General features: G+C 40.5%; 1 protein-coding gene across 2 annotated transcripts; it reads right to left on the minus strand.

The window, feature by feature from the left end:
- Window positions 1–5,548: 5,548 nt before the first annotated feature.
- CENPF (centromere protein F) lies at window positions 5,549–64,263 on the minus strand. Of its 2 annotated transcripts, XM_068541434.1 has the most exons (20): window positions 64,167–64,263; window positions 61,326–61,524; window positions 60,142–60,338; window positions 54,604–54,725; window positions 54,093–54,184; window positions 51,786–52,077; window positions 50,454–50,656; window positions 42,339–42,464; window positions 41,263–41,391; window positions 37,117–37,239; window positions 31,137–31,272; window positions 25,770–29,167; window positions 22,280–24,475; window positions 20,890–21,042; window positions 17,788–17,964; window positions 17,280–17,441; window positions 14,817–14,979; window positions 13,117–13,593; window positions 11,496–11,674; window positions 5,549–6,513 (listed from the first exon to the last, which is right to left on the minus strand). In XM_068541434.1, exons 2-20 carry the CDS (start codon window positions 61,485–61,487, stop codon window positions 6,310–6,312), a joined length of 8,691 nt encoding a protein of 2,896 aa, XP_068397535.1. In that variant the 5' UTR covers window positions 61,488–61,524; window positions 64,167–64,263; the 3' UTR covers window positions 5,549–6,309. The 2 variants fall into 2 exon arrangements, with proteins under 2 accessions (XP_068397535.1, XP_068397536.1); XM_068541435.1 differs by lacking the exon at window positions 20,890–21,042.
- Window positions 64,264–144,179: the final 79,916 nt, after the last annotated feature.

Raw genomic sequence — 144,179 nt, forward strand, 5'->3', positions numbered from 1 at the left:
ATCACAGTAGGCAGAATAATGAATGACTTTCAAGGTGGGCATTAATAGGCATTAGGAAGTTATGTACTTTCTTCACGTCCACCCCTGTGTAATTTAGGTTTCAGACAGGTGCCCTGTGCCAATCCAAGCAGAATTCCTTTTCATGACAGACCTGGAGAAAGTAAGATTGTTAAGCATATGGGTTTCAAAGAGCTCTCTTGCTCAGGTAGCAGGCCAGACTCAAAGAAAGGATAAAGAGCGTAGAGATGGACTAACAAAAAAATCAGAAAACAGGCTTTGCAATTATATCAGGAAGCTTGTAGGTGAAGTAACAGAATTTCCTACTGGAAGTTGCTTTAAAAAATAATAGCTTATTTTTGACAAGAAACCCAAGGTTGGTTCAGAGGCTTAACGTAGTTATCAATGACCCACCTTTCAGACCTGGCATCTGTGTTTTGGAAATGTTTTATTTCTGGTCTCAGAATTGGTTACTGCAGAGTGGTCATCATAACCAATCACTGACAAAAGGGAATGGAATGACCAGAATTGGCTTATGCTAATTTCGTTCCTTCCCTATGGGCGGGGCCACATTTCCTGAGCAAATGCTGCCCAGCATCTGAACAAAAGCGAGTTCTGTTGGCAGGAAAGAAAGTGGCAGTGACAGTTGAGTAGGCAATCAACCATCTTTTCTGTCTGGGGATAATTTTATTTTTAACTGGCTGAATTTGGTTTAAAAAATAATTCTTCATTGACTACAACGCATGCCACATTTGGAAGATCAGTGTGAGACTCTTTGCAAACCAATATATTCTCTTCTTCAATGAGTTTATGACAACCTCATGGAGGAAAAAATTCTAAAAATTCTAATTTTGTTATACATGTTGGAATGAGATTTAGGATGCTAATTTGGGCTTCTGGTTTTTATAACAGCAGATTGGTAAGTGGAATGTGCAGTAAATCTTCTCAGTGAGAACTTGTTTTAACTTCTAGGAATGATGGGTATCTTCCATTCATTAGCTCTGCCATTAAAATCTGTTATATGCAAGTCCATGAACGTCTGGTATTTCAACTTGTCTCATAAGCTGAATACCCAAACCTCTGAAAGAACCTAACTGGGCAGAGCCAAGATGTAGCTCACTTACCTGCTCCAAGTCGTGGCTGTTTTCAAAGGAAAATAGTCACCTGTTTACAAATCAGCAGTAGCACTTCTTTCCTTCCCCACATGGCTATGATTTGGAGGAAAGTGACCACCAGCCTGCTGTGAAGGCATAAGCTATGGGCTGACCATAAATAGCGTAGGGGAGACAAAGCATTGTGGGCTGACACAGGGCACCCTCATGACCCTCTGCTGGCCCACGTCCAAGAAGATGACCATTAAAACAACAGGCAGATGGCATCCAGGACAAGTAACACCCTCATGTGGACTGCCCAAGGTCTAGAAGGAAGGAGCGGGCTCTCAGCCAGCACACATTCTGTTAGATAACACAGCTGTGATTTCAACACCCAGAGGATCGGCTCACATTTAAAACTGAGAAATATCTCAATGTTTCCCTAAAAAGTCTGTAACTGTGGAAAGCTGCCATTTTCCTGCCTCCTTGGGGAAGGAAGCAGCATTGGGGAAAAATTCGAAGCGGGAAGAAGTGAAATTCCCTATGATTACAACAGTGTAACTTTTGCTGGAAACCATCTCTAACTAAGGGTTAAACAAAGCACATTTTCCTTAGGTGCGGAGTTGTCCTAAGCCCTAAAATAAAGGAAACTCCCCCCACTGGGTTCAGAATAGGAACCGAAAAAGAACTTATCAGGCTTCTTGGCCTCTTTCCTCTCTACCGGGGGGGCGTAAGGTAATATATGAGGAGCTTTGGACGGGAGATCAAGTCTAGAACCTCAGTTTTGTTTTGCCACAAACTTAATAACCTTTTTGGGTGTCTTCTTGAGTGGCAAAATAGGACCCACTTCACAAGATTATTAAATATCAAATAAGATAAAGCATTTGAAACTGCAAGGATTCAGCTTGACAAATCTGGTATTTTTATGCATGTAAACTTTACCCTGTGATCATCCTCAAGGCGTCCTAGAGGAGAGGAACAACAAAGAACAGTTACCTTATTCACCTCCCACATTCTTTACTTTGAGGGGATGAGGGCTGGTGGGATTTTTGTGCTGGAATTCAATCTGCAAGTCAACGAAAACGTATGAACTTCGGGGATATGCGTGTTTCCTCGTGATTTTCTAAAACATCAATAGAACATACCACTTACATTTACACACATAAATACACATCAGCATTACACAGGACAGACTTGCCTGCAGCATCAGAACCAACTTAAAAGCCGTCCCTTTCCCTTTCATACCGGGACAGGCTGCTGCTAGAAATGTGGCAGACAGGAATCTGCGCACCTATTACTCTCCAGAAACCACTAGAAAATTCCTGTCCAACACCACAGGATGGGAAGGGTGGAACACACTAGAAAAATGGCTGAAGGGTAGAAAAATGAGTTTCTGGTAACTCAGTGCTTAAAATATATTTTTCCAGTAAAACAATGCTATAAGTGGAGGTTCTGATAGTTGAAACAAAAGTAATTCCCATTTTTAATATATTATGTGTGAACTCAATTAACTTTCTAAGCTTGAATTAGGCACAATTTGCAATGTTGTTTCTATAAAGAAATGTATTTTGAGTTCCAAATGGTCAGTTTATATGAACTTCAGCAACACAACTCATTTGTAATTAAAATTGCAGCAATTGTTTTCCTTGGGTATTTTTTTTTTAAATAAATTTATTTATTTATTTATTTATTTATGGCTGTGTTGGGTCTTCGTTGCTGCACGTGGGCTTTCTCTAGTTGCGGCGAGTGGGGGCTACTGTTCGTTGCGGTTCGCAGGCTTCTCATTGTGGTGGCTTCTCTTGCTGTGGAGCACGGGCTCTAAGTGCGCAGGCTTCCGTAGTTGTGGCACGTGGGCTTAGTTGTTCCGCGGCATGTGGGATCTTTCTGGACCAGGGCTCGAACCCGTGTCCCCTGCATAGGCAGGCGATTCTTAACCACTGTGCCACCAGGGAAGTCCCCCTTTCCTTGGGTATTTTTAATGAGCCAACCAAAGAAAAACCAAAACCAGTGGACAGTACATTTGCAAGATCAGTAATTGAATGATATGAACAAATCTACAGTGATTAAACTCATTTGCAAAATAAGCATTAGTGGTTTTGAGAATGGTGAGAATTTTGTAAGACAGAACTTCATCTGAAATTAATGCGTAGTGTTGGATGAACAGATTTATCTAACAATTGTAAACTGCAATTTTAAAAATTATCTAATTATCTGTATACAGAATAACCAACATTTTGAGTGCAAAATCCTATGTGTAGTTAAATTGTAACCGATTAATTTAATTATCATGACAACGTCAGGAGTATTATTATTATTCCCAATTCTACCAGAAGAAACTGGGGCATAGTGAAGGTCAAACTTGGCCCAAGGTCACTTGGGGAGCCCAGGCATTCTGACACCTGACTTTTAATGTCTACATTATACTAAACTTGCATATTCAAAGCCTTACAAATCTTTAGATGTTTCAAGTTTTCCACAACAGACTCTTTAAAAAGATTTGCTTTTATTTAAATAAATAGTGCTTATGCACTGAGTTAGTAGTTGCAGTTTTTAGAAGTTGAAATATATAGCTTGTCTCATTTTATGGTTTTGAAAATTCAATAGAAGGTAACACAAGTCAGATGCCATCATCCTAGACTGAAGGACATCTCCATTGCACAGAGAGGAAAAGCTACTTCTATCACAGGAACATTTGTGCTATCCGAATTATTCTGGAACAGACTGCTCCTAGAGAGGCACAATATAAACAAGAAAGAGAGTGGGCTCTATGTTCACGAACACCATGGTTGAAATACTTCAACTCTCTGAGCCTACATCGTCTTTTATCCAATAAGGATAATCCCCATTTTGCAAGCTTGTTGTGAGGCACATTGTTATTATTAACAAGCTCTCTCGAGACATGAGTCAGAAGCTCCGTGTCTCTTACTTAATCTTAGCCTATGAAATGGAGATCCTAATGTCTACCTCACAAAGGTGTAAGGTTTGAGCAAACATGTGAAATGACTATAATTTTCCACACTGTGTTTTAAGTAGCTGAGCCATAGCTCAAGTGAATAGTGCCATTAGATACATAGCTCTACCTGGAGGTAGGATGCTAGTTTCAGGTCCTCAGGTTTCTCTAATTAGAACGAACAGCCTGGTTCTTCTGACGCTACCCAAGTTCTGTTCCCTCAGTGTTCTCTCCAGTCAGTGAACTTAGCGTAAAGCCCCTTCCTCTAAAGGGAAGGCAGCTTATGTGAGTAGAAGTGGGAGGGAGAGCATAGTCCCCTTTGGACTCCTGATAACTCCCAATAACACAAAGGGCCATCTCAGTTCCTACAGAATATTCAAGAGGGAAAAATCATCTCAACCAAGCCCCTCATTGTACAGATGAGAATCAAATCCCTAGATCTCTGGACTTGGTTATTTCCCCATATGATTTGTCAGCTGGGATCTTATTTGTGACTCACCTGGCTTATTAGGTACTTCAGAGTTGGGACTGTAGTGTATTTAGTTTTCATCCTATATGCAGCTCAGCTCCTAGTGTAATAAGTATTATTAGCTCAAGGAAAAGAATATTTAATGTCCTGGCTGTCCATTTATAAGACTGTGAACAATTCTCCACAATTATGAAAATGGAAGGCATGCTGAGTACTTCCTATAACAAGGAACAGCAACGACAGTCCACCTAGGAAAAGGTGAAGATGCTTTCAAGGACCCACCAAACCACCCAGCCAGGCCTATTGAGTGGAATCTTCCAAAAACTGGAGACAGCCAATAAAGCTGATGGCCTGATCCCAGCAATGTCTACTCTGGGCCATGCCCTTGAGCACATGGCAGCCTTGGGATGATTTATGATAAGGATATTGCACCAGACCACAACCTCGAGCAACAGAAAAAACAGGAGGAAAGTCAGGATACCACTTTCAGTGGATGAATGCTAAGTAGCTTAATATTATTGAAGCATTATCCAACAATAGAGGCCATCTGGCAAAGGACAATTTTAAAAGATAAATGATAGTATTTGTCAAGGTTTACACATCAATCTGAACTGAAAGTCAAGAGCAGATTATCTTTTACTAGCTCATGTCCTGGAAAACATCTTTACCCTGATTCAAGGACACAAGGACTTGTTCCAAAGTTTTTGGAACTGATATGGCTCATAATGCCTGCATATTTTCAAAGCCCTGTCATCCGTAAATGAGCTGGAAAATACCACATACTTGTATCCTTGCTGATGGGATTTAATGGGCACACACAATGTGCTAAGCGCTGGCTGGACGTATTATATGCCTACATAATCTTCATGACCCGTATTCCAAATCACATCTTTTAATATAACTGAATACGTTCACTAAATATAGTAGTATCGTTTGTTAAAACATTTTTACTTTTGTAAGAGGCTGGTGAAGTTAGCAAGAAATGGTGCCAATGTTCATAGTATATTTATATTTAGGAATCATTTATACAGAAAACAAAGGTGAATTTTTTAATAGAAAGAAATGCCATATTTTAATAGAAGATCACCATTTATCAGAATGCATACCAAAATACTGCAACAAATTGGTCTTCAACAGAAACAGCACAGTGACAGAAAACTCGATATGCTACACTTCTGAGGAGTCTGCAGCCAGGGTAATTGGAAATCAACACACAACTCCCACTACCCCACACACAAATATGTACAGGTTATATAAGCCAAGATTTAGAAAACACCTTGGAAGAGGAGAGACACACCCACATATGTATTTGTGTGCATGTTTTCCTTGAAAACATATAACATTGTTTTCTTTTGTTTTACTCAACTCAAAGAAATTCTTGATCTAAAATTATTTCATGCTTAACACTACACAAAGGAAATACCGTAAAGCAAGTTTACATTTTCCTGGGAGCTGTTTGTTGCAAGTAAAAAATGTTTTGCATTTTTTCAGTGTAAAAATCCACATAGAAACAGGAGTTGTTATATAGTGCTTGCCATTTGTGTTAACATTACCAAAAAGCTTTATACAGGACTATTATACATTACAGAAGAGGAATATCAATGAAGAGGTAATCAGTGCTTCCAAACTTTTCTAACTGTTATACAGGGGGAGATCTAAAGAGTCCAACATATTTAGATTTATAAGGAATTGTTTTCTTCCCGCTGATAATGTGCTCCCTGAATAAGGAAAAACCCCACAGATGCACTGCCTTCTATTCAACTACAGCCACCTTCCAGGGGTGCTGACACACAAGGGCCCTTCTACTGGACCCTACAGTTCTCACTGCCCTTGGACTCGGGGCCAGCTTCTGGGCTGGGAGCCAGCCGGCCTTGCTTGGCCCTCAGGCCCTCCCTGGGGCTGTCAGCCGAACTTCTCTCAGGAAGGTTACTGATGGAGAGAGATCTGGTGGTGGGTTCTCGGAGGGCAGTGCCTGAATCCACTGGGCTCTGTTGAGTAACCTTGACCTGCAACACAAGCGTCGTTGTTAGAGGTTTAAATCCCGTTCACATTTCTACAACGTGAAAAATCAAGCACTTAGATCACCAGATTTGAAGTTAAATTCTTCTTCTAGGAGTTGTACACAGTTTTACTCTTTCTTCTTCCCTGAAAACAGGCCCCCATCTAACAGAGAAGCTAGAGAAAAGGGTCGGACACAACCTCTGACCAGCCGCCTTGCAAGCTTCCCTTGACACCTCTGACGGCCGCAAACTCACTCCCAAGGCCAGTGTGACATTCTCAGGTCAGAAGGTACGCTCTTTGAGGGCAAAGACTATGTCCTCTTTACCTTTGCATCCATAGTGCCCAGAATACGCCTACCTGGCAAACATTCAATATTTGCCTAAATAAGAACCCAAAGCAGCTTCCATTTATCTTATCTGAGCCCCTGCTGTCATTCAAATGAACGTATTCCAGATGAGTAATACCACCTTCATAGAGTGGAAGCTTTATCTACCACAGTTAAAAGACCTAGAGCCTCCTCCTCACATACCAGCATTTTAATCATTCCCCTTACATTGTTGTTTTATTCCCATATTTGGTTTATGGCAGAAGGGCAGCTATCTAATAATCAAGTCAAGAAAAAAGTAAATTCCCTTTCTGATGTCCTGCCTTTTAAGAGAAAGAGGGAATCTCAAAAATGTGAGACTTTAAGAAGTAGATGAGGGCTTCCCTGGTGGCGCAGTGGTTGAGAATCTGCTTGCCAATACAGGGAACACGGGTTCGAGCCCTGGTCTGGGAAGATCCCACATGCCGTGGAGCAACTAGGCCCGTGAGCCACAACCATTGAGCCTGCGCGTCTGGAGCCTGTGCTCCGCAACAGGAGAGGCCATGACAGTGAGAGGCCCGCGCACCGCGATGAAGAGTGGCCCCCGCTTGCCGCAACTAGAGAAAGCCCTCGCACAGAAACGAAGACCCAACACAGCCAAAAATAAAAATAAAAAAAAAAAAAAAAAAAGAAGTAGATGAAAGGGCAGGGTAGCTGGTAAAGTCGAGATTTTTTTTGAGGTTTCCACGGTAGCGAAAAAAGATATGGGGTCGGGAAAGAGAAAGAGGAGCAAGACAGAGGAAGCACAGAAAAACATCACTTAACCAAAGCGAAAGGCAAGAGCAGACAATTCAGGTAGGAAGATTTGTAAAAGAAAAAGAGGAAGGACTCTTAACAAGGGTGAAACGTGCTCAGTACCAAGTCTGAGAAGCGGCTACGGGACACATCACTCCCTGCGCAACGGATTGCCGGTGACCTCCTTCTGAAGCAGTAAGAAGAAAGAATGGAAATTATTTGCCCGTTTATATTCTTTCCATAGGAAGTACGTGGTCTTAAAAGGCAGCTAAATACTCTTCATTACAGAAAACATAGTAAATCTGGCCGACAGATCAGATCCCTGGAAAGCTTGCCTCTGCCTCAGATGATGTGCAGGACATTTAAAAGGAGCAGCCTTGAAGGCTCAGGACTTAATGGAAAATTACTGTCCATGGAAAGTTGAAGGAAAAAAAAAACAGAGTTTTACTGGCACTCCTTTTTCTTTTCTTTTCTCTCTTTTTTTTAAAAGTAGAAAGTGATACAAAAACAGACTTCCCTTGAACCCAACAGATGCAGGAGAATCAAACCTTTAGATTCACCATTAAAAGCAGGGGGATGGGGGAGTGGGGGGTGGAGAGATCATGCTGGGGAAAGAGAATTTAAGCTGCTCAATTCCTGAAACCCAGTTAAATAGCCAAAGTCCACCCTTTGGCCTCCCCCTCTAGACTCAATTTCTTTGATTCTGAATGAGGAAACTGTAGCCGGTGATCAGAGTTTACACTCTGGATTTGATCCTCAGGTTGGTTAGTTAGCCTCAGACCTATCCATAACTAGGTGAGGTCGGACTTACCAGGTACTTAAGCTATTAAGTGCACCCATGCCCTAACTGTCTTACAGACTGTGTCTGCAGCCACAGTGGGGAGAGGGCAGGTATGCAAATGGCTCATTGGAAATGAACCTCATTAGTAGGAATAATGGCTAAGACCCCACGAAACTGCTGACCGGCTCTGTGGTGACGGCCTCACCATCATCTTCTACAATTAGTGGATGTTCCTCTGGAGCTGACTACCAACCCCAGATTCAGATCAAGTCTACACACAATCACGACTCCCTTGTTCCCAGCAAATTGGGAGCTCTGGGCTTATTCATCCCAGAGACATAACAGAGAACAATCCTCACCTAACCTGCATTTTACCCATGTTCCCCTTTGAACTTGTCAGATGTCACTAAAGGTTCCGTTAAACGATCTAGGAAATCTCTCGACACTCAGCCAGTGACTTCAGGCGAAGGCTCATAATCCCAAGTTTCTAAACAACTGCTTTAGGAAATGACACCTTGCTCTCTCTTTTTTCAAACTGAATGATGAAATATGCTCAACAGATGAGGCAAGCATTTTATAAGGTGATTCAGAAAATGCTGAATTAAATTAAAAATCAATAGGCTGGGGCTTCTCTGGTGGCACAGTGGTTGAGAATCCGCCTGCCAACGCAGGGGGCATGGGTTCGATCCCTGGTCCAGGAAGATCCCACACACCGCGGAGGAACGAAGCCCGTGCACCACAACTACTGAGCCCGCGTGCCGCAACTACTGAAGCCCATGCGCCTAGAGCCCATGCTCCACAGCAAGAGAAGCCACCGCAATGAGAAGCCCGCGCACCGCAACGAAGAGTAGCCCCCGCTCGCCGCAACTAGAGAAAGCCCGCGCGCAGCAACGAAGACCCAACACAGCCAAAAATAAATAAATAAAATAAATAAATTTATATATATAAAAAAAAAAAAAAAAATCAATAGGCCGGGTTTCAAAGGCTTGCATCTAATCATGAAGTCCCCTATAACCTTCTTTCAAGAGGAACCACCCTCCATTCATGTGCACAAGTGCACAAAATTGCTTAGCAATCCATAACCGCTGGTGCCTACTGCAGCCTGTAGCTAAGGCAAGCACACAAGTCTGCAGGCAGCCATGGTCATCGCTCTGTCCTCAGCAGATGCGACAGCAGCGTGGAGAGCAGGCCCCCTAGCGTGCAAAGCTCTCTTTCTTAGATAGTACGTCTAAACTCCACATGGAAACTGGTTTAACATCAATTCCTCATGAAAGAAGGGAAAAATGACCCATATGATGATTTCGTGAGGTGATTTCCTAACACACCTTTAAACATCTATTATTGCAATCACTTGAGGACATTCACAGCTCCATCATTCAACAAATATCTGTATTAGACATGAGGACACAGGTAAACTGTGAACATAACCGGGAACATCACAGAAGTCATACTGGAACTCAGAGGGCAGATATTTAGGCAAGTAATTACAGTGAAGTGAGCTGCCGTGAAATAGCAGGAGGTACAGGGTACTACCTATGTGTCATGATTTCCTGTTTTAAAAGAGCCAAATACTTCATTTCAGGAATTAGCTTGTGGTTAATAGCTTTAGTCAAACCTGGAAGCTTTCACTCTTTAAAGGTGCTAGTTGCTTTATGGAAAAGAAGCTGTTCTTATGGTCCCTTGGAAAGTCAGGACCTACTCCAGTGTACTCTTCAGTGTTCGATTGCTACCAGCATCCAAAAGTGAAATCCAAATGTGAGTGAGTGAGTGAGTGAGAAAAAAAAAAAAGAGAGAGAGAAAGGTGGGTGGAGGGGTGGGGATGGGGAAGAAATTTGCACAAAATAGTAGAATATTTCTAATACAAGGCATGAATGGGCCCATTTTAATGAGTGAAAGAAAACCTCAGACCCTTCTTCCTCACTCCTGAGTTAATCAAATTTTTATTATAATGTAAGTTATGAACAAACTTAATAGTAGGCATAAATTCCTTAATCCTTAAAGCCCTTATACATCAACATAGCAAATGTGCATATATGTTCTTGCTTTGATATAACTAATCACCAGTGTCTTTGTATTTGGTGTCTAAAATCCTACTGAGGAGCATGCCTGCCCACTTAAGAATTACTACATTACACAAATAGGATTACTACACTTTCAAAGCTTTGTTGGCTGGTTCAAGGTAATCATATTGAATACTTAAACTCTGACAAGTAAGCAATCAAAGTAAAATCACAACATTTAAAAAAAAAAAAAAAATCTGTGAGCCATTCTAGAAACTTCCAACAAGGTTCCTGCAATCCCTAGTTTGAGAAACAATGGGAAAAGAGCAAGACTGGAGCTGAGAGAGAGAGTCGGTGTTAAGTCTGGGCAGGTTCAATCTTTGTAAGTCTTACTTTCTTCCTCCTTTTATAATACTACTTACTAGGAGAGTACAATAAAATAAGAAAATAAAACTTGAGTTCCATAAAATACATATACTTTGCATACATAAGTGGTAGATGCTGGTATGGATTATTGTAATGGGACAAAGATCTGTGAAGCAAATATCCTCTATGCTTTAAATAACGTGACTGGGCTGTTTGCAAGGTGCAGAGAGGTCCCTAAGATCCCAGCCCTCCCTACCCTCAACAATCAAAATAGAGACATCCATATAAACAGAGCTACTTTCTCCAGACATCTACTGAAATATGTGCTTTTTGTAGGAAAGTAAAGGAATAATAAAACACAAAGAGTCAGCAGCTGGGGGGCAGATGGGTGAGAGGGAAAACTGTGAAGCAAGCAATGACCAGTACCCGTGCCAAACCCTTCGATGGTACTGCCCGAAACTTTCTTACGGACCCTTTGAGTTCTGATCTAACAACGCCAATTCCCGTCAAACGATTTATAAGTGGCCGCTGGGTCGAGGACAAGATTGTGCGGCAGGGTAATGTGATGTTTATCCTCGCATCTGCTCGCTACTTTCCTCACTACTGACTTCTTTATACCCCAGGGAGAAGGTCAGACTTTGAAGAGCTCCTGAGTCAGAGGGCGCAGTGTCAAACCCTCGCCCAGATAATGCTGTCATTTCCTGGATTTCAAACGGTAGATACATGTTCACTGTAGTTTACCTTTTGTGATCTGCTGCCACCAGCTGTTGATTTGGAGGTCTCAGTGAGATTTTCTTTGTCGAGACTTAGGGGGGATGGTGCTAACTTCTGCGCAGCAAGGCGGGGGCTGGTCCTTGTCACCATGGTTGTTCTCCGCAGGATGTATGGGCTACTCTTTCCTGTTGGGATGTCGGCAAACCCTAAAGGCAAAAAGCTGACTGTCAACACTGCTGGCTCCAATTCTACCTACGGTGGGAGTACTATTCACTAGGTGAAGTTTGAGCAAGGATAAGGGTGACTCCGAAAACACTTTCTCCTAGCCACAGTGGACAATGGACACACTTTATTCATAGTTACCCTGGAGTCATCAAATTGAATAAATCACTAACAGGTTTTTTTCTTATTAGAAACATAAGAAACCACATGGGGAAAATAACATTAAACAGAAAAAATTCTTCCTGCTCCTTTTATGTGGATGTCTTAACTCGCACTTTTCTAAGAAGAACACACCAGCAGGCCTTCCTGTAAGATTTGGATTAGAGGGGGGAAAAAAATGGGTGAAATGGAAAGGAAAGAGATAAAAGAAAAGGTCTGCTCTTGTTGAAAGGGGGAAAATGTGAAATGGTAACAGCTACTTGAGGTAACTACGCTCAGGTAGAAAAACTAGGTGGGAGGAAAGATTTGACCTTGCTCTGCACTCCTCATCTCCTTCCACAGAGGGAACTGACAGGACCTGTGATGACCGAGAGGAGAAGGGCAATGCCAAGGATACTTAAAGAAAGCATGTCACACACAGCATTAAAGTAACTACGGTAACTACAGCAGCATGCGTTTTTGCTTTGTTTTTAACCCTTTAACTACAAATAAAAAACAGAAACGAGAAAGAGATCGCTAAATATTTAGGGGTTAGATTTCCTAAGGGCTAGAGTTACTCAGAACAGTGCTTCTCAAATTATCTATGGCAGAAAATCGGTTTTGATATTTTGTGGGGGAGGGGTGGGAAGTAATTTCCCATCTGCTGTGGAATGATACTTTTGTATAGTACAATAAGAATGAATCTAATAGAAAACTGATTATGTGCTTGAATGTTGCAACAATAGCAAAGGGCTATGAAAATTTCGAACTCTTACTCTTGATTTCTATACGTTGTTTTGATCATGGAGCAGTGTAACAAACGTTCCTAGACTGGCCCCCAATCTCTGGTCCGCACTTGGAGGACCGGTGGGTTTTAAAAAAAAAAAGGGGTAAGTGGCTTCAGCCAGGGGTCCAGCATCATCAGGCCCATCCTCTAGCTCACCCACTACCTGGGTCACACATGACTAAAGGTGGGAAAGCTCGAAGGGTGTCTTTGATTTGGGGATTTTTCAACGCAGAAATACCAATTTCTAAACAGGTTTTTGACAGCCATTTTTCAAATCTCCTAGTACTTTTGGTACTGTGACATGAGTAATTAGATCTTAGCCATTCTCTCATGACAGAAAAGAAAGTATATACCTAACCAGTTTAACAGTGGACTATTGCTTCTGAAGGTCAATGAGTACTGTTACGCAATAACCTAAAAAATAAATGCTTCTGTCTTTTTGTATGTGAATTTTTATGAGCACTTTCAAAAGAACACAAACACTTTTTGAGTTATGAGTACCTTTCTTTACAACTTCTGGAAGTCCCTCTGGCTCAGGCTCAGCGTCTTCTGCGTCCTCTGCAGGGTGAATACCACTTTTGACCGCTTTCCTGCTTTTTTTAGAAAATTTCTCTGGTGTAGAAGGTGTGGTTCCTCCCCCATCCTCCCGAATCCCACCGGACCTCTGCCTCTTGCCTGAAGCTTTATTTTGGCCAGATGATAACTTCTTTTCAGTAGCAGAAGGGACTGGGGATGGTGCTGGAACAACTGAATTCAGTGAAGGAGAACTTCGAAGATTAACTTTACATTGTTGTGAACTCAGACGGGCAACCTGTGTTTCTAACATCTCTTTGGCTTTCTCTAATTTCTCATGGCTTATAAGCAGGGAACAGTATTTATCCAGGTATTCGTCTGCCTCCTTGGTTTTTTCTTCAAGGGTTTCTTTCAGTTCTTTCATCTCGGTCATTAATTCATCAACATTAACATCCACAACAGTACCTGTCAAAAATAAAACGACACATCATTTGTAACTTGACGCTTCTCTGATTAACACTGGGCATCAATCAGCAAGCAGATAACCTTAGACTTGCTTCTTGATTTTTTTTTTTTTTTTTTGGGAAGAGTGGCGGAAGATCTATCTGTATATGTTCTTATAGTTCTTGTTTGGGAGGGATCATATCAACATACATATTCTAGTGAGCTATATACTTATTGGGATAGCTTAAACATAACCCACCAAAATCCCAAACTCATATTTCAGCCAATCCATCAAACCTTCTTGTAGTTATCATATGACATCAAATGAATTAATTTATTACATCCCCGATTTTCCCCTGTCCATCCTTTCTATTGTAAGGGAATGAACAGTAAAAGTCGACGGAGAATATAAAGTCACTGCTGTAATGGCTTTGGGAGATAGGAAGGGGCCAGTGACAAGACAAGGCCAAAGAAGTTCTGAAAACCATTTGGAGGCAATGGAGGATCTGATGGACAAGGGCTTGAGGGATACTATAAGGGAAGAGGTCTCAGTAACTTATAGCTGCCTGGTTGGCACTGATTCCATTAGAGAAACTCCCTGGAGCCCCGATCCATTCCGAGTACTCTTCTCAGCAGGCAAGACTGTTGACCTCCCACCCGTGCCAATTTATGTATGGTCCAGAAGAGCCACTTATACTATGCTTGCCATCATCTTATCCACACAGAAAAAGCATTCCACTCTGGGGGCATACGTGGAGAAAAGTGACAGGAAGAGTTGTCATTTCTTTTTTATTTCACCTCCACACCCAAAAATATAGCCCCCAACCCTTCCATTTAGTTGACCCACCAGGACGGGCCATGGACAACCAGAATCAGCTGTTTATAAATTACCAATGCCAGCTCAGATGCCAGTCTTCCTTTACATTAGAACTACATCATGGACATCCACATGAAAAACTCTTCTTGGAAAGGCTCGTTGGCAGAAAGGGCTACCAGTTCTTTGTATGTTTTATAGAACAGAAGATGCAATAATTCTATTTTTTAAATGCAGGCTTCATTCTGAATCCTATTAATGACCCCAAGCTAAGCACAAAATTCTGAAATTGGAAAATGGCTAACTGCTGAAAATCAGCATGCAGTCATAGAACAGGGCACTAACGACACTTCCCATGCAGACACACCATACGTGTATGATTCACTAGTGGAAAAGTTTGGGTTCACTGATTTACCCAGTTAACACCCACCTGCTTTCTGTTTCTCTTGTGCAGCTTCAAGATGAGATACCGCTTTCTGCAACGTCTCCTTTTCTTCTTCCAGCTGTTTACAGGATTTGATCAACAACTTTATTTTCCCCTGGGCACGATCGTTTTCCTTCTTCAACTTATCTGCATATTTTAGATCTTCCATCTACAAAACGGAAGTAATTCCACTTAAAACCTTGAATTGCTTTTCATAAGCATATGGAAAAATAATAAGATATAATTAAGAATCATACGCTGTAAATTTAAGAACTATTATCTTCAAAACAATTCATCTTCTCTGCTCAGTGTCCTAAGTCCCCCCAGTAGACACTGTGGTTTTGTCACTCCCTTTCTTAGTATCAGCAAGCATCAGTCACAGTTCTTAATATAATGCCCTATTAAGTAGCCCACTATGTCTGTGTTTATCCAATAGGAATCACACCGGGAGGTAGGGGCCAAGGGTCCATGCACATATTCTTGGTAGGCCAAACACTCTAGATGACAGAATTGTTCCCTTTTGTGATCTGTGCTGTCGCACAATTTCAATACCTCAGATGGCATTTGTTTAGTCACACCAAGTGATACTACGGCTCACCACACAAATTTAAGGCCAAATGATATTATCGTTTACAACACAAATTTAAATTTTATAGCAGCTCAAACAAAAAGTGAATAGAATGGTGGCAGAATTATGTCATCAAGCACTTCTCAGTAGCACATGTTCACAGTTCCTTAAGCACAATTGCAAAATCAAAAAAAAAAGCTCTGAAAATGATTTCTAGGCAAAACTTGACTTGAACAGATAGGAAGGAATTTATTCCTTTATTTATCGCACCTTGTAAAAATATTCATACATTTTGCTGTAAAAATATGAATTTGATTATGAAGTATTACCCCAAGATTCTGATGGGACATTATGTAATAAGTGGCATATGCATTGCATTATGCAATATCTAAGAAATGCAGAATTGTAAAACAAGCTAGCTCTAAGAGTTTCTGATAAGAGATCATGAACATATAAAGGCAGACCAAACTATTAAAAAAAAGAAAAAAGAAGAACCTGAGCATCACATTCATGTTACAAGTAGATTTCATTCTTTGCACATTTCACCTGGAAATAATTTATTAGCAATGTTGCAGTAAATCTGCACTTTCAGAACTTTCTATTTCTGATTCCAACAGTAATTGGAGTAGAGATAGATTTAATTCAATTTCAACAATGCTGGGACTTCTCTGGTGGTCCAGTGGGTAGCCCTCCACGCTCCCCATGCAGGGGGCCTGGGTTCGATCCCTGGTCAGGGAACTAGATTCCACATGCATGCCGCAACTAAGAAGCCCGCGTGCCGCAACTAAAGATCTTGCATGCTGCAATGAAGATCCCACGTGCCATAACTAAGACCCAGAGCAGCCAAAATAAATAAATAAATAAATAAATAAATAAATAAATAAATAAATAAATAAATAAAACAATGCTTATCAACTTCTACTTCATTAAAATTATATAAGATTTGTATAGACTCAACTAACAATGTACCATTTTGTACACGGCATATATATAAATAGACATTTCCCACAGTACAACTGTCGAAGATTAAAAAAAAGGAGAAAGTGAGTAAATTAAAACGTAGACCTGAAGCTACTTCTGTCTTGTTATTAAACCTAACATCTCTCATTTTGTAGCAACAGAACATTATTGATCATTAATGTTATTTTGCACTTAGTTTGTATTTTATTGGTATATTTCCTTCACCTTGATAATTGTATAAGAGCTGTAAACATAAGAAATCTATGCCTAGTTTTCTGACCTTTACTGAAAAATATTTATTTTCCATGTTCATATTTTACATTCTGGATGGTATTCGTTTTATGAAAAGAATTTTGTGGGTATCAAAACAGCCTCCCTCTCCAGGTAGAATTACTGTAGCACCTTCTACAGTCTAACAGTACTGAGATTAGGGCTCACCTCCTTTTTTTTTGTAAAGAAAAAAGTTTTACGTTCCTTGCATGGAAAAGAAAAGGAGAACATACACATACGTGTACCTGACCAAGTGCTTGGCTCACCTTGATCTCCCCATAAGCCATGGTAAAGTGGGTTTGGTGACAGCAGTGAACCTGAAGACCAGTCATGCAAGACTTTCACCACCAAATTATCATTATCCACACCTGGAGGGGCCTGCCCTGATCTGTTATTGGCTTGATCTTCATATCCATCTCAAGAAGTCTGACATCCTCTACTTTGAGAGGATTCACTGAGCAATGAATGAAGTTTATTCAAGCTATGGAACTGCAGGCTATCCTCTAATTTTTTAAAAAAACTCAGCAGACAACTGATGAATGATATTATTTATGATTACAAAAAACTTTTTCCGCGAAAATTAAAATGAAAGCACTTAATTTCATACCGTTAAAACCACTGTTAGATGTATGAACCATTCTAAGTCATGAAGTAATGATAAGTGACCATACCTTGGTTTTCTTCAATTCTTCTAAAATCTCAGTGGTCACTTTCAAAGAATTATTGAGTTCTTCTTTACTGGACTTTAAGAGGTCTATCTCCACCTTGTGTGAGCTGAGACATTCTTCCTTAGAAGTCAATTTCTCGCGATATGTCTGGATTTCCATTTCATACTAGGGCAGAAAAATGTTACTTTAGCCAGGAGGCTCAGGTGCAAATATTGTAAGGAAAACAAACAAAAAAGAAAACTGCTGTTCCGGGGACCATTTCAAATGGTCTTTGCAACTCCCTTACTATTCTACTCCAAGACGGAAATGTATTTTAAAAAAAATCAAGTCATAAAATAAGACATGTGCAAGTAACTGGGGGAAAGACAGGGAACTTAATAGGATGGGATGTTCACAGGATTATATGTCATAATAATAATGCAGAACACTGACCTTCTTGGAAAAAATGCCTCATCACCATGGTCAACACACTCTCTCCAGTTCCCCCAGTCACCAGACCACACATTTTTACCTGTTTGTTTATATCCAGAAGCAAAGCCTGGTGTTTCTTTTCAGCTTCCTGAAGCCGTAGCTGATATTCAGCTATTTCTTCTCTCATCTTCCCTTGCTTTTCCATCTGGTCTTTGTGTACACAATCCAAACTCTTCTTCAGTTCACTATTTTCTAGCATGAGCTCCTTCAGTTGACCCTAACGAGAAAAATAATAAAATCATGGGAAGATAATTAAGAACCTGGATATATATGTATCAACATCTAGAAAATATTGAATACTGAGTACTGGTTATATATATCAATATCTAGAAAATACTGAGTACTGAGTACTGTCTTGCCTGTCATAGTGTACAGGCAAGACAATCTATATAGAATTAGTGCTATAATCCCTAGCAATGTACAGTCGACACTCTGTTTCCCCAGATTTCACATTCACTGATTCAACCAACTACAGAACAAAAATATTCCAAAACACAAATTCCAGAAATTTCCAAAAAGCCAAACTTGAATTTGCTGTGTACCAGCAACTTTTTACACAGCATTAACATTGTATTTACAACTATTTAGGTAGTATTAGGTATTTTAAGTAATGTAGAGATGACTTAAAGTATACAGGAGCATGTGTGCAGGTGATATGCAAACACTATGCCATTTTATATAAGGGACTTGAGCATCTGCGGATTTTGGAATCTGGGGAGGGCCTGGAACCAATGCCCCGTGGATACCAAGGGATGACTGTATTCACTTTAAATGGCGATTTCACCTCCAGTGGCAATTTCCTTTGCTCCAGCCCAAGGTTACATCCACGGGGAACATAGAATCTCTGAAACCTCGACTTCGCTACTGAAACACTCTGGACCAAACCCTCCTAGTCTCCCAGGCTCACTTATTTAAGTACTTGTAGTGCAGTAATTTCTTGACTTCATCAGCAGTATCACCACCACCTTCACACTCAAGCCCCTCCAGACTTAACGTTTTCTTCCTTGGCCAGCTTAGGTTCCATCTTCTATCAGTTTAAGAATTTCCTTCCTAATGCCCCCCACTCTTCTGCCCTTCTCTCCCTTCACTGTGCAGGACTATCAACACTGCAGCCCTAGAGGTATCTGGCTTCTCCGTACCTGACCCCAAACAGCTGTTTCTATACGTGTTTATATACATGCTGTGTCCACTTCCTCATCAACCATTCACTCCTCAACCCACTCCAACCTGCTTTCATCCCAGCTCCTCCTGAAATGGCTTTTCACGGCGTCGTTAAGCTCCATGTTGCAAACCCGAGGAGCATTCTTCAGCCCTCATCTCATTCGACCTCCAAGTAGAATCTGCTGCCGCTGACCACTCCTTTGGTCTTGAGACAGCCTCCACCCGTGGCTTCTAGAACATGACACTCTCCTGGTTTGCCTCATCTCGTCTTCTCAGTTTCTCTGCTGGCTCTTCCTCCTCCATCTCACCCTACATGCTGGAGGGTATCTGGGCTAGGCCCTGAGCCATCTTCTCTTCTCCATCTATATTTTCTACCATTCCCATAATTTTTAAACACTACCTATATTCTGAACTAGCCAAATTCATGTATCCACCCTAAACGTTCCCTTCAATCTCCAGCCTCATGTATTTGGTGTCACTTTAGATTCTACTCCAGTTCTCTACCATGCCTTTCTACTGCTCCAAACTTCTTTCCTATTATTTTCCATCTGACTCAAGGCACAATGGCTTCCTTTCCATTTCTAAAATGTACAAAGATCTTTCTAATTTCAGAGATGCTATCACACTGCTTTCTAGACCTAGAAGGCTCCTTGGTCTGCCCTGTTCTTCACATGGCTGACTCCTTGCCTTGCACGCGACATTCTCTGACCACCCCATCTAAATTAGGTTCTTCCTTACCCCACACTCCACTTCCCAAATATTCTGCAGTGAAGAATCTTGCTTCCTTTATAGCACTTAACAGTTTATGATTATTTGATATATTTCCTATTTAATGATTTATTGTATGTCAAGATGGTAAGTTCTATGAGTGCAGGAAGAACCACAGGACAGCTATCACTCACCATTCTATCCTCTGACCTTAGCCGTGTTTATAGAATGAATAAAGCCATTGCAGACTAACACACTCATATGTATGGCCTTGAGGCTGAACACATAGCTTTCCTTTTTAGTAGAGCCTATAAATGAAAGACAAATAACAATATACTTGGGATACTCCCAAGCTGCTCAGTACCAAAGGAGATTTTAGCAGACGCAGGACTCAAATATTATCCATAGGAACTCCTTCCACACAGCATTGCCAGAAAATTCCATGAGCCAGTTGCTGAGATTAAATGCCAAAACTTTTCAATTTTCATTAGATTAAATACCACATTTAAAGAAAAGCACTAACTTCCCCAACTCCTTATACAGGCCATTACAAATATCGTTTCAACTTTTTTTGATTACTCTGGGTCATAATCACAATTATATTTTGCTGTCCTTTTCTGAGAATTACTTAGGGATGAAGTTGCACAAGGACTACATGAATATAGGAGTGTTTACCATTTGCACGCATGGTAGCTGCTACCTAAGACTTGGTGTTAAGAGATTCAGGAGAAAGCACATGAATCAGCAATGTCTATTAGGGAACCAGCAGTGGGGGCGGCAGCCCAAATGCTATAGTTCTGCCACAACCTGCCCTAAAATAGCACCCCAAGACTGCTCCAACTTTACATCTTACTATGACTTTCTTTCTGTTACTCTGTTAGTTCTTTGCAAGATCAGTGCATTTGTCTCTAGCAACGTTCTGGCTTGTAATCTGTGGCAGGCTAGGACAACAGCCTACTGAAAGCGGCATGAAATCCATTTCTGGTATGCGTTAATGTAGTTACAAGGGTCATCTTCTACGAAAAAACTATTTGGGCTCCGTGACAGGTATTTCCATGTGTTCAGGGGCCTCGCCTGACTCCTTCCGGGCTCATGACAGTGCTGGACGGCGAAAATTACTGCAGGTCTGATCATGACATAAGCTTGGGTTACTCTTTTCAAAAGCTTAAAAAAAATGTTTGGTACATTACAGAAGGTCTTACAAAAACAAACAAGGAGAGAGTGCACAAGAATTATCAGAGGAGTGCAATGAATCTGTCACAGAGAAACTTACTTTTCTGCTCTTTATTTCTTCCGACACTAATTTTAAATCTTCAGTTAGCCTGTTTTTCTCCCTACTAAATTCTTCTTTCAGCTCCGTCGTTTTCTGTACCATCGCATGCATTTCCTTCTGCAGCTCAGTTTCCTTCACAGTCATTGTGTTTACCTGAAATTTCGTCTTCGTTAAGATCTGCTTATGGTTGTCTGTTTGATCAAATTAATCACTCTTATACAGCATATTCACGACATTCGCTTTAGCTTCCAATAATAAAATAAAACCCAGCTAATCCTCCCTTTACTAATCCACTCAACTAATGTTCTCAAAACCTACTGGTAAGCTTACCTTTTCTTCTCTGCAAGATTTAATAAAAGACAACAATAAGGAAAGGAGTGACAAAGAAAGATAATATTACCAAGTCTTAAAATCCTTCATAGAAGTAATGATTTGAATTAAACTTAAATATCAGAGAATATTGTACGAGGCAGTGACTTAATCTATCAGCTCTTGGATCTCTTACTAATTCTCCAATGCCATGCTAAAATGCAAGAAACATGACTATGATTCGTTAGAACCAGTTAAAGCAGTATTATTTACATTCGTCCCTATATCAGATTGAAACAGCCTGGTATAATTTGTCTAATTGTCTCCACCCATAACTGCCATACAAAAACTTGAAATTCTTGGAAAATAGAGAGGTATGATTGATTGTATTTTCTGGACAGTCTCTTAATATCTGTCCAGTAAAAACTTAATTTGAAGGAATCACTTTCCTAGGTCAGTAAGTATAGGGCAAAAACTTAATTTTTCTTTAATAATTGAGCTTCCAGATGGCAGATTTTCCCTTTAAACATCAGCTAACAGAACAGGAGACTGCCCGAAGAGAAGGTACAAAAGAGGGGCTGAAAGCCTAAAAATCCCCAGGACATGCCCTGGGAGCCATGAGGGTTCTGTCGGTTACAATCGTATCAGTATCTTTAATAGTTCTTTCTCCTAAAGGCAAAAAAAGGCAGGGCAGCAGCAAAGGGGATCCCTACTGATTCTAACTGATATCTGTTATACTCTCTACAGCAGTGGTTCTCAACTGAGTATGGGTATGGGGGCTACTATTCTGATGTACTGTGAGAAAGGAACCACACACAACCCAAAAGCTTCTGCCCTGTCCAGGTGCCACAGTGAAAACCATGCCAGTCCATAGAAGTGCCCCATGGAAGTGTGTGCCAAAGCAAAGGGTCACCACTGCTGGAGCCAACTCAGTGTCCCCACAGTTCAAGACCCCAAAATTTAAAGCCTTTACAAAGTTTGGTCCAATACTGCAAACACTGTCCAGAAGGAAACAGAATTCACACAGTGGTTGACCCTCCCGCATGACAACACATTCAAATGTAGAGATAAAGCCACTTACTTTTTCAACAAAGGACATTTTTTCCATTTTTGTCAATTCAAGCGCTTTCTCCAGATCCTTGGAAGAATTCTGCAGAGCTTCTAAGGCGTCCTGCAAAGTGTCATTTTTGGATTGCAGCACTTGGGTCTTCTGCTCCAATTCCACCATCAGATTTTCCAGTTTTGTTCTTTGCTCCTCCCAAAGTTGCTGTTCTCCTTCCATCTGGGACAGTTTAGAGACCAGCTGCTCTTGGTCTTGAATATGATTTTTTAGTATCCTGATTTCTTCATCCTTTTTCTCTAGTTTCTGTTTGCCATCTTCTACTTCTTGAATGAGGCCATTCACAGAAGACTGTAAAAGCATGTAATTACTTTTGGCCTCATCAAGGCCCTGTAGCAGTTGAGCCTTCTCATGTTCAAGGGAATCTACCTGACTACTCAGGCTCTGTTCTTCCACCTTCCAGGTCTCCTGCTCATCACACAAGGCTGCTACTTCCTCACTTAGCTCTTTCAGTTGTGTTTGCAGTATCTCCACCACAGCTTTAGATTCTTCTTTCATCTGTATTTTCTCTCGCTCCTTTTCTTCTAATACATTTTTCAATGAAGAGAGTAACGTGTGTAATTCAGACACCTGACCTTGTTTTTCTTGTAGCTGTTTCACCAGATTTTCTTTTTCGGACCGTATGGTGACAAGGTCTAAATCTAAAGCTTTCAGGCTTTCAGTCGTCAATTCTATTTGTGTTTTTAGGGTCTCCACCTCTGCCTTGGAATTCTCAGCATCAAGAATCACCAGCTCTTGGTTTTCTTCTGCCATATGCAATTCCCTTTCCAGGGTCTCAACTTTATCCTGAAGCGAGTCGTTCCTACGCTCGCTTTCTTTCAGTTTCTCTGAGACGTGGAGCTGCTTCTTTTCATCGGCCTCGATGCGGACCCTAAGTTTCTCAATGCCTTTTCTCAGCTGGTGCACTTCCTCCTGCGTTGAGCTCAGCCTCACCGCGACCTCGCCTTTCTCCATCAGTGCAGCCTCCAAGGCCTTGGCGACGGTCAGCTTTTCATGCTCCAATTCACTCAGTTTCGTCTGCAGGCTCTCGGATTCCCTTACGAGTGATTCTGTCTCTTTATTCAGTTGTCTGATTTGGTTTTCCAGCTCACTTCTTACCAAAGACAGTGCCTGAGAGTCCTTTTCCAAACTCTGCAGCTGCTCTTGGAGATGTAGACACTCATCTTGATGAGATTCGAGCTCTCGTATTTTCTCCTTCATCTTTTCAGACATCTGATCCAGCTCTTGATTTTCTTTTGACAAAGTATCTAATTCTCCACGAAGCTGGTCTCTCTCACTTGTGACCACCAAGAGTTCTTCCTCGAGACAGGTTATAAATTCCTGCTTATTTTCATTGTCTTTTTCTAAAAACAGCTTCTCTGTTTGAACTACCTCTAAGTTGGCTTCCGCAGAGAGGGCCTGATGCTCTGTGCTACCTCTCTCAGCTTTCATCCTCTGCAGCTCATTTTCCACACTGAGACATCTCTCTCTCCAGTTGTCGGTCACCTTGGCTACCTCATCTTCAATACCTTCATGTGACAATTTATCTGTGCCCATTTCTAAGTTAGAAGTGAGGCCTCCCGAACTTTCTACTCTCTGGTTATCATGAGAAAAGGATTCCAATTTTTCACTGAAATCTGATTTTTCTTTCTTAAGTTCCTCAACTAGTTTTTCCAATTCTATACATGCTTCAATCTTGGTAGTTAGTTGTACTTCCTGTAAATTGAGTTTTGAGTCTAACTCCTTGATTTCATTTAGCAAGCTTTCAACTTTTTGGTCACGTTCCTTTATGCCATGAAGTAATCTCAAATTCTCATTTGATGTCTCTTTTACCTGCAGTTGGAGATTCTGAATGGTTACCTGATTCTCCAGAAAATCCATAGGTACCGAAGCATCAGGACCGGAAAGTGACAATTCGGAAATGCATTCTGAACAGCCCTGGGTTGTGTCTTCCACTGGGGTCCCATGACTGGTTTCTGGGGACTGCTCCCTGGACCATTCTCCTATAAGTTTGATTGCACTCGTCTTAGTTATTTTCTCCATCTCTAGACTGAGGTCCTGCTGAACATCTTTTTCACAAATCTGATGAATCTCATGCTTTGGTGTCCTCTCTTTAGTTCCTGAAGTATATTCTTCCGATTCTCTTATGTCACAGCTATCGTTTCCACCCCGAATGGCCTGTAGTTGTAAGATATAATGAGAAGGCACTTTATTTTTCAAGAAGAATCAAAATAGAATAAATCGGCTGAATTATAGTATTATTTTTGAGAAACTGGCTACTTGCTTCTGCTAAACACATCTCTTCAAAGGGCATTCTTCCCACCAAATTCACCTCTCTCCGTCCAAATATTCAACACAATTAAACAAACATTCAGTAAGTGTTCTCTATGGGCAAGGTACTGGGTATTTATCATGAAGACAAACCCTTCAGGGTCAGTTACATGATCATCTAAATTGTGATGTAGTTACATTTCAAAATTTTTTCCTTGCTAGCAATATGCTAGGTAACCTAAATATGAAATTTTCTTTGGGATTATCAAATAAGAGGCTAACAAATTCCACATAAAATGGTCGGCTTCCATCTTCAGCATTTATGATATTCTTCGACAAGAGAAGGCAGTAGGGTTTCATGACCAGATTCCCAGCCCAAGGACTTAATCACAGATCCAGCACTTACTATATTCTTGGATAAATCACATGTTTGAACCTCACTTTCTCTTCTCTGTAAAACAGGGATCTGCTACTTTGACTACAACCGCTGTCACCTCTCACCTGCCGTCCCTACCTTAGAGAGGTAGGGGGAGGGAATTAAGTGAGACTCATTGTCTGTACGCCATTATTAGTTTAGCTGGTAGACTAGAAAAGAGGAAGTTATAAGTAACTGAACAATTTCATATTCTATAAGGAAAGAAATGTCTCTTTGAATGACTGATATCAAATCATAGATTTGATATCCAAATTTGTATCCAAGCAAATTGTCAGAAAAGTATTAGAAATACATAATATTTCTCCAATATTTAGGTTCATGACTATAACTGTAATGTTAAAAACAGTCTGAAAAGGGCAAGAGAGGTTAAAATTCATATCACCTTACCATTCCTAAGTTCCAATTTGATATTCAATGTGCTTTATAAACTCACAAAGAGTGAAAACACACAGACGTGCTGAAGAACATGCTCTGACTCTGTAACATGATTTTCTCTAGGAGTCTTTAAAAAACATCTTTAGTAATGTCCAATATAATAGTGTTTAAAGATAATCATGATAGAAATGTACTCCCCAAATAAAGTTGTCTCACTTTCCTAAAGTTCTGGTTTATTTTTTCAAAACTTTGTTATATTTTGTTCTTATGTCCTTGAACCCTAAAAATATTTTAGTTTAGATTTAATGTCGATGTCAATTCAACAAACATTGATTACGTGCCGACTAGGCACTCGATTAGAGAAATAGCATGTCAATCGCACATACTTACATCTTCTATGTCGGTGCCAAGCAGAGACCGAGAGCTTAAGTCCAGACCTTGAAGCTGGAGTCGTGCTACTTCGAGCTCAAGTGTAAGGTGTTCCGTGTGTTTCTTTTCTGCCGCCAACTTGGACTCCATCTCTGCTGTCACACTTGTCAGCTTCTGCTGCCACTGTTCATTTTCTGACAAATACTGCTTCCTGAGACAGTCAAGCTCTTCCCTTGAAGAACTTAGTAACCGTTCGAGTTCTTCGATTTCCTTATTTTTCGTAATCCCTTGACTTTCAATTTTCTCTTCTAGCTTCTTGAAGGACTGCAGGTACATCTGACAGACGGTCTCAAGTTCTTCAATGCTCCTCACCGGGGCAGAGGGGATTTCTTTCTCAGTCAGATTCTCCTCCTCCAGACTACTGCAAGAGACCTCCTCTACACTGGACTGGTTTGCCAAAACAGTCCTGTCTAAAGTATTCAAAAGGGATGTTTCTCCCATATGCTCTAAAAGATCTTTGTAAAAAGAGGATTCTATTGCATTACCAGGGCTGTCAGTCACACCAGAGAGTGACAAGGACAGTAAATGCTTCTCCCCGGGTTCTGGCATCACCTCCTTTACCAAGTCGCCTTGAGAGTTTCTCAGACTCGTGGACAAGACTGAATTTTCAGCCTTTAATGTGTCGATGTAGGACTGTAGCTCTGACATCTTAGAGCTCATCTGACAGTGCTGATCATGTAAAATTTTGTGTTCACTCTGTAAAGATGAGAATTTCTCCTGTAATTCAGCAAAGTGCATGTGAACTTCTTTGTTTGACACTGTCAAGTGCTCATAGGAATTACTGTCATCCAAAGGATTTAAGGACACAGACGTCTGCTCATCTTGCTGTTCACCAAATTCACTTTCTGGCGTTTCTTTCACTAACTCACCTTGGAGAAGTCCATTTTCGTCATTTAATACTTTAACTTCATTTACTAGTTTCCCTACCTCTTCTGCCATTTTGCTAGTTGCTGTGACACATTCTGATCTTGAGTCGTTCAGCTCAGACATGAGTTCAAGCTTTTCCACCTGCAACGCCTCACACATCTTCTCTAACTCGTCCAGCTTGTTCATTGCCGTCTGTAGAGAGCACTGCAGGTGGGCATTGTCCTGCTGACTGGTTGACAACTCGTGAAGCACCGAAATATATTTTTCCTCTGGATCTATTTCAAAGTTTCCAAGGCCGCTAATATCTTGTGACTGGGTGCCTTGTTGCACATCTCCAGTTTCTAATTCTCCTCTAATTTGTAATTCGTGATGTAGGTACTCCTCCTTCTCACTCTCCTGAAGTTTTAATTCCATGTTTCTCACTTTAGTTTCTACTTGTGCCAGTTGCGCATTATAAGTGTCTAGAGAAGCATCTTTAACGTCAAGGTCCATCGGAAGTTGAACGTGACATGTATTTATCTTCCTCTCTGCTACTTTCACAGAGTCTTGAATTGGTTCCAATTCTAGATGCTGATGCTCATGTTTCGTCTTCATTAATTCCATCAGGTGCTCCTTCTCTTGTAATAAGGCATTAACTTCCTGTTGCATTTTACTTTGTTCTTCCTCTAAAGTCATGATTTCTTGCTTTAAACCGTCAGCCTCCCTCTCGGAATTGCTTTGGATATCTGTAATCTCAGATCTCAGGGCTTGCTGCACTGTCTCCAACTCTAGTATTAAACTCTGGTTTCTTTCTTCAGCTAATGCTAATTGCGATACAAATGCTTGGTGTTCCCTTGCAAATGTTTCCTTTAGCTGTCCCAGTTCATTTTTTCTATCTTCACAAACACTCGTGCATTCATTCAGCAAGCATTCTAATTTAGAGTTCTTTTCCTGCTCTGCTTTATATTTTTCACTAAGATCCCGAAATGCATTTCCTGTTTCTTCACATCTTTGGAGTAAAGTAAGTCTTTCTTGTTTGTACTGGTTAGATAGCTCTGAAATGCTTTTGTCTCTTTCATCTATACAGTTTGAAAAACTCTGAGTTTTTTGGAGCAGTTTCATCTTCTCTTGGGTTAAGGTTGCATTAATTTCCTTGAGAGTCCCATTCTCTTGGGTCAGCTCTTCAATGTCCTTTTTATCAAGAGAAATGATGGAACTCATTTCCTTTTTCTCCAAGCTCAGAGTTTCAGACAAAAGTTGTAGCTCCTTTAGAGATTCCTGAAGTAAATCGTTGCTCTTTTTTAATTCTTGAATCTCTGCCTGCTCAGTTTCTAATTTTTCATTCAAAAGTTGCAACTCTCTTTCCTTGCTCTCCAAGGCAACTAAAGTTTCAACAACAACATTCTGATGAACAGAAGTGTCTTCTTGTAACTTACTAATTCGTTGACTTGTTTCAGCCACAAAACTTTGATGCATCTGTTCTGCTTTCATGAGATTTTCTTCAATTTCTCCTTTGATTTGCACCAATTCTTCACACTGCTTTTGCAGATCTGAGTTCATCTGCTTTTGAGACTCTAATGAAAATTCAAGAGAAATGACTCTGTTTTGTAACATGGATGAGCTTTTTGGACTTTGGTCTGTTTCTAAATGGCATTTGCTCCTTTCTGAAGGCACACTTTCTTGTTCTTCAGTTGTTATATTTGCAAAGGAATTATTCACTGCAGACTGCTGTTCAAATGCCAAAAGACTTCTCTGATGAGACTCATTTGTCACCACAGAGGAATCTCTGGATTTTAGCAGATCCCTGAGGCTCTCAGATTCAGCATGCAAGTCTTGGTAACGCTGGTCTTTGTCCATTATTTCACTTGAGAGTAACTGAAGCTTATCTTCTAGATCTTCAACTTGCCCGGTAAGCTGAGAAATTTTCAAACACATATTTTCTATTTCCTTCTCATGTTTCTGATCTGAGAACTCGGCTTTCTGTTGTAGTTCTCCATAAGCTTGCTTCTGTGTCTCTGCCTCTGCAGTCTTGCTGTCTATCACGTTGTGAAGGTTCCTGATCTCGACGTTTAGATTTTCTCTTTCCATCTCCAATGTTCTTACCCTTTCATTGTATTCGTGACTTTTTATTTGTTGTGTCTTAAGACAGGTTTCCAAGTGATGAATTTTACTCTGCAAGCTTTCCTTTTCTGATTCCATCTGATTTAAAAGTTGTTCATTTTCACTTTTCCAGCGAGAAAACAGAGTTTTCTCTTCTTTCAATTCTTCATATTCTTTCTTCTTTAATTCCAAAGCACTCAATAAAGCTTCGGACTCTCTCTCTGTTTTGCTTAACTTTTCATTCAGTTGTTCAATGTGATGTTCCCTTTTCTTCAAAAGGTCTTGAGAACAATCTCGCTGCTTTTCCAGATCAGCCAAGGCAAGCTTCAGTTTCTCTAAAGTCAAGGAATTCTCTTGCTGATTTATTTTTTCTTGAAGATCTCTTAACATGGTTTCCTGAGAAGTATTCTTAGCTATTAAAAAAAAAATTTTTTTTAAGTTGTCATGGTTTTAATAAATATTTACTCTACAAGAGTTCTAAACTCTAAAAAAAAAAAAAATCCAAACAAACTAACAGCTTCTCAAGTCCTGTAAAAACTGGCATTATTGCCTGCATACCTCCTTGAAAGTAGATCACCTGATAATTATCTAAGCTTATATAAAGACAATGAGAAAATGGTCCTTTCAGGATGGCAGTACATTTGTTTGTCTTCTTTCTCAGCAGCTTAATAAAGTGTTGTTGTATAAAATACCAAGGGATTATTTGCCTAAGCACATGAAACTTTCTTTTATTCTTTTTCCTTGTATGTGTTTATGTATATGCATACTTTTGCCCTTTGGAAATACTTATTCAAGGAGAGAAAAGTGTGACAAGAGCAGCACTAAAATGGAAATATCTCAGGAATACTATGGAGTATTCTGGATTTCTCAGAAAAGTAAATAACTTCTTTGCCATTTTAGCCAAAAAATCCATAGGATCAGGCATAAGTACTAGAGTATAAAGTGCTACAGGGAATTATACTCAATATTTTGTAATAACTTATAAGGGGAAAAAATCTGAAAAAGGATATATATATGTGTGTGTGTGTGTGTGTGTGTCTCTGTGTGTGTGTGTGTGTGTGTATAAAAAACACAATCACTGTGCTGTACACCTGAAACTGACATGTAAATCAACTATACTTCAACTAATATATATATATCTTAATAGTATATGGTGCTATATATCAGTAACTCTCGAGGCCTACGTGTGACTATCACTGAGAAGCAATATCCCCCCACATCCCAGCCCCTCAGAGTGAGGGTGGTGCCTGTGAAGATGAGAATCATCAGGAAGACATCACAAACTCCATTACCACCTGTCCTCTGCCTAAAAACTCCCCTCTGCCCACCGGCCCCTCCTAGTTGAGAATAACCACACTGCTTTCATTCAACAATGATGGGAAGGCTTCCCAAGTATGTTGAGGAAGAATAAAAGTTGAGAATCTCAATAGTAGATGAAAAAGGTAGCATGTATTATAAACTCAGATGTAACTAGAAATCATTCCTATTTTTAGCCCTCTAATCTCAGGCTACATACTGAGAGTGGAAGGCTGGTGGAGACAGCACCACAGGGGATATCAATCCACTTTGCGTGTGAGGACCTCAAACAATGATACTGATGACCAACACTGAAAAACGCCCTAACCCTTTCTTTTCCTATAGTTTTCTTTCAAAAAAGCTGAAGATTGACATTTCTACCTCCTGCCATGGAAAAATTGAAAGCTGTCTTAGGGAGACTGGAATTTAAAAAGAAAACAGTCACAGAGAAGTGTGACACCCGTTCCACAAGTCAAGTTAAAAGAAATCCAAGATGTGCAAATACCTCAGGGGAGAACATAAATGTAAGTAAAGACTCAAGGCACATATACATAAATGTGAAACAAACGGTGGATTCATTTGGTGTATACAGCATCATTCTATGGCTATACAGAGAGTAAGGAAATAAAATCATTCAGTCAAGTAAGCCATCCCAAAACAATGGTCACTAAGGGCTGGGAAAACACGCATTTAACATAGGATTTTCCATTATAAGGGAAATGGTGATGGGTAAGAAGATGCGCCGTCTGGATGTAACTAACAGACCCACTTGAGACACAAAATAGCACTCTGGGGCGAGAGACAGCCCCGACAATTTACTTTTGTGTGGAAAATATTTACCCTTCTGGTTTCAAAGTGCTGAAAACCAGGCATCTGGGGACTCAGTGTGTTCCAATAAAAAAAAAAAAGTCCAACTATCACTCTGGAAACGAAAAAGTGGAAAAGCAAAAACTTTTTCCACATCAACTGCAGGCATCTCTCTGGGAGAAGATATGGAAAAATTCAAAGAAGCTTCTAATGATATCCATCCTCCTTCGTGGGAACATTAGCCTAGAGAAAGAACTCAAAAACGCTACGTTTACTCACCCCTCATTTCTTCTGCAAAGTTCTGGCTCTGACTCAAACGCTGCTTGGCCTTCTTCAGTTCTTCCTCCAGGTGGCAGACTTCTCTGGCCTTTTGCTCAGACTGACTCTTAAGGAGGCTGTTTTCCCTCTTCATTTCCTAAAGCACAGGTTTAGTTAGTTATCACCCAAGCAGATGCTCAAGCAGCTTAGGACTTCTGCATTGGTGAGGGTCCCTAATGGGACTGTGTGTGTATCTCACTAGGGGAGGAATCACACTTTCCCTTTGAGCGATGAAGTTCCATAGTTTTACTTCAATAAAATGATTTTATAAATAGAAGTCAAAAGCACAAAACCCAAAACGGATGATAATCTTTTTACTTCAAGAAATATATTTTTTGAACTTTCTGTATGTCCCTACGGTTGTGAGAGTGTTCGTTCATAAAGGAAAACCCTATTTACAAGCTCCCCAAAGACACAAGTGCTCCAAGTTCCCATCACACCTGAATGACCAAATATATCTTTGCAAAGTTCTGAGGTGCTATCGAACCAAAAAATTCACGTGACAAATTTTGATGTTTCGTTGTAAAACCATCTTAAGGTTCACTGTTATGGGAATGTCTTTATGAGTAAAATTACCTTTAATAAATGTTTATTAAGAAAGTCTGCAATGTAAAGATGTTGGAATGGGCATTATGAAAGATGCAGCTACAAACTGAGAGTCTCTGCCCCCAGGACCAGGTACCCGCCAGTGGGGGAAGATGTAATACCAATCACTTAATACACACCAAGATGCACTACATCCTCAAGAGAGATGAAGTGTGCTATGGGAAATCAGAGGGCTGGAGCATGGAAGAATTATTTCTAGGTGGAGGAATCTGAGATTTCACAGTGAAAACAGGTCCTTTGGGTACCTGATTAAATGAAGGACCCATGCATCGATGTGCCATAGAGTAGCAGAGACACATATGCAGCCCCATTCTATTTTCTAGGGAGACCTGTCTATTTTTCTGAGTCTTAAAATGAAGCAATATTTGCATGCCGAATAAAAATGCTTCTTATTAGCCACATGACTTGCATAATAAATATTATAAATCCTCTATCCATATTCCTCAACCTGCTGTTCAACCTTCAATGATATTACAGCTCAGCTGATAAGTATTTCAACCTATATTATATGCCACCCTCTGGACCACTGGGAATTGGCATATATCATTACAAACTGACAGAATCAAGCAACTCCCATCCTTGGTGGGGGCGGTGGGATTCATAAGCCTGACTTTAAAACACACACACACACACACACACACACACACCACACACACTTAAAAAATATCCCTCTGAAAAGCTGAAAAGGAGGGGAAATTTTTGAATCTTAAAGAAACAATTAAGACCCATCCTCCAAAACTCTACTGCACTGTTGGAAAACAGATGGCCCTGGCAATTCAGTGCTGGAAGCCTGCCTTCAATTATCAGTCTGGTTACTACCAGCAGATGGGTACCAACATAGCAAAGCCAAATTCAAGAAGAGGGAGAATCTGGCTGGTAGAAAGCACTTGAAAACTTGCTGGCAGCTGCTGTATTCATGTATATATGTTCATTTCATCATCAAAATAAGACAGAGTCCGTTACAGTTATATATTTCTGTCTCCTTTGTCCTGATCCTGCCTCCTTTCCGTGAGCTCAACTGACAAGCTATCAAATGAAGAGATCAACCAGAACTAAAAGCCCGCTCCAGCTCGTCTCAAGACTGACGTTCATACCAGCCATTGTGAAATTCTGCAAAGGATGATCACTAAAGTGCGATGATGTTACTGACTTATACTAGCATCATTCAACTAGAGAATCTATAATCGCTTGTTTGCGCTTCAGGCTCCAAATAATCACCACTCAAATGAGATCACAGATGTGAAAGGAAAAATACCTGAACGCACTTTAACAAGGGTAATGGAGAATTATCAGTAGTGTTTCCTCCTAAAATTTAACAGCAGCTAGAAGTGTGTGATCAATGCTAAGATCAGCTAAATGAGCTCAACATAAGAGAGTAACTAGAATGTAACCATCTGAATTGACTTAGCATTTTTATTTTGCAACTTATATTTTTTACCCTAAAAAAAAATCATCAAGTCAAATGGCACCTACACCCAGAGGCGTGACAAGAAAGCTGACCAGACACTGTATACAAAGCTGGGTGCATCCCAGTAGGAGGAAGGGAGGTGAAAAGGAGGAGAAGAGGTGGGGAGGGACCCCAGGAGGGAGGGTGCAACTTATGCTTATGTGTCTGTTCATCTCTATCCATCTCTGTGTATAACGGGAGACATTTAAATGAATACTAAGCTCAATGAAAAGACTAACATGTCTTTGTCTATTCTGGCAGTAGTTCCATAAATACTTGTTTCAAATGAAGAAATGTTCAGCCAATCCCAGGACCCAGCAGGCTTATCATGCTATGGCTATGGCCAACCCAAGAATTTTAAAAAGCCAGAATTTAGAAAATGAACACCTGAAAATGGAGCTGTAGGCTGCCACCCATCAGCAATTAGTTTTCTGCACAGCTTACAGCCACTTAAGACTTGACTGGGTAGCTCATTGCCAACGATGCGTTAAGCATACAAGGATATATTCTCCTAGGCGTCTCTTGCAACCTCATGTGATTTGCAGAGTTGGGCACTAGTCTGGAAAAACACAACAAAAAACCCTATAACCACAAGCCAGCCTTAGAGCTTAGCGAGCAATTCCACCCAGATCAACTTTAGTTTAGGAGCAGCCAGGGAAGCATCATTTCCTAGGACCAGACAAAACAAATTTCAGTTACTGTGTGGCATTTCGTGATCCCATCCATGAATGAAGCTTAATACGTCCCCTGCTGGGCGAAGTCTATATGGTGAACCAGGGATGGATGCAAAGGATGTGTGTTTCCCCTTCTACCTCATCATTCTTGCCTGCCAGACCAGGCCCCTTAGGGGGACCCCGTTGTAATACAGGTCCCCACGCTCGGGAAGGTCCCCAAGCAAGTGTTCCCTCATCTTGGCGGTCAAATGATGGTATATGATTGCCTAACCCCAATGCTGTGGGGTTGGCACTGGATGCTGGATTAGCAGCTTATCTAAACCTTCCATTCACTTTGATACTAAATGCTAACTTTACCCTTGACTGGGCCATTAAATCACATTTCCACTACTGATAATTTCTCACTGTGAGCAGCATATTAGTTTGCTAAACATGGACAAGGAAAATTTCAGTACAACTGTCTTATTTTTTCGGCATCCAAAACCTATAAGCGTGCTAAACTTGTTTGTACTTATAATTAGATACAGAAAGATACCCAGTGCGATAAGACTAGAATAGGCTGTAATTTTATATGTGAAAAATCTCAAATGCCCTTTCCTTTGCCCATCCTTTCTGTGCCTATGGGTGACAGCAAACAGTGGTAGCATCAAAAAGTTACAACAGTTGTGAAGACCATAGAGCCCTTATGTGCTGGGCACGGGTCTAAACATTTGACATACAATATTTAAGTTAATCATTAATGCAGCTCTGAAAAGGGAGGGTTAGTATTAGTCCCCATATGCAGATGAGGAAAGTCAGACTCAGAAACGGTAATCATTGTCCCAAGGTCACATAGCAGGGAGGTGGCAGAAAAGTGATGCAATTTCAGATCTCGCTCACTTTAAAGCCACCAAAATTTTACCTCGGAGTTATACCACCAGTCTAACTGGGTAAATTGCTTTTCTGATTCTAATACCAATTCAAACTGCAAGAGCCAGCTAAACCCTTTGAAATCTTGATATCATCCTCAAAAGAAGGCACACACACACAAACGTACGTTAAAGACAAATACTAAATGAATTCCCTGGCCCTGAGCTACGCACCTCCAATGACTGCCCTCACTGGACACAGAAATCAATGAAATAGTAAGCGCAACATGACGGGCATTTAGCTCGAGTTCATGGTGGACAGCTCCACAGGTGACAAACCAGGCCCTGCAGGGATGCATGAGTCTTCAGAAACACCTGCAAGAAATGTCCAGCCCACTATGGAGCCTTGGCCAAGTAAACTGTTTGCAAAGTGTTTGGACCCTCTTAACCAGTCGATCGATTTTACAAAATGTTTCCACCAGGCAGCCAGTGGAGTCACGGGAGAGTTCCTGGCTGAAAGGGAAGCTCACAGAGAGAAGAGTTCGGTGCCAGTCTGCCTGTGGAAGTGTTAGCAGAAGCATCTGTTGGTTGGTCCCCACTGGCCAAAAGGCGAACATTTGTTTTGCTGAAACAAACGCTTTCATTTAAAAACGTTTGCTGATGAAACCATCATCTGATATGAAGTTTTCTTCCACTCGGGTTTCTGGGGCTGTGGCCTCCTCTCTCCAGCAGTATTACCCCTCTGAGGCCATAGCTGCTTTAACAACCTCTTCTTTGCTACTGACAGACGTTCTGATTTTATAACCATAATACACCCTTTGAAGCTGAGGGAATAAATATATTTAGACTTGCCTCACCTGGATAAATCACTTCTTTACAGAGAACTTAAAAAACAAACAAACAAACAAAAAACCGTACAATCTAAAAAGTAATTGCAAAATAGTTAAAAGATTAGTGAAAACAAATTCTTTCCTGTGACATTTGATGGAAAAGAAACCTCTACTGTTCTGTGCTTTTTCATAAAATTACAATGCAGATTTATAACTCTATTCATATTGTTTCAGTCTATTAACTGTCCCTAAATTGTTCTTAATTAAGCCCTTTAAAATAAACTCCAAGCAACTAAATATATCAAGAGAGAAGCAAATTAAAGTAAGTACGGGGACCTCCCTGGTGGCGCAGTGGTTAAGAACCCGCCTGCCAATGCAGGGGACATGGGTTCCAGCCCTGGGCTGGGAAGATCCCACATGCCACGGAGCAACTAAGCCCGTGCGCCACAACTACTGAGCCTGCACTCTAGAGCCCAAGAGCCACAACTACTGAGCCCGTGTGCCACAACTACCGAAGCCCGTGTGCCTAGAGCCCATGCTCCGCAACAAGAGAAGCCACCACAATGAGAAGCCCGAGCAACGCGACGAAGAGTAGCCCCCGCTCACCACAACTAGAGAAGGCCCATGTGCAGCAACGAAGACCCAACACAGCCATAAATAAATAAATAAATAAATAAATAAATAAATAAATAAATAAATAATAAATAAAGTAAGTAAGTAAGTAAGTACAGATAAACTTCTATCGGTAGAAGCAAAATCAGGGTACGCCTTGTAATCCGTGCCATTGGGAAACCTCATCCACCATCTTGTATTGTTACCATGACTCTCCAAAGACACCGTCACGGGAATTCCCTGGTGGTCAAGTGGTTAAGACTCCGCACTTCCACTGCAGGAGGCACGGGTTCGATCCCTGGTGGGGGAACTAAGATCCCGTATACCATGCAGCGTGGCCAAAGAAAAAAAAAAACCAGCAAAGACACCATCACCCATGCCTGTACACACTCAACATGAAAGTTAATGTTGACTGCTAAAACCAGAGTAATACAATTTACAGTTACTTGATGCTTTTATAACAATATTAAATCTAGAAACTCTTTATCTGTAAAAAAATTTTACATTTAAGTCCATCACTTTGCACAAGGTTTTTAATATTTGATGACTCAAAAGCCAACCCTTGGAAAAGGGATTTAAATTATACCTCCCCCATCACCAGTTTTGTTTCTTTCCATTTAGAAAATCCCTTGCTTTCTTCCATCCTTCCACCTCACAGGTGCTCTAAAACAATCTTAAAAAAAACCAAAAGAGTAGTACATGGTCTTAATATGAGTCATGCTTTCGTATAATTGCTAGATGCATATTAGTAAGTTATATCAGAATAGAAAGTGAAAAAAAAAACCCACATGTTCTATGTCGTAGATTATATACAAAACACTTTGTAATATATACTTCTGGCAAATTAAAAACAAAAATGTAGCTATAATAAACTACTAGAAAATGGTATAGAAATTCTTTAACCCTCCCACTTCCCTCACTTACCTCACTGCTTCTCCTCAGCTCATTTTCCTTGGTCTGACTCGCCTGTAAGGTCTGTTCAGTTCTACTGAACTTTTCCTTAAACTCTTCCAATTTTTTTTCTAGCTGGTGCTTTACAGATGTGACCTACAAATAGAAAACAAAGCAAAGCTTCATTTTTATTTTCTTTACTTTTTAAATAACTATTTATTCTTAAAGAATAAAAAGGTCATGGAATATAAGAATTGATGCCATCTATTTTGGTTGAGACACACTACACGTCACAGCTTAATAAGGCCCTAGAAGTTGAACTTAAAATACCGTCATGTCAAACTGTGACATTACTTGGCAGCAGCATATGCTGATGAAAAAGGCTGGGTTTGAGGAGGAAGCCACAAGGAAAACAATCAACCACAAAAAATAAAACAGCTAAATAGTAATAAACTAAATTTAAAAAATAAATAGTAATAAACTAAATTTTAAAAAATGAGATAAGAAACAACAAAAGTTGAGAAAACAAACTGGGAGAACACATTTGCAATAAATACAACAGAATAAAAACGGTATTTCCAAAATACAACACATAAAGCATATCTGATTCAATATACAAAGAGGCAAGCCCATTTAAAAAAAGAGCAAAGGACAGAAACAGAAATGTTATACAAAAGATACAAATGGCAAATCACGTTCTGAAAGCAATAACCTCAGTGGTAATCAAGAAAGTGTGAATTGGGACTTCCCTGGTTGTCCAGTGGTAAAGAATCTACCTTACAGTGCAGAGGATGCGGGTTTGATCCCAGGTCAGGGAACTAAGATCCCACATGCTGCGGGGCAACTAAGCCCATGCGCCGCAACTACTGAGCTCGCACCTCTCAACTAGAGCCCATGTGCCACAAACCACAGAGCCTATGTGCTCTGGAGCCCACGCGCCACAACTAGAGAAGAGAAAACCCACACTCCACAACTAGAGAGAAGCCCGTGCGCCACAACGAAGAGCCCTCACGCCACAACAAAGACCAGAGGCAGCCAAATAAATAAATAAATAAATATATTTTAAAAGTGTGAATTAAAACAATGATAAGATAACATTTTTCACTCCTTAGTTGGCAAACTTTTTAAAACCTGGACTATCTCCTATTAAGAGGATGGGAGGAAACAGGCCTCTTACAGCTGGTGTCAGGTGAACTGCTACGACTTTTCTGGAGGGCAATTTGAAAGTACCTATCACACGTGAGAACACACATGCCCTCGAGGCCATCAATGTCACATGTAGGAAGCTGTCCTACAGAAACACCAGCAACACACACCTTTACCTGCCCAATGATACTACCAATGGTGCTACATGAACCTAAATACCCATCAGTAGGGGAATGACTAAATAAACTACAAAACATCTGATAAAAACAAGGCTCAGACACTACCAACAGAATGTTCCTTTTTAAACAAAAGTTAAAACCAAAAAAAAAAAAAAATTATACGTTTGCAAATGTATATTTTTAAACGTCTTGGAGGACATCCAATAAATAGTTCATAACAATTTATCCTGGCACAGGAAGATTTTTTTTCTTTTTTCCAAACTTGGACTGATGGATAGATAAAGGAATGACTATTAGAACTTCAGATAATCCCTTGTACGTAAGAGATGTCAATAAATGTTGGCTCTCCACATTTCACCTGCATTCCCCCATCCCCAGCTCCTCTGCTACTAGAAATCAACATGTCCTACGCTGCTAGGGAATTGCATTTGGGAATTAACCTGTATTTTTCATATAATGAGACAACCTAATTGGTAAATCCTCACTTTTAGAAAAGAAAGAAACAAATACTAAGAAAATAAGTATAACTCTGACAACAGATGAATACCTGACATATTCAGCGTAAAACTCTAAAATGTGTCACCCTCTCAGGGGAAATGGGTGAAGTCAAGAAAAGAATGAATTGGGAATTCCCTGGCGGTCCAGCAGTTAGGACTCTGTGCTTTCACTGCTGAGGGCCCACGTTCAGTCCCTGGTTGGGGAACTAAAATCCCACAAGCCTCAGGGCGCGGCCAAAGAAAAAAAAAAGAAGAAAAGAATGAATGACCATGTTGCTTCTTCTGACAGTATAAAGCTCTGGATATTTAGTGCTTCCGCATTGCAGATAGAGCAGGAAACTAAACAGACGAGACCCTGTCCTCATGCAAAGATCTGAGTGATGGAAGGAAGATAATACTTGTTTAAATTAATTAATTAATTAATTTTTGGCTGCATTGGGTCTTTGTTGCTGTGCGCAGGCTTTCTTTTTAGTTGCGGTGAGCAGGGGCTACTCTTCGTTGCAGTGCGTGGGCTTCTCATTGAGGTGGCTTCTCTTGTTGCAGAGCACGGGCTCTAGGTGTGCGGACTTCAGTAGTTGCAGCACGCGGACTCAGTAGTTGTGGCACGCGGGCTCTAGAGCACAGGCTCAGTAGTTGTGGCGCACGGGCTTAGTTTCTCCGCAGCATGTGAGATCTTCCTCGGACCAGGGCTCGAACCTGTGTCCCCTGTATTGGTAGGCGGATTCTTAACCACTGCACCACCAGGGAAGCCCCGGAAGATAATATTTAAATAAACAAATAACTCTATTATACGTCAGGTGATAGACCTTATGGAGAGAAATAAAGCAAGGTAAAGAAACAGAACGTACTTGAGGGCAGGGGTCTATGTAGTGACCACGGGAAGATGTCATTCATAAGGTGACACTGGAGCAGAAGCCTTCAGAAAGTGAAGGCTCACACCCTACAGATCTGTCTGGGGACAGAGCACCCCCAAGAGCAAAGCCCAAAGCTGCCACTTGCTGGGTGTGTCCCCCCATGCCAAGGAGGCCACGTGGACAGGTAAGCAAGGGGAGAGTGGGAGATGGGGTGAGTGGGTGAGGTGGTGGGAAGGCCACCTAGGCTCCTGTATACATTTGGAAGGACCCGACTCTTACTCTGAGAAATGGGGAGTAACTGCAGACTTCTGAGCAGAGGAGTGACATGATCTGACCTACACTTGAAAAGACTCACTCTGGCTGCTGATTGAAAACACACTGTGAGGAGGAAGGGTGGAAGCAGGGACACCAGTTAGGATGATGGTACAGAAACCCAGGTGAGAGATGATGTGTCTTAGACCACACATAGAGCTGGAGATGGTGAACGCAGTCAGATCCAGTATAAAACATAAAGACAGAGAAGTCAGGCTTATTCTTAGCAGGGAGGTATGTGGTACATGAAGGGTTTCTGGGGTGGCCAACAAGATTCTATCCTCTGACATATATAATGGTCACAAGAGAGGCATGCCTTATAATAATTTATTGTTGTACATTTGTTCTATATAGATTTTGTGTTCTAACACACAGAAAAGTTTATACTATTCATATAATACACACATATACACATGCATGCAAATATACATATGCACAGAAATACCCAAATACACATGCACACACATGTGTATATGTGTGTGTGTGAATAAATAAAAGTAGAGCCAGCAGAGTTTTAATGGATTACTTTGAGGTGTTGAGAGGAAAAGAGGAGTTGAAGATGACATTGAGGTTTAAGCCTGAGCGATGTGAAGAACGGAATTGCTATTTACCGGGACAAGGAAGACTAAGCAAAGAACAAGTCTGAAAAAAGCTGGAGTTCCATTAATAACATGTTTTAAGTGTGGGATGCCTATTACATGTGTGAGTGGAAATATCAGATGCACACCCACAAGTCTGAAGTTCAGACCAGACATCCAGGCTGGAGATGTAAACACGGGTGTCATCAGCACATGGATGACACAGAAAGCCATAAAAGCAGATGAGGTCATTTGTGCAGTGAGTGTTAAATAAGTAAATTATAATCTTCAGTGCTTTGACTATTTGGAAGCATAAATACTTGGGATAGCTCCCACCTGGTGGCATGACCAAGAACCGCTGGAACATCAGAGACGCCCACAGACCTTCAGATCTGAGATCCTCACTCACTGTCCTCCTCCTCTAAACAAGAAAACCCAGACCCAGAAAGGTTCAGTTTGCTCTGCACTTTGATAAGTAAGGAAAGTGAGGATAGAGCTTTTTTTTTTCTTTCTTTAAAGGTATCATGTGTCCGCTGTGGTATAGAAATGACATGTATTAAAAACGGGGTGGTGGGGAGGTTACGGAGGGGGGAGAAATCAGTTAGCACCCTACTTTATCCAGTTCAGCCTGGAGGATGTTGTGCACGTTCTTGGCTTGCTGTAGCTCCTGGGTGAGCTTGGCTTTCATCTGAGTGAACTCTTGGTCCAGGGTTTGGAAGGAACGCTGTTGACGGGAGAGCTCCTAAAAAGCAAAAGACAAATGCATCAAACTGATGCCGGTTAACGAGGGAGATCCTAGGGCGAGACTCATTCTTCCTCCAGGCAATGCTCTTCTGTAAGAGCAGAAGATGATGGGAGCCGGTCTGCGACTACCTGATGATTGATACAGGCAGCCTTAGCACAGGTCCCGGGCATCAGATCCGGGTCTCTGAGCGGAAGAGGAAGGAGTCCGCCAGGAGAACACATGAACACTGGCCTGTTCCCGCCTCATCCCCAACTTAAATGAATCACCTCTGTTCTGAAGTATCCAGGGGCAAAAGAGTAGAGCCGAGCTGTAGCCGGTCACAGCTCGGCTGAGAAATCAACACACTCAAAAATGGAGTTTAAAATGTCAAATAGCTTATGCCACCGACCATTGAAAATGACAGGAAGGAGATGCCACCAATTAACTTGGATAATCACACAGGGACACCAGGTTAACATTTCCAGTCACTCTCATTGAAAGACTATAGACCCATTTCAAGGCTAACTCACCTCAAACTGATACCAAGCCTTATGCAAGGGCATCTTCAGCCCTAATTGTCTGCCAACCTCTTTCCCCTCCCCATCAATTACCTTCCTAATGTATTTGCCAACTCACAGCCTTTAAAAACACCTGGTGAATGTAATACAATTTCCTTTACAACACAGAGTGTTTGAAATAAGAAATACAATCCTTTTCTACTTGGCATCAAATTTCAAACAAATCAGAAAATGTGGATAAAAAAGAACATTCTCAGTCCCTTCTCCAGTCAAAAACTAAAAGATGGAAAAGTGTGAAGGAAAATATAGTGCCTTTTCCGCACAAAGCATTTCCCCTCTAGTGGAACATCCCAAATAATGACAGACACTCCTCTTTTCAAATGATCAAACGAGGAAATGCTGACAAGAGCCTTCTGGACAAACTCCTCATGAATCCATTTACCTTACCTCTTGGAACTCTTTTTCTTTTTCCTTGATTTTCTGTTCCAGAGAACATCTGGCACTTTCTGCATTTTGACGCTGACAACTCAAATCTTCAGTCAATTTTTTCAGTTTTTGTTCCAAAGCAATACACTAACAACAGATTAAGACATTCAATACAAAACAAAATTATTCTTGGAAAGAAGCAAACATTTTGAATTTTAGAAAACATTAGTCCCATGATCTGGTTCAAGTTTAACATAGTGTTTTGATATTTTTATTTCATAAAAAGTTGGGTTTAAAACAATTAGTCAAATACCAAAACCACTACAATTATTTTAGCACACATAAAATTTATATTTGGGAAATATTAGCAAGGATGTAAAGCATTAGACCATTTAAATAAATACTTCATAACTTGTGCCATGAAGAAAGAAATCAGCATGTCTGAATAATGATTCACCGAATGTTTTGTTGCACGGGAATGAGAGGTTAAAATGCAGTGATGTTGACCTGCGTAATTTAGAGGCTATAAAATAACCAGAGGGTACCCATTATCCTCATATGATAGTGTTTTTCAAGCACAACAGATTCTGTGGGAAACTTAAATATTAATATGCATCTTTCCACAATGCTCCCACTATGCCATTTTAAATGTCTGGAGGTTCACAGCACTCCAAAGAATATCACAATGGGTTTTAACCAAGCTGCCAGAGGCAACACGAAGAACATGCATTTGCCTTTTTACATAGCCAGTTATCTTTTTTTTTAATTGAAGTGTAGTTGATTTACAATGTTGTGTTAGTTTCAGGTGTACAGCAAAGTGATTCGGTTACACACACATACATATATGTTCTTCTTCAGATTCTTTTCCATTACAGGTTATTACAAGATATTGAATATAGTTCCCTGTGCCTTACAGTAGGTCCTTACTGTTTACCTATTTTATATATAGTAGTGTATATCTGTTAATCCCAAATTCCCAATTTATCCCTCCTCCCACTCTCCCCTTTAGTAACCATAAATTTGTTTTCTATGTCTGTGAGTCTGTTTCTGTTTTGTAAGCAGGTTCATTTGTATCATTTTTTAGATTCCACATATAAGTGATATCAGGTGATATTTGTCTTTCACTGTCTGACCTACTTCGCTTAGTATGATAAGCTCTAGGTCCATCTATGTGGCTGCAAATGGCATTATTTCATTCTTTCTTATGCATAGCCAGTTATCTCTAAAATAATTTTTAAAACATGAACTACATCAAAATTTAGGATGCTCTTCTAAAATTAAATCTTCAAGTGTTAAAACCCATTCCTCTGATGCTTCCCTGTGGCGTTCAAATCCTTGAACTGCCCTACAAAGCAACTCTAACTTCCCAGGAAAGAATAAGAACAACTCACATTAGTGGGGGAGAATTCCTGTTCCAAAAGAAATGTGCTCCAATTTAGCAAATCTCTACACTAATGTATTTCTCTGAGACTCATTATAGTCCCATTTAGAACTATTAGAACTATTAGAAATTTAACAGACAATTCAGAGGAAAAGAAAACGTTATATAAGACTTTCCTGGAAGACCAGACACCAACTATTAACTAACCAAAGATGAAAAGACCAGACACCAACTATTAACTAACCAAAGATGAAAAGCTGGTCTGATTTTGCAAATATCCTAACTTTAAAATACTGAATTCAAAAAGTAAAATATTGAGCAGTAGTTCAAATTAGTCCACTGCTTTGAACATTAAGACACCTTTGTCATTAACCTTATTGTTCTCGAATTTTTAAATCCCTAAGGAAAAGTATGAAAGAAATTATTTCTAATAATAATAAATATGAACTCAACAAATATGTCTAGCACCATGCTAGGCACTGGGGATATAGCAGTAAAAAACTCAGACAAAAATCATTGCCTAAATGATGGTCTAAAATTTTGACAGGGACTTCCCCAGTGGCACAGTGGTTAAGACTCTGCGCTCCCAATGCAGGGCGCCCAGGTTCAATCTCTGGTCAGGGAACTAGATCTCACATGCATGCCGCAACTAAGAGTTCACATGCCACAACTAAGGAGCCTGCGTGCCGCAACTAAGGAGCTGGTAAGCCACAACTAAGGAGCCCCTGAGCCGCAACTAAGGAGCCCACCTGCCACAACTAAGACCCATCGCAACCAAATAAATAAATAAATATAAAAAAGTAAAATAAAATAAAATTCTGACAATTTTCAGGGGAAAAAAAAAAAAAAATGCATGGCAGAGTAGATGAATGAACCCTTGGCACCCTCTGCTGGCACTCCCTCAAACTGCAACATGTTCCACTACAGGATCTCAGAATCAATCAATTCTTTCTTATTAGAAACAGTAGCTTAAAAAAGAGCCTTTAGGAGTAATTTATATTTTATTTTGATTATTTTTTATGCTGATATTTATGATGCACAATCCATGTGCAAGTACCTGGCCACTAGGTGTCATGAATGCTCCATAATACTCTAAAAAAGGGTCCAGAGCTCAAGTCCTTTAAAAATATACAGCATATGACCCTGGAGACTCAGTGCTCTGGGTCACTGAGTTTTTAGCTGTAAAATACAGGTGCTGAAGTCCAGCTTTGCTGCCAGCCCCAGCACTCTGTTTCTACATGAGTTCAAACCTTGCATCCCACATGGTTTGTAAATACTTGGAAAAGAAGCATACGAGAAACAGCATATGTTCACTAAAGCACATGGTATTGATTTTGGCTAAATTAGCTCCATTTTATTTAATAGGTAGTTCTAATGGTACATCAGGGAATAGCATAAACAAAGCATAATCTGATTTCAGCAACATATTGGACAAGGTCGTATTATCTTTAGAGACAAGATGGAGAAAGGTGGACTGAATTTTCAGTTAGGTGGGTTTGTAGTTTACAGGAAAAAAATGGAATACAAAAAGCATTGAACGAATGAGTCTTAAGAACCTGGAGGGAAGTCTCCAATAGAAAGAAAGCCAGAGCTATGTTCTCCGCACTGTCCTAGTCAAAAATTCTAATTCATGATCTGGTAAGAAGAGACTTCATCAAATATGCTAGTCAGTACAAGGATTTGGTGACCTTGTCACACCAAAACCAACAAGACAAAATGTAAAAGGATAAGTATAATTTTCCTATATGAGAAGGTGTGACTTGGCAGAAATGCAACTGAAAATGAGCTTAATTGACAAGGAACTTAATTGATATAATAATAACAACTATTATTATAAGTTCACCATGTGCCAGGCACTATATGCTAAAACCTTTATAAAAGTTATCACAGGGACTTCCCTGGTGGTCCAGTGGTAAAGAATCTGCCTTCCAATGCAGGGGACGTGGGTTCAATCTCTGGTCGGGGAACTAAGATCCCACATGCCGTGGGGCAACTAAGCCCATGTGCCACAACTATTGAGCTTGTGTACCTCAAAGAGAGAGCCCACGTGCCACAAACTACAGAGCCCACGCGCCACAACTAGAGAGAGAAAACCCACACACCACAACTAGAGAGAAGCCTGTGCACCACAACGAGAAAGAAACCCGAGCAGACCACACACCGTTAACGAAAAGATCCCACATGCCTCAACAAAGACCCCGTGTGCTGCAACTAACACCCGATACAGCCAGAAAAAACAAGGAAAATAAATAAATATTTTTTAAAAATTATCACAAACTTTACAGCAATCCTATGACAAAGGCATTATTATTAACACCATTTTATTGATTAGGACACTGAAGTTCAGAAGTTAATTAAATAGCTCCAAAGCAACACAATTGGGATGTAGTAGAGCCAGGGTTTGAATCCAAGTCTTTCTAACTTAGAAAACCAAATTACAAACCCAGACTGCACAAAGAGAATAAATATATGGATCAAGGGAGGTCGTGTTCGTTCATACATCTAACCCATATTTATCAAGAATTTCTCCGTGCAAAGCACTGCACTAGAAGAATTCTAAAAATGAACCTGGACTACCACTTCCAGGTAGATGGAAGAGATGAACATTTCCCTATACCTCCCACCAAGAATAATCCAAAACCTTGCACATTACATTAAAACAAACATAAAAAAGCTCTGAAAAAAGAGAAGAAAGAAGATGAACAAGAGACTTTGGGGCCCAAGGAAAAACAAGACAGTGCTGAAAGAAAAAAACTGTTAACCTTTAGAATCCTATACCCTGCAGAAATATCTTCCAAGAGTGAAGAGGAAATCAAAACATTCCCAGACAAAAGAAAATTTAGAGGATTTGTAACTACACTAAAAGAATGGTTAAAGGATGTTCTCTAAACAGAAAGGAAATAATGAAAGAAGGAAATTTGGAAGGAATCATGAAGGAAGGAACAATAAGTTAATGAACAATAAACATATATACAATAGGCTTTCCATCTCTTCTTCAGTTTTCTAAATTATGTTTGACAAGTGAAGGAAAAATTATAACACTGTCTGATGTGGTTCTAAATGTATGTAGAGAAAACACTGAAGAAAATTATACTATAAATGTGGGAGGGTATAAGGACAAAAAGAGAAGTAAATTTTCGATAATTTATTAGCGTTGATAGAATGACAACACCAATAAACTGTGATAAATTGTATGTATATATACATTATCTAGAACAATCATTATAAAAGCTCTACCAAGAAATACACTCAGAAACACTGTCGATAATTCAAAGTGGAATTCTAAAAAATGTTCAAGTAAACTACAGGAAGGCAGGAAAAATGAAACAGAGAAATGAAAAATGAAACAAATAAAAAACAAAAAATAAGATGGAAGACTTAAGCCATGACATATCAATAATTACATTGAATATCGGTGATCTAAATACACTAATTAAAAGACACATAGTGTTTCTAAAAGGGAATAGTGTTTTAAAAGAGTGGATTAAAAAATACGACCCAACTATACGCTGTCCACACAAAACTCACATTAGGCCTATTTTGTAAATTATAGTTAGGTCATACTTTTTAATTTAATAGCATAGATATGCTGAAAGTAAAAAGACAGAAAGAAATACATCATGAAACATAAACCAAAGGAAAGCTAGAGTGGCTATATTACTACCAGATAAAGTAGACTTCAGAATAAAAAAAATTACCAGAGACACTGAGGGATATTGCATAATGATAAGGGTCAATCCACCAAGAAGACATGGCAATCCTAAATGTGTATGGACCAAACTACAGAACTGCAAAGTAAGTGAAGCAAAAACTGATAGAACTGAAAGGAGAAATAGACAAATCAACAATTATGGGAGACTTCAATATCCCTCTCTCAACAACTGCTAGAGCAACTAGACAAGAAATCAGGAAAGATACAGAGGAATTCAACAAAGAACATTAACCAACAGAAGCTAATGACACTTTTAGAACATTCCATCCAACAACAGAATATACATTTTTTACCAAGTGCCTGTGAAACATGTACCAAGATAGACCATATACTAAGCCATAAAACAAACCCCCACAAATTTAAAAGACCTGAAATCATAAAGTATATTCTCTGAACACAGTGGAATCAAACTGGAAATCAATAACAAAAAGAGAAAAGTCTCCAAACCCTTGGAAACTAAACAAGGGATTTCTGAATAATCCATGAGCCAAAGAGGAAGTTTCAAGAAAAAAAAAATTTTTTTTAGTACATTAAAGAATAAAAATTAAAATACAATATATCAGGGACTTCCCTGGTGGTGCAGTGGTTAAGAATCCTCCTGCCAATGCAGGAAACACGGGTTCAAGCCCTGGTCTGGGAAGATCCCACATGCCACAGAGCAACTAAGCCCATGCACCACAACTACTGAGCTTGTGCTCTAGAACCCACAAGCCACAACTACTGAGCCCGCATGCCACAACTACTGAAGCCCATGCACCTAGAGCCTGTGCTCCGCAACAAGAGAAGCCACCACAATGAGGAGCCCATGCACCACAACGAAGAGTAGCCCCCGCTCCCCGCAACTAGAGAAAGCCCGTGCACAGCAATGAAGACCCAACACAGCCAAAAATAAATAAATACATTTTTAAAAAAATTATTTAAAAAAATACAATATATCAAAATTTGCAGAGCACAGTTAAAGCAGTACTGAGAGGGAAGTTTGTAGCATTAAATGTCTGCATTAGAAAAGAAGAAGTCTCAAGTCAGTAGGCTAAGCTCCCCACCTCAACAACCTAGAAAAAGAAGAGCAAAATAAACCCAAAGCAAGCAGAAGGAAATAACAGAGAGGAAAAAAAAAAAAAAATCAATGAAATTGAAAACAGGAAATAGAGAAAAATCAATGAATTAAAGAGCTGACTCTTTGGTAAGATCAATAAAAGAGCAACAAAACTGACAAATTCCTAGCAATACTGACAAAGAGAAAAATAGAGAAGACACAAATATCAGAAATGAACAGGGAATAAACCTGACCTACAGACATCAAAAGAATAAGGAAATACTATGAACTCCACATACACAAATTTGACAATTTAGATCAAATTTCCTCTAAAATCACAAACTAACCCAACTCATCCAATGTGAAATAAATAATTTTAATAGCTGTGTAACTATTTTAAAAATTGAATTTATAATTTTAAATCTCCCAAAAAAGAAATCTCCAGGCCCAGATAGTTTCACAGAGAATTCTACCGAATGTATAAAGATGAAATAACACCAATTCTGCACAATCTCTTCCGAGAAGAGAAGGGAATCCTTCCCAATGCATTTTATGAAGCTAGTATTACCTCTGATACAAATACCAGACAAAGACAGTACAAAAAGAGAAAACAGCTGACCAACATCCCTCACAAATATAGACATGAGAATCCTTAACAAATTATTAGCAAATAAAATTCAGAAATATATAAAATGAATTATACACTGTGACCAAGTATGGTCTATTCCAAGGATGAAAGACATTCAAATATCTGAGAAGCAATCATTGTAACCCATCCTATTAACAAGCTATTATTTTATACAACTACATGAATCTATAATTATCTTAAAATAAAAAAGATTAATTTGGAAAAAAAAAGAAAGAAAGAGCCTGTTCCCAGGAAGCAAATAGAAGATACAGGTCTACCTACTACAGTGGTTTTTACCTAGAGATTTTGTTAAAGGTAAATTCCATCGGCCCACTTCAGACGTGAGTCTAAGAAGATTAATTCTGCAAGGTTCTCAGTGATTCTGACAATTAGCCAAGTGTGGGAACTACAAGAGCTAGAACATAAATAACGACAATAAAAGGGTCATAATGGGGATGGAAGCCAGGAGAAAAGACCTCACCGCACTAAGAGATGAGAGAAGGAGCTCACGGGATGCAGAGCATGTCAAGAGTATTCCAAGAGGCGGGTATGCCAGGCAGAAAGGCAAATGTGAGCAGAACACTGACCCAGACAAAGATTAGGTTCAAGAAACACCAAATAACTGCAGTTGGTCCTAGAAGATAATTCGTTTTGCTCTACACTTTTCTCCATATAGCACACTATCTACGTGACTGGTACATCTACGTTATGTGCCCCGTTATGATGAAGTTCCACAAGGGCCGTTCTTTTTGTCTATTTACTCACTGCTGCATCCCCAGGTCTAGAACAGTGGCTGACATACAGTAGGCGGTCAATAAATATTTGTCAAATGAGTCAGTGAATGAATGAATAATAGAAAAAAGAGAAGAAAAGACTAGAGAGGCAGGTTGGGGGCAAAGCAACAACAACAACAACAAAAACAACCCCCAAATAACAGGCTACGAAGCTTGGCCTTAATTAGAGCCTTAGATTAAATGGTAGGAGTGTATATACACTGGATCTCAGGAGTAGGTCTATTCAATTCTATCGTATGTCCTAAACCTCTTTTAAAGCTCCATGACTTTAAGTGCCTCTTTTATATAGTAGGCACCTGCCAGGCGCTGTACATACAATAATCTTTAATCTTCACCACCCTCTGAGATATAAAAGAGATCAGTGACTTGCCCAGGTCCCTTGGCTGGGAAAATGTGCAGTCCAGATTTGACCCCAGATCTACCCAACTCTAAAAGAACTTACTGTTCAACTGCATCAATACTGCCTAGTATATAATAATGTCCATTACTAATATTTATTTCACAAGTCTAAGTGCAGAGTACTCTTTCCAAAGAATTATATGAAAAAAATGGAGATTTATCAATAACTCATGAAAAGTCGAGTACCTTGGTTGATGCCTGGTCATACTGTGCAGTTGTTCTCACCAGTTCATCCCTGCTTTTGTTCAAAACTTTCTCTTTTTCGTTTAATTCCGCTTTTGCTTTCTCCACTTGGAGTTGGAGTTCTTGAAGTTTATTCACTTGGCCTTTCATTTCTTTTTCATGTCCTTGCAGACGTAGTTCCAACTCACTCACCTTGCTCCTTAGCTCTTAAATAACAAACAAAACCCACACTTCAATTAATATATATTTTTCACGAGGACATTTACAAACTAAACGCAGAATGTACCAACGTTACTCTGCTCTGAAATCTTTGGTGAGTCAAACATAAATCAATTCACATTAAACAAAGAAGCTACTTTAATTGGATTTAATTTCAATGTTTAGTCTTTATTGTTATTTGTATTCAAAAACCCTACAGAAAGCAGGAGAAACAAATTTTCTTAAGTTTTCACGGAGAAACTTGGGGGGGGAATATTTTTCTAAAATCGTGAATTGTATCTTATCGAGACTGCAAAAAGTGTACCACATATAACACCCTGCACTAAAATTACCACTTGGTTTTATACACCCACAAACTAATATTTTTTTTTGTGCCCATATCAATGCAAATGAGTGCTAAGCAGTGAAAAATTCACCCTCCCATATTCTCTAGTAGCTTGTCCTCCAGTAAACAGCAAGACAGTGTGAACCTCCAGTATTGCCAAAATTAACAACAATGTTTTCTTTCATTTTTTTTCCCCACATATACACAATATTGGTTCCAATGGCACTGGCCATGTGACAGGTCTCACCAGTGCACACAGATGGTGATTTTCAATCTATCATAGCACTGGAAATTATCATAGTCTGCAGACTAGATTCCAAAACACCACCTGGCACCCTTGGCTGTCAGCAGCAGCGTGGTGCAGCAGCCAAGGTTACAGGTTTCTCCCATACACACAACCTGGCAGCACACAGCAAAGCTGTCCTACAGACACATGCCACACCTCTGGCCAAAACTGGCTTGTTTCATGGGCCACAAAAGGAGCCAGGGGAGAGCCGTGGGTAGTGTCAGCTGTAACTCACCTACTTGCCCCACTCTGGAAAGTCAAAGCCACTCACCCTACTTTTCAAGTCTTCATGGCACCAGCTTTATAGTACAAATAAAGGTACCTTTCCAAATGGTGATATCTTTTCTCATTATCCCAAAGACAGTATTTCACATCACCAGGCTGAGATGTTGATCACTGATGGGTCTAACAAAACACATTAGCACTTTCTAGGGCTAAAAATGTCTAGAAATTTCTAGACTTCTGAAATTATCTCAGGAAAATTTAATTTAGCTCAAGAAGTTACCTTGATTCTGGGCTTTTAGTTGATCCAAAAGATGAGAATTGCTAGAATTATCACAGAAACTGCTATTAGCATCTCTATTGCCTATTTGCAAAGTTGATCTACTCGGAGTCACTTCTTGTTCCCCAGAAAAATTAGATGCAGAGAAATCTCTCCTAACTGGAGTTTTTAGAGCATTGGATGAAAGACGACTTGGGGTCTTTTCTTGTTGCCATGAGAACACAGATGATGAAGCCTGATGTCGGGCAATGTCCCGGTGATTCATGGTGCTTTGGGGAATAGCCTGGCTCGCTTTCTGTGAAAACAGAAACTCTTTAGAGCCCTTTAGAAGTCAAAATATTTAAGACTATGTACTAGACTCACAGACATAAAAAAGCAAACTTATGGTTACCAAAGGGGAAAGCAGTGGGGGTGGGAGGGCGGGTAAATGAGGAGTTTGGGCTTAGCAGATACAAACTACTACATATAATATAGATAAACAACAAGGTCTTACACACAGGGGACTATATTCAATGTCTTGTAATAAATTATAATGGAAAAGAATATGAAAAAGTATATATGTATATATAATATATATATAACTGAATCACCTTGCTGTATACATCTGAAACTAATACAACATTGGAAATCAGCGATACTACAATTAAAAAAAAAAGACTATGTACTTATTTTCAAATAGAACATAAAGCCATGCCAAGAAGGTAACACTTCCACTGTGTACCAAGAAAGAACATTCATCAAGTCAAGGGAACCACTGAGTCCCAATAACCAGTGAGGAAATGTTCTAACGGTCAGACTTAGCACTGAAGGGTGAAACCAGTACCATCTGAGGCCCGATCTATTTTAAATGGGCTCAGTTTTGGTATTTATTCTGCATCCCTCATATACTTCATAAAAACACATGTGAGTACTCACTGCCATTTTGAATTCTGAAATTTGATTTTCCTTTGCCCATCCTTGGTCACCTCCCCCTGTAGCTTTGCACACAGAGACTCAAAATTCAATACTAACCTAAAGAATTCTTTCAAGAATCTCACGTTCCACCATAACACTCTCCCCCCAGAAATGTCATATGAGGTATTTTGTATTATATAATACACATTTGTGGATTTTCTGCTGTTTTGAATTCTTTTTGTTCTTCTCTCTGCCTGCATTCTGACAACTCTCAAGGTGTGGCTATAGAAGCTGAGTTAAATTTTTTATAGCAAGGGCTTTTCTTGCCACAGGGAAAGGTTTAATGCTTCTGGAGACCCATAGTCCTCCACAAAATAACTCTGGGAACAGAGGTCCGGGCCAGAATTGATACCAATGGCTGAACTGGGTAACAAAGCACATATTTCCAAGTCAGACCAGAGAATTATTGTTTAATTTTATTCATCTTGTAAGCAACACCTTTGCTACATATCAAAACCCTGGTGATCTCAAAACAAGGGTTAAAGGCGTAAAAAGAATTAAAATTGTTAAAGCTCTAATAGGTACTTTCTTGATCCTCAGTATTTAAGGCATCTATGTCTAAATTCAGCCTTAAACTGTTTGCTAAGTTGTGCCATCTCACCAAGTTCATATGTTTAGTGGAATTGTGCCATTAAGTGCCAAACTGGAATTTTTTAAAAAATAAATAACATCATGTGTGCAGAAATGGGAAAGGTATATTCTATAGACACCAGGTATTTTCAGGGTCAGTCCTGAAACTAAAAGCTGGGGTTTCCAAAATGTGCATTTTGTTTATTTTATTGATGTTAAACAAATCTTTTCACCCACCTCTTTCTGCTTTTTTTACCCCTATCAAAATGTAATTTAAAACACTTGTTAGCAACTTATTTAAAAGAACTGGGGAGATTACGTTCATAACATTCTCACCTGAAATAAACAGTTCATTAATAATGACCCCCAAACCTCACGTCCCTGGTAGCAATCACCACATTCCATCAGAAGGCCTGAACAGGAAGCAATCGCCTCCAGGTTCCAAAGCTAGTGAGTGTCAGTTATGACTCTGGTCTCACCCTCTTCAAATTTGTTCTTTATCATTAGATCTTAACAGAGAAATAATTACATTACCACAGTTTCCATGGAATTCGGTGAACATTTAATATTTAGGGATAAAGTCATCTCCCCAATCTATTTTATTCCACTCTTACCTATTTTTAAATTTAAAAATACCATAACCAATGAGCCAGGAACTTTATTTTCTCAGTGTAAGAAAAATGTGTCAGCCCTATGTAAAGCAAATTTTTCTCTATCCTTGTTGCATCCTATATCAAAGTACTTCTTCAACTGCATACTCTATTAAAAGGCCCATAATTAATTTACCTTTGCCTGCAAGGCTTTCACCTCTGCCTCTAATCTTTTTCGTTCTTCAACTTCTTTATTATATTTTTCTTTTAGATCTTCATATTTGGAACCTAAACACAGACATTGAGATACAGTTTTACTTCGATCACTGATTTTGCAAAGAATCATTATGATAGATCGTCTAGAAATGAGTATCTTAGTACGTCAGATAGAAAGAACATTTTGGTTAAGGCAACGAATACTGATCAAATTACTCAAATATCAAAATACATGGAAACATAGGCGTTTTAAATATTCCAAAACTGAATTATGTTTTAAAATACCATAGAAGGATAAAGTGAAAAGTTTAAAGGCTTACTGATGGCTCAACATAGTTCAACAGATACACAAATGTATATGTAACTAATGGCTGCTTTTTTTTTTTAATGCTAAAATTAGAAGTTGAATTCAAAGTTGAATGAATTCATTTCTTTGGCAGAATTAAAATCTCAATAAAAGAGTTATTTATACAAAGGGAAAAAATCCTTACCGCTATAATACTGGCTTGGTGTGAGTGGAGTTGCAAAAATTTTTTGTGGTGTAATGCATGGACTCATAGAGACATCTGCAGACTGTGCAGCTTGTTGGCTTCTTTCAAGTTCAGATTTACACCTGTGAGAAAAGGACCCGAGAGGATGGCAAATCAGAGCAACAGCTGTAGAATACCAACACCATATATTCTCAGAAAGCGATAAACTTACAAAAAAAACCAACCCTCTAAGAATTCTTACCACTTCATTTATCCAACAGATGTTTAATAAGAACTAATTTATGAGACAGTCCTTTGTCTTCAAAGGAACTCAGTCTAGTTAGGAAAACAGAAATATAAACCAGTAATTACAATGTGATAAGACAATAATGAAGATCTGTAATAACCACCATAGTAGCAAAGAAGAGTTGGGAGGGTTAGGACACATTCCAATCAAATTTTGTATTCTAGGCCAAAGAAAGACACAGTGCTACAAAAAACCCAGAGTTTCAGAAACACAGGAGGAAATTGGAGCATGGGCTCAAATCATAAAACCGGATGGCATTACTTATAATATTGCCATTATAAAAACAGAGATTTGATAACATATCATGTCTTTTGTGATATTTTTAAAACACATATTAAAAATCAAGTTAACGTAATGCATCTAGAAAAGACACTGGCAGGAAACAGATCCAAAGAACTGGAGAAAGTGAGCTATATACAGTCATCCTTGGGATCTGTGGGTTGTTGGTCCCAGGACACCTGCAGATAACAAAATCCAGGGATGCTCAAGTCCCTGATATAAAACAGCAGTCGTACACTCAGCCCTCCATATCTGTGGGTGCAGAACCTGTGGATACGAGGGCCGACTGTATTGTATATGTGTACAGAGTATCCCTACCATTTCCGTTGTAACACCCTTCAGAAACAAACCTAAGAGAGGACTCAATTCTTGCAAGTCTCCGATGTCTCTGGTTTAACTTAACACAAGAAATAAAATGAACACCCTAGTAGAATGGCTAATGATGTGCACCATTCTCTTTGCCAAGGACACATTACTCAAAGCAGGGAGTGAAGAAAGTAGTGAAGAAAGTGCCTCAGTGCCCTAGCTCCGCCTGCTCCAAATTCAATCCGGGAAGGAAGAAGTAATGTATGAGCTGAAAATGGCTACTCAGCAAATCAAACTGTCACATTCGAATTTACAACAGGTAAGAGCCCTCCAACAGAAATGTTCTATTAGCATGAAAAAAGTAACAAGAAATAAATGAATTTAATCTTAATATTTAACTCAATATTTTCCATATTGTAATTTCAACTTATAATCATTGCAAAAATCATTAGTAAGACATTTTACATGTTTTTGTACTAAATCTTCAGAATTTGGACTGCGTTGTGTCCTTCCAGCACACCTCAATTGACACTAGCCACATTTTAAGTGTTCAACAGCCGCAAGTAACTAGTGGCTACCATATTGGACACTGCAGGTCTATAGACTTCCAAAGGTGTAAAAAGGTTGGTAACTCCAGAGATGACTTTTGAAGAACTTTGCAAAACTGATGTTTCTTTGCCCTCTCAACTTCACATCTTTTCAGTAAAAAAAAAAAATTTATTAATTTTAAATATTAAATGAAAGTATACCCTATTATTTTTATAAACCTTTGTATCTCCTGTCTCCTAGGGAGAGAAAAAACACAAACGACCACCACCAAAACAAAAAAAAAAGCACTAAATTAAGCTGTTTTCTCCTAGGTTTAATTTAACTATATGAGATTGCTAATATTCACCAGTTTTTATTTGTTTGTTTGTTTTTGTTTGTTCATTTTTGTTTTGTTTTAAAAAATAATTTGTTGAGGTGAAATTCACGTAACATAAAATTAACCAGATTAAGTGAACAATGCAGTGGCATTAATTACACTCACAGTGTTGTACAACCACCATCTCTGTCTACTTACAAGCCATTTCTATCATTCCACAGTAAAGCTCTTTAACCATTAAGGAATTTCTCCCCAGTGCCATCTTCCCCCAGTCCCTGACAACAACCAGTCTGTGTTCTGTGCCTATTATTCACCAGTTTTTGACCAACATTTCAAATGTTCAACCTAACTCATTCAAGATGTACCTGAAATCGGTGGCCATTGGTGGAAAAAATAAGTTCCTGCCCTGTACCTGAAGGTTACCAGTGAAAATTTTTAAAACTATACTCAGGGCTTCCCTGGCGGCGCGTGGTTAAGAATCCTCCTGCCAATGCAGGGGACACGGGTTCGAGCCCCGGCCCGGGAAGATCACACACGCTGCGAAGCAACTAAACACGTGTGCCACAACGACTGAGCCTGCGCTCTAGAGCCTGCGAGCCACAACTACTAAGCCCATGTGCCACAACTACTGAAGCCTGCACGCCTAGAGCTCATGCTCTGCAAAAAGATAAGCCACGACAATGAGAAGCCCGTGCACCGCAACAAAGACCCAACACTGCCCCAAAAATTAAATAAATTAATTAATTAAAACTATACTCAATAGTTATTGTAATCTATAGGTCTTATACCCTTAACAATTTTTATACTATAGAAGAGTTTACTCAATAGTTTTTACAGTCTAAAGTTTATACAGTTTGTAAACTTTTATAAACATCTATATCTATCAACATCATAGATAATAAAAATATTTTTAAACTAAATGTGCTATGAGGGTATCCTAATCCCATGATGATGATGATAATAACTAACAACTGATAATAATGATAATATTAATGCCAACATTTAACCGTTGCTACATGTCAGGTACAACCGTGAACACTTTATATCTGCAGGCATTGCTACCAAATGGCACTTTTCAATGAAATAGGGAAATGTATACAAAAGCATCTTTTCCTCAAATGTTAAAAATACTAACATTTCTGTCTAAATTAAATTAAATTTTTAAAACCAATTAATAACCAATTAATAAATTATTAAAACCAATTTTTCTAACATTGGCAGCCAAAATGTTCTTTTCAAAGAAATAATTATTCTAGCATACTGAAGTGAGCTTCCTACTTCCCGAGCACCTGCTTTCCAAAACAAATGCCTCTCTTTCATTCATTCATTCAACAAATATCTGAGGACCTGCAATTGCCAGGTGCTAGGATACAGTGATGAACAACACAGACCAGGATAGAGTTTAGGAAAACAAAGAACTCAACAAGACAGAAATTTATTTATCATTCTAACATTGCAAATTATAGATAGCCACCTTCCCACATGGATAGGAAACAGAATTAGAAAAAGATTTCTGTGCACTTAAATTATCAGCTTCACCAAAAGACAAGCATATAGTTGTCCCTGGTACCTGCAGAAGATTGGTTCTAGGACCCCCTTGAATACTAAACTGTGCAAATGCTCAACTCTCATATAAAATCACATAGGTAGTATTTACATATAACCTATGCACATACTCCTGTATACTTTAAATCATCTCTAGGTTACATATAATACCTAATACAATGTATATGCTATGTAAATAGTTGCCTGCACACAGCAAACTTAAGTTTTGCTTTTGGAACTCTCTGGAATTTTTTTTCAAATATTTTTGACCCTTGGTTGGTTGAATCTGTGGATGCAGAACTCATGGATATGGAGAGCAAACTGTAATTTTTAAACGTTTTAACTTTCAAAAGTATGTTTCCTTTGTAGGTAGAATTAAGATTATTGCAGCTATGCCAGGAAAAAAAATTCCTGGCATCAAAATATTTATTAATTACAAATGGAAAAATAGTAACTTTATAATGCAGAAACCCAGATAAACACCCTAACAAGCCATCGGTTTAAAAGTCAAATTAAATCATGTACACTCTGATATGATGCATGTCACTACTATACACGTCACTATAAAGGTGTGTCACTACTTCCGTGGTATTCTTACCAAAAATTCATAACCTCAGTCTGACCCAGTGATTCTCCATCCAGGATGAATTTGCCCTCCCAAAGGACATTTGGCAATGCCTGGCAACATTTTTGACTGTCAAAATTTGGAGATGGTGTAGGTGCTACTGGCTTCTAGTGGGTAGAGGCCAGGAATTCTAAGTACCCTACAATGCACAGGGCAGCCTTCCACAACAAAGAATAATCCAGTCCAAAATGTCAATTCTGCCATTGTTGAAAAACAGCAGACGAACCCAAATTGAGGACTATTCTACAATAAAGGAGACTAGTGCTCTTTAAAAATGTCAAGGTCACAAAAGACAAGAAACCATCAGAGCTTAGAAAAAAAAGTAACTAAGACCCGGCGCAGCCAAATAAATAAATAAATATTTAAAAAAAAAAAAAAAAGTAAGAAAACATCAAGTAAATGCAATGTGGAATCCTGGATCAGATCCTGGAACAGAAAAAGGCCATTACTGGAAAAATGAGTGAAATTCCAATAAAGTCTGTAGTTTAGTTAATAGTATTGAATCAATGTTTATTTCTGATTTGGTCATTGTACTCTGGTTATGTAAGATGTTAACAATTGTTTCTGGAAGTCTAAAGTTATTTCAAAATAAAATTTTTTCTTAAAATTTCTGGGTGTATATTCATGGAATTAACAATAGGGCAATTTGCTAAAGTCTTTTTTGCTTTTCGTGTTTATCACTCCTTGTTATTTTGACAAAATTCCACTACTAGAACAAGAAGATTCCATTTATAAGCTAGCAGTGCTCAAGTCCCATTAAATTTATTTTGATTAATGCCTCTAGTTGTTTGGGGGATATTTTTTTTAATGGAAAAGTAGTAATAGACACTTTTTTTATTGCCTAAATATGGAATTGATATTGGTGAAATGATTATGTAATGCTTAAGATGGAAGATGGGTCTCTCGGATGGGGATCTCAGTAGGAAAGTCTTCTAGACTTCACTTCCTTCCTCTCCAGCTGAGATTCCATGGCACCCGACTTCAATCACTCTCTTCCAATATCCTCAATTATTCCACTGTCTTCTATCCCATCACCCTTGCCCAAAAACCCTAAATCGATCCTCCTGTATACCTTCTCAGCATTTATATGCTAAAGAAAGGAAAAAAAAAAACCAAAACTCATTAAACGGTATAGATTGGTCCCACTATAAATTCCTGGCCTCCAATCTCAACTGAGCCCTCAGCACTCCTCAGTCCTTTTGAAGTTCCCTAGTTCTCTCATTCTCTACAACAGCTTTTCCACGCAGAGAAAACAGAAGCCATCAATATAAGCCATGCTTTAACTTCCCTCCATCTTTTCAGTAACCACTGTTGATAGTTTTGGTATTATTTATTATTGCATACCCTAGTAACAAACACAGTGCCTGGCACATGAAGCAGCTTAATAAACATATACTGAATAAGTAAATGAATAAGCTAGCAACCATTTAATGAATTTATATAGTACTGAGCCATGCAACAATAGGACTGAAGCATATAAGAAAAGAATTAATCTTCCTCAAATCATTGTTCATTCCACTGGAAAGAAAAAATTGCAATGCGTAATAATTACACCATAAAAGGAAAAGATAGCTGCATCTGATGAATATATACAAAGACATCTATAATAAATACCATTCCCCAAAAAGTTACCTTTTAAGTTCCTGTTCCAGTTTTTCTATTTGCTTTTTGCTTGAGTTCAGTTGTCCTTCTTGGAAATTCACTTGTGACTCCTTGACTTGAAGTTCATGAGAAATCTTCTGCTTAGTCTTCTCCAGATTTTCACATATTTCCATCAAGCTTTGGTTCTCCCTTTTCAGGTTTGCACCCTCAGTTTTTTCATTCTCAACCTAATGCGGATTATTCAAAAGGAACTAGGTCTCTTACTCATGAATTTACCAAATATTATCTGTTAATCTAACACTGATGACTAATTTTCTGAGATATGGTTGTAAAAATCCAGAAGTCAGTGCTTGATGTACACCGAAATTTTAGATGATCTCACTTTGAAGCCTATTGATAGAAAAGTTTTGCAAAGTCATGTATTACAGTCTTTGGTTAGGGCTACACAAAATCCTGGAAAGAGAGGCTTTAATATGCTTTCAAGAATTAAAAAATCAAAAATAAATCTTATAAACCCTCTCTTAGCTATTCATTTTCAAGTTCAGCTGCTAAAACCAGTTACTGTAAGAAACTGAAAAATTCTCCCACTAGCAAAAACATTTTAGGAGCTGTAATTGTATTACTATGGGTTGGTTAATGCAAAGGTATGAAGGAAGTACTATTTAAGTTTCCATTTATTAGTCCTGGAGAGAGGTGGGAATACCAAGGTGAAAAGCTCACTCTCAGAAAGCGATATCTATTTGGACTGCAAAGTGCTCTAATACTGATCCCAGATTCGGAGCCAGAGACTTTCGGCCATGTTGGTGCAGAATGCAAAAGCAATGCCCAATTCTTGGTCCTAAACAGAAGTGAAAATGGAACTCAGCAGCCCTACACAATAGCAGGTAAGCAGAAATGAAAACAAAGAATGGAGAAAATGAGATAATTAAAATAAAAATGACTCAATAGGGGAGGGCACTTCCCCTGCGGTCCAGCGTTAAGACTCAGCGCTTGAGCTTCCACTGCAGGGGGCGGGGTCCCATCCCTGGTCGATGAACTAAGATCCCACATGCCACGCGGTGTGGCCAAAAAAAAAAAGACTCAATAAAGGAGAGGAGGGGGGATTACCACCTGAAGATAGCAAAATCATTTTTCTCTAAATTGAAAAGACCAGGACAGAACCATTCATCCAAATAATGAGAGAACAGTTTCAAATACCAGCATTTCAGTGATACCTTCTGTTTTTGCTTCTGCAACGCAGCCTCCAGGGTTTCAAGTTGAAACTGCCTTTGCTGCCTTTCTTTCTTCAGTTTGTCGAGCTGTCCTTCAAGCTCTTGAATTTTCTGAAGAGCTCTTGTAGGCAGGCCTTCCTTCCATTCTTCCAAAGCCCAGCTCATTTTTCTCTCGTTTATTATTCAAACATTTATAAATAAACTGAAAAGAATAAACAGACTGTTGGTCTTACTAGAGTAAAAAGAAACTTACAGTCTCAGAGACTAACTAATCTACATAACCACCTCTAAGAATCAAGTTTCAAAACTTCATGTTTCAAAAGATAACAAAGTATAACATCCATCTTCTCCACCCTCTGCAAGGTGACTACCAATAACTGACTGTGAAGTGTCAATAGTACACAATATGCTTGTTTGGCTTCCCCTTGCTTTCTGGTTTTCTTATGTCTCATTTTTGACTTCTTATATGGCTACCTGCTTTCTACCACTCAGTTTGTTTTCATTATACAAGACATGAATGTTTTGCTATAAGGTTTCTGGTGAAATAGGTCTTACAGGACAAATAAAATGCATGATAAGTTACTTTGCAAATGCTCTTCTTTCCTCTCTCATGTCATTAATTCCCACTCATACTCTGTCCCTCTTCCTCCAGGAAGCCTTCCCTGAGGACAACCATCATAATCTGGTCATATCTCCCCATCAGAGTCTCTCATGGCACAGGTACCTCCTTTTCCTCCCAAGTGGTTATCATTTGTTGAGTCAATGCATGCATGAACAAAGGATGAATGCCATACTAGCACTAGAGTCACTGCAAAATGCAGTAAAGTCATTCTCCAGACAGACCCTGACCAGGAATCAGGTATATAGCCTTAGTGATTCAAATCCCTGCTCAGCAACCTGCAAGATGCGTGACCTTGGGCATGTTACTTAACACCTCTGTGCCTTGGTTTCCTCATTTGTAAAATGGGAATAATAATGGTGGTGGTTCCCTAAAGCTTTAGAACAGTATCTCCTGATAAGCTTTCCATACATATTAGCTATTATATTAGTCACTGAAAATGCTTTTTCATTGGTATACTGATGCCTATGGCACCAAGACAGAAATGGCCTACCTCTTTCTCAGACATATCTTAGAAAATTTAAATCAGCTGGGAGAAAAGTATGGCAATTATTCTTTATTGATTAGCCTTTAGAACTTAAATGAAAGAAAAAGCATTCATTTTCCAGTTATTTTAGCAACAGGATGAGAATCCGTTTTTTACTAAATGAAGTCCACAACCATTTTAGCTTAGCGTTTTGTTTCAGTCGACTTTATCAATGAAATTTTTTATCAGAACAATTAATAAATAGTTGATGAAAGTACTAAGCATAATAAAACTTTTTTCCAAATATTAAAAGAGAAGGAAGGGTCTCGGAAAACACATAATTTAGTATCAAGCCTTGGAGAGCTCCCGCCCCACCCTTTTAGTTCTTTGAACACGACATCTAAACTCCATTCCCATTTACCCAAAAACTACTTAAAGGAGTCTCATGCTGCTCCGCCAACAAAGGACAATTTACACTGCCCCAATAGGCTACTCCTTCTATTCCAAACTAGCTTGCTCATTCAGGGGTTCACGGGTGGGTGTATCATACCTCAGAGGCGCACAACTACAACTCCGAAACAATTCTGCCAGCCACTGAAATCATGACATCCATAGGCCATAGCAAACAAAATATTAAAAGGAGCAATTTAAAAAGATGACAGAGATGATGGAAATAAACAGAAGGAAGACTGGCAAGTTAAACGCTTTTCCATTTCCTAAGTCTAAGATACAGCAACAAATAAATGGTTAAAGCAATCACCAGACCCAAGCTAATTTTGATTAGAGGGGACTTTGACAGATTAAGGCATCAACCATTCAACAAGCTCTATGGAGCCACTGGGAGAAAAGGACAAAAAATGCAATCCTCTAAGATGTGAGGGGCAAAGGGATGGGAGTGGGGGGCGGGGGTGGGTGATGAAGAAAAGCCCTGGATATCGAGGTTCCTGCAAAAAGGATCTGCAGGACTATGCTCCTTCCAGAAAATGCTCTTTGTCTTAACCGTGGGGAGTACACTCTCCATGCCCGAATCACTCAACCCCAGAAAGTGCCCGAGAAAGGTCTTTTGTGACCGTGTGACTCGCCCACCCCCGGCACGGCAGGCCCGTTTTGCGCTTTCCCTTTATCAGAATTCCCCATCTCCACCAAGAAACCCAAGTTCCCGCCTAAAGTGCCACCGCGGAGCCCGTGAATGAAAACTCTGCCTGCTCTTCTAGACCAGGCTCAAAGTCATTTATTTCTGAGTCCTCATACCAGAGCGGAGCCAGGAACACAGGCGCAGCCAAATAAACGTGGAAGGCGAGAGAGAAATGCTCTCGCAACTAACAACAGGCACACCAACCCGCTGCCCGGATCAAAACCCTCAAAACTAAAGTTTGCATTTCCTCCACGCAACAAAGGACCGATGTCCAAATTTCAAATAGGCGCGGAAGGCTGCTAGTAAATACCTGCTGATCTCCCAAGTCTTTTACCTTACAAAGGAGGACATTGATCCTCCAAAGGGCGAGCCCGTGACCGAGCAGGGCCTCCGGACACTAGTGCGAGCCCACTTTTACCAGGAGCAGAGGGGGGCCGACACCACTAAGAACTTGGCCCGGGGCCGGTTCCCCAGTTCCGTCAGGAGGGAGGAGGCGGCGGCCCGCTGCACCTTCAGTGCCTAGGAGCGCGATCCCACAGGCATCCCCGCCCAGTAACCCCCTGCAGAAGGCCAACAGCTCCCTCACTCCCGCCGCCAGAGCCGGGACCCAAGCAGAACGCTCACCTTGCTGGCAGAGAAGGGAAAACAACCCTTCAGAGAGTCGGGTCCTAGTACAGCCGCCGCGGGCTGGAACACAGATTCCAATTCAAACTGCCCGCGACCGCCACCCGTTTTCGATTCGCTCGCTTCCGGCCCAGACCAAACTCATCTCAAAACCTATTGGTCATTGTCAGCAGCTGTCAGCCAATCCGCTTCTGCGCACTCGGACTGCCGCCTTTGATTGGTCCTTTAGGATGGATTTAAAAATCAAGCCACAAGAGCAGAGCGGCCGGTGCTGGTGCTACAGTGTTTTTTGTTGTTGTGGGGAGGCGGAGCCCACGTGCTGTAGCTGAGGCTGGGAGGCGTTATGAACCGCTCTTTCCGCAAAAGCCAGGGAATGGGCCGACTGATTAGGAGGGTGAGGCCTATCGGCTACAGCCCGCGGGAGTGCGCTGTCTGGTGAAAACTCAATACTGCACACACATATCTACTTATTTATTAAATATATAACTTAGGACATAAATACTAAGTACTGTGCTGCCATATGTTCTTCATCCCGTGTCATTCTTAACAATTCTTTGAGGAAAATATTCTTATTTTTATTTAAAAGTTAACTGAAGCACATAGAAGCTAAGTCATTTGAAATTGAATCTAGAACATGCAGGATCTCACTCTTAACTGCTGTTCTCTATTGATCATATTCTAAAGAGGTGATTCTGAACATGTGTTAGCTGGGATTCCAGGGGAGAACACCGTAGCCAGAAGAATCGTCGAAACAGGATGCAACCTCTCCTTTTCTATGAAGCTCACTAGTATTGTGGGTATTTATGTACCCGTTTTATTTCTCTCAACTAAAAATAAGCTTCTAAAGGCAGGAGCAAAACAATGAATTGTTAAGTTAATATATCTCTGATGCTGTTTTCTTCCTCAATAGATTCCAGTCTTTCTGTCTCCCTCTCTTTACCTTTCATTAGACTGTTTCTGCAGCCCCTTACCTTTCACTGAAATTCTGCTCATCCTTCAGTACACCATTCAAATGCCACTTTCTTCTTAAAATTTCACTATTCCCACCCACCCCTTAGAAATAATAATTTCCTAGGCCTTTCCTAGAGCTTGGTTTATACTTCACTTTTAGGATTTTTGCAGTGTCTTATAATAGATGGGTAGATAAATATAGTTATACATATAGATATCTATGTTTATGTCTGGCTCCCCTTCAGACTCAGAAATTCCTGTAGAGTAAAATCTTTTTAAATTCATCTTTGCATCCTTAGTAACTCCCTAGTAATTTTACACATAGAACTTAAAAATAAAATTATCTTGGGAGGTAAAACTGCCAGCTGGAGAAAGGCCTTGTTCTCCAGTCTCCTTGAAGCCCCAAGGAGAGAGGAGGGAGCAGGTAAGGGAAGAAAATCTTATGATCCACTCTTCCTTATCGGTCTAGTATCTGGCTGTTTGGGGATTTGAACCAAATTCTGACGCCAACAACAATTCCAACTATGTTGCTTCCCAGGGTAATTATTCAACTATGTATTAGCTGCCTAAGGAAAACAGAACTAGAGAGACATGTAACAGAGGATTCTCAAGGTTTGAATGAGAAATTTGCAGTTACTATTCTTTCATTCATTACTAAGCAGATGTCTCTTAGCGACCCCTGTATAGCCAAGCTTTGTGCTACACTATTCTATAATAAATAATAAAGAAATACATTCACTTCTTGGACAAGGGAATTATGTGATGGAGACTATTGTAGCAACTTCGGTGATATTTCTGTGACTTCAATTTTATGATTCCCTTCTCCTGCCTCTATTTTTCCCCAGCTTTGTTTTTTTAGGGGAAGAAGGGGGTAAAACCTAACCAACCCAATGTACATGTTTTTGGAGAGTCCATTTTCAGCTCCCTGCCCTTCTTTTTCAAAATCTTCTCCCTCACTGGGCCAGTCCACTCACTCTGGACCGTTCATCCTCCATCTCTGCTTTCTACCTATGAATCAGAACTCTTGAGCCTTTCTAACTTTTCCTCTCCAGCTAAGATGCAGGGCCCATCACAATTTTTAAAGGTTATACTCCATTTATAGTTATTATAAAGTATTGGCTATATTCCCTGTGTTGTACTATATATCCTTATAGCTTATTTATATTATACATAGTGGTTTGTACCTCTAAATCCCCTACCTCTATCTTATCCCTCCCCGCTTCCCTCTCCCACTGGTAACCACTAATTTTTCTCTGAGTCTGTTTCCTTTTGGCTATATTCACTAGTTTATTTTATTTTTTAGCTTCCACATATAAGTGATATCATACAGTATTTGTCTTTCTCTGTCTGACTTATTTCACTAAGTATACTACCCCCCAGAATCCATCCATGTTGTTACAAATGGCAAAATTTCATTCTATTTTATAGCTGAGTAGTATTCCATTGTGTGTATGTGTGTATACAATATACATATATAGGTATATGTCTCATATCTTCTTTATCCATTCATCTGTGGATGGACACTTAGGTTGCTTCTATATCTTGGCTATTGTAAATAATGCTGCTATGAACATCGGGATGCATGTATCTTTTTTTTCTTTTTTATTATTGAAGTATAGTTGATTTACAATGTTGTGTTAATTTCTGCTGTATAGCAAAGTGATTCAGTTATACATATACATACACATTCTTTTTCATATTCTTTTCCATTATGGTTTATCACAGGATATTGAATATAGTTCCCTGTGCTAAACAGTAGGACCTTGTTGTCTATCCATTCTCTATCTGTTATTTATCTATTCTATGCATCTTTTCAAACTGGTGTTTTTGTTTTCTTTGGATATATACCCAGGAGTGGAATTGTTGGATCAGATGGTATTTCTATTTTTAGTTTTTTCTACAGTGGCTGCACCAATTTACATTCCCACCAACAGTGTACAAAGGTTCCCTTTTCTCTACATCCTCACCAGCATTTGTTATTTGTGGTCTTTTTGATGATAGCCATTCTGGCAGATGTGCAGTGATATCTCATCGTGGTTTTGATTTGCATTGCTCTGATGATGAACTATGTTGAGTATCTTTTCATATACCTGTTACCCATCTGTATGTCTCCTTTGGAAAAATGTCTACTCAGGTCTTCTGCCCATTTTTAATTGGGTTGTTTGTTTTTTGATGTTGAGTTATATATTTTGGATATTTACCCTTCTTGGTCATATCATTTGCAAATATTTCCCATTCATAGGTTGTTGTTTTGTTTGTTTGTTTTTGGTTTCCTTTGCTGTGTAAAAGCTTTTAAGTTTAATTAGGTCTCATTTGTTTATTTTTGCTTCTGTTTCCTTTGTCTTAGGAGACAGATCAAAAAAAAATATTGCTACAATTTACGTCAAAGAGTGTTCTGCCTGTTTTCTTCTAGGAGTTTTATGTTTCTGGTCTTACATTTAAGTCTTTAATCCATTTTGAGTTTATTTTTTGTATATGGTGTTAGGGAATGTTCTAGTTTCATTCTTTTACATGTAGCTGTCCAGTTTTCCTGGCACCACCTATTGAAGAGACTGTCTTTTCTCTATTGTACATTCTTGCCTCCTTTGTCATAGATTAATTGACCATAAGTGGGTGGGTTTATTTCTGGGCTTTCTATCCTGTTCCATTGATCTATGTGTCCGTTTTTGTGTGAGTACCATACTGTTTGATTACTGTAGTATAATCTGAAGTCAGGGAGTATTATACCTCCAGCTCTGTTCTTCTTCCTCGAGATCATTTTGGCTATTTGGTGTCTTTTGTGTGTCCATACAAATTTTAAAATTATTTGTTCCAGTTCTGTGAAAAAAGCCCTTGGTATTTTGATAGGATTGCACTGAATCTGTGAATTGCCTTGAGAAATATGGTCATTTTAACAATATTAATTCTTCCAATCCATGAATATTCTTTTGCTAGTGTCCTCAACTCTCTTACCCCTGTTCTCTCAATCTCCCCAAACCTGTATGCATGCAACTCTCCATACCCTGACTAAGAGCACTGTTGCTGTAAAATGAGGCGGGAGAAAAATCCCAGGACTGTGCAGATAGAAGCCTTTAAATGTATAAGTTCTAACTGGGGCCTCAATGCTGCTCCCCAGCCCTTTCTCCCAATTCCAGAATTTCTCTTATCTCCTCTAGCCACCATCTCCACTCAGGCTCTCAGAAAATGACCTCATCTCCTAGTATACAGAAAATGTAAGACATCTGACAGGAACATCTTCTACTTCCTGCCACCCAAATCTACAAATTTGCCAAGACCTAAACCCATTCTTCCCTCCATTTTTCTGTTACAATCATAGGAAATATATTTCTGACTCCTTCTAAGGCTAAACAATCTGTGTTCTGGAGCCCCTTGTTTCTCGGGAACTTCACTCTCAATTATGCACTTGCAAACAAGAATTTTTAACTACTCCTACTTTCCTGGGTCTTCCTCATAGTACTTAAACTACTCAAATCTTTCCCTTTAAAAAGAAATGCTTTCTCGGGCTTCCCTGGTGGCGCAGTGGTTGAGAATCTGAGTGCCAATGCAGGGGACACGGGTTCGAGCCGTGGTCTGGAAAGATCCCACATGCCGCGGAGCAACTAAGCCCGTGAGCCACAACTACTGAGCCTGCGCATCTGGAGCCTGTGCTCCGCAACAAGAGAGGCCACGACAGTGAGAGGCCCGCGCACCGCGATGAAGAGTGGCCCCTGCTCGCCGCAACTAGAGAAAGCCCACGCACAGAAACGAAGACCCAACACAGCCAAAAATAAATAAATACATTTTAAAAAAAAGAAATGCTTTCTCAATCTACATTCCCCTCCAGTGATCATCGTAACTCTTATCACATTTCATTTCCTTTTTAGACTTGACTAAATTTGTGATACTCCTTTTGATCCATTATTTTTCTCAAAATAAACAAATCCATAAAAGTACTTTCTATTAGTGAAAGTTGTCTCTATCTCTAAATAATGAAGAAGTATAACCTATTATTTTAAGCAGCAGTTTATTTTTCATTGTTTCATATTAATGTTTCAGCTATGTGAAGACAAAAAACACTTTACAATTATCCATGTATCTATCTAACTGTAAGATTGTGTCTCCCACTACAATGTTAGTTCCATGAGGAAAGAACCCTGTCTGGGTGGTGGTGGTGGTGATGATGGTGGTCGGTTTGATTTGGAACCAATTGTTTTTAGTATTAGATGGAATATATTTTTCCATCTTCTTATTTGCAACACTTATATGCCTATACAGTTTAGATGCTTTTCTTGTAAGCAACATATGAATTTATTTTGTTTTTATCCATTCTGAAAATCTAGATCTTTTTAAAAAATCTTTATTGAGCTATACACTACATAAAGTACACTTATTTTAGGTGTATAACGGGATGAATTTTGAAAAATATATACACCTCTCTAAGCAACACCAAAATTAAAAAACATTTCTTCATGCCCAAAGGTATCTTTGTGCCCCTTCCCAGTTATCTACACCAAAACCTCCCTGACACAGGCAACCACTGATTTGTTTTCCGTCACTAGACATCAGGGGTCCCCAGCCCGTGGGCCACGGACCGGTACCGTGCTGGCAGGCTTTAAGTCAGAATCCGACACTTATTTTAGTCCACACATGGCCTGCCCATTATTTTATTTACCATTTCCATCTGCACCTCTTTCCCGCACTGCACACTTGTCTCAGTCACAGTTTTGGTAAGCCCACAAGCCAACCCTAGCCAAAATGAGTAAAAAACAAACATCACTGGAGAGCTTTGAAAAGAGGAAAAGACCCAATGAGGAGACAGCAGAAGACTCTAAGACTGCCAACAAAAAGAAAGCTGCATTTAAAAGAAAATACCAGGAGTCCTACTTGAATTACGCGTTCATTGCAACAGGTGATTCACATTCTCCAAGCCCACTTTGAATAATATGTGGCAACTGGCTATCCAATGAAGCCATGAAACCTTCAAAACTGCTTCGCCACATGAAGACCAAGCATCCTGCATTAAAAGACAAGCCTTTGGAGTTTTCCAAAAGAAAAAAATGTGAACACAAAGAACAGAAGCAATTATTGAAGGCCACCACTTCATCAAATGTGACTGCACTGAGAGCATGATTCTTAGTGGCTAACCGCATTGCTAAAGCTAAGAAGCCCTTTACTATTGGTGAAGAGTTGATCCTGCCTGCTGCTAAGGACATTTGTCGTGAACTTTTAGGAGAGGCTGCAGTTCAAAAGGTGGTACGTGTTCCTCTTTTGGCTAGCACCATAACTAGAGGAATTGATGAAATAGCAGAGGATACTGAGGCACAATTGTTGCAGAGGATTAATGAGTCACCATGGTACGCAATCCAGGTTGACAAGTCTACCGATGTTGACAACAAGGCAACAGCGCTTGTTTTTGTGCGATATATTTTTCAGGAGGATGTGCATGAGGATATGTTATGTGCACTTTTGTTGCCAACCAACACCACAGCGGCAGAACTATTCAAGTCCTTGAATGATTACATATCAGGAAAACTGAATTGGTCATTTTGTGTCAGTATATGCACGGACAGAGCGGCTGCCATGACTGGACAGCTTTCTGGTTTCACTACTCGGGTCAAAGAGGTCACTTCTGAATGTGAGTCTGCAGACTGTGTCATCCATAGAGAAATGCTGGCTAGCCGAAAAATGTCACCTGAACTTAACAGTGTTTTGCAGGATGTGATTAAGTTGACAATTAACAATTATTAATATCATTATCAATTAATATTATCACGTATTAAGGTACATGCCCTTAACTCACATCTGTTCGCGCAGCTCTGTGAGGAGATGGACGCAGAGCACACACGTCTTCTCTCACACACAGAAGTGAGATGGCTTTCTAAAGGTAGATCACTGGCCAGAGTTTTTGAGTTATGGGAGCCACTCCAGAGATTTCTTTTAGAAAAACAGTCACCACTGGCAACACATTTCAGTGGCACAGAATGGGTCACAAAACTTGCTTACTTGTGTGACATATTCCTGCTCAACGAATTCAATCTGTCACTTCAGGGGAGAACGACACCTGCGTTCAAGTTGGCAGATAAAGTGGCTGCATTCAAAGCCAAACTGGAATTCTGGGGGCGATGAGTGCACACTGGGATTTCTGACATGTTTCAAACATTAGCAGAGATTTTGAAAGAGACTGAGCCAGGGCCTTCTTTCTCCCAGCTGGTGCATGATCAGCTATCTCAGCTTTCAAAAGAGTTTGAGCATTACTTCCCAACCACAAAAGACCCCCAAACTGGGAAGGAATGGATCCGTGACCCATTTGTGAATAAGCCAGGTGAATCGACTTTGTCCGTCCTAGAAGAGGATCAACTGCTTGAGATCGCAAATGACGGTGGCCTTAAAAATATGTTTGAGACTGGGCTTCCCTGGTGGCGCGGAGGTTAAGAATCCGCCTGCCAACGCAGGGGACACGGGTTCAAGCCCTGGTCTGGGAAGATCCCACATGCCTCGGAGCAACTAAGCCTGTGCACCACAACTACTGAGCCTGTGCTCTAGAGCCCGCGAGCCACAACTACTGAAGCCCGTGTGCCTAGAGCCCGTGCTCCATAACAAGAGAAGCCACCACAATGTGAAGCCCGTGCACCGCAACAAAGTGTAGTCCCCGCTCACCACAACTAAAGAAAGCCCGCGTACAGCACGAAGACCCAACACAGCCAAATATAAAAATAAATAAATTTTAAAAAATATATGTTTGAGACAACTTCAAATCTCCATACGTTCTGGATTAAAGTCAAGGCGGAATATCCTGAGATTGCCACAAAAGCACTGAAAAGCCTGCTTCCATTTCCAACATCCTATCTTTGTGAAGCAGTTCCTGTTACACAACGTAGTGATTCGATATTTCAACACATTTCCAAATGATCACCACAATAAGTCTAGTTACCATGGATGTTTAACTTTTTAAGAAACATCCTCAGTCTTTTCCAAAGTGGTTGTATATTTCACATTGCCACAATGCATGAGTGTTCTATCTCTGATCCACGTCTTCACCAACATGTGGTAGTCAGTCTTTATGTCATTCTAATTGGTGCATGTATTTCACACTGGATTTAATTTGCATTTCTCTGATGACTAATGACATTGAGCATCTTTTGACATGCTGATTATCTAGTTGTATATCTTGTGAAGTACCTATTAAAATATTTTGCCTATGTTTTTAATTAAGTTGGTCTTCTTCGTATGATTTCCCATATATTCTGGATACAAAGCCTTTGTCAGATATATGTCCATTGCTTGTCTTTTCAATTTCTTGATGATGTCTTTCGAAAAGCAGAAACATTTGATTTTGATGGAGCCTATTCAGTTTTCTCCTTTATACTTCATGCTTTTTTTTGATAAGTATCTTATCTCAAATTTGCAAAGACTGTCTCTTCTGTTTTCTTCTGGAAATTATATAATTTGAGCTTTTACATTTAAGTTCATGATCCATTTTGAGTTTAGCTTTGTGTATGGTGTGAAGTTAGGGTTAACATTTACATTTTCCCATATAGAGATCCAGTTATGCTACCACAGTTTGTTGAAAAGATTATCCTTTCTTTATTGAAAGGAACTTTGTTGAAAATTAGCTGAATATACAAATATGGATATATGTCTACCTCTCTATTCTGTTCTACTGATCTAGATGTCTATCTTTACACCTGTATTACACTGTCTTGATTACTGTAGGCCTTATAGTAAGTCATGAAATCAGGTAATGTAAATCCTCGATTTACATTACGATCTTTTTAAAATTGTGTCATCTATTCTAGGGCCTTTATCTTTCAAAACAATTTAGAATGAGAATATTAATTTTTCTAAAAGCCTTCTGGAATTTTGATTGAGATTGTATTCCTAGGTGACAGATAAATGGCCAACACACTTGGGTTTCACTTGATTTATATTACCAGAAATATTCAAGCATTGGCCCAGCAGAAAGCTGAGAGCCACTACAGTGCAAAATCAAGGCAGGGCCCTGCATTTGGCCATATCATCTGCAAGCCTAATAATACTAGAGATAACTGTGGCCAGTAAGGCCAAGCCTCTGGCAAGCCTCAAGGAGAAATTCATTGCACAGACTCCCTAGCATCCTGGAGCAAAGCCATGTTTCCTCCAGTAGAGAATGACTCACCATTTGAAAAAAGGCTCCTGATGTTCTACTGGCTTTATAAAAGACTGAGCACCTGACCTTGGAATATCAGGTATGTCCATCACTAGCTGAGTATTGTCAGATCCACTAAGTCAGGGGTTCTAGTGGGTGCAGCAGCAAGCCATTCTATGATGGAGCCCAAGCCACAAATAACTTACATAAATAAGTGGCCACAAGTCACCTGTTCTGTTTCACCAATGCTTTGTATCAATGCACATCTATGGTCTCATTGTGGGTTCCCCCAAACAAGCCAACAGAGGAGAAAATGCCTGATCCTCATTCACAGATGGGTTGGCTTAATATGTTGGGGTGTCCTGAAAATAAATTGCTGCTCCCTACAGCACCACAAGGGGGGATTCCAGTGCGCAGAGCTGTGAGCAGAACAGTTGATTGTATGCTTCACATGGAAGAAAAGGTAGCCCAAGTTCAGGATATACCTCTGGGCAAATGATTTGGCTGACAGGTCAGGGGCCTGGAAGGAGCAGGATTAAATTATTAGAGACAGAGTTCTAGAGAAGAGGGTTTTGGGTAGACCTTACAGAAAAGAGAACAAAGAGTTTGAGTCTTTGGGTCTTATGTCAATGCCCTCTAGAGAGCAACCACCATAGAGGAGACACAACCAGATGGACAGGATAATTGGTCTGGTGGATTGCCCAATGGATGCCCTCAGTCGCCCGAGTGCACAATGGTCCCATCATCAGAATAGCCATGGTGTCAAGGATGTGGCTATAGATGGGCCCAACAGCATGGGTTCCCTTTCAAAAAAGCTGGTCTAGCCACTATTTCTGATGCATAATCAACCTGTCATCATCAGACTGACACTGTGTCCTCAGTATCCCAAGTAAAAACAACCAACCAGCTTCTTGATGGCAAGTCAATTGTATCAGAGCCCTTCCTGTCTGAAGGAATTGATACCTACTCCTGATACGGGTTTATCTTCTTTTTCTGCAGTGCCTCTGCCAGAAATACTCTATGAAGGGCCTATAGAATACCTGATAACAGTCATAGAATCCTGCATAAGATTGCCTTGCGCCAAGGGACCTATTTTATTGAGAAATGTGTACATGACCATGGGATTTGCTGGTTCTACCATATCCTACTTTTTTCTGGAAGTAACTGGTCTAATACTGTTTGAGTTGAATTGTGTCCCCCATAAATTCATATGTTGAAGTCTGAACTCCCAGTACATCAGAATGTGACTTTAATCGGAAACAGGGTCGTTTCAAACATAATCAGTTAAGTTAGTTGAGGTCATTAGGATGGGCCCTAATCCAATATGACTAGGTCCTTATCAAAAGGAGATATTTGGACACAGAGACACAGAGAGAACACCCTGTAAAGAATAGAGTTACGCTGCCACGAGCCAAGGGACACCAAAGATGGCTGCTAAATGACCAGAAGCTAGGAGAGAGGCATGGAACAGAGTCTCCCTCACAGCCATCAGAAGGAACCAATCCTGCCAACAGCATCTCAAACTTCTAGAATCTGGAAACGTGAAACAATAAATTTCTGTTGTTCTAAGCCACCCGGTTGTTGGTACTTTGTTATATCAGCTTCAGGAAACTAATACAAATACCATATTGGAGGGACTTCCCTGGCTGTCCAGTGGTTAAGACATCGCCTTCCAATGCAGGGGGTACAGGTTCGATCCCTGGTCGGGGAGCTAAGATCCCACACACCTCGTGGCCAAAAAAGCAAAACATAAAAACAGAAGCAATATTGTAACAAATTAAATAAAGACTTTAAAATTTTCCACATCAGAAAAAATCTTTTAAAAAAAAATACCATATTGGAATAGCCTATTAACGGCTCACCTAAGGCAACATCCTATAGAACTGGGGAACTATCCTCCATAACACACTATCTGTACTGAACCAGTATATCAAGCTGTGTCCCTCATAGCTCGAATATCCAGATCCAGATGCCAGAAAGTGGCACAAGGATTAGCCCTTCTCATTATCACTCATAATAACCCATTTGTGTTTCCCATTCTAGTGTGGGTTCTACTGGGTAAAGTGGGGAGTGGGAAACACTACTCCCAGTGACACAAAAGGGTTCCACAAAATCTGAAGCTACAACTGGTCTCTTTGTTTTCCTTATGTGGGTGGAACAGCAGGCAAAGAAAGGAGTTACAATACTGGCGAGGTTACTCAACCTTGATTATCATGAGAAGCTAGAATTGTTACTATGTTAAGGGGACAGGGAAGAATATGTCTGGAACTCAGGGGATTCACTGGGGCACCCTTATGTGTTTGTGTATTTGATAATAATAGTGAACAAGCAATTGCAGCCACCGCAGCCTGACAAGGGCATGAAGTTCTGGGATCCCCTACCAGCCAAATAAATTAGACCAGCCAATGCTGGCCAAGGATGAGGTAATCTAGAATAAGTGGTAGAGGAGAAAGTTGATGAATCTCAGTCATGGCCTTGGGACCAGCAGGCACTATTAGCTTCTTCCACTGTTTCTCCTGCACAAAGTCCTTTCTAGAAATTGTGGCCACCGCTTTGAAGGCACAATGACAAAGCGAATTTAATAGGGGGACAAAGGGATCTGAGTAGTGTAAGGCGTGGTCTATAGCAAGTACTTTATGACATCCCCTTGGCCCAGCTCTGATTTCAGCCACAGTTGTGGTAGACAGTTCTCTGTGGGCTCAGACTCTTTCTACCTCAACAAGCCATAGGTTGCTCCACGGCTTTCTCTGAAGCTGAGGGAGGCTGCTCAGCCAGGTCACAGCACAGCTTGGAAACATGGGGACAGTCATTGTATCCAGGAGCAATCCTCAATGAATGGGGTCAGGAGGCAGCAGATAAACATCCAAGGGTTCCATCTCCCCCATGGACAATCCTGGTAGATGCTGGGAGAATCAAGCCACTGGCATCTACAGTAACAACTGCAATTTGTCACCCTTCTCTTGGCTTCTCCGCTTCCCCTGTCTCACTCTCCCTGCTTCCCTTCCTGGAATCATCACCCAAATAAACTACTTCCATTCAAATCTTTATCATCGTCTCTTCTTTTGGCAGAACTCAACCGAAACAGAAGTTGCCATACACGTATATGATTTATTATTTTCAACAAGTGAAAACTCCATCGTGGTCCCAAATGTTTTAAAGCTTCTGTTATGTAGATAGTACCTCAGCTACCTCATCTGTGAAATTAGAAGTGCAATCATAATGCATTTGCCTGGGGTTGATGGTTTTAGACCAGGGGTTTCTGATAGGTAAGGGGCATGCTTTCATGCTTGGTTTGTGCATATCTAAACTTTGTTTGACGATGGAACCATGAATTAACACATTCTTTGGGACAAGAATTAATTTTCAAAGCTTAATATTAGGGGATTTTTGATCCCTCTAGGAAAGAGAGGCTTCGGGGTAAATATTTAAATATTCAACATATTAGCATGATTTAAATAAAGTTGATCACAAAAAATGAGTGTTCAAAATCTTCATATGTTTTAAATAAATTGATTGCAAATCATATGGACACTTGCTCAGTAACATGTACTGAAGCACAAGGAAAAGGATCTTAAGCTTTTGAAAAGCTTTTTCTGTTCGCACCACTAGGTGATCCCCTATACTATGCCTTAGAAAGTCTTTAACCATTACTGCTGTCTCATACATCCTGGTTTACTACATTATCCTTCTACCTCCCACTCCACCTTCCCTTAGTGTATCTAATGTTCTTGTTTACTCTCTTTTTAAAATAACACTTGCTTGTTTAAAGGAGAGGAAAATAAAAGGAAAAAATAATAGCTCATAATCCTACTGCTTATAAAATCTTTCTTATTAACAAAATAATAAAACAATAACACATGCACCTGATAAGAAATTCCAAACATTCAAAAAAGTGTAAAAGACGAATTCAGGAAACTAGAATGAGCATTGACCATCCACCAGACTAAAATCATTTTGTAGTTGAAGTCAGTGAGATCAAGATATTTCTAAAAATTCACACAACTAGTTACTGACTCAACACCCCACCCCCGCCAAATGCAAATTGAGAAAATAGTGTAAACAGATAAAACATCATCATTCTGGTATCAGCCACCTTACAGAAACTCAAAACACATTCTTACAACCCTTATAATAGTAATTTTTATGAATGAAATGAAATAATTTATATGTTTTAAAAATTTTAGTAGCATTTGTTATGGGGAAAAAGGCTCACCTAGTGCTTATTTCTTCCAAAGTATTAAAATCAATGTTCATTATATTTTCTATTCCTTAGCTGTAAACCGGAACCTCAAAAAAAGAAAGTGACTGGTATAGGTCAAAGTTCCCAAAAAGAGATGATATAGCCAAAAATAAATCTTTCAGCTTGCAAGACAAGTTTGCTCAAGGACATGATATTTTTATCACGTGACTGAATTTAAGTTCAATTTGTCTCTAGCTCATTTTCAATAATAGCTTTGATCCAGGTGTTAGATTAGCCATGGCGTAAAGCGCTTGATTCTCCAGCCCTCTCTGACAAGGGGGCTTGACACCTTGGAATAAAAGGTGAAGGAATTCCCTAAACCAGGAGTAAAACTTTAGTGTCCCTAAGAATATCATGGAGGGAACTATACTCAATATTCCTATAAAAGAATCTGAAAAAAAATAGATAATATGTATGTATAACTGAATCACTTCGCTGTACACCTGAAACTAACACAGTGTTGTAGATCAACTATACTTCAATTAAAAAATAAAATAAAATAAATAAAAGATTAAATAAGTAAATAAATTTAAAAACAAACAAACAAGAATATCATGGAGAGCTTTTTTTAATGCAAATGTTGAGGCTGTACCTTGTTCTGATTTAACAGGTTTGGAGTGGAGTACAGAAATCCATTTTATGAAGCACCCCTGTGGTCAATAGATAAGATGAATATACTTTCTGATTTACTTCAATTGTCCTGGCCTCCCTCTGGTTTAACATGTGTCCCAGAATTGTCGTTGTTTTTAAGAAAACATTATTAAAAATAATTGTATTAAAATAAGCCAGGCTGGGTTTGGTAGATCACTTTGTACTTCCATATTCTACCATGGCCTTATTTAGTAGCATGTGAGCTGCATGTGCAATAAGCAGAGTCCAGCATTTAACAAGTGGTTATATCTGAACCATGAGTGATAACCCCCCCTCACTTTTTCAAAACCCGTCTTGACACTGGTAACTAACTCCACCACTTTAAGGATAGCATACAGGATGCTGGCTGATAAAGTGTGGTTGCATAAGGGCAGGTGGCTTGGGACAACTAACTTCTGGTCCCCAGTGATGTGGGAGAAGTGTTTGCTTCTGCCCCTGGTGGCCATCTGGTGGATGAGTCGTTGTGCCTTAGTCCAGAGGGAGGCCTGCGAGATGAGGAAGCCAAGCAGGCTGCCAGTCTCCCAGTGGGTGGTATCACTTGGAAACGTGGGAAATCAGAAATTCGGTGCATGAGAAATAAACGTGGGAAGTGGGAGTGAAGCATGCCTGCAGTGGAGCTTGTACAGAGAAGTGTGAGCCATCCTGCTGAAATGGTTTTGGCTTATACTAGCCAGATTGTTGTAAATCTACAACAATTTATAGCTATCCTCCGCTTTTCGAAAGTTCGGTTTACGCCACTTCTAGCACCTTTCTTCGCTAACTGAAACAAATCTGAAGAGGATTTTCGCTTTCACAAAAAAAGGGCAAGAAGCAAAAATAGCATTTTGTGTTTGTTTTGCAGAAGCCCATAGAGAGGCAGCGCATAGCTGGGGCGTTGAGTGAGGCACCACCAAGCTCCTTCCACAGGGACCACACTCAGCATCTCAGCATGAAGCCGCCATAGCTTTGAACTGTGTCTGTGAGCGTCTGTGCTTTAGCTGGGTTTATCTTCCTACGAAAGATTTCGTAGGAACACTCTACTTTTGTAAAGCAGCGGAAACCTGTATTTACTTTATTGCTGTAACAATTTTTAAAGATTTTACAATGAACCCTCTCAGCAGCAATGAGCTCAAGAAACAAAGCTAAACAAAACAAGAACACATGTTTAGTGAAAATTAAGTACAGAATTTTTATTTTTCAGTAAAGTTGATGATAAATGTACAACATACATAAGATGTTTGCCAACATTTACCATCTACCATGGGACCTGTAGTAACTAAAACTAGAAGGCATAAATATGCTATAAAGACCCCAGGGACTTCCCTGGTGGGGCAGTGGTTAAGAATCCGCCTGCCAATGCAGGGGACACGGGTTCGAGCCCTGGTCCGGGAAGATCCCACCTGCCGCGGAGCAACTAAGCCCGTGCGCCACACTTACTGAGCCTGCGCTCTAGAGCCGGTGAGCCACAACTACTGAGCCCGCGTGCGACAACTACTGAAGCCCGCGTGCTTAGAGCCTGTGCTCCGCGACAAGAGAAGCCACTGCAATGAGAAGCCCTCGCACCACAACGAAGAGTAGCCCCCGCTCGCCGCAACTAGAGAAAACCCGCGCACAGCAACGGAGACCCAACGCAGCCAAAAAAATTAAAAAGACCCCAGAATTTGCTTTAAATCTTAGACGTTATTTTAAGATTATCTTGTATAAGTATGAATGATGAAGAAATAGGTATTAATGTGTTTGGTTTAACTAATAGAAGAACTCTGCAGACAGTTAAATGGCTCATTTTTTGTGTCACCAATTATTTCAAATTAAAAAATTAATTCCAGTAACTGTTCATTTGTTCATGAAATTCATGGAATCAAAGTAAAAAAAAGTTCTTCAGATCTTATGGTGAATACTACTGCAAATTCCGTTAAAAAGTTTAATTTTAAATATTTGTTTATTTATTTATTGGGTTGCACCAGGTCTTAGTTGCAGTAGGTGGGCTCCTTAGTTGTGACTCGCCACCTCCTTAGTTGTGGCATGTGCACTCTTAGTTGCGACATGCATGTGGGATCTATTTCCCTGGCCAGGGATGGAACCCGGCCCCCCAGCATTGGGGGCATGGAGTCTTAACCACTGCGCCACCAGGGAAAGCCCAAGAAGTTTAATTTTAAAGATAAAGTTATTTGTTTTGTGAGGATCATATGAGTACAAGTTCTACATACAGTCTATCTCTTATCAATAAATTTCTTGCTAAATAAGAAATAGAGCAGAAATGTTCTTTGAAGCTTTTAGAGAATTGCAGTTCTTAAAAACAAAATTTGGAAAGCAGGAGATATTGAAATTTTTCTTATAAAAGCAAGGAAAATATTGAACAAATTAAACAATGAGAGCATAATCAATTTATAAGTTTTATCTTTGAAATTCAACCATTGTGCCTTGAAATACTCAGACTTGTGGAATAATCTTTTGACGGAGCCCCTGTTTTCATTTCATAAATGTATACTCTGTCTCAGAGCGAATGAAACTGCAAAAGCTAACAATTTTGAAGCATCTAAATTACATAGAATATTTTAAAGAAGTATAAATAGAGACCACTTACTGACAAGTTTTGTCTGGAGGCAAACATAAGGCACCTGTGAAAAAAACCTTGGCTGAAAAATTTATGCATTTCAAAATTTAAAAAAATAGAATTGAGAATCCCTCCGTTTAGCAGAATTTATTCTGAGCTTACCATGAGTCTCACCACCTGAAGAATAATTTCTCAGTTGAAAATACTGTGGGCTCCAGAGAAGAGTCAATTGGAAAAGATTGTGGCAATTTAATGAAAAAAAAAAGATCATACTGAAAACAATATATTCTTCAGAAATATGTCAGTAACAGAGTATTAGCAAATGATACAGCTAAGAAAATGAAGAAAGTATATAAGTATAAACCAACAACAACTATTCTGCTCATATTATTTTTAATATTCAGATAAACAATATAAATGTTTCCAAAAGTTTGCTTTAATATACATGGTATATATGTTTTGTTTCGTTTTTTCGACGCGCCGCGTGGCCTGCAGGATCTTAGTAACTGATCAGGGATCGAACCCGTGTCCCCTGCAGCGGAAGCATGGAGTTTTAACCACTGGACTGCCAGAGAAGTCCCTGTTATATACTTTTTTCTTCTTAAAAATTTATTTAGTTTATTTATTTATTTTTGGCTGTGTTGGGTCTTCGTTGCTGCACGCGGGCTTTCTCTAGTTGTAGCGAGCGGGGGTGGGGGATACTCTTCGTTGCAGTGCGTGGGCTTCTCGTCGCGGTGGCTTCTCTTGTTGCGGAGCATGGGCTCTAGGCGCAGGGGCTTCAGTAGTTGCAGCACACGGGCTCAGTAGTTGCAGCACACGGGCTCAGTAGTTGTGGCTCATGGGCTCTAGAGTACAGGCTCAGTAGTTGTGGTACACGGGCTTAGTTGCTCCACGGCATGTGGGATCTTCCCGGACCAGGTATCGAACCCGTGTCCCCTGCATTGGCAGGCGGATTCTCAACCACTGCACCACCAGGGAAGCCCCTCTACACGTTTTTAAGAGAGAATTTTTTTTGAAAATGGTTTTTAATGAAACTATTTTATAGATCCAACAATATAAAAAACCAATTTATTGGTCAATAAATGAATATGCTAAAAAATTTTAGTCACCCCTTTTATTCTCAAAAATATTTGTCAGCTAAACTGTATACTCACTCTATTTTAAGCCCAAATTTAAGAAGCAGTTAAATCATTCATGCCCTATATTGGTTCTAGAATATTTTTAAATGGATTTGGATGGAGTTTCTTTTATTGTTATTTTAAGGTATAGGACATTGAAAAAAATACCAGAGAATGTAACATTTTAAAACTGTCTCATTTGATTCTAAGCAAAACATAATCCTACATATTGAGGTGGTAGGCTTAGCTTGTTAAATTTCAAGGAGCCGTTGAATGACCAACGTGACAAATGCCCAGGAGTGAAGAACGGTTTCCTGGGACGTGGGACTTTCAATGCTAAAACCGTGACAGTCTCAGACAAGCCAAAATTGATGGTCTCCCTACATCTATTAAGTGAATTCAGACTCCAGTGTGTTTAGGTGAGGCCGGGATCGCATGTGAAGAAAGGAAATCATGAATACTGGGCCTGAGCCATGATTTCAGAAAAGGTACTCTTTACCTTTGCTATATCCCAAAATAAGTAGACATCAAGTTTTATGGCTCCCTTATATTCCAGTCCTCACTTCTCAAACCAGAAGAACCCAAGACAAATATTGTATGATGATTCACTTCCTTCTCCTTTCTCCCCAGGGGAGCCCTGACTTCTGCTTCTTCACACCCTCAACCTTAAAACTACTCCCACCTATGAGAGCAGATACAATAGTTGAACAGCATCTGGGGACTGCCTGACTTTATAGGAATCCATTTCCTCACATATCCACCAAAAAAGCTGAGCATTGAATCCTAATGCCTAGTTCAATGGTGGGCATATAGTAAGTTTCAATGAATTTATGTAGAACTTGTGAATGATAGATCAAAGCGCCCCTGAAAGGTGGAAACTCATCCAAATGTACTCACCCAGCTATGTGGTGAAAGAAAGTCCTCAGGAGGGGAGGGGAGAGAAAAAGTTGGGGAATAACCATTTTCCTTTTTGCCCTGCCCAAGAGCTCAGTGGATGAATTGAAGTGCACACAAACCACGAATGCATTGAGGACAACCCTTTATTCCTGTCTCCCTTGCCTCTTGGAAATTAAAGGAGGAAGAACAACCGAAGGAACGTAGCTATCCTCTCTTGGCTGGTATCAGCTAGCCAGATACCTGAGAGATAAAAGGTATAAAAGTACCCCTTATATTTTCCTTTTGAGGAGATTTTGCTTCTGGGATCCTAGAACCAGAAAATAGGAATACCTGATTATTTAAAAACAGGTAACCAACCCTTTTTAGATTTGCATGTGACTCTTAATTACCAAGAGAAAAGGTATTATTTCATGAAAAGTCAAAGATGACAGAATATGTGTTCAGAACATATAAAGGTGACCTGTTGACCACAGCAACTGAAGAGTGTTTTCCTTGCCTTCTAGATTCCTATCCCGCCTGGTAACCAGGAGGCAGCCCAGTGCAGGGCTGTAGGTATCAAACTGAAGATCACCACCCAGGGCACCACCTACCAGCTGTGAGACGTTGGGCAAATTAGCCACCTAATAGTGTTGTTATGCGGATTAAGTGAGATAATCTGTGTGAAGCTCTTAGCACTGGACCACATGGTAAGTACTCAAAAGGTACTGTTGGTACTTACTGTTCTGGATAGGCTGTGTCGTCTAATCACCTGTGATTTCTGCTGGAGGAACTAAGGTGATTTTTACACCTCATAGTAAACTTATAAGTTATATTAATCATAGGAAAGGTTATACCATGAGTTGGTGGTTGCCTAATTTGACGAGTCAGATTGTTTTCTTTTTTCACTTCTTTGTTGAAAATAGAAATTTAGGTCAAATTTTTGCTTGAGGCAGAAAAGCCTTTTTATTCAGTTACTTGTCTGAAATGAGAAGGTAACCCGTTTTAATGTCTGGCCACCAACCCAGCCCCACAGCTGATATTAATAGATTTCCTTTGGGAACCACAAGCAGGAGTGTTAGGACAGAGCCTGTATATGGCTCTTAAGCTAGGAAGCATAGATTAAAATCTAGTTTAGAGTCTTTTATCTCCAAGCCCATCTGAACTGAAACATTTAAAAACTCAGGACACCAGAATTCTTTGGTTGAATTTAATAGGCAATGTATCCTTGTGAACAGCTACACCAGATCAGAGCTCATTAGTTCTGTTACCCTGGGTGCAGCATCAGGGAAGGCTACACAGGGGAGAATTTATGTGATGGGAAACTTGAGGATGCCTAGGGACACCCAAGGTGGTCTTCCTACTGAGAAGAGCTGATCTAACGAATTGCTCTAATAGGCTTCTAGGTTGCTAACAATCAAACGGCCCTAATCAGCAGTAAAGGAGCACCTACTTAATCAACCCAAAGGCCCAAGGTAATGTGATCTAACAAGAAAGGTGAACTGCCTATGTCATTACCACTAAGTGACATAACTTTAACAAAACTGGCAGATTTTCATTTTCCCAGTGTTCTCCTTGGTGCATGAAACTGGGTGCTGGCTTAATAACCCTCAGCCATAAAATACTGTAACATGTTAGTTCATGCTGAGTGCCAACAGGTTTGTTTTTCATGATTATGTAATCTGAATTCTTTTTCCAAGAAAGGATTTGGAAATGAGCTATTACATTGGATTGCCAGCAAGTGTTTGGTCTAAATGCACATGCGTAATAGCTGCAATAAACTCAGATCCTTTCTCTCAAACTGCCCCCTACCCCTAGACAAAACTGTAAACTATAAATCAAGTGTGACCCATGAGAAATGTCCAGTAGCTGGCTGAGGTTTACATAAAGCATTGAAATGCCTACTAAGGATTTTTAGGGAGGGTATTTGATCTCCCTCAGTCTTAAATAGCAACCTAATGAGCCAGGCGATCTGGGCCCTCTGTACACTAGTACCCATATTAGATTGGCTTTAAAAACTAATATGGTGTTAAAATAGTGTGTAAAGGGTGCATACTGGAGTTGGTTCAAAGACTTCAGGTGCTAGTTTGGTATTTATTGACTAGAATGCTACTTAGAAGAGAGTTCACATTGTTCTTACCTTCCAGGACAAAGCTTAAAACCACAGCAAATAACTGCTTGGGGGTTTGCATTCCATAATCCTGGACTCAGAGACAAGCTTCCTGTTCCCTCTTGGCTGGCAGACCCAACCTGAAGGCCAGACGGTGAATGGTTTGATTCTTATAGGAGAATCCGCTCTGGCTTTCAGCCCTTAGGGTTCTGGGTGCCAGACCAGGTGTTTTTTTTGTTGTTGTTGTTTTTAAGTTCCTCCTGGAGACTTGGATTTCACCTGAAGATAACAGGAGGAGGACAGACTGAGTTAGGCATTTGGGCAAAGGCCATATCTAATAAAGATCCACACACCCATGTAGATCCCAAAGAGGAGTGTTTCAGAATAACTAAGAACCAAACTTGGAAAACTGTAATCATTCTCTGTGATCTTCTTGGTAGGTTTCAGGAATTAAGAGGGGAAAAAAAAGAAGAGAAGAACAATACAAGATTCTTGGGGCAACATGATTTTTTTTCTTCTGGGGGAAATGGCAGATTTTTTTTCAAATGGTATAATTCTGTGCTTTCCTATGCAACATGTATACACAGTCCAATGTTTACTATGAGCTGAAAGTCAAACGTCAAGATTTCCTCTACTGCCTTCACCAACAAGTGCAGTGCTAGTAAGTGGGCCCCAGGTCAGAACCTATGGAAACTTTGAGTGAGGGAGAGAGATTGTAACTCTGGCAGTGAGTGTGTGTGTGTGTGTGTGTGTGTGTGTAACAAAGAGAAAAGGAGAGAGAGATACAGAGGGAGAGAGAATTCCAGAACTTGTCCTTGTATGGAATAGTTATGAGTCTGCTTTGAATTTTTAGTGAAACATAAAGAGTATACTAGAACACTCATTATTCAAATAGCATGCCCAAATTAATTACTTAGGGAAAACCGTTAACCTTTTCTTCTCTGCCCCATTATTGCAGCAATTTTAAAGGTCTTATGGCCAAAGGACAGGATCTTGAAGGGTTGGTGGTGGGGTGGAGGAGAGCTGAATTTTTAACTCAGCTGAATTGGGGACTAATTTCCTTGGCAGTTCAAAAGCTCTTAATGAAGGCTTTCTGCCAGACAGAAGCAGTGCAGGCCACTAGGCAGTCATGCTCAGGCGTGTCCCCGACCCTCCTTCAGAGAAGAAGAGGCTGGTGTCCTATTGCTCTGAGGCAGCCCCTCCCTTGGGTAAAACAAACAACCTTCCTCAACACCCCCCAACCGCTACCACTGTGCTCATTCCGACCTTTGTGCCCCCTTTCAAACTCTGCTTGGAATTCTCTCTCCCCACCTCTTTAACCCAATCTTTCACCTCCTTCCAGGTCCATCTCAAAACAGCCTTACCTATAAAGAACTTCGACCCAAGGGTGCTCTCGTTCCTCTAAGCCCTCAGGAAGCTGCTGCAGTTTTCACTATTTCTGGTAGATTCTTTGAGCTAGCTAGTCAACTAGGGACAAAAGCCCTTTTCTTTCTTTCCTGGCTGCACTTTTCTTTCTTTTCTTAAAAAAAGAAATAACTTTATGATCTCCCTGCCTGACTTTTATCATTGTTTACTATATCCACGGAGGTGGAACATGACTGACTTTTCACTGCTGTTGCATCCAGGCATGATATTATTTCAGCTTAATCCACTGCAATCAACCCAAGTCCATATTTGGTTTTTGCAAAAGTTCTCTGACATTAGAATTTAAAAGCATTCTGAAAGAATGGAAGCTATTTCTCCAGCAAAGAGGAGAGGAACTGAAGAAAAAGTGAGTACGTGGAGGGTATATTATGCTACTTACATTCCTCTACTCTACTCTGGGAACATATGCAGAGAAGTAACCTAGAGGGACTTTTCAGAGATATGGTCCAAATATACTACAGAAAACCCTCTCTCTATTTACAAAAATGTCTTAAAGACTTTTTTTTTTTGGCCATGCCGCACAGCATGCTGGACATTTTTTCCTCATCAGGGATCGAACCCGTGCCCCCTGCAGTGGAAGCACGGTGTCCTAACCATTGGACCACCAGGGAAGTCCCTTAAAGACTTTTTAGGGACTTCCCTGGTGGTGCAGTGGTTAAGAATCCGCCTGCCAATGCAGGGGACACAGGTTCGAGCCCTGGTCCGGGAAGATCCCACATGCCGCGGAGCAACTAAGCCTGTGCGCCACAACTACTGAGCCTACGCTCTAGAGCCCGCGAGCCACAACTACTGAAGCCTGTGCACCTAGAACCAGTGCTCCACAACAAGAGAAGCCACCACAATGAGAAGCCCACATGCAGCAATGAAGACCCAACGCAGCCAAAAATTAAAAATAAAAATAAAATAAAAAGACTTTTTAGATGAAACAAAAAGTAGAAATATTTCTCTACTTAGGTCTCCCCAAGTTTTTAAATCTCCCTTAAAAGTAATAAAGGTGGATACAGGGAATAGAGATTCCATGAGAGAGAAATAATTCTTTCTCATGAGTTTAGACTTCCCTACCTAGGGAAACCTAAAGGAAATTGAGTGCAGTCAACCTGCAAGTGTGAGCAGAGATCATTGAAATGCACTGATAATTCAGCATCTCATTTCCACCTCATTAATTTCAACCTCTGTTCCCTTCTACTGGTACTTCTACAAGGTAGACTAAGTTGAAGATAATATCCTGTCCCCACTCCTGCCTTCCCCCTCCCCCAAGTGCTGTCAGTTGGGTGGAAGATCATTATCAGGAGGAAAAGGCAAAGTAAGTGGCCTATATGATTCACAACCCAGCCAGCCTCCTCTTCATCACTTAATTGTGCAAAGATTACAGGTGAGTATCACTTTAATATTGATGAGATTTTTAATATGAAAATTATTTCTGGTCCTGATCTGTTTCCAATTTGTCAATACCCTAGATTTTGCCAAGTTTGGGAACCTTAGCATAATTATGGCTAAAGTCATTTGACTACAGTTAGTGAACTTCTGTGTTTTTACTCTCTCTCCCATTCTTTGGGAAGGGGGGAATTTTGCATTGTTTTCAATAGGACATGATTATTAATTATTGCCCATACTGGAAAGTGATTGAGGCGCTGCCTCTCCCTAACATTTTCCTCTGTCATTTTACAATGTGTACTCATCCTATTATTGTATATACACTGTTATAAATCATTATAAGAAAAAAAAACAAACCCTATCTTCTTGCAAGGAAAATTTCAGGATTTACAAATACTAGATAACACATCTGGATGATAATCTGGGGAGCATCAAACATTAAGTATTCTAGAATAATCAAGTTTAAGTACAAAAAAGAATGTTCAGAGTCATAGGAAGCCATTGTAAAGAGAGAGGAGGAAATTCAAGCAGGTGTAAACAGCAGTGACTACATGGAAAAAGGGTCAGAGAAGGTTGTTTCCTATGAGAGTCAGAGTGAGTCCTACTCAAAACCGTGCGGTAGACAAACTTAACTTTCCCCTTTCCTTTTCTTTACCAAGACCGGCTTAGAATTTCCAATAACAGGATAATAATTACTACCACTTGTAGAGTTTACATTTTGACAGTGTATGACACAAATTATCTCTAACCCGCAAAATTTTAGACTGGAAAAATATGGATGAAGGGAAATTTGTGGAAGAGATTCCCTAGCCCAGAAATTCTATTGCACATCAAGAGTGCCTTAGTCCAGCCTTGAACAGTAATGAGGAAAAAATTCTAGGCTCTGATCAAGGTACCTGGTGTGAGGAAATAAAATGTGTATGCCAACCGCATAAAAATAAAGATGAAAAAGAGTCCAATACTTCTAGCAGGGTGTGCTGGTTAGCTTTATGTGTCAACATGGCTAGGCTATAGTATCCAGCTTTTCAATCAAATACTAATCTAGATGTTGCTATAGAGGTATTCTGCAGATGGGGTTAACATCTACAATTAAGCCGACTTCATTTTTTATTTTTTCAGTTGACTTTAAATAAAGGAGATAATCCTACATAATGAGGCTGGGCCTCATCCAATCAGTTGAAAGGCCTTAAGAGCAAAACTGGGATTTCCCTGAGGAAGATAAGAAATTCTGCCCCATGACTGCAGTACCAGCTCCTGCTTGGGAGTTTCCAGCCTGCTGGGCTGACCTACAGATTTCAGATTTGCCACCGCATGCCCCACCCCCCATAAAATATCTGTCTATTTACCTAGCTCCACCTAACTGTCTGTCTGTCCATCTATCTATCTTTCTCACTGGTTCTGTTTCTCTGGAGGACCTTGATACAGAGAGTCACCAGGAAAGAACTCAGGAGGTGATAGTAAACTGACCCTCAATGAATAAGGAACCAACTATATGAAAAGTAGAGTTTAATTATGTTCCTTTCAGAGGGAAGAGCATACCCAAAGGCCCCGAGATAGGAAATAGCTTGGGTTAAATAAGGGTGTGAAAAAGAAATCAGGATGTTTTAGCCACAGTGAGCAAAAGAGAGATGGCCCAAGATAAGGTTGGAGAGGTTTGCAGAGGACAGATCATACAAGACTCTTAGTAAAATACTTGAACTTATTTTTCAAACTATTGTAGGAGGTCATTGAAGGTTTTAAACCTGGAGAAAGATGGCTGCCTGTGGCGAAGAGAATGGAGACCAACAAACACATAGAAGGTTACTACAGTGGTCCAGGTGGGTAATGGTAATAGCCTGGCCCGGTAAGCTGGGAGAGGAGATGGGATAATGTGGGCTGATTCAAGGTTATATGATGGAATGAATGAAGAAGGTAGGAGGTGAGGGCATCACAGATGCTCCTATGTTTCTGCCTCATACAATTGGGTGGATGGTGATGTTACTATATCCAATGGGGTAGACTGCTAGAGGAACAGGATTAAAGAATGTGAATTAAGAGTTTAGTTTTGATACTGGAGTTCAGAAGAAAGATTTCAGCATTAGATATAAATTTGGGAGGCGTCTCTTACAAATGGCATTTGAAATCACATGAATAAACATGATTAATCAAGGAGAGAAGGAGATGAGACAGGGTAGAGAAAGAGTGGCTAGAGAGGTCCAAAGTGGGGGCGGGCGGGGAGAGTAAGAGTGTGCCCAGAGGTGTTGTGTTTCAGGAAAGAGGTAGTAGTCAACCCAGTGAAATACTGCCAAGAAGCCAAGCACAACTAGGACAGAAAAATGAACATAGGGCTTGATACCATGGCCTTGCTCTGTGAGTTCTGATGTCTGGTGTGCTTGCTTATTTACTTAACGCGTTCTCATTTACCATTCACCATTTATCATAGTGACCACTATCATGGCTAAGCCCAGGTGATTACTGGATCTCCTAGGTATTGGTTTTCATAATTGAATGTACATGGGGGCCTAATTTTTTGTTTGTTTGTTTCTGAAGGAGAAGGAAGGAAAGAAGTTGGTTTCTGGGAACCTGGGGATGAAGAAGGAAGAGAAGAGAGAGGGGTAAAGAAAGGAAGGATGTTCTGCATCCCCCAACCTGACCTTAGAGATAACATCTGCTTTTTGTATAAGGTGAATTGTTTTAGGGAATTCCCTGATGGTCCAATGGTTAGGACTCTGTGCTTTCACTGCTGTGCGTCTGGGGTTCAATCCCTGGTCAGGAACTAAGATCCCTCAAGCCGTGCAACGTGGCCAAAAAAATAAAAATAAAATGAAATAAAAGTTTTTTTAAAAAGATAAATTGTTTTGAAGATTCAAATATCCCAAGTTCTAGGTTACTCTCTCCCTTAATATTGTTTTTCACTTTTTCTTCATAGTATTTGAAGGTTAATTTTATGTGTTGACTTGACTGGGCTAAGGGATGACCGGATAGCTGGTAAAACATTATTTCTGACTGTGTCTGTGAGGGTGTTTCTGGAAGAGATTAGCATTTAAATGAATAAACTGAGTAAAGAAGTTACTCCACTCTCACCAATGGGGGGTGGGGAGGGGGGACATTTTCCAAACCACTGAGAGCATGAATAGAACAAAAAGGCAGAGGAAGGGGGGATTTGCTCCTTCTGCCTGAGCTGGGACACCCATTTTCTCTGCTCTTGGATGTCTGCACTCCTGGTTCTCAGGCCTTCAGTTCTGACCTGGACTTCCACCATTGGCTCCCCTATTACTGGGCCCTTGGACTTGGACTGAACTACACCCCCATCTTTCTTGGTTCTCCAGCTTGCAAATGGCAGAGCATGAGACTTCTTGACCCCCATAATCATGTGAATCAATCCTAGGATAAATCTCTCTCTCTCTCTCTCCATATATATAATATACATAGCTTCTGTTAGTTTTGCTTCTCTGGAGACCCCTGACTAATACACTCAGCCTGGCCTCAGAGATCACATCTGATCTATAGGAGACACCTTACATAAAAGATAAATTGTTTTGAAGATTCAGGTATCCCAAATTCTAAGTTAGGAGATTCATTCTCTCTCTCTGAATATTGTTTTCTTCCCCCTTCATTACATTTAGCACAATTTGTAATTACGAATATATTTGGTATAACAATTTATTTAACATTTATACTTGCACTAGCTGTAACTTTCATGAGGCCAAAGCCTGTCTGGTTCTATCTACTTGTATCTAGTGTCCAGCACAAAGCCTGGCACGTAGTAAGAGTTCAAGATATAGTTGTTGAGTTAATAAATGATGATAGTTTATGTAGGAATAGAAAATTAAAGCCATAAGTTTATAGGCATAAATAAATTTGTGAACTAAAAATCAGTAGTCTTCTATTTCTCCATATACATTAATTTGCTACCTTTTTATACTGCTCTCCTCCACTAATAGACAAGTGGGGGCAGCCCCTGGAAATTTAAGAGACTATTTGGAGAAACACAACAAACTGAGAAAATTTTACATATTAACTTACTTTTCCAGAGATTTTTAGAAAAGACAACCGTTATTTTATTTCACCTGTAGAAAATCTCAGTACTTATGGAGAATTCTGCACTGGTATTTGGGAATTAAAAACTTATTTTTTATTGACATTTCCAGAAAAACCCAGATGTACAGTAGCCATAGGAACCACAGGAAGTCCACTACTTGTGTAGTTCCTAGAGCATTAGCCAAAACCACCACTTTTCAAAATAAGAAGTTTGGGGAAGAGGCATATAAGGGAACTATGAACTTATGCCACTGATGTAGTAGAAGATTTATCTTAGAGAAATCAGAGAATCAGAGAAATCTCAGAGAAATCAGAGAATGCAATTTTAGAGTTAAAGGAGGTTTTAGGCCAGTTTTCCTTACTGTATAGTTTGGGAAACAAGGGCCTGTAAGTGAATTGTAGAGTCACATGGCCAGTTGTTACAACTTGTAATAATATCCTGTCTGACCTCAAGTCCAAATACTACATCGTGTGTGTGTGTGTGTGTTTAATTTGTGTAAATATTGAATTCTGACGTATAATCAATACTGATGCACATAATATAAATGAGCCTATGGTTAGAGCCTTGGTTATTTACCTTGAATGAGAAACAATCCCCCAATATATTTATTTCATAAGTTTGGAATTTTTATATTAGGTTTTCTCCAAAGTGAGGCACTGCTGAACTACTCTGATGAGATCTCAATTTTAGTAGGAGTGAAAATGTCACTTTCTCCCCTTGCAAACTCTTGTGAAGATGTCGGTGAGCTCAGCAGGGGTCATCGAGTGAGGCCAGCACCCTGTGCTCCAGTGGCCCAGGCATGGCCATCAATAGCTCTAGTGGAGGATCTCATACATGAATCACATCCCTGTCCTGCCAACTTTTCATAACTCACTTATTTCTGTGCATTTTTGAGGAAATTGATAGTTTTATATGACCATGTATTAATATTTACTTTCTTGGTTACAGAATTTGGTTAAGAAATGACTACTCCTCCACAAATATAGGGAGTTTTCTCAAATGTTTCTTCTAGAGTACTTGCTTTCTACACTAAAATGGGTACCAATGGCTTTGCTGGTTGCAAATCAATAAAAATGTGTATTCAGTCAGATATAAAACACACGTAAAGATGTAACTCACTTTGCAGAACAGCTATTATTTAGACTAAAATTTTTCGTTCCTTATTTTAACATTGTTTTCTTCTGTTGTATGATTTTCAAGCATTAGGAATTTTGAAGTCAGACTCCTTTTATATCCTTCATTTACAGTTCTTACAGCTAAGTGCTAGTTTAGCCAAAAAGGGTGTTTTTGTGCTCCTACTAAGGACTATTTTCCTAAATCTTCATGCTGTTTTCATGATTTGATGATGTCATAACATTTTTTGAAGTTTCATGTCAAGGATCATTTAATTTGAATGATTCCTTTTAAAATTAAAGAATACAGAAAAATGTGGTAATAATGTTCTTTCAAGGAAAGTAGCTATTGAACATTTTTCTCAAGTTCTATTCCTTAAAAAAAATACTGCTTTCCTCTTTATCAAAAAGCTTGTATTCATTCATAATTCTGTATTAAGTATAGGAAGTTATCAAAAGATGACAACAAAGACCTGCTTTAGTCTAAATATAGAAGATTGTTTAAAAAGTTCCCCCCAAAACATGTCTTATTCAACTGTGTATTATGAACACTTAGCAAACAGTAAGGGCTTATTAAACACTTTTGAATTAATGTTAATATGAACTATGTACACAGAAAAGAGTAATTAACATTAGTCAATATTAATCTATATACCATCTATAATAAACAGATTAAATTTTACACAAATACAATCATGTAAGTGTTTATAAGGAGTTTGCAGAAAAATTGGGTAGAAAAGATGCTCTCCTTAATTGGAAAAAAAAGTCTCACAAAGAGATTACATTGGTTTTAGAGAACATATGGAGCTGGCTTGGCAGATGGATGGGAGTAGGTGGTACCTGGCATGCAGAAGGGCCCTACAAGTCCATCTTTCTGCTTCTTGTCAGAAAAGAGATAATAAGAGGTAATAAGATCAATGCACACGCTAAGTGTTTCTCTCTCTGTTTTTAAATAAGGTCCATGTAGTTATGATACTTGGTCTATTTATATTCTTATGCTCGCTAACCTTTCTTTTCTCCTCTTTCCTGGACAGGTCTACCGTGATTAATTTATCAGCTATTTTAATAGAATAGTTCTAGCTGAAACAGACAGTTTTAAAAACTGAATTGACAGGATTGACCAGTTATTTTGGTGTCCTACACACAGGTTACCTATAGACTCATTTCTCCTGACTTCAAATCCAGATCGTGGATCATGGGGTGTGTGCATGTGTGTGCATTTGAGAAGTTATGTATACATTTAATAAAATTTAAAAATCAAAATCAGTAGTGGAGTTCACAATCTAAAGAAGCCCTAAGCTATACTTATGTTTGTTTTAAGTGAAGATTCCTTCTTATCCAATCTAAAACAAATTTTTTTTCCTAAGTTTGGAATTTTTATATTGTGTTTTCTCCAAAGGGAGGTACCTTTGAACTTATTCTGAAACCTTCAAATCTCAAATTTACTAGAAATGAAAATGTAGTTTTCTCCTCTATACTGTTTGGTATATATAATTCCAGACTTTAAAATAGTCTTGTGTATGTCCCACCCAAAATGTAGGATGGCTGACAGCATTTTGTAGTAGCTAATGCCTCACTTCAGCTTTTTCTTGCACTTAACATATATATCTATAAAATAAAGCATAAAGCCTTTGTCTGTATCCGTATAGAATTAAAGTGATTACCTCCAGGGAATGTTAATATGAAAATGGGAAGTGAAAACAGGCAACCCATCTTTTCATTATGTACTTCAATATTATTTGAAATGAGGACATATTGTTCTTAAAATATATTTTTCCTTTTAAACTTTTTATTATTATTAGGCTTTTAACTTTATTATTTCACACTTATACAGAATTAACCAATTAGAATAATGGACTCCCATGTATCCATCAGCCAGCTTCAGCTGTCATAAACTCCTTGCCATCCTTGCTTTATGTGTACTCCCATCCATTTCCTGGCTCCTGTCCTATTTGGAAGCAAAACCCAGATAAAACATTTCAACTATAAAAAATATATATATTTAAAAGAAGAGGACTCTATTTTTAACATAAAAACAATATCAGTTATCACATCTAAAGTATTTCACAGTAATTCCTTAATATCTAATCAGTGTTCAAAAGTCCTCATAAATGGCATAGCTTTTTTGTTTTAGATTTTGTTTATTTGAATCTGGATACAGATAAGGCCACATGTTGTGAGAGTTGATATGTCTTTTAAGTCTCTTTTAATCTATAGATTACCCCTATTTTTCCCCCCCGCCATTGAAATGTATTTGTTTTTAAAAAAATGTTTCCTTCTAGACTTTCCCACGGCATGCATTTTGCCGATTGTTCATATGCTGATCTCTGAGGTCTGTTTGAACATATTCCTCTGACTTGTATTTTTTTTTTTGTAAATTGGTAGCTGAATCTATCTAGAGGCCTGATCAGGTACAGGTTGTCTTTCTCAAAACAAAATAGTGACAGTCTGATGTCTGATTATCTCTTTTTTTGTGATGTTAGCAACCATTGAAGGTCTTGCCATGACTTTATCAGAGGTTGCAAAATGGTGATATTCTAATTTTATCATCCCTTTTACTTGTTATCTAGGATATTTCCATAATGTAAAATCCCTCCTCATCTACTGCTTGGTTACCAGTGGTGTAATTTCTTAGGAAAGGCAAGATGAACGATTTATTTCTATGCCTTCATTTATCACTTTTCAAAATAATGACTTGGTTCCAATGATGACTAATTAGTTTTCTTCCTTTGTACCATTATGAACTTATGGATTTCAATGCAGTTGAAAATGTATAACTAATTGCTTTTATCATCCTTATTGATGCTAAAATTGGTCCATCTGTAGCCACTGAGAGTCTCTTCAAGGTGGTTTCTGAGTCCTTTGGTTACAACCCTACTGTTCTTTTGATACCTTTCTTGTACATTTCTTTCCTCAGACTTGGAGTTTGCCATTTCTCTAAGGAGCCCAGGTTCTGTTTAGTGCGAAAGATTTGGAATGAAATAATTTTTTAGTTGGATGGATAATTTGACCCAATCACCTTTCAGCAAACCCTGAACATAGTATAGGGGTTAAAATCACAAGTGTTGGAGTCAAAAAGATCAAGGTTTGAATCCCAGCTCCATCACTTACAACTTGGTGATCTTGGGAAGCCTACAGGGCTTCTGGTTCAGGGCAAGATAGCAAAGCAACCCAAATTGAGTGTTCTCCCCTGGAGAGATGCCACAGGAGATGATGAACTTTGGAGCTGTGCTCAGCAATTAGCTGTGGAAAGAAATTCTTGGGGTGGATAGAAGTTGACTTGATCTCCTGGCAGGGAAACTGGCCAGAGGTGGGTAGGGCCTGGGGTTACAAGTAGGGACTCAGTTTGGGGGAAAATGTTTTAGTTCTGTCTTTTCCTCATCCTTGTGCTGCCCTAGGTAGATGTGCCCCTCCTTTGGGTGCTGTAGAGGCAGGATTTCAGCACACAGTTCATAAGTAGTGGGGTAACTACAAGGCAGAGCTTGGATGGGGTATGGCTGTGAGCAGATGGCAATGAGTGTATCTGGTCTGACCAGTCCCTGAGGAGGCCCCCTCCACACATACATCTCCCAGCTCTTATCCTCCTGTGGGCACCCACTTATAATACAGAGTGACTGCCTCCGAGAAAAGATTATTCAGAAGTTCTTTGGAGACCAATTGAGCACAGTACCATGCCTCTCCCACGAATGCACGTAACAAACATACACACCAATTCATCTAGAGCAGCACAAGTTGTTATAGACATCTGCCCCCTCCACAGATGCGTTTTGCTAATCAAGGCAGCTAATGACCCCAAAGGAACAAGGATGAGCTCAGAGGGCAAATACTGAGAACTGTGAGTTTGAGGAACAACAAACTGAACAACCTATACCAGAGAAAACAGAACTCATGGAAAACAGGAAAAGAATTTAAAACCAGAATAATAAATATGCTTGAAGAGGTGAGAGAAGATACTGGAAACATGAAGTGAGAATAAGCAGTTCTTACTAGAAAAGTAAAAGAATTAGAACGAATCCTGACAGAGAAAGACAGTACTGATGGTATCACTTACATGTGGAATCTAAAAAACAAAAAAGTCAAACTCATAGAAGCAGAAAGTAGAATCATGGTAGCCAGGGGCTCGAGGGTGGGGGAAATAGGGAGAGGTTAGTAAAAGGGTACAAACTTTCATTTAAAAGATGAATAATGTCTGAGGATCTAATGTGTAACTGGTGACTAGAGTTGATAACACTGTATTGTATAACTGAAATTTGCTGAGAGGGGTAGAATTTACATGTTCTCACCCTGACCAAAAGTAAATATGTGAGATGACAGATGTGTTAACTTAGCAGGGAAAGTCCTTTCACAATATTTACATATATCAAGTCATCGCGTTGTATACTTTTAAGTATCTTACAATTTTATTTGTCAATTATGCCTCAATAAAACTGAAAAAAAGTTAGTTTTTCAAAAATATCCTGTAATTATTGAATAAATAATTCAATGGATTGCTTAAATAACGAAGGTACCTAGTAAATATGAGCTGGAAGGTTAGGTTGAGTAGTTTCCCCAGGAGGCAAGGAAAGGGTAAGGATAAAGAATGGAAAATAGAAAAGAAACGTGGAGAATCAGGTAAGTGTCAAAGTGTGTGTATTAGGGACCCCAGAAGGAAAAAAAAGAAATGGAGGGAGATCAAAAGTTCCAAAATTTCCCAATGTCACAGCTAATAAGTGGCAAAGCCAGGAGGTCAGCCCAGGCATACTAGCTGCAGTATAGACCCTTAACTATAATTAACTGCCTCAGATATACTATATCAGATGCAAATCTGGAGGTGGAGAACCAAGCTAGGAATAGGGCATAAAGGGAAAAATTATAAAATAAGCAAAAGAGAGGCAGTGTATAAACTGAGGAACGGAGTGTGTTCCGAATGGGAATAAGTCTGGATGTCTCCTTGTGACTGAGGTCCTTAAAAGCAAACCAACATCAAAACCTCCCAAACACAGAAACCACCTAGAAATAACAACAAAAACAGACAAGTTATTTCATCTCTCTAATCCTCAATTTCTTCATCTATAAATGGGAGAGTGTAACCCTTACTTCATAGGGTTGTTGTTAAGATTAAATAAAATAGTACCTGTAGAATTTTGAGCACAGGAAAATAACTGCATATAATCACATAAAAATAATAACATTTTTATTTATTCAAACATTCAAAAAATATTTGTTGGGGATCTTCTAGGCACTAGGCAGTGGAATACAGTGGTGACCAACACAGACAAAAATCTCTACTTGCAATGGAGCTTCTGGAGGGGTGGGGAGGGGCAATAAACAAATAAACACAAATAGATAATATAATGTCAGGTAGTGAATGTGCTACCAAGGAAACTAGAGCAGGGTAAAGGAATAGAGAATGGAGTGTGAAGAGGTTCTATTTTGATAGGATGGCTGGGAAAGATCTATCCAAGGAATGAAGTGAGGAAACGTCCAGGAAACATCTAGAGGAGTGGAGTTCTTGGCAGAGGAAACAGCACATGCAAAGGTCCTGAGGTACGAGAGTAGTTGGAATGTATGTTCAAGGAATAGCAGAATGCATCCCGGGGGCAGAGGGAGACAGTGAAGAGTCGTTGGAAATTAGATCAGAAAGGTAGCCAGACAGTGGCCAGATCATTTGGGTCTTCCTCTATCACTAAAAATTCAGTTTCTCTTTCACCATTAACAATTTTTGTCTTTGTGTATTCCGTGACATCAAAGGTGCCCATCGTGGAGGGAACCCCAGGATGCACCCTCCTACATTAGTAAGCTCTAGTGTCTAGGATTTAGGATGTCAGAAGGTACCTCTGTCTCCTAGTTGCAGCAGAAGATACCTCAAAATTGAGCTTCCTAGGCAATTTGCCATTCTCCTGCTGGCCACCAGAAGTATCTCTCGATCTCAGTGGTCATTCCAAACCAGTCCTCTAATTGCCCTTGTCTAGGTCCGTGGGAATTACTCAGAAATGTTTGAAGTCACAGTGCCAGTCACACTCTGAATCACACCTCATTCTAGAAGAGGCAGCCAGGAAGCAGCCAGGTCTTAGGGGAGGTTTTGATTTAGTGCTATTGGATTCACTTACATAGCCCTGCCCATACTTGGGGGTAACCCTATCTCACCCCTGCAGGCTGGAGCGTCCATGTTCTTTAGAAAGCCATCCCAAACATGACCTGATCCTTCCCTCCCCCAAAGAAGGTTGTTCATTGTTGCTAATCACAGCAGAAGATTCCTTTCATGGTCCATAGCTCTCAGAGGGGTGTTCTGGGTATAGCAGCTGATGTTAGAAACAAATGCACTCTTTTCTTGCTTTATTTTCCAGTCCTCTCTGAATCTGTAATCCATCTGGAAGTCCATCTAGTTTTTACTTCTGTAAATCTGGTAGTACAGTTTGCATTATTATTTATTGACAATTTCACCTAGGTGTTTAAATTACATTAAAAAATAAGCTCAGAACCAAAGAGGTGAGGGAAAAACAAACTAATGAATTACCACTTACTGGGACTTTATTTTTTTTAATTAATTAATCAATCTATTTATTTTTGGCTGCGTTAGGTCTTTGTTGCTGTGCGCGGGCTTTCTCTAGTTTCTGTGAGCGGGAGCTACTCTTCTTTGCGGTGTGCGGGCTTCTCATTGCAGTGGCTTCTCTTGTTGCGGAGCACGGGCCCTAGGCGCGCGGGCTTCAGTAGTTGTGGCATGCCGGCTCAGGAGTTGTGGCTCACGGGCTCTAGAGCGCAGGCTCAGTAATTGTGGCACACGGGCTTTGTTGCTCCACGGCGTGTGGGATCTTCCCAGACCAGGGCTCGAATCCCCGTCCCTTGCACTGGCAGGCAGATTCTTAACCACTATGCCACCAGGGAAGTCCCTGGGGCTTTATTTAAATGTGGCATTTAGGACACTAGAAGAAGAGTCAGTGGCCCATAAAGTTGGAATCCAGCTTTGTCAGGCTGGATATATTTTCAGAGGTTTAGGGCAGCTACAAATATTAGCAAACACAGACAATGTCAGGAAGAGGGCCATATCTGGACTGGCCCCTTTATTCTGAACACCATCATTTTAAGAAGGTAAAGTTAAATCCCCTGGCTCCAAATATTTTTCTTCTAAGGTTGGTGGGAAAAGACTGAAAAATGTACATAATGAAGAGGGGGAATCTATTGACTTTTTACTCAGAAATGTCCTGACTTGATTTTTTATAATAGTGTGTCTGGCCATCACTTTCTTTATCTCCTATGAACTGCCCCCCTCCCGTGCCGCAGCTCCGTGCAGCATGCAGGATCTTTGTGCTCCGACCAGGGATCCAACCTGCGCCCCCTGCAGTGGAAGCACAGAGTCTAAACCACTGGACTGCCAAGGAATTCCCCTTTGAACAATGATTTTAAGATTCTACACAGGGCTTCCCTGGTGGCGCAGTGGTTAAGAATCTGCCTGCCAATGCAGGGGGCACGGGTTCGAGCCCTGGTCTGGGAAGATCCCACATGCCACGGAGCAACTAAGCACGTGAGCCACAACTACTGAGCCTGCGCGTCTGGAGTCTGTGCTCCGCAACGGAGAGGCCGCGACAGTGAGAGGCCCGCGCACCGCGATGAAGAGTGGCCCCTGCTTGCCGCAACTGGAGAAAGCCCTCGCACAGAAACGAAGACCCAACACAGCCAAAAATAAATAAATAAATAAATATATTAAAAAAAAAGAAAGATTCCACACAGAATTTCCCTATTCCAGTTATTTTTAGCAACCTGGCACCTATTCCCACTCTCATGACACAAAATGGCAACAGGCAGGTATTTTGGGGACGATTAGACGGGGATAATTGCGACTTTTATTGACCTGCCCTCATGCAGCAACTTGGAGGTGTTGATGGCTCCTTGACCAGCCATGGTAAATGCTACAGCTGTGTACTTTCCTAAGAGGTGGCCCAGGTAGGGATATAATCAGGATGAAGAACAGTTTAGCTCAGTTCATGGATTCATGAGAGATTCATAAGTAACTATTCTTAGAAAGTAGGGTATTTCTGATCTTTTGAGTTTGATGTCATGAACAGAAATGACTCCACACTCCAGAAACTGTGACTTCCTGCCAGTCGAAGGCGACCTCCTGTGTGCTAGAAGGACCATGGACCCAAATTGCCACTTCTTGGACTTCATGCAGCTAAAGAGTGAGGACATTAACTCATGGGAATCTTGAGAGCTAATGAAATAAATAGTAGTGAGAATTCGAGTTCTTTGAAAGGATTTGCTCCCTGATCATATGGCAGCAGCTTCCCTTCCCCGTTTATACTAGGTGCACTCAGAAAACTATGGGAAAAGAAGGATTTAAGATAATTGAAGATACGTACCCTGGATGTGTGTCTTCTTATTAGTAAAATTTAACATCAGCCAAGTAGAGCTGTCCTCTGATCAACTACTGTAATGGGGAATCTTGACACTACACTTTTGATGGTTTTATTGCCCCTGTTTTCACCATACAAGCTTGGCCACTACCTAACCCTATTCCTGACATATAATGGTACTCAATAAACTTTGTAGCAACAGGATGGTTTAGAAAGAACATGAACTTTGGAATTAGAGAGGTCCATATTTGAATCTTGGTTCTGCCACGTACTTAGGTACTTAAGTACTCGTCTAAATACCGGTACTTAATGTCTTGAGGTCTCATTTTATTTCTCTGTTAAGCAACAAAAACGCTAACCTCAATGTATTAGTCTGCTAGGGCTGCCATAACAAAATACTACAGACTGTGTGACTTAAACAACAGAAATCAATTTTCTCACAGTTCTGGAGCATGGAAGTCCAAATTAAGGTCCTGTTGGGCTTGGTTTCTGGAGAGACCTCTCTCCTTGGCTTGTAGATGGCCTCCTTCTCGCTGTGTCCTCACATGGCCTTTCCTCTGTGCACATGTGGAGAGAAAGGACTCTGGAATCTCTTCCTCTACTTATAAGGACACCAGTCCGATTGGATTAGGGTCCCACCCTTATGACCTCATTTAACCCTAATTATCTCCATAAAGTCCTTATCACCAAAGATAGCCATATTAGGGGGTCAGGACTTCAACATATGAATTTTGGAGGGACACAATTCAGTCCAAAACATGCAAACACTGTCACAAGGATTACTTCAGACTGTGTATATACAGGACCTAGCCTTGTTCCTAGAGCATAGCAAGTGCTCAATGAATATTGGTTCCCTTCCTTTCCGCCCTGTGTCACTCACTTCCCTAGGGGGTCACTTTCTTCCCTACACATGAGAAGCCAAGTTTGGCCCTTTGCGTACATGGTGTAGACAATTATAGAGAGTGAACAGAGGTTTTTGAGAGTTGACTTTGGTAAAAAATGTCTCCCTTCCTTTGTTATTGTGCTTTCAGATGCCTCCCTGGCTACTCCTCCTTTCTGAGAACTGTCCTTCCCACCCAAAAGGCTGAGCCCAGCCACAATAGCCTGTTCCTTCTTCAAGATCCTAGACTCACAACTGAAGCCGTATTCTTTCTCTTGGGAATTTGGATTTGAGATTCAAATTTGGATTTTCCTGCTGAAGGCAAGAAATCCAGTCTGCAGAGACAGAATGACGTTGATGATACTATTAATATTAACATATTGAGAGCTCAACGTGTACCAGGTACTCTTCTAAGGGTTTCCTACCTATTGACTCACTTACCACAATCTTACTACTACTTATTACTACAACCCCATGAGATAGATATGTTCATCATTCCCCTTTTTACAGGTGAGGAAATTCAGGTGTGAGAGCTTTAGTACTTTGTCCAGGGTCACATAGCTATCAAGCCTGGGTACAGGCAAAAGTGTAAGATAGTATCCCCCCAGCCAAAGGAAGGAAAGCAGAGTACCCTCAAGGTTCTCTGGTCCCACCCTTCTTTCTTTCTTGTTATTCCATGACATGTTCCAGTATCCGGCCAATATCTTCCTTTTTTGCTTGAACAATAAGGAACTTGTACTAAGACAATTGGCCCTAAGTACCAGATCCGTTGCAGCCAACATTAGAGTATGCTTTTGAGTTTATCAATCACATGTAAATGACTATGAAGAGCCTTCCCTCCTTCCTTCCTCCCTCCCTCCGCCTCCCTCCCTCCCTCCTTCCTTCCTTCCTTCCTCTTTCTTTCTTTCTCTATCTTCTTTCTTTCTTTCTCTTTCTTTCTTCTCTCTTTCTTTTCTTTCTTTCTTTCCTCCCTCCTCCCTCCCTCCCTTCCTTCCTTGCTTTCCTTCCTTCCTCCCTTCCTTCCTTTTTTTAATGACTCTATTCCATTACAAAGTTTAAAGTGATTTAAATCGAAATGAAGAAGCCCTCCAGAAGAGATTCTGGAGGTAGTGAAAGCCTTCTTCACTGGATGGATGGTGGATGGTTTTCAGCAGTAAGGGGTGGGTACACTCCATTGGCAGCATGCCCCACAGAGGATATGGTCATGACCCGGATGTGTGTGTGCGCATGACAGCATGGGAAGTAAGCTGTGTGTTCCCATCAAGCCTGGGAAAGCTGGAAGACAAGGTTGGGGCCGAGGGTAGCAGGGAAAGCCAGCAAGCAGAGACCGGTGAGTATGACCAGGAAGCTTGTACCTTTAAGATGTGATTCAAAGTGTGTTTGTGATGCAAGGTGAAATTAGTAGAGAATAACGAATACATTGAAATGGGCGAGATACTTAATAGTGCCTAGGTTTTATTTCTTTTAAATCTTGCTGGAAGTAGTGATAATGTGTGTGAATTATCCTTTCTAGAGTATACTTGATTAACATATATTGCTGTCGTATGGAATTTTTAATAAACAATTGGCTGCCTCTTGTACATTTTCCTTGGAAAAACTAGTGACCTGCCTAGAGTGAGTCTGCTTGGCGTACATGACTCTAACTGATACCATCGCCCACGTGGTCAACCGCAGTTGCCAGGGGAGCTGGCACAGTGTCCCAGAGGACAGATTTATCTTTCTCCTCCCAGCTCCAAAAAACAAAACCTAAACATCTTTGGAATTCTTTCCAGAGGGAAGTAACAAGGCAATAATTCATTTGTGGCCTAGGTTGACAGCCATGGATCTGGGGTCCCTCATTTCTTTGACTCAGGTCAGAGGATAGTCCCTTTGGAAGGCAGGGAGCCTTTTCCTGAGAGATGGATAAAGGAAAGAGAAATGAAGTGGAGAGGTAATGTGGTGACCAGAAGGCTTGGTGGCCAGAGATGACAGTATATCAGGAATGGCAGGGTTGAGACATGAGGAAAGATGAGGAAATGGAGACAGTATGGGACATAAAAGGGTGCAAGTATGGCGGGCCTCCAAAAGAGGCTGGAGAACAAACCCAAACAGATATTTTGCACTTTCATCTTATCCATGCCTCCACAAAAGTCTCCTGTTATGTTACCAATATTTGAGAAGAGTGTGACTTCCTGCCTTTAGTCAACGTGGGGAAATCTGAGCTTTAGAAAGTCAGTTTTTTGGGAATTCCCTGGTGGTTCAATGGTAGGAACACTGCACTTTCGCTGCCGAGGGCATGGGTTCAATCCCTGGTCTGGGAACTAAGATCCCACAAGCTGCGTGGTGAGGCCAAAAAAAAAAAAAAAAAGTCACTTTTCTTCCCCAAACTGAAAGTCCTCAAAGATGCAACCAGGAGGGAAGGACTCAGTCTTCTGTGTCAGAAATGATTCTTCCAAAGCAGACTCCATGAAGTTATCTCTAAAACGAGAACTCCTAATATCACAGCCACCATGGTACACAACTCCAGGGGATTCCATTCACACTAAAGACTATTTGAACTTACATAGTATTGTGCGCTGTGTGTGTGGATGTAAGCAACAGCTCTGCATAGTCACGTAGCTCTTAAAAAAGTCACTAGATAGGGCTTTCTTGGTGGTGCAGTGGTTGAGAATCTGCCTGCCAATGCAGGGAACATGGGTTCGAGCCCTGGTCTGGGAAGATCCCACATGCCGCGGAGCAGCTGGGCCTGTGAGCCACGATTACTGAGCCTGAGCCTGCGTGTCTGGAGCCTGTGCTCCGCAACAGGAGAGGCCGCGATGGTGAGAGGCCCGCGCACCGCGATGAAGAGTGGCCTCCGCTTGCTGCAACTAGAGAAAGCCCTCGCACAGAAACGAAGACCCAACACAGCCATAAATAAATGAATAAGTAAATAAATAAATAAAATTTTAAAAAAAGTCATTAGATAACACAAAGTCCATATTCCAGTCAATTTCCAGTAAATTTTATTGACAAGAAGCTCTGAATGTGTACTACCATTAAAACACTCTTAAACTTGGTTGTTCTAAAATGTTCTTGTTTTTCTTTCTCTGCTACTTAATATTTTTTGTAGGTGTTAAGAATCTAGGCTTATTTTATGATTACTTTGGTTGTAAGTCAATGGTTCTGAATTGGAGGGGTCAGGCATAACAGAATTACTTGGGAAATGTTTTCAAAATATACTTGCCCAATATATCAACAGAAGAATGGATAAGCAAATTGTGACGTGGACACACATATACATACACACACATTATATAATTCTATTTATATGAAGTTTGAGAACCAGCAAAACTATGCTATGGTAGTAGAAGTTAGCCTAGAGAGGTGTTACTGACTGAACAGTCACATAAGGGAAATTTTTGTGGTGATAGAGATTTTCTTTTTTTAACTTAATTAATTAATTAATTATTTGCCTGTGTTGGGTCTTAGCTGCAGCATGCAGGATCTTTGTTGTGGCATTCAGGATCCCTCGTTGCGGCGAGCAGGCTTCTCTCCAGCCATGGCATGCCGGCTCCAGAGCGCGGGCTCAGCAGTTGTGGTGCTCAGGCTCTCTAGCTGTGGCACGTGGGCTCAGTAGTTGTGGCCCATGGGCCCAGCTGTCCTGTGGCATGTGGGATCCTAGTTCCCTGACCAGGGATCCAACCCTCATCCCCTGCATTGGAAGGCGGATTCTCAACCACTGGACCACCAAGGAAGTCCTGGTGATGGACATTTTCTATATCCTGATTTGGGTGGTGGTCACATGGATGTATCCATATGAAAAAGTAAAGTTGTATGTACATTTTTATTGAGTGTGAATTATATCTCAATAAAATACTGCCTAAAAATATTATATATAGAAACATATATATACCAACTGAAGTCTCTTACCCTAGACCAAGGGGGTAAGATAAATAAGACATGGGGAGCAGGGGTTACAGAGAGGATGTGTATTTTGAAAAAGCTTTCGATTTCTCTTTCCTTCCATTACTGTACACTGCCAAATACCCTCTTAGGAACTGAAATTAGACTTAGGATAAAAACAAACAATCTCAGACTTCCCCAGTGGTCCAGTGGTTAAGACTCCACGCTCCCAATGCAGGGTGCACAGGTTGGATCCCTGGTTGAGATCCCGCATGCCACACGGCGAGACCAAAAAACAAACAATCTCTCTCTCTCTCTACTTATATATGTCTTTACATTTTGTAGAAGGCCCCTAGAGATTGTCAGAATTTTCATAAGAGAGCCTGCTGACTTTCCAGTTTTCTTTGATTGGGGAACTTATTTTGTTTTGCTTTTCAATGGTTTTGAAGGTATAAAATTAATAAAGTAATGTGAGCAACACATTGGAGGTGGGAGGAATCATGGCAGCCCATGAGATTTGGCCTGTATTTGTAGTTTAAATTGGGCTTAGAAACAGTTGAAAGATTTGGGGGGATATTTAATACTGACAAGTTCCTAAAATTACAGAGCTTTAAATAAATGTGTAGTGACGTGTTTGGGGCCTATCCCATCAATCAATCTCCTGTTTACTCTGATGCATATTGAGAAGACTCAAGTGTAATGCAGACGGGAAATGGGTTGCTTTTTTCTTTTATGAAGGAAGCTTGTGACTAGCTTTTATATATTTACCTAGAGAATGAAAGCCTTTTAAAATTTGAAGTGGGACTTCCTATTTAAAAAACAGTCTTACTTGTATTGCCTTTCTGTGATCTATTCCAAAGAAAGAGAAATGTGGCTGGTCAGATGCACTTTATGGGCTTTTAAATTAATAATGGGTTATTTTTTTATTTTAGAAGTAAAATTATTTAAAATAACAATGGATCCACAGGAGTAGTACTTAATCTTATCTGATGGTTTTCTATTTTTTTGTTTTTTGTTGCCATTGAACACTCAGCAACATTCTCAACATTCATTTTGATTCTGAAGGCAGTGTGAAGGCAGTGCTTTCCCCAAGACATCCTGGCTTTATCACTTAGCTTCTTCCATAGGCATGCCATCTGCCTGGAGGAGTATACATTCACCCCAGTTCAGACTGGGAAAGACCTCAGAGATGAACTCCTTCAACCAGGCTCTGACCTCCACGTCACACTCCCCTTAAAAATTAAACTCAGGCCTAGAGTTGAAGTGGCTTGCTCAGGGTCACACGGCTAGTCAGAGGCAGAACCAAAACTGCGTCTGCATACAAGTTCTTTTTCGTCTACACCACGACGGTCTCAGCTTGCTGTGCTCAAGAGTTTAGTGTCACAGTGACTTTAAAGCAAAAATATACAAATGCCACTTCCTTTCCTGGAAGACCTCAAGAGGCCTCTCATCTCTCCTACCTTGAGAGCCTGTAGGTCTTTCCTTATCTTTAATCTTGACCCTGTTTTGGTTAAATTTTGAAGGGTTTATAAGTTTGCATTTTGGGGCCAGACAGACTAGGGTCCATTATCATAGTTTACTTGCTCTGTGACCCTTGGTGAGACAGGTAATTTCTTCACACTTCACTTTCCTCATCTCGGAAATGGGGATAATATACAAGAGCACATAAAGTGCTCTCCACGCTTCCTGGTGAACAGTAAGGCACTCCGTAATTTTCTTTGGAAATCCAGCAAGCCCAAATTGAAGCTATCCAGCTATTTCTTGAAAGTTGGAGAAACTGATCTTAATTCCCTTCAGCCTTTTCCTTCCATCCCTTTAAATTCTCCGCTTCTTTATAATTTTGAAGATTAGCAAATGCTCAGAGAAGTCAGAGTTTTGTGACCACAAATTTGTACATGATGGGTGCCAGAGGCTCTTCCCCAAGAGTCCAGGAAGTTTTCTGAGTTGTGGGACACTGAAGGAATTTGAGACAACATCCTCAGTGGCAATGACTTCAAGGACCCTATTCAACCTAAGAAAGGTTGAAAGGACTGGGCTTGAGTATGACAACAGACTCCTAAGACATCATTTTGGCAATGCAAAGGACCACAGATAAATAGGCAAATCCTTTAATCTTACAGCTACAGAGGTCAAGGTTTTCAGGAACTGGGACACTCACTGCAGGGCAGGTCCGAAAACCCGGGTTCCCCGGCCTGGCTCGGTGCCTGTTCCCTCTTACCAGCTGTGTCTCTTTAACTCCACCTCCGAAAATGCTAAGGAAGTTCCCTCCCAGTGCCTACCCAGGCTGGGTGGGGCGATTCTGTGGCACGGAAAGAACCGGGAAAACGACATAGTCTTAACTCCCTGCGTGCACTAGCTGCTTTTGCGATTCAGGGAGGCGGCGGTGGGGTTGGGGGCTGTTAAGACGCCAGGTCCGGTACCCAGAGGTTCCAGGTGTCCTGGACAGAGAACTTTAAGATTGCCTACTTGGGGAAGCCACCTTCCTTTTCTCCTGGTCTGTTTTCTCTGTGCGGTGGCCGCATGGGGACATCCTGCTTGGAAGGTTCCCCCAAATAAGATGGACTGTCCTTGCTCCTGGTCGGGGTGGGCAAGTTCCCGCCGCTGCCCCGCCTCTGCAGGTTGCGGAGATCTAGGTGGGATTTTTCCGGCTTCCCGCTTCCGCCCCCGCCGGGAGCGGCGCTAGGCGGGGTCGCTGTGGTCTCTTTGCCTTTCCCACTCCCACGTCTCTTACTCCGGGGAGTTTCACCCCGTCCTCCTCGCTCGGCCCTCACCTTTGAAAACCTTCTCCAAAGCCACCACATTAAAAGTGCGCGACTTCCCCCGGGCCTGCAGAAGGAGCTCCTGCAGCCCGGCATTCCTCGGATTCCAGCGCTGTGACGTCCCCAAGGACGCGCGCCTGGGGCTCGGGAGCTGGGGCTCCCCTTTCCGCGCCACCCCCCGCGCCCCCGCGCGCGCCCGCCCAGCCGCATTCCTCCCCGCCCCCGGCGCGCGCCCAGCGTTCCCCCCCGCGCCGCCGAGCCCGGCCCGGGGGTGGGGGAGCCGCGGCCGCTGGCGCCTGCTCCGTCCCCTCCCACTCGCACGGCCCCTTCCTCCCTCCTCTCTCGGCCGCTCGCATTTCCTGCCGCTCTGGCTCTCCCGGCCCCTGAAAGTTCGTCCCAACTTTTTCTCCACCGGGCGGGCGCGGCGGGCGCAGTCCGGGGGCAGGTTGCTGCGCTCCTCCTCGCTCCGCCGCTGGTCCTCGGGGAGCGGTCGCCACTCAGTGGCCCCTGGCGGTCCTTCCCCTCCCACCTCGCCCATCCTCCCGGTCCCAGCCTCCCTCTGGCGGGACAGACCCGAGCCGGGGTGGTTCTCCTTTTCCCCTTCTCCGAGCGCCCCCGCGCCAACCCTCGCGCCGGGATCGCGGCGGAAACCTCCCTCCTCTTTCGCCTCCTCCGGCTCCTTCCCTCCGCCCCTCCACCGCCAGCCACTGGAATCAATTCCTTGGGGGAATTGGGGCTTCGCCGCTGCCGCTGCCGCCGCCGCGGAGGACAGCCTTTCCGCGCGGGACTCCGGGGCACCGACAGGGCCATGTAAGCAGGTAAGGGGCGTTTGGGGCGGGGAGTCGGGCCCGGGGTTGGGGGCCTCCTGGGCGCTTCGGGCGCCTTGCCGATGACTTGGGCAAACGCTGGCGACGCTGACTTGGGATCGGCGGCCCGGGACGCCTGGCAGGGCAGCGGGGGCGCGAGGTGGCCGGGCCGCAGGAGTTTTAAGTGGCGGTGGGAGCCGCCCGCTGCGGCGCACAGCTTGTCTGGGGAGTTAAGGTGGAAGGTGAGCGCTGTCTGGAGAGTTGGTGGTGAAGTCCATACTCTCGCCCCCTCTTCCCCATTCCCTTCTCCTTTTTGGGAACCAGAGAGGGCCTAGTGAGGGCAGCTGGAGATACCCAGACGGTGCGGGCCGGAGGATGAAAGCCAAAGACGTTGCTGCCTCTCGGGCTGGAGAAGGACTCTCTCCGCGACCCTCCTCTGCTCCCTAAGGAGACAGGATCTTCAGAGGGAGAGGAGTTTGCATGCCCTCCCACTAGGCCCCAGCCTAGCCACCAAACCCCAGGGCTTCTTGGCCCCTACTTGGGTGGTCGGGCCAGCTCATCGGGAAAACCTGTGGCCGCATAATTTCAGAACAGGTCTCCACCTCAAACTCTCGAAGTTCTGAGTATTAACAAGTTCTGAGGGTGTTGTTAATACACCGTCTCCCCTCTCTCCTGGCATGACCGCTACATCTGGGGTTTGAATGCTTGTAAGGGATTTTCCACCTTTTGGAGGGAGCAGTGAGGTAACGCCGCCCCTGTCCCCCTTTCCTCTCCTCTTCCTCTAGTTGCCGTCACCCTCAGCTACAACTTAAGGAGATTGTGGGGTTTCGTCTTCAGTCTGTCCAGGGACTGCTGTTGCAGGCTCTTTGTGAAGGTGAGGAATCTCTAGACTGCTGGCTGCTGATGGGTTACAGGATTTCCACCAGTGTGTGAAGTTCTTCAAATGGGTTAGTTCACCCATTCATTCAAGGAATCTAGTATTGCAGTTTCCCCTCTGGCTAGGAACAGGGGAGACAAAGATGCTAAAACAAGATCTAACTGCAGCCTCCCGGAGGAAACCCGCAGGCTGATCTGGAAGTAGAGTGTAATGCGAGGGCCTGGGAAGCCTTGGTCCGGAGGTGAGGGGGCGAGGTGTGCGCTGAGCTGAGAGGATTGAGCCGTTGCTCACCTGGAGGGCCGATTAGGAAAGTGCATTTCGCGTAGAGGAAAGAGCTTGTGCAAACTAAGAGTCATCCAAAAGACGAGTACAAAAAGGTCATACCTAGTAGCTAGCTGGGGGCTGGAGGGGGATTTATGTCCAGGTTGGTTCAGTGTAGCCGGGGTAGCATTTTTTTTTAATGCCAAATTAAAAAAATTAAATTAGAAATTTAAATTAAATTAGAAATTAAAGTGGAAGCATGTACGGGAACCAAGTAGCTTCCAGAGGAGCACACATCTCTCTTTTTGGACACGCCTTCATGCCTGATGCTGTTTCTACAACAAGCAGTGGTTGTGGGACCATCTAAATTTTCATTGGCACTAATTGGCCCAGGCCTGGTTTCATTAGAATGGTATTGATTCCCTGTTAAAGAGCCACCTGACAGCAACAGGTGATAATACTGTAGCTTACAGAGCCCTGTATTAAAGTTGCCTTATCTTTTGGTGATGGCCTTAAAAGCTTGTGCCTTAGAATGATAGGTTAATGAGTGGGAGCTGAATAGTACGGTGCTCTTTTGCCTAATCCGAATGGCTGGCCATGCTGTGCAGAGTGGGTTCACGTATGTGTCACTGTGTTTGTTGTAGTATTCTCCACTTTTCTAAGTCATTACTGCCCCAGCGCAGTTGGAAGGATGACTTTCCCTTCCTCTGAAACTTTATGAATAACTGAATGTCTTCTAGGAGACTGTTGTAGCCTAATCATCCAGGATTCAGCAGATCCTGCCTAGAAAATGTTTTATAGTACGGGAGCCTCCTGTACGTGGTTTGCCTCTCAAGGGTGCCTCTTCTCAGGGCTGAAGTGGCGTTGTAGTATTATTCATAGTGACCGTGTCCTGGCTGAGGTGGCAGAAGTCCAGCTTTTGGTGACCTCAGGCCAGTACATCCGAGTGAGAAGAGCACATTGACTTCCTACAGTGTCGGGTGTTTACCTAAGCTCCCCACAAACACCATACCTTATCTCAAGAACAGCCCCTTGACGAGGGTTTTCCTGAAGGTGTAGGACCTGCTTGAGAGAAATGGCTCAAGCGAAGCTTTTTCTTGCTAATCCCAGGTCGCTGCCCAGCCTCCATCATCGGCTTAAACACATAGTTAATTTTAATGCTTTAGTTATTTAGGTTTGTGCGGACCATGTGGAACGGACAGCTATAATGGAAAGAGCAGTTTGACTATTTTCACGTGGAGGAACCTAAAGAATTCAGAGGAAAATCAGAGTTTCGGGGAGAATTCTTACTTGTCCTGAATGGAAGAGCCAGAAGTCGAGAACTATGAAAATTTTTTTTGTTTCCCAGTGCCTTCCCTCCTTATTAAAGGGTTTCCATTTTTGGCTCCGGGGAAGCAAACATAAACCCTTTGATTGCACATTGTCCCCCACCTGGATTCCATATTCTTATCCTTTGTCACCTGTGACCCTGCATTTGAACTTCTTTACTTAGTCACCAAATGCTGTGCATTTTTTGGAACTGATTCTAAGCCTCGGAACAGTACTGTGCACTTTGTTAGAGATAAGGCAGGGGAAAGAGATGAGATGAACTCTTTAGTCAATTCAGTTATTGCTGCTTGTGCTAACTGAAAAAGAACGAGGGAAAACAAACAAGTTTTGGTAGAGAAGAGGTTAAAATTAATGCCTAAAATAAGACTCTGTGGTCTCCTCTTATTGATTTTATTCTCTCTTCCCCTGTCTGAGCCCCGGGGACGGCTTATTAAATGGTCCAAGGGGGTGTGTGTAGCAAATTTTGCAGCTTTTCCGGGCTATCGGTATGCTGGTGCCAGGGATCCAGGGTTGGGAGTTCAAGATATAGCTAGGTTTGTATTCCAGCTCTGCCATCGTTTAGCTGTGTGATGTTGGCCGAACTTCGCAGCCCTTCCAAGTCTCCATTTCTTCATCTCTTAGATGGGGCCAGTAGTATTTAACTTGCCAGGATATTTGTGGGGAATTCTGTGTAATGCTGTATGTCCCTCTGCTAACGGTGCCTCCCTCACAGAGTAGGTGTTGGGTCAAGGATGGCTATTTATATGTTCCAGGAGTTATATGTGGCCATGAATGTGCTCTTTGTGTGTGTCATTTTTTTCCCCAGCAGCCTGAATTCACATGTGTGCCAACATACACATAAAGCTTTGTCTTTGACCCCTTTTTTTTTTTTTTTTTTTTTGGTCTATTGGCTCAAAGCACACGTGTTGGCTGGCAGCTGCTGGCCTCTCATATATGAGGAGGTTGAGCGTTGCAGGACCAGGCAGTAGGATAGTTGGGAGGGAAAGCCACGTAGACAAGGGCAGAGAAGAGGATTCTTTTCCCTGTATACTACTTACTGTAACAAGGGTCCAGTGCTAATACAAGGATCCCTGTGTTTCTAATGTTGAAATCCAGTTAACTAAATGATGTTAGAATAAATCCGCCTGCCTTTAGCAAGAGTGCAAAAGCTAGCTGATCGACACAAATGAGTGTCTTTGCAGACTTGCTTTCCTTCTTTGAAGCCCAAGTATAAGGAGGCAACTGCAATGCCTCTCGTGTCCTGCCAGCTTCAGGTCGCTTGATCTTTAACGTTGCCTTTCATCCGAGAAGCCTAAAGTATTTGGCAAACATTAACTCATTGATCTTCGTATCAACCTCCCAGCAGGAGAGAATGTTAGAAGAAAGGAACAACTCCTAAAACATCAGTAACGCAGGTGTGTAGTAGCTGTTCTAGAAGCAGAATGGATTATTATAGTCAAGAATTGGCTAGATCCTGCATACGGGATTGAAGACTGGTCCCAGGTCAGAGAGGACCCCTTTGAGTGGTCGAGGGAGAAAGTTTAAGAAAATGCAGATCAGGCTGGGATTTTTGCAGTGGAAGGGGAGAGGAAATCACATTGCTAGGACCAGCCATTGCCTTTGCCATGTATTGCATGCACACCAATTATGAAAATAAATAATCTCTGAATTATTTATAATTTTGAATGAAAGGATATGATGCAATGCTTGTGGATGAGGGTTTAGAGTAGCTGAGGGTAAAAGGTAATAGTGACTAAGTACCTTTCTGTGGGATAAGGGTGGTTATGTGTCTAAGTTGGATTATAAATGGCGTATTAACATTGTTTTAATTTCCTTTCCCTTTTTCCTGTTGGTTCCATATGCCTCAGCTTGGTTTTGTTTTACTCTCCAGTCAGGCTTTTGTTGGACTTGCTTTATGGTCCTTGCTACTGGAAGAAACATACTGTGGCCATGCTTAGATCAATCTTGTGTGTAAGATCTGATATGTGGGTGATTTAGCTTAGTTCCTTAGGGGACTCCATTAGGCCCAGCTCAAGGGTTTCATCCTGAATCTGGTCAGTTAGCTTGACCCAGAGGCCTGTTGCATATCCAGAGATCCTGTAACCCTAGGTGACCATCCCATAAATGCTTGATGTTGGTCAACAGGGAGGTGTCTGGTGAGAAAATGAGAAAGGGTTCGCTGGTGGTGTGGCATTCTCTGAGAAGCAGAGCATCCTTTTCATGATTGTAATGTTTGAGATTTTAGTACTGAATGATATTCCTAAATTAGAAAGCTTTACGGTGAGGACCACTGACTTGCTCTCCTTTGCTTCGCTGTTGAAAATTAGCAAAAGTTCCTGATGCTTGTCTTCGTGCAGAGTGTGTCCTTTTCTAACATATAGTTTCCTCACATCTTTGGAAATCTGTCTCCTGTGAGTTCTTTCTTTCACACTGCATTCCCCTCAAGTAATTGGGGCATTAGCTAAGGCTGTAGATCTCAAAGTCTATTGAGTCTCAGAATCACCTGGAGGGCTCCTTAACCACAGATCGCTGCTATTCCCCACACCACCCCAGCTTCTGATTTTGTAAGGCCTTGGGGGGTGGGCCTGAGAATTTGCATTCCTAAGGAACTCCCAGGTGGTGTTAATACTCCTGGTCCTTTGATCATCTGCATTTTGAGAATCGCTGAGCCAAGGAATCTCATTTTGGTCCATCCATCCCAGTCAGCCTTGGGGTTGTAGTCACTTAAGTTTTTCACTGTATTGGTTTGAATGATTCTGTTTCTGGTTGCTTTAGAGCTCTGGAGAGGCTGGGAGTCACTTAGTGGCCACTTATCCCTAGCCAGACCCATGGCGAGCATGAATTAGATGTTTACATTTTAATGGATTTGCTTGGCTATCTTCTCCCATCCAGACCCCTCCGCTTGGTTCCAAACAGTTCGGTTTACCTGGTACTTCTCTCCATCTGGTTATCCGATATACATGCCCAATTCTACCTGTCTCAGATTGAACTCATTAGTTTCTTGCCACAAAATCTGCTGCTTCTGTATGTCCTGTCTTAGTGACATCAACTGAGTTAGCTGCTGATGCCAGGCAATTGGAGTTCTCTTCAACATGTCACTCTTTGTTAGCATCCCCCAACCCCGACCCTCAAACCCCAGTAACAAACCCAGTCAGTCCCTAGATCCTTTGAGTCTGTGTCTCTAAAATATCCTTAATTTGTTCCTTTCACTCCATCCCCACTGCCTCTTTGGATTGTTCAAAAGCTTCAAAGACTGTCTTTCATATATTCTTCATCTACTCTTTCAAAGAGTTTTTTAAAACACAAATCTTTTATGGTATTTAAATTCTTATTTTGCTTCTTATTACCTGTATGATAAAGCTTCTTTATTCTGAGTACCTTCCCATTCCCATCTGCTGTTCTTCCTCTCTCTCTCTCTCTCTCTCTCTCTCTCTCTCTCTCTCTGTTCTAGGGCCCTAAGATTTGGTGATGTGTAATCCCCTCTCCTTTGTTCCTTACATTCTGACCCTGAGCGACCTCTTCCCCTTTGCCACCTGCTTAGTCCCTGTGCCTTCAGCTAAAGCTTCTCCTTCCCTAACACGCCTTCCCATGACCAGTTAGGCATTCCTTTCTTTATAGCTCCAGAGAGCCTTGCACTTAGCTCTATTGGTAAGTTCTGTCTCACCATATTTTATATATGTTTACCTCCCTGTTTCCCCTACTGAGTTATAAGCTTCTCCTGGCAGGATTCACGTTTTATTTGGCTCAGAATCTCTACCCTGTATGGAGGTTGGCTAGAAATAGCCAAGGCTTACCTTTACTGGTGCTGACTCTATCCCAGTGTTCTCAGCACTTTCGATGATTTTATTAGGTCTTTCAACAGCCCTGTGAAGTAGGTACTATTATTATTGCTGTTTTGCAGAGAATGAAAGGGAGTTGACTTTTTTTTTTAAGTGTTTAAAGAATCAATGAATGAATGCATTTCTGAAGTACTGACCTGAAGGTTTAGAGCCGAGGTTGGTGTGGAATTTATTATTTATTCTTTAATAGGAGGTGTGGTGCTCTGGGAAGATTTTATCGTGTTAATGAGTGTAAGTGATTTTAAGTTAAACAGATATCAGTGCTATTTATGATACACATCTTATTTGTTCATCTGAGGAGATGAATCACATCCCTGAGCTGTTTTATCAGGTCACTGATACTCTGGTTCTTATTGTTGTTTTGTTTTGCTTGTATACTTTCAAAAACATGGTAACCTTCTTCCTCATTTTTCAAACCTAGGAAACCTTGCAGACCAAGGGGGTGTAAATATCACAAAAAGATTAATAAGTTGGAACACTTGTGGGTTAAGGCATAAAACAAAATTGTTTTCACAAGTTTAGATGTACTATTGACTAGAATATGCTTAATTTCCTTTCCATGCATTATTTTCTTTTGTACCTTATGTTAAAGAGGAAAAGGCAAATCACTCATTATTCAACCTCTGGGTTACTAGTTTTTAAAAAGAAAAGGAAAGAGACCCTTCATGACACCGTGTCACAGTGGATACCAACCTATCCTTAACCAAGACGGCCTGTTCTGCGTACAGAGCCATGTAACAAGCAGCAATGATGTCACTGACGTTATCACCCAAATCACGAGATTGGCGCTGGTCATTATTTCAGTTCTCAAGTAAAAGGGACTAAGGCGGATTTCATGGTCATGAAAGTGAGTTTGTTATGAATTACATGTATACACTACATACACTTCAGATTGATCTTTAAGGTTCTCCACAAGTAACCCCCAAATGGTCCTCTGATTTCTGCAGATTTATGTCCCACTATTCCCCAGGGTTCTGCCAAGCTGCAGCTGTTTCCTGAACAGGCCCAATAACTTGTCACCTACGGTTAGGCTCTTTCCTGGCGCAGGGATCGCGATGCTCAGCCATCCTAACCTGTCAAAAGCACCCTCAAGGTCCGCCTTAAGTACTGCTCCTCTGGGCAGCCTTCCCGATCTCACCCCCTGGCCAGGCCCCTCTGCCGCTTTGTCTTGGCATTTACCTCTTTGAGCCTTGTGTCCTGGTTAACCTGCCTCATCCCTCTCATTAGCCTGCCAGCTGCCCAGTAGCTGCTACCCGCCTCACCCCTCTCCACGTCCCTCCTCATCCCCAGCACAGACTGTCCCAGCCTGTTGCTTCTCTTCTGCGGCTGGTCACCCGTAACTGTTCCTTCGGGTCTGCCTCCTGCTTGCCCCAGGAATGCACTCCGAGGCTGAGGTTGCCCCTTCCTCTCTCCGTCGTGACAGTCCTTCAGCAAAGACAGTCATCTCGACATCTCTCTGTCACCTGTCCTGCCGCTGCCACTGCAGAGACCCGTCCACCCCCTACACTGCAGAGTCTTGTTTTAAACACGTCTGATATTTTCAGTCTCGTGCTTGAAATCTTTCTTGCCACTTTATATTGTTTAGAGACACATATGTCTGTCGTAAAAGTACAGTTGACCCTTGAACAACATGTGGGTTAGGGGCGCCAACCCTCCACACAGTTGAAAATTCTTATGTAACTTATAGCTGTGCTCCCTCCCCTACCAGTATCCGTGGTTCCACATCCACGGATTCAACAGACCACGGGTCGAGTAGTTCTGTAGTTACTTACTATAAAAAAAAATCCAAGTATAAGTGGACCCATGTAGTTCACACCATGTTGTTCAAGGGTCAACTTGGTAAAGAAATGCCAGAAAGATAATAAACACCAAATACAGGGGATGGGGTGGTGGCAGAAGTGAGGAGAGATGTGGTATTGTTTTATTTCCTAAGCTGTGTGGCGGGAACATGTATGTTTACTATATTCTCCTGTATGTCTAAACTATTTAATTTTAATACTACATGAAACTGCCCACAGTCAAATGCAGACGTCTTAGCGGAGCATTCAGGGCTCTGCATGCATAGTTCTTTTTCCCATCTAACCTAACTTCTAGCCTGGGCTGGCAACATTTCTCACGGTTGAAACATTGTGGATTTGACTCATGCTGTTACCTCTTCCCTTGAATTCCTTTTCCCACCTGGTCACATCTTAATTTCCTCTGTTCCTTAATGTCTAGTACGAGTTTTACATCTTCTTAGATGTTTTGTCTGACGTTCCCTTTTTATCATCTGGGAGAGTTCATTGTCCCCTGATCTGTCTTCCCTTGGTCCTCTCCCCATTCTTTACTGATAAGCATCACATTGGATTATAGCTGTTTGTTCATCTATCTCCCCAAAGCTGTGAGCTCTTCGGGGACATGTTTTGTGATTTATTTATCTTTGGGTTCTTGGCACCTGCTGCAGAGTAGAAGTTCAATAAATGCTTGAAATTGTTGAGTCATAGATGTAAGATTAATGTTTTTAATTGAAGTCATTTTTTAAAAAGAGCGTGTCTGAAAAAACTTCAAATCAGGGCTTCCCTGGTGGCGCAGTGGTTGAGAATCTGCCTGCCAATGCAGGGGACACGGGTTCGAGCCCTGGTCTGGGAAGATCCCACATGCCGCGGAGCAGCTGGGCCCGTGAGCCACAACTACTGAGCCTGCGCGTCTGGAGCCTGTGCTCCGCAACAGCAGAGGCCGCGACAGTGAGAGGCCCGCGCACCGCGATGAGGAGCGGCCCCCGCTCACCGCAACTGAGAAAGCCCTCGCACAGAAACGAAGACCCAACACAGCCAGAAATAAATAAATAAATAAATATATAAATTCATAAAAAAGAAAAAAAAAAACCTCTCTCTGCTCTGGCTGGGGGAGAGCAGGGCTTTACCCTGCAGAGGGGCAGTAAAGGCCCGGCCACCCCTGGCTGACCAGGGCATCCTCCTTAAAAAAAAAAAAAAAAACAACAAAAAAACTTCAAATCAGATTGAAGGGGGAATATCTTGTGGGCTCAATATCGGAAATGTAGGCTGTAGATTGAGTTGATTTACACATGGATGTCCTAACTCAAACCCATGATTAGTTTTAGAAATTATTTCTTCTGCTTTTCCCATTTACCTTATGGTGATGGGTGATGGTGTAATTGTTTTGGTTTGTTCTTATTTTTTAGTCCTTTCCCCCCGTGACCGTGGAGTATGTTCATGGTCTCTGTAGCAGTGTCCAAGGGATGTGTGAGTCTAGGTTTTGAAGTAGATCTGGGCTCTGAGGTGGTACCACTTGTTGTAAGGGTGACTTACGCCATCAACGCTACTTGCTCTGGGATGGAGAAGCAACACATCCTTGTAGAGGAGAGGCAGCAAAGTTTATTTTCGTGGCAGACGTGTCCAACTGCAGAGCTATAATAACTGTAATGAAGGAGGATTATGCTGTATTAGGTTTTTGAAGGGTGTGCTGGTCTGTTACCAGGGTCAGTGGTGACAGCTCAAGCCAGCAATTAGGTTTCATTAAAGACTCCAGCAGGCAATTAGCATTCGTTTCTGCCAGTGAAATCCTGTGATCTATTAAGCATATTCTTTTTCATTAGACGTTTTGTAAACTGTGCTTTACATGACGAAGGTACACATTTTCTTTTAGACATACACAAGTCTCCAAATTATCATTTGAAAAATGGGGCTGACTTTTAGACCCCCTGTGTCTGAACCTGTGGGTTATACTGTCATTTTGGGTGGATTGTTCTGTTTTAAAATCTGTACATTTTAAAAAGATCATATAAATTCTTTTATTCAAAGGCAAGGAATTTGTTATGGAATATTATATAATTATGTGATTTATGAGGGGGAAAAAAGTGTGACTGATGTGAAATGAATTAAAACTCCGAAATAATGAAGTGACACCTACCGGTCTTAATTACATTCTTTAGAAAATTATTGTTTTTCTTCAGAGGCATCTAAAAATAAAGGCTGGGAAGGATGATTTGTGCTGTGTTTCTGCCGAGCAGCTGTTTGGTTGTTTTCAAAATGAGGCTTATTTTCCAAGGGCTAGGTTTGGTACAAGTGTGTGTTTCATGTCACTTCATCCTCATGCACGTGTTTAGGCATTTAAGCTTGGCCTGTGAATATGAAGTGGTGTTTACACTTTACTACATTATTCAGATAAATTTCCTTCCTCCTCTCTTTCTCCCTACTCCAATCCTTGCTCCTCCCTTTTTTCTCCCTCCCTCACTCCCTTCCTTTATAATAAATTGCCTTCATCTGGAGGATTCTGATAGGTTAATTACTGTATATGTATCAGGGATGATAAAAGGGAGAAATGCACAGCGCACAGCCCATCGGGCCAGAAACTCAGTGCAAAGGTCTGTAAAGATGTCTATTTCCATGGGATAATTAGACTATCTTCCTGTTGTTTGATTCTCTCAATTCATTATTAATTTTTCTCATTTGTAGACTGCTAGAATTGTAATAATGGCTGAGCATAGCGGTTTGAAATCTGTGTACATGAGCGTGTTATTAAAGACTCCAAGAAGTCTTGCAATAAACAAAAATGTGTTGAAGCTGAATTTATTTTAGTTAGGACCTTTCAAAAAAAATCGATTTTATGAAACACATGTAATCTCAAGGCACATGAATATTATATGAAATACTTTCTAGAAAAAGCTCAGTTGAGAAGGTCCCTGGAATAGAGAAGACTTGTTTGTTGTCTTTAAGAAACTCAACATCTAAATTAGAGAGTAGAGCGGCTTGGATTATTCTTACGAGTAAGCATTTAAAGTCTTCATTAGCAGACCAGACTAACTTTATACTTTTTATTAATTGAATTTTTGGGGGGACAAGCACAGAACAAGAGCAAGTTTAAAATAAAATATCAGGAATTTATTCACAAAAACAACCTTCAGGGAAAGTTTTAGAAACAGTAAACATTTAGTCTAATTTTATGTATTTATAATACAGGGAAGAGTAATGTTCAGATTGGATTTGAGGCACTACATCCTTCAAAGAAAGATCCATATATCTTCAGTAATCCGTCTGATTGAGACCAGAAGCTGTGATTAATATATACACTACAGAAAAATCTTGATTCTCCAAATTCTGGTGATCAGCACCACCCTCCTCCCACCCCCTTACTTATCATACTGCCAAAAGAAAGCAATCAGGCTAAGGAGGTATAAACCATTGAGGGCTTTAGAAATGTCAGTGCAATTATTTTATTAATAGCTGCCACTGTGGCAGTTGTTTTGTGCAACTGGGCATTTAACAAAGACTCTATGACTGTCACGTGACCAGTTTTTCTCTTCCATGACCTCTTTATTATCTCTAGCTAATTATTAGCTCAGTACTTCCTTCATCAATTTTTCCCACTCTCATTTCTGACCTTTTACAAAGCAGAGCTTTCGGTATGGAAAACTCTTTTCCTCTACAGCCTTTCAACTCATAACAATCTTATGAAAGAGAGGTTTTTTTTATCTATAGTTTATCCTTGAGAAATATGAGAGTTAAAGAGGTTATTTGCTAATGTCTCACAGCTATGAAGTAGAAGAAGTGGATTTGTACTCATTCTCTCTGGCCCCATAGTTCAGGTTCTTAACCACAACCTTAGGCCCAGAAGTCTCTGCAGGTTGGGGACATCTGTTCTTCCTCCCTTCCTTCTTTCTTTCCTTCTTTCCTTTCATCCATTCATCAGTTTGTTTAATAAACGCATTTTGATGTTTTCGAAGGTGGGGATGTTTTTCTGCTGTCCTAATCTTTAAAAGACTAAGCAACTCATCAGGTAGCCAGCAGGCACATGTGACCATTTGGCATTTGAAATGTGACTAGTTTGAGTTGAGATGTGCTGTATCAAGTACACACCAGATGTTGCAGAATTAGTACAAAAAAAGAATGTCGAATATCTCGTAATTTTTAAAATTGATTACATGTCAAAATATTTCAGATATATTGAATTGAATACAACCTATTATTAAAATTAATTTCATGTGTTCTGTTTTGCTCTTTAAATGTGACTGCTGGAGATTTTTAAATTACCGATGTGGCTTGCATTTGTGGTCCACATTATATTTCTTTAGGACAGGGCTGTTACACATTGTTATCCAACTACTCCTGAGAGCCCTATCCCCTGAGAGATGCCTGAGGACTGAGGGAACAGTGGAGAGAGATGGAAATTAGAAATCGTTTTTGGTGATGGTAAGAAGCAAGCTTGATGACGCCTTAGATGACCAGCAGAGAGAAACTACTATTAGCTGGCATTTATTTACTACTTACCGTTTGCAAGTACTTGGTCAAGCACTTTAAATGGATTATCTTTTTGATCCTTATAACAACTCTGTGAAGTAAGTGCTCTTGTTGGCTTATTTTATAGATGAGAAACCTAGGGCTTAAAAAGGCTGAGGCACAAGATGGTACATTAGTAAATACTAGTTTACTGTGTAACACCTTTGGCATGCAAATACGAGTACATAAATGCTGGAGCTCAGTGTCAAATCTGGGCATGAATCCAGAACGTGTACTTGTAACCACTCTGCATCACTGCCTTTCAAAGGCAAAAGAGAAAACATTACCTAGAACCAGTCAGCAGTAGTTCTTTTGTTCATTCAGTGCCTAGGAAGGACGCACACTTTTCTCCCCAGCACTGTCAGAAATATCATCTTTGATTTAAGGAATATAGTACAATAATCGATGACCTCAAGTTATCAAGAAATGATGAAATGACGCTTAATACACTCTCTTTAGTAATCCAAGCTTGCCTTAATTAGAAAGATATTTATCAGAATTGATTTTAGAAACTTTAAGCGTACTTCACCTTGCTTTTAACTGAGAGACATTGGTGTGTTGAATATTTCATAGCAAGTACAGATTTTATAAATATAAGCATTAGATTTTTCCTCTCTCCTCAATTAAAAAAAATTGGTAAAAGTTTATTTTATAAATCTATTTAAAATTTTTTTCATGTTTTTCTAGTCTTTGCTCATATGTAGACATATTTTTATAGTTTTATATACTCCCTCACATATGCATGCTTTTTGTATTTCTTATTGTCTTAATAATTAATATTTTATATATCTACATATAATTGACATACTGTGAATTCCTTTATTTTTTTTTGTTGAAAATACATACATTTATATCACTTGCTATTCCATAGAAGATGATTGTGAGAATCTTCACATTAACAGTTTTTAAAAATTGTTATTGAATTTATTTTAGGATAAATTTCTGTGAATGAGAGTGCTTGTTATAATGAACACTTATGATTCTTGAGTCACACAAATGTAATGGAATTTCAAACAGGTCATAAAGATAAATTCAAAGGTAGCACGACTTTATTTTCAGATAGGTGATGTCTTTTCAGACCTTGCCGTTGCACAGCGTTTGATGACTAGGGAATGGATTGGATTCTCCCGGCAAGTAACTCTTGCTTTTGTCTGTTTTTTTTTTTTTTTATTTTTTGCACTTCCCTTCCTTGTAGTCTGACAAAAGAATTTGATGAACCCTGAATTCATACCTTCAAAAACTGAATAACCTTTTGCACTAATTCATTTTTAGCATAAGTGTGCACTAATCTTTACATCATTTAATGCAGAAAAAAGTGTGTTGGATAGAATTTCTTCTGTTATAAATATGATCTGTATAGAATTACTGAAAATATATTGGTATAAAGGTAGCATTTAAAAGGGAATTAAAGATTTATAAATACATACTTCATTTATAAAAATAATTATAGGGAATTCCCTGGTGGTCCAGTGGTTAGCATTCTGTGCTTCCACTGCAGGGGGCACGAGTTCAATCCCTGGTCAGGGAACTGAGATTCTGCAAGCCGCGTGGCACAGCCAAAAAAAAAAAAATTATAAACTGTTACATCATTCTAAGTTAGTTAATTTCTGGTGCTTGTTGGCTTGCTTTATTTTATATAGATGTCTTTGGCAAATGCCTGTTAGTTTTATCTTCTCCTTTTTCACAAGCTTTTTTCAAATATATGTCTTCCTATATCAGCTATTCTATAACTTGCCATATTTTGATGACTGTTGTATTAGCTTTTGATATGGTCACAAAAAAAGGTTCCAGCATCTCAGTGGCTTATGACAACAAACATTTATTCCTTGTCTGTGTGACATGGGTGCTGCAGTGTGCTGCAGCTCTTGGTGGCTTGACCAGGCTTGGTGCCACTCGACACACATGTCTTCTCATTCAGGAACCCAGGCTAAAGGACAGCCCGTATCTGGGGCATGCTGTTCTCATGGCTGAGGCAGGAATATAGTGAGAAGCATGCAATCTCATTTAAAGCTGCCGCGTGGGGACTTCCCTGGCGGTCCAGACTCCGCGCTTCCACTGCAGGGGGCACGGGTTTGATCCCTGTCTGGGAACTAAGATCCTACATGCTGCACAGTGTGGCCAAAAAAAAAAAAAAAAAAAAAAAGGCTGCTGCATGGAGGTGGCAAATATGCTGTCTGCTCACATCCCGTTGGCCAAAGTATATCACATAGCCAAGCCAAAAACCAATGAATTGGGTACCTATACTCACCTCGCAGGATTCTCAGGCAAGTCACAGGGACATGGATGGGATATATTACAGGAGGGGAGGAGGGGAGCAAAGAGTTGGGATCAATAATCTCATCTTTTATACCATCATTGACTTAACTCTTCCCTTATGGTTTGGTATTTGGATTGTTTCCAACTTTAACAATTATAAATAGCATTGCAGTCAACATTGTTGAACAAATTACATTTATTTGCAGAGTATTTTCTTGGGATACAGTTTCCAAAGTAGGCCATCTGGGTAAGAGGGCATGAATTGCTTGTAGATCTTGTTACATATGGCCAGATTGCTCTCTACAAAGGCTATCAGTTTATAGTGCCATCATCAACATTTGAGTATACAATTTTCATCATTGCTTATAGATTAATTTTTGTAATTATTAAAGATGGTATTTTAAAACAAAAACTTTTAGAACAAATTGTATTGTTATTTTTTCTATTAAATAAAACTAGGGCCACCTATAATTTCCTTTCCTGGTTTCTGAAAATCATTATAAAGAAATACGCATTTTTGTCATCTTTTTTTTCTTGGTCCCATGTTTTTCTCAATACACTGTTTCTTAAACACATCTTTATCCTTACATCAAAACAGTAAAAAAAAGTAAAAAGAAAACATACACTTGATTTGAGGTGTTATAACTTTTATCCAAAGCAAATCATAGTAATTATTACTGTGGAACTAGGTAAAAGGCTGAACCTACTCAAATTGCTGAATTTTGCTGCATATTTCAAAGTCTTAGGAGAGGAGATTTGTTTATAGTTCTGTTGCCTAACATTGGACGGCTTTAATTCCACGGTGTTCAGATTCCTCTACGGCTTTATGGTTTATATAGCAGAAAATACCAATTGAAACTTAAGGACCAGTCTTTCCTACAGTTTTCCCCCCTCAAAGTGTAAACTAAAACTTTTTATTACCAACTGTATCCTCTCACTTGGCTTACTTTACAAGTGTCATGTTGCCTGCTGCTACACTTGTCTTTGGTTTCTGCTTAGAAATAGTAGTATCTAGACATGCCCATCAATGTCCTTGGTTATATTTCCTCGTGTAAGGATCTGAGACCTCACAGCAAAGGCAATAAGACTTGCAGGGCAGGTAAGAGAAATCCTCAGGCCACTCAATCCAGAGTCCATAGGCAGAATAAGCAGGTGTGTGTGTAATGTGTCTGTGTGTGTGTGTGTGTGTGTGTGTGTGTGTGTGTGTGTGTGAGGATGGGAAGTGGTGTGCTGGAATTTGGGAATGATAGGTTGGATTTTGCAACTACCATTGGAGTGTAAATGCCTCCCACCTCATTTAGTGGAGGAAAGTCAAAAATCCTCAGAACTGAGAAATCCATTTTAGAGGCAGCCTGGTAAAGCTTGTAAGAAATACTACAACTCAGTGGGAAACAAGTTGACGCGTGAACCAGACATCAGTGTGTGAACCAGAGTTTATTTGAACAGTAGTAGGTGCTGACTGCAGAATGTTAAAAGTGTGAGTATTTAGAGTATTAATATCGTGAATAGTAGGACTCAGATTAGTGTTGAAGAAATAATGAATTTGAATAGATTTGCCATGAAAGTCTTTGGGTTTTTGTTCCTGAGATGGTTTCCTATTTCAGTTTAAGTTCATTTGGTGTAAGTCTTCTTGGAATTCATTGCGAATTTCTTTGGAAGATGAGGTGAGGACCCGTTGCTTTATGAAGTTTTGATTTTGTAATTAAATCTTTTGGGAAAATTGGGATTCTGAGGCTCAAAGTAAGTGAGAATGAGGATGCTTTATGTTAATATAGAAGAAACCCAGTAATTACAGAACAGAAGCTTTTAAAAATCAGTGCAGTAAAATAGGATGCTTGTTTTATATTGAATGGTTACATATCTAGGTTGAATTTACAAGCAGAAAGTTACTACTGAACTCTTCTCAGAGGTTGTCATGCTCATTGTAAATGTTTTCTTAAGCTGCTAATAGTCTTTTTAAAATATAAATTTATTTATTTATTTATTTTTGGCTGCGTTGGGTCTTCGTTGCTGCGCACGGGCTTTCTCTAGTTGCGGTGAGCGGGGGCTACTCTTCGTTGCAGTGCGCAGCCTTCTCACTGCGGTGGCTTCTCGTTGCGGAGCATGGGCTCTAGGCATGCGGGCTTCAGTAGTTGTGGCACGGGGGCTCAGTAGTTGTGGCTCACAGGCTCTAGGGCGCAGGCTCAGTAGTTGTGGTGCACGGGCTTATTTGCTCTGCAGCACGTGGGATCTTCCCGGACCAGGGCTCAAACCCCTGTCCCCTGCATTGGCAGGCAGATTCTTAACCACGGCGCCACCAGGGAAGTCCCAAGCTGCTAATAGTTTTAAAGACAAAAGAAGTGCTTATCTTTGCAGTGTGTTCCTCTTTACTGATTTCTGTATTTTGAGAGAGCTGAGGCTAAAGGTGTCAAATATATGTGAATATAGCTTTTAGGTCTGGGGTTGATAGTCCCACCTATGGGACCCTGTACAGCGTTGCCCCAAATTAGTTAGTGTTACCCTGTCCAGTCCTCGGTACTTTTTCCTCTCTCTTCCATTTTCCTTCCCTTCTTGCCTATGTGTTGGCCTAAAAGTAGGATGCACTTTTATAGTGCTATAGTCTGAATGTGTCCCCCCAAGATTCATATGTTGAAATCCTAACCCCCAGAGGTGATGCTGTTAGGAGGTGTGGACTTTGGGACATGCTTAGGTCATGAGGGTGGAGCCCTCAGGAATGGGATTAGTGCCCTTATAAAAGAGACCCCTACAGAGTTCCCTAGCCTCTTCTGCCATGTAAGGATACAATGAGAAGTCTGAAACTTGGAAGAGAGCCCTCACCCGACCATGATGACACCCTAATCTCAGACTTCCAGCCACCAGAACTGTAAGCAATAAATTTCTGTTGTTTATAAACTACCCAGTCTGTGGTATTTTGTTCTACAGCCCGAGTGTACTTAACCTGATGGATGATTGTCAGGCACAACATTGTAGTTATTTGCCTAAGAAGACCTGTGACTACTAGACAATTTTAACATACCTGAATGCAGCTGGCTCTGTCTTTCACCAGCATTGAATGTTCAATGCTTTTTAGATATAACACAGATTTGGGGTTCTTATAACCCATTGTTTGTCATATAGTAATTAGTACATGTTTGTTGATATCCATGAGTTGCTTGAGGTTGTTCATAAGGAGGGCAGTGGCAAAAACCATGTTGATTTCCCTCCTGTCTTTTGCTGCAGATCTCCAAGAAAAGCATAGGCAATACACTTTGTTACACTGGTGTGCTCAGTTGTCAAATACAAGTGCATTTGGGGAGTGGGGTAGCTACCTTGTGAGTGACCCGTCATCTTCTCTTTGCTGCTTTGAGGACCTTGGTCTCACAAGCCCATACTTTGCTTGTGATCAGGTATCCATGACATGGGATTAGGACCTCCTGTCCTTGACTCCTGTGCTTGTGGGTATCACACCGAAGCCCATTTTTTAAAACAACCACACTTCAGTTCTTAAAATGTCTCAAGAATCTTTACACCAATTATCCTACCACTCAAACATGGCCACTGTGTTTTTATATTCTTTCTAAACTTTCTGTTAACTATATAATTTTACTCATGTCCTATATATAGAATAATATTCAAATAGAATAATATTTTGAGAGAATACTTTTTATTTGGCTTTGTTCCCCACTTATCTTTTTTGGCATACTTTCCTCTGTTTCTGTACCATCTTAATGTCTGTATAAATTTAATGGGTGTGTATTTAATTCATTGAATTTCCATTCCACAGCAATTTCCATTTATTGATTATTTGGGTTATTTCCAGGGTTTTTGTTATTATAAATAAAATCCCATTAACATCTTTGTACATGTAGTGTCTTTCTTCTTTCAGATTATTCCTTTGGGTTGAATTCCCAGGAGAACAATTAATGCATCACAGAAAATAACGTATACATTTTTATATTCTTTGTTGGCAAAACCACTCCTCCAGGGATGGGCCAATTTACATGCTGCCAGATTTTATAATTTATAAGGCTCATGTTTAGTCATTGTTTTGTTATAAAGATTAATATTAAATACATATTATTAGGATATTGTTGACTTGATGTGAAGGTCTTTTTTTTTCTTTTTTTTTTTTTTTTTTTTTTTTGATGTGAAGGTCTTTTATTCCATCATTGGAAAAACTGAGGCGCTCAATAAATTTTGATTAATTGAGCTTTAGAAAGAAGTGCTTATCACTGTTAGCATTTGCAGTCCTGTAACCATTCATCTTTATGTGTATATTGACTTTTTAAATGTTTTTACAGATTTTTCTGCGGGCAGGGTGGGGGAAGCAATGAAGAGAAAAAAAATATAAAAACCACCAGACAGCTTTTGTCCCAAAGACTTCAGGCCCTGCTTGACTATGTTCCCCAACTACCTTTTAGATTTTTCTATTTGGTTGATTGTGGTTGGTTCGGTGTATCTCAGCATGCATTTCTGTGCTACTGTGAAATCCAGTCCATTTTTAAACTACTTGACTATTCAGAATCTTGGATGTACCTGCTAGAAGGAAATATTGTTATGCTGATAGGAGTTTTTGGTTGATGAAAGGGAATGCTAAAAAAGAATTAAAAATGTAATTAATGTTTAAGGGACACCCTGAACAGGCAGCAGAAGTATCAATGCATGTAACAGGCTATGCTTGTTTTGTAACAATAGGTAGAGTGATCTATTTCTCCTTATTTAGAATTTTTGAGTACTAAACTGATTTGCCCAGACATTAGTCCTTTTGGGTTGAGAGTGAGCAGAGTCCCTTTGACAATTTGGCTTCTCAGTATAATTTCTCAGTTGGCATTGGTCACTTCTGGTTGAACTCAAAATCAAGTTCCTTAACAGGCAAAGCAAAAGACCAGACCTGATATGTAGACAGAAGCCTCTGTTGGCACCCAGACAGAAATCTCAGATATCCTGGAACATCTGGTCTGAGTCTTATGTCTTGACTAGGGCTTTACCCCCCCTTGAAGGCAGGGGGCTTTCCTGCTGCCCTCTTGGATAATAGACACCATTTTGCCTCTCCCGGCTTTTATCACCTGCTCTCTTTACCACTTCATTACTTTCTTTTCTTCTGATTTTCTGTTCTGCCCTCCGGCTCCCTTCTTTCATTTATCATTTCTTCCACACATCCCAGGCTTAAAATAAAAACAAAAAACCAGACAAAACCCCCTAGATTTTCAAATGTCCTGCCAATCAAAATGCCCCTTCTTCTCTGCTGTGTCTGGGCCAGTCATTGCTGGGTTAAGATCTTGGGTATCTTTCATTGCTGTATTTTGTTCCTGGGAGCTGTGCTCGAAGAATTGCTTTTCTACTAAGGTTAGCTCTGTCTCTCAAATAATATGTATCTTTCTGGTGTCTGGGTACCTACCATGAGTAGTTACTGAACAGATTCTAAAGGTAGTTTCCTTATAGTGCGTATTTTACTGGTGATCGAATACATTAAAATGATATTTTTCCACAGATTACTGTTTGACCTAGAAAACCAAATAGTGACTTCTTTGCATGGTATTTGAGTTACCGTTAGTATGTGTATACTTTATCTACAGCTTGATTTTAGTCACTTTGATTATACATATATCTAAAAAAGCTACTACCCATTAAAAAGGCAGCACCATTATAAAGTGACTCTAGCTTGTTACATGAGAGTCCCTTAGGCCATGTAAGACGAAACCACTCTGGGCAGATGTGTAATGGGCCAAGTCCATTTTGAATTTTGGCGAACTCTCCAGCCATCCCCCATCATCACCCATGTGGTCTAGTGGAAAGTGCACTCCTGTGGCATTTCAGAAACCTGAGTCTTACTTCTGCTAATTAGCTATTTTGGTTTTAGGCAAGGTACTTAGCCACTCATGACTCAGTTTCCTTGCCTTCATCATGAGTTAGTTGGCCTAGTAGAGTATGATTTCTTAGGTTCCTAGCTTTTACACTCCTTCAAAAATTCAATAGTTCTGGAAAAGTTTTTGTTTCAACTCTGTGGTTGAGTTGTGGTCAGAGCAAAGAAGGAAACCTCGGAGCTGTTACTCTCCTCAGAAGAAACTAGTAATTGCCTGGTTTATTTTTGTCCAGGAAAAGATTCAACTAGCATATGTAAGTATTAAACATTTTTTGCAGTGATAGTTAATTTTATTTGAATGAATCTGTGGCATTTACCTCTGATCCTTCCCAGGGGCTATCCTGTATGTTGTATATGTACTTATTATTGCATTCATTTAAATTAATACTAATTTTGTTTGGATGTATTTTCAGAGTTTCGCCCTGGTCGTTGAGGTCATTTTAGATAGTGTTAAGTGTTGCCCTGTCAAAGCTTGGAAATCACTGGGGTAAGAGAATGAGTGGAATTTAGCAGAAGTATCTTTGTATTGTGGAAAAGGATTCCAGATCGCAGAGATTTAGTGCTGGTGATTGTTACTGTGTAGGTCTTTAGAGTGTGCCTTGCTGTATGTTATTAATACATATGTGCCTCTTTGGCATCTCCTGAGCTGTGATTTATATCCTTTTGGGAATTGCAACATCATCTCCCAGGGCTTTAGGTTTCCTGATGCCCTCCAGGGCAGATTTCTTTATAGCATACACTTATTACATTGATTTGTTTTCAGAATTTCATCACTTATTTTGAAATACTTTAAGACACTCAGGGTGTTTCAAGTTCTAGGCTGGAAATCTCTTCTAGAAAGCAGTAGGTGATAGACAAGAGAGACAAGAGAAGATTGGGGGGGTGGGTCAGTGGTTTCCAAACAGAGAGCCAAAGCTGATGTGTAGGAGTTGCAGGATAGGGGTAGTCTGAAAAAATAGATTTCACAGTATATATTTGATCTTTATTACATAAAGATTCTATTCTGAGTCCTTTCATATTTTTAAAAGCATACCTTATGTTGCTTACTCTCCACTCTAATTACATTTTAATTTAACCAAAGTCTTTATTTTTTTCATTCTATAAACACACACACACACACACACACACACACACACACACACACAGTTTATTGATACAAATTGTCATTCTTTTGCTTTTACTGCTTTGAAACATGCATCTTGTTTCAGCTTCTGAGCCCACTTTATCAAGGATTGATTCAAAAGTTTGTTTGTAAATCAATTAGCCGGGAGCCAGGAACTGATTATCCTATAGAAAGATGTTAATTGGTGCTTTAAGTTCTCAGCTACCTGGAGAAAAGCCCATTTCCTCTTATGTCTCACACTATAGAATGAAACTCCTCTTTTAAATACTATTTCAGTGCAAAAAAGAGATTCCTGGGTCTTTGCTCAGTAACCAGAGCCAGGAGGCTTCTGGTCAGCCCCAGCAGGAGGAAGGGTTCCAGACTTTGTAGTGGTGGCTGGTGCTTCTGGGGCCAGCTGTCTGGGGAATGCTGCTGGACCCCTGGGGTCCCTTTCTTCTGGGCACCTTCATTGAAACTGCCCTCAGGTCCCCCAGTTGTCAAATCCATGAAGCCAGTTAAAGTAATTACTCTGGGTTCATTCTTGGTTAGGAAAGACTACCAATAAGGGATGTATAGGGAAAATGGGAAGATAGGAAAGGAGAGGGGCAGCAGATGTGCTCCTGTGAGAGACTATGTTGACCTTTGGATACAAGGTCCAAGGTCACTGCCTCTGTAAAGATGGGTCATGCCTGTCCCTGCAGATCCTGTGCTGTGAAAATGTCAGGATCACTCAAGGATTAATAGTGTGTTAGTCTCCTATATGCTTAGATGCCTCATAAGTATGACTGAGTCAAGTCAGAATAATTTTCATTATTTTGGTACTTAATCAGCTCCTGATCACCACTGCAATTTAAAAAAAAATCTTATATTGGTATTTCCCTGCTTCTTTTTTTTTTTTCATTTTTAAAGATTAATTAATTAATTACTTAATTCTTGACTGTGTTGGGTCTTTGTTGCTGCGTGGGTTTTTTTCTAGTTGCGGCCAGCAGGGGCTACTCTTCATTGCGGTGTGTGGGCTTCTCATCACGGTGGGTTCTCTTGTTGCGGAGCACAGGCTCTAGATGCACACAAGCTTCAGTAGTTGTGGCGCGCAGGCTTCAGTAGTTGTGGTGCGCAGGCTTCAGTTGTTGTGGCGTGCAGGCTTCAGTAGTTGTGGCACGCGGGCTGTAGAGTGCAGGCTCAGTAGTTGTGGCGCACGGGCTTAGTTGCTCCGCGGCATGTGAGATCTTCCCGGACCAGGGCTCGAACCCGTGCCCCCTGCATTGGCAGGCAGATTCTTAACCACTGCGCCACCAGGGAAGTCCTCCCTGCTTCTTAATAGGTCTAGTGGCTGCCTCTTTTTCCTCTGTCTTATCTTGCCAGCATTTTAAATGTAATTGATATCACTCACAATTATTAAGTATTAAACATGAAGTTGCATGTTAAATCATTAAAAACACCATGGCATTTATTTTCACAACTGGTTATCTTTTGTTTACAGGTAAAGTTTTTACAGCTTTCTTGCTATTTTTTTCCCTTCTGGTGCTCTTCATTTATGCTTTCTATGTCCTTTTTTGAAAATAGTCTGGAGTTTGCTAACTGCACTTCTAGGCAGCCTTCTCCATTTCACACCATTTGGTTTAGACTCAAGGAATGTTAGCAATTTTTTTTTTTTTTTATGCTGGTTTAAGCCAAATGTAATTAGGAAAGTGAGTTTGTTTCAGAATCTGATATAAAGCATGCATTGCATATGCATTCTTGGTTTCATTCTACTGGTCTGGATGGATGTTTGTATCCTGCTTGTTCCTTTTCTGAATGTAGGAAATTACTGGTGTTTGTTGAAGTAGCTAACTGTTGGTCAGTCATTTTGCAAGTTATCCTTTTTGAAAAGAAGATGCTTGTTTAATCTAAAGCTTGTCTTAGCAATGATTGTATCACCTCCCCACCACTGGCCATCCCATATTAAATTACAGCTACTTTTGAATATTTCAGTTGCTACAATACTGATACGAAATCTTGCACACTTGTGAAAAAAATGATCTAAGAAGTTTCTGATTTATGTTTTCTTGCAAATTAAATATAAACAAAACAAAATGAAAATCTCATGAAACATGGTTTTAGGTGCCTTTGTCAAACAACTGGGGGATCAATTGTTGCCCATATTTTTCCCCACTGCTTATTTTGCCTCTTTTAATAAATTTCTTATTAAACTCTTTTTCCTCTTGTTTCTATTTATTTATACTATCATCAGTTTAGTACTCATAATGTATTTTCCTCACTTGGCAGGGATCTGCTCTTTTAATTGGATTTGTTGTTTTTTTCAGCCTCGGCTGGAGTGAGTGGCTAAAAAGTCCGTGTTGCCACTAACTAAGGGATTATCAAATACTTTATGGAAACAACATACATGTGTATGCGTTTATACAAGAGGTCTTTTTATTTACACTATTAACATGCCATGTGTGCCACGGACCTTGCACTGATTCATGCCTTTTCAACGAAACTTTTTTTCTTAAAAATTGCATTTCGCTGCTTTTTTTTTTTAGACTGCCACTTGCAAAGATAAATTTTATTCTCTACTTAGGAAAACAAATGACTCTCTTTCCCTAAAATTCCTTCTGTGAAATGGTATGTGGACCTGGCAGCCATTGTGAATCTGTTTTATTTTCCCCTTGTGTTACATAAAGCAAAGAAGGCATTTTAGCCCCTTTAAGGAGATACTAGCCTGGGGTAAATGACCATTTAGTCCAGGTGGGTAGAAAAGAATGCTTATGACATTCTTTTCATCGGTTCCATGTGTAACCTCCACTCAGGAGGTCAGGCAGTAAAACATTTGAGTGAACTGGTGAAATGTTTTGTATTTATTTACAAGGCTCTTAATCACAAGACTGATCCCAATAAACTCAACAAGTCAAAGTGATGGAGGAAAGTATATGAGGCATGGAGAACAGTAAAAGTGGAGACTGCAAGGGGGCTTTAGATTGCATTTAGCCTGCCCTTCTGTTTCCACTGTGGAATGACGGCCATCAGAATCTCTGGTGCAGTGGTCATGGGTGGATTTGATGAAGAATGTAATTATATCCATTCTATTCCCATCTGCTGCTGAACTACTTGACATTTTGCTTTTAAGGTTCCAGACATCCTGAAGTACTTGAATTCGGTTTTGCTAAAAATTTGCAATTTTTTTTAACCTTCTCTGTCCCAAACCTGTCTTCCCTTGTTCCCAGGGTATTCTGTGTTTTCTGTGGTGCTGGAGTTGATGACTTGATTTCATTGCTTATTATAGTCTGGTTTAAAGCAAAAGCATTCGAATACCTTCTAAGTTTTGTCATTTTTATTGTTACCTTATTTTAAAATTTTTGTTTAGATGTAGCCTGTAGAGAATAAAATTAGGGAAGTGGCAGTGCCTCTAGATAAGCAGTCCCCGAACATTTTCACATAGTAGGCTCTGGGGTCAATACACATTTCCTTCTTGTCTTTCGTGCACGATCCTGTTCCTCTTATCATTGCATCTTATCGTGACAGAGCCACCAAATGATGGGCAGGGCTGTAATGCACACCTGACAGCTCTGCTTTTTTTATACCTCAAAGATTTCACGGGGTAAGAGGGTTAAACTCTCTGTGAATATTAAAAATCCAGATTAATGTGAAAGAACTTTCATTTTATATGCTACTAAAAAAACGCTTTAGACAAGCACTTGTCTAATTTCTCTCACCCAGCAGAAATCTAGGCAGGATAGATTTAATGAGTAAATAAGAATAATTTAGTGTTAGCCTATTAGACAAATAAGAGTGCTTTAGTATTGGGAATAAGATTTTGTTATTATTTGGACATTTCTTTTTTCAAACTGACTTTGGAAAATATTAATGAATATTAGGCAGTTACTTCCGTTTATTATGGACCGGCAAACATTATTGAGAACTGACTGTATTGTGGGTATGGTACAGGGACTGTGAAAATGAATGAGGTGCTCCCAGTTGGGGTAGGGCTGGGGAACAGGCTCAGAATCAGATAATTGTACTAGAATGGTGAAAACTGGATACAGGAGTGCAGTTGATGCTGCTCTACGAACATGCTTCCCACTTGCTTCTGGAGGGAGGTTTTTTTTTTTGTCTCTTTGTTGTTGTTTTTTTTTTATAATTAAAGGTGGAATAGTTTACAACAGACATTTCTGGAATATAGAACAGAACATAGGGCAGGCATTCTTAGGACATTTTCATCAGGTTACCATTTATTTTATTTTGTTGTTTGAATGTAGTTTAGCTTTTTAATTTTTCCTCTATTTTGTTTCAGTATAGTTGACTCTAACTTAAAATAGAGTGCATGTAGCACAGGGAGATCAGCTTGGTGCTTTGTGACCACCTAGAGGGGTGGGATAGGGAGGGTGGGAGGGAGGGAGACGCATGAGGGAAGAGATATGGGAACATATGTATATGCATAGCTGATTCACTTTGTTGTAAAGCAGAAACTAACACACCATTGTAAAGCAATTATACTTCAATAAAGATGTTAAAAAAAAATAGAATGCATAGCTGTGGTCTTTAGAGGTAGAGCAGATAACAGACAGCTGTAATCCCTTCCTTATTTTCTCCCACTTGGACCCAGCTGACCCATGTGTCCAATGGGATTTTGGTTGGTTTAGATGGTTTCTCTTGAGTCCTTGGCTCAAGAAAAACCATGGGAATTCAGTTTTGAAGCTTCATCCTCTCTGTGTGAATAAATTACTTGATCATTAGCTACTGCTTTTCATTCTTTGCGAAAGAAAGGAAAAAAGAACTGGAGGCAGGGAGAGAAGAGAAGGAAAGAAAAGAGACTTAAAATATACGTAAAGCTTATAATAAAGCCCTCTAAAGAAGGGACTTAGAATTCATCATGTATAATAATGGATAGCAGAGAAGAGTAGTGTTCTAGACAAACGAACTTATATTTGGGACAGTTAATGTAATACAACATTTACTCCACTTCATGACTTTAAAAGAACAAAGAAGTGAAATAAAATATTGTTGTCCTGGCAAATAATTTATCAAATTCTAAAGAAGATTGTCTTGAATCTGCCTGGGACGTCTTTTAATAGTCCTGGTGAATAGAGATTCCTGGCTTGGGTATGCTCGAGTCATATTTTCTTTTTTTTTTTTTTTTTTAATTAATTAATTATTTATTTATTTATTTTTTGGCTGTGTTGGGTCTTTGTTTCTGTGCGAGGGCTTCCTCTAGTTGCGGCAAGCGGGGGCCACTCTTCATCGCGGTGCGCGGGCCTCTCACTGTCGCGGCCTCTCTTGTTGCGGAGCACAGGCTCCAGACGCGCAGGCTCAGTAGTTGTGGCCCACGGGCCCAGTTGCTCCGCGGCATGTGGGATCTTCCCAGACCAGGGCTCGAACCCGTGTCCCCTGCATTGGCAGGCAGATTCTCAACCACTGCGCCACCCGGGAAGCCCTCGAGTCATATTTTCATTGGGTGGAAATCTCTCTGACATTTTTACATGGTGTGGTGCTTCTCCATTTCCCCCCTAAAACAATAATTTCATCCGTGGGAAAAGAAGTCCATCATGGCTGGATTTTCAGTTACAGCACCCAGGTCAATCTTTTGACAAATATTTGCTCTTTACCTTGTGGTAGGTGAATAGCAGTGGTAGTTGGGGGCTTAAAGAAGATAACAAAGCATGATTCCTTCTTTAGAGGATTTTATTATAAACCTTACATGTTTTAAGTCTCTTTTCTTCCCTTCCCTCCCTGCCTCCAGTTTTTGTTTTTTTTTTTCCCCCTTCCCTTTTCCATTTCATCTCAGGAGAAAGATGTGTTTCACCGTGCTGGTGTGTTCTTGCATCTTTTCATTTATGGCTCCTGGTTAGTGCTGTGATAAGATTTTTGGATGTGGGTGGTTAAGTGACATTTCTTTCTTGAGCTGTTTTCACGGTGTTATCCTCAGGAAGTTTGGTGAGTTGACCTAGAAGCAGCATCTCAAGCGTCTTCAGATTCAGTGTATGGACTGACTTTGTCTTTAACTAGTTTTAATCTTGATGGTTGGTGTTCATTTGAGATATACTTGAGGAAGGGGCCTCCTTTTTCCACTTAGGTTTCTTAAATTCTGGTACAATAATGATTTCAGGAAGGGAAAAATATCATGCATTTCTTGATGCACGCATGAAGTTTGCTTTTTGGGGAAACTTCTACAGTACACCTGCCATGTTTTCACAGAAACAGAGGCAACAGGAAGAAGATACGCAGGGTTGACGATTGCTCTATAAATGGCATGAATAAAATACTGTGAAGCTTAGAGGTGGGACTGGTTGCATTTGCCTGGGTGACATGAGACAATCTTAGCAGAAGAAAGAGCTGGGTCTGGAAGGATGAGTAGGACATATTTATTGGGAAGACAAGAAAGAATGTCTCCAGGAAGAGAGAGGTAACAAGAGCTGAGACAGTGGTGGAGTGTGGATGCCTTAGATGCAGGGCATATTCAGGAAGCCAAGAGTTGAGTATGTTTTGTTCCAAGGGTGGGTGGAGTGGGGTGGGGAATGGGAACTGCTTTCAAGCTGGGTTATGATGGTAACACAAGAATGTGTATATGACTTTTCTCTTTGGAAAGATAAGAATTTTCCTGGATGGGACACTTAGGACCTGCCTGTGTCACTGATTTTTTTTCTTGTTTCCAAGTTAATCCTGTGTTTTCAAACGTAAACTGCCTTTCTATTTCCATTTGATTCTGTCTCCAGAGAAAATAAATATTTACAGTCCTGGAAGCAATGTGGATTGCCCTGGTAAGCTTTTAGTAGTAGGTAACTTCAAACACACTTTACCAAAGCACATTTTGTGTTTGCTTTGCTCTGGTGATAATCTGGCAAGAATGATGCCCAGCAGGAAAGTCGACATACCTTAATAAACCATCTGTTTTACAGGAATGCTGGGTTTCTGGCAAGTGTAATATCTGCCTGGCATGCATTGTATAGTGATGACTCTTTTAAACTTGTTCTGGTGGGGACAACAGTGTATTTCATTGGTCACTGTCATCCTTGTAAAGAATAGTCTAGAGTGCTCTAAATTACTTTTCAATTTGTATACAGACCTCAGCCTCTTACACTGTAAGTGTAAAAACCAAAAACAAAGCAGAAAACATCATACAGAAATTAATTCTACCACGTCAGTTCTGCGGCGTCACCTGGTAGAAGTAGGTGGTGGGGAAACCGGAGAGGCAAACGACGTGTTCTTATTCTGTGACTGGTTTTGTCAGCTATGCATGTGCCAATACAGGGGAGATTTTTCTTGAGAACCTGGGGTTGGGGTGAGCCCAGCTTCTCTGGGGTGAGGTGGAGGTGTACTTCCTGCTTCTGTGGTTTGGCAGGAGGGGTTCAGGAGAATTATACCCAGACATTAGGAGTTTCTTTGAAAAGTTGGCTACTACCCTCTTTATCAGATATAGGACAAGGCCTAAGTGAGAGTATCAGCCCAATTGCCGTTTGGCCAGAAAAGTTGTATTTTGCCAAAGGCTACTTTTCCAAGGGCAGTGATATAGCAAGACATTTCCTGAGAGAGGGAAGTAAAGAGGAAAAATCCCTTTTATGGAATTAAAAATTGAAAGAGTATGCTGAACACAGTTTCTAAGAACTCAAATAGTGTGTAAGTTTTTCATTGTCTTTGAATCCCCGAGATAAGGCTTTTTCTGCTTATGGAGGGATCTTTCTGCGGAATTTTGAGGAGTTGGTTGTTCAGAAGGCATTGAAGAGATGCCATTCCCTGGGCATGTTGCCATTTTGATAAGGTTGAAGATGTATTGGGAAGAATTTCTTTTCTTGCTGTTAACTCCACTGGGTCATTGCTATGGATGGTGGAGAGAGAGGGACACTTGTTTATGGTTGACTGGAGGAGAGACACTGCCAGGAGACTGAACAGGGTGAAGAGGGTTTCTGCTTAGTATGTGACTTACAGGAATGTCTCTAGTGCCTGTTCTGGCTCTCATGCTGAGCTTGGGGTGCTGTTACATGAGATGCTGAGGGCATACAGCATGTCTCTTTTAGAGTTTTTTTTTATTTATTTTTTATAAATTTATTTATTTATTTATTTTTGGCTGTGCTGGGTCTTCGTTTCTGTGCGAGGGCTTTCTCTAGTCGTGGCAAGCGGCGGCCACTCTTCATCGCGGTGCGTGGGCCTCTCACCATCGCCGCCTCTCTTGTTGCGGAGCACAGGCTCCAGACACGCAGGCTCAGTAGCTGTGGCTCACGGGCCTAGTTGCTCCGCGGCATGCGGGATCTTCCCAGACCAGGGCTCGAACCAGTGTCCCCTGCATTGGCAGGCAGATTCTCAACCACTGCGCCACCAGGGAAGCCCTAGAGTTTTTAATGTGTGGTCTTGTGTGCAGTACAGCAGTTGGTGAGCTGGGTGATGGGGGGGTGAAAGCTGGATCTGATGGTGGAGGAGTTGGCACCCTTTGGTATTTCATCGAAGTCCCAACTCTGCCCACCTGGGAACTCGTTAAAACTAGGTTCCTGCTGGGAGTTCCCTGGTGGCCTAGTGGTTAGGATTCCAAGCTTTCACTGCCATGGCCCGGGTTCAATCCCTGGTCAGGGAACTGAGATCCTGTAAGCCTCGTGGCACGGCCAAAAAGAGAAAAAAAACAACAAACAACTAGGTTCCTGCAAGGGCCCCCGGACACGGTGAATCACACTCTCTAGTATGAGTGCCTTGGAATCTGCATAACAAATTCCTAAGGTGGTTTTCACTTGGAAAATAGCTGGTTCATACTTCCCTATCCACAACTGCCCTAAGCTCATTTTGCAATTTTGAAAAATCTTTCCCCACATGATCCAGCTATGGGGGAGACGGTGCATGAGTGGCCCAGAGTGGTTCTTATGCACCAACAAAACTCATGTATGCAGCACATCCTAAAATCATGGTCACTTTGTGATATCTTTGCAGAGAGCTTGAGAGTCTATTTCAGGCACTGGGTTTATTGCCTTTTAAAATGTGGTGTTTTATCCTGTTTAAGGACACCTTCAGACTATTAATTTTGCTCCTCGGGGCTATATGTTGAATATGCTTGCTGCTCTGGAATCTGTAGCCTGGAAGTGGCCGGATGGTAAAAGACCACCTGGGTTTCCTAAGTCAACTCTCAAAATTATCCTGGATTTAAAAAAAAGAAAAGGAGAAAAAAGAAAAATTGTTGGGAGTGTGGGTGGTACAGGGAGGGGGTCTTTCACAACTGGATGGGTCCTGGGATTCCCTCCAATTGTTTTTCTTGCCCTAATAAGAATGGTAATGATGATGAGAGTAACAACAAAAAACCACACACAAAAATAAAAACAGCAAGTATTTAATGAGGACTTTGTGCCAAGCACTGTGCTAAACCCTTTGCATACATTGTCTCTTTTAATTTCTGTGACAACCCTGTGAACTAAGTACCATTATTATCACTTCATTTTACAGGTGAGGAAATTGAGGCAGAGAGTTTAGCTCAAGTCACTTAGCTAGTAGTGGCAGATGTGGAATTCTAACTCTGTGAAGTCTGACTTGGAACCCCGGGTGCAAAATACAGTGCAGATTATAGATTCAGTGCCTCTAGGGCTCGGCTGGAAGAATAAATGAAGGAAGCACGCCTGTAGTCACAAAGGGAGTGGTGGGGACCACAGCAAACGAGAGAGTATTCCCCTGGCAATGTGGTAGTCACTGCAGTCCCAGCTCCTTGTTGCCAGGCTGAAATTCAAGCCATTGCTATCAGATTTTTTTTTTTTTTTCAAGAGCTAATGGAAATCTGCATTTTGGGGTGAGATGTCTTGGTTTTTAAATAGGGGCAACAAATTCAAATTTTAAAATAAAAGTATCTGGGTCAAACAAAACAACAGAATGTAAGCAGGATCTTTAGTCTGTTTGGTATTGATGCCGTATTCACAGCATCTAGAACAGTGCCTGGCATATAGTAGGTGCTCAGTAAGTGCCTGTTGAACAGGTGAGTGAATGAGTGTTGGTGGACTGCATGACATTCTCAGGCTGCCAGTTTTTAACCTCTGTGCTACTGCTTTCCCCAACTACCTTTAGGTGTTTCTGCTGCTTCCTATTCCAGACTGGATCATTTTTTAGTTAAATATATAGATCAGATGTACTTCAAGTGTTAAAATCCCTTTAGTTTGGTGTTTGAACCAGCGTTCCTTTTTTTTTTTTTAGGGTTTTTTGGTTTGTTTTTTAAATTCTTTTTCAAGATTTGTGGTAGAAAACAAAATTTACCATTTTAACCAGTTTCCAGTTTCCAGCTAAGTAGCGTCAAGTATACTCACATTGTTGTGCAGGAGATCTCCAGAACTATTTCATCTTGCAAAATGGAAACTCTATACTCACTAAACAACAACTTTTCCTCCCCCCAACCTCTGGTAAGCACCATTCTGTCTCTATGAATTTGACTGTTTTAGATACCTCATATAAGTGGAATCATACAGTATTTGTCTTTTTGTGACTGGCTTATTTCACTTAGCATAATGTCTTCCAGGTTCATCAGGTTGTAACCTTATCAGAATTTCCTTCCTTTTTAAGGCTGAATCGTATTTCATTGTAATGTGTAGACCATATTTTGTTTATCCATTCATCTGTCGATGAACACTTGGGTTACTTACATCTCTTGGCTTTGTGAATAGTGCTACTATGAACATGGGTGTGCAAATATTTCTTTGAGATCCTGCTTTCAGTTCTTTCGGTTATATACCCAGAAGTGGGATTGCTGAATCATATGGTAGTTCTATTTTTAATTTTGGGGGGAACCTCCATACTGTTTTCTTTAGCAGCTGTACCATTTTACATTCCAATCAACAGGGTACAAAAGTACCAATTTCTCCACATCCTTGTCAACACTTGTTATTTTCTGTTTTTTTGATAATGCTGTCCTAATGGGTATGAGGCGGTATCTCAATGTGGTTTTCGTTTTCATTTCTCCAGTGACTAGTGATATTAGGCATCTTTTCATGTGCTTATTGGTCATTGTTTTGTATTTTACTATTTAGTAGCTTTAAATCTATGAGCTTGCCTTGGTGTAGCTTGGGGGAATTTTCTCAAGGTGACTGTGTGTTCTCTTCCACACAGAGATGCAAAAGTTTATTCAATCAACCTAACTCCAGGAGCCATTAAAGCATCAGAAGCTAATGCTAGGAACCCTGGCCCTGGCTTTAACTGCTTAGAAAACATATCATTCATTCTCAGAGTACCTACGGTGTACTGGCCTAGGTTTAGAACTACCCAGAAAAAGTGCAAACAAATTGAGAGGGTCTCTAGCCATTTGCCCAACGTAGAGGGGTCATTTTTGACCCCGAGAGCACTATTCCGTAGAATCTGATTAAGCTTTTTGAGGTGAGGTCGTAGGGGGCAAGGGAGGTGAAGAAGGAAGAGTTGAAGTGACTGTGAGCTTTTTTTTTATTTCCCCCAGAATGCCGAACCATCTCGTAGTGGCAGAGCTTGGTGTATTTAGAAAGGACTGATAAACTAAAGTAGCCATATAAGAAATGTAAATGAATGATCTTTCCTCCTACTGTATTGCTAGTTGGTACTGAACGGAACAAAAGAAAGTTGGTGGAATCAATGTGGTGAGAATAATGGTAAAGTCTAAAACCCCCAAATCCCAGCGAAGAGTAAATTTAGCTCTGTGACAGCTAATTTGTAGTTTCAGGGTTAAAAGGTGTTATGTACACCTCTTGAGATTTTCATTCTAGAATTTAATATTCCAGGGTGAACCTCTCCTGACCCAGGATTAATTGAAAAATGGTACAATGTTGAGGTCTTGACTTCTGAGATGTTCTTTATTGACAGAGCATTGCTGTGGGATTAACCATATCTGCAGCCTCAGAAACAGGAGGCATTCCTGCCTTTGCACTGTCTGGTTTGCAGGCATGAGGGCTGGGAAGGATTGTCGGGGCTTTTGTTAGGCAGTAAGTTAATGGTTAACTCCTGCAACATGCCAGACATAGCACCTAATCTTTGATGAGACCTACTGCTCAGAATGAATAATGGTTAACCATTCATTACCTTTGACTCAGACCATCTACCTTCCATAGTTTGTTCTCTTAAATATGTGGGACTGTGAAGGGTTTTTTCTTTCTTTCGCAAATAAAATTTACAAAGCACAGGAGTTTTATGAGTCATTAGAAAACAGGTGCTATCTATGAATAGTTTGGTGTTTTTTTCAGGACTAGTAGAATGATTGCTTCTGAATTTTTGTTTAACCCGATCCCAGCTGTGTAGCTAGAGATCCATCTAAAGTGGTCCTTTCCTCGGTGTAAAACATGAGTGCTGTTGTGAGCAGATGTGTCTTTTTGTCTGCTGTGCTGCACGTGACAGTGAGACTTTCTTATTTATGGTGACCAGTCATCTGGACTGAAAAAGATAAAAAATAAAAGCAAACAAAGGGAGCAAGGAAAAGTTAGAGGTTTCTCTCCCCTCACAGGGGGCTGTTTTGGGCTGGGTGGGTTGCAAGGAGTCAGCCCCCTTATTCCTGGTGAGTTAGCGGTGGTCACCCAGCAGAATGCCTCCACCACGAAGAGGCAGTTTCAGATTTACCGTGTCTTATGGCCAACTGAAGCTTTTGGTGCTCTTGCCTACTTAAGAACATTCTATAAACATTAGAAAGAGCCTTTATCTTTTAAAAAAAAAAAAAAAAAAAAAAGCTCTGCTGAAAATTAGTTTTTGCCAGTTCTGAGAAGTTGGTCCTTAATGGTGTTAATGGTTCCACCCTCGTTATCAGGGCCCTGGTTTCCTTTCTTAGTAATCTTGGTCTTAATTTCCTTTCTGCAGAGTAATCTGTCTGTTGTCTGAGCCAAGGATGCGTGGCTGACACGGCCAGTGTCTGTCTGGCTTGGATTTCCCCCTAGAGAGTTCATTGTAAATCTGTTCTGAACTGACAGTTTGGTCCAGGTTGGAATATATTTTGCTTATACAAACTCTTAACTTAAAAAAAGAGAGAGAGACTGGGCACTCTCTCCTTTGTAGCTAAGGTTTTCGAGAAAGTTCTGAGGGATGGCTGCATCTCTCATTCAGACGTTGGCTCCACGCATATGGCTGGCAGAGGGGCCAGTCATCTCCTAAAGGCTAGTGCATATTTCTCAGTTCTCGTCTGATTTGACCTTCCTTTGGAATTTGACATTGGCCATGGCCGCCTCCTTGA

This window comes from Eschrichtius robustus, chromosome 3, assembly GCF_028021215.1.
Source record: "Eschrichtius robustus isolate mEscRob2 chromosome 3, mEscRob2.pri, whole genome shotgun sequence".
NCBI lineage: Eukaryota > Metazoa > Chordata > Mammalia > Artiodactyla > Eschrichtiidae > Eschrichtius > Eschrichtius robustus.

Excerpts from the sequence above, each read along its gene's own strand:
- CENPF (XM_068541434.1), bottom strand. The coding sequence starts at position 61,487 with ATGAGCTGGGCTTTGGAAGAATGGAAGGAAGGCCTGCCTACAAGAGCT. Across the intron at positions 50,657-51,785 it reads ACTAAAAGCCCAGAATCAAG|AGCTAAGGAGCAAGGTGAGT; the intron begins GTAACTTCTTGA and ends TTGTTATTTAAG. Across the intron at positions 13,594-14,816 it reads ACAAGAGAAACAGAAAGCAG|GTACTGTTGTGGATGTTAAT; the intron begins GTGGGTGTTAAC and ends TATTTTTGACAG.